This window comes from Pimephales promelas, chromosome 2, assembly GCF_988280905.1.
Source record: "Pimephales promelas chromosome 2, fPimPro1.hap1.1, whole genome shotgun sequence".
Classification (NCBI taxonomy): domain Eukaryota; kingdom Metazoa; phylum Chordata; class Actinopteri; order Cypriniformes; family Leuciscidae; genus Pimephales; species Pimephales promelas.
Window position 1 is genome coordinate 33,437,534 of NC_142770.1, and position 144,179 is coordinate 33,581,712.

Below are 144,179 nucleotides of genomic sequence, written 5' to 3' on the forward strand. Positions count from 1 at the left end.
GGTCGACGCGAGCCATGTGGGTGCTGGGGCTGTGCTCCTGCAGAGGGATGAGCAAGGTGTAGACCGGCCAGTGTGTTTCTTTTCAAAAAAGTTTAACTGTCATCAGTTAAATTACTCAACCATCGAAAAAGAAACATTAGCTTTAATATGGGGATTACAACACTTTGATGTTTATTTAAGTGGGGGTGCTGTTCCGGTTACCATTTATTCTGATCACAACCCACTAACGTTTTTATATTCACTAAAGAGCCCAAGTCAGCGCCTTATGCGCTGGGTGTTATTTTTACAACCGTATAGCTTACGGATCCGTCACATTCGGGGTGTGGACAACGTCATGGCTGACGCTTTGTCCCGTGCCCCGTGTGAACTGGAATGAGTCAGTGTCTTGTCCTGTCTGCCTCTCTCTTGTATCTCTCATCTCTTCTCTGCCTAGTCTCCTTAAAATTTGGCTTTCCAGGTACCGGGACTTGCTGGAGGTTTGGGTTCGAGGGAGGGATTGAGTGGAGGGGGGGAGGAGCCTGCTGGATTCAAGTGGCCATTTTGCATCTGTTTTGCAGGCTTGGGCGGAGTGTCCAAGCCATAACCCCTAGAACAAAAGTTGAGTATTTTTAACATTTGTTTATTCGTATATGGAAATGTATTCATGGGCGTTTTTTTTTTTTTTGGTTTATTGTAATCTGATGTTGGTTATTTATTAGGTTTGTTTGGGTGCTAAAACAAAAAAAAAAAAAAGGGTGTAATTTTTCCAGAGTCTCTCTTTGAGAGGCCTCTGTCGTAAGGAGGGGGGTGTCACGGCTTTGCCTGGCTCCTCCTCCTGGCTGTGTGCTGTGTCTCCTACAGGTGAGCTGGGCGCAGGTGTTTGAAGTTGTGGTAATTGGTTCCTGATCGCAGCCTTTAAAGACGCCTCAGATGAGACCAGCGGGAGCGCCAGCCTTCCTTGCATCTCTCCCGCACCGTTTAGGATTTTTGTTTTTGGTTTCTTTTCATTTCATTACACTGTTGCTTTCATTTTCATTTTGTTTAAAAGCCAATCTTTTTACTGGCTGTGCAAGTTTATTCTGTTATAATTCTATTAATTTAATAAATCTCGTAAACTATTCCGTGTGTGGACTTTCCCTAACTTCTGTTGCTTGCTTTGAGCCAGGCTTGTAACATTACCAACAGGATCGCTGTGCGCCACAGCTTCACCAGACTCACACAAAAAGGTATCCTCCAACACCACCTCCTCAGCCTTTTTTTTAACCTGCGCACGAGTGAGAACACATGCTGGAAAAAGATCAGGGTATGTTTGAGCTAATTCCTCTGATTCCAAAGTCAATATAGGGCTGTCAACTACTTCTAGTGCAGGTAACACTCTCCCTCCAGCCAAGTCATTTCCTAAAATAAATGACACCCCTGGAACAGGCAACGCAGAACGCACCCCCACATTAACAAATCCCGTGACTAATTCAGACCTCACGTATATACGATGCAACGGCACCTTAACCACCTCCATACTAAACCCCTGAACTAATATGCTGGATCCCAAATGTGACTGATCAGAAAAGGGCAACACATCAGCACATATGAACGAATGAGCAGCTCCGGTATCACGCAACATCTGTATTTCCACCTGTTCCTCAAGATTACCACTAAACGATACAAACCCTCCCAATAAGAAAGGCTTATATACTTCAGATAACACTTTTGTGGACTCCTCAGGAACCGTGTTTACAAAAGCAACAGGCTTCTGCTGTGAACCATTCTGCGATTTGCGTTTCAGCACTAAACAATCTGCGATACCGTGTCAGTCTTATGGCAATAAAAACACTCACGTCTCTCTTTCGATTGTTCACCCGCCACCTTCACGTTAATAAGTTTCCCCTGAAACACCTGAGGCTGAGCTGCACCCACTGTCGTGTTTCTATCCGGGCGTGCACTAAAAAACACATTCTTATGCGTGAGCGCAAACTCATCCGCGCGCACGGCTGCAGTGGCAAGATCGGTAACTTTTTGCTCATTCAAATACAGAACCACGCGTTCCGGCAGACATTTCTTGAACTCCTCAAGCAAAATTAATTCTCGGAGAGACGAAAAATCTGTTACTTTGTTTGAGACACACCATTTATCAAACAGCACCCCTTTCTCGCGCGCGAATTCAACAAAGGTCTGATTCATATTTTTCCTGTGGTTTCTAAATTTTTGCCGGTAAGTCTCCGGAACCAACTCAAACGAACGAAGGATAGCTATCTTGACAGTCTCATACTGTAAACTATCCTCTAACGAAAGCGCGGAGAAAACTTCCAAAGCTTTCCCCGACAACCGGCACTGCAAAAATAATGTCCAAACATCTTTCAGCCATCCCAACGAGACCGCTATTCGCTCAAAAGCTCCAAAATAGCTATCCACTTCCGACTCCCTGAACAGAGGTACTAAGGGAAGATTTTTACTCACATCAAATGCAGCATGATCTGCAGTATCTTTACTCACCGAGTGAGAGGTGACAGGGCCAGTAGCGACAGGTGCGAGCTTCCTCCCCTCTATCTCTAACCGGCGTAAGTTTACCTCCTTCTCAGCCTCAATTTCTAGGCTACGGATTTTGAGCCGCAGATCAAATTCGCCCTGACGTACTTGCGCTCTCTCCTCCGCATCAATGCGGAGTCGGGCGAGGCGAACTTTCAGTTTCGCATCCTTTCCTGATCCCGGCGTGGCCGGGGAAAACGGCTCGAAAAGTGGCAGAGCAGCTCGGCCTTCGACCTCCGTCTCCGTTCCAGCAAGTCCCACCACTTTCTCCCCAGCTTTAATTCTTTGCGCATTAACTGCGATTTGATCTGCTTCTCCCTTAGCCCCAGATAAATCCAAAATATCCATTTCCACTAATCGATGTAGCAAAAAATCTTTAATTTCCCTTTTTAACAATTGCTGCTTAACAGAAATTCGGAAGTGGTCAGCTATAGCGATCAATTCATCCTTTCTACATTTCTCAAATGTCTCAAACGAAGGATTCGCAATAAAATCCTGCGCATTAGATGTCATGATAAAATCTACAGGTCGGCACAAATCCCAAACGTAGACCTACTAAATCCTTCGATCTCGTAAATAACCCCCAAACAATGAACCAGCCCACAACAACGTCTCCAGGCTTTTAGGAACGGACGAGCCCCCAATTTATGTTACGTCCCTAAAACGGCTCAGGCCAGGGGATGAAAGGACACAACATAAAGTATTTTTTTTTTCTTTTAAATAATATGTCCCAGAGTTAGTTAGCCTTATAGTTACGCAATTATGATGCTGGAGCGAAATACCACGATAACACAAGGAGGTTTGAATCATATAAATGAAGGTATTTATTCATGACCACCAGGTGCACAAATGAGAGGGAGAGAATAATCCAATTGCCGTACCCAGGGAGTAGGAGTCTAAGCGGGGCTTAAAGCAAAGAAATAATCAAAACAAAAACCCCATTCTAACTTCCCATCCCCACTAAACTACAACACCAAAGAAAAAGGAAAACAAAATCGACGGCGCTCAACACGCCCTCGCTACCCTACTCTACATAAAACTCAAACATACACAGATAGCACCCGCTCCTTACCTGGTGTTCTAACAGCGTGCTTCCCTAGGTGTTGTGATGGAAGTCACGTGACATGCTTTCCTGACTACTACTCCCGGGCCGGACATAAAACAAGATAAATAGTGAAAAAAAAAAAGAAGAAACATAATAACTCAAGTTCTTAACGTAATACAAAATAAACAAACAAAATATGTACTCCAAGGTATTAACCTTCAGTAACAAAAACAAAACAAAAGAAAACAAATGAGGCACGCCAATATCACGGCGTGACCCGAAACAAAGAGCAACAGCTCCCTCTCTCTCTCTCTCGCTTCCGGTCCACGTCAGTCTTTTATAAGGACGCCCATCCCGTTCCACGTCCCAATGATGACAGACAGCCAGTAGCACCGCCCTGAGAGGTGATAGCGGAGAAAGTGAAAGCAAAACAACAACAAAAGAACCACATATCCTCGGAGAACGTAACAACCATTCAGTTACGCTCTATATTTAATGCATTTATTTGATACTCCCCCTGGCTAATGTTCCTTTCTAATATTTTGTCTTCTGTATTAATGGCTTTATTTGTGTGTTTTTACTGTTTGTATCGTTAAGGTTTAAATAATGTGCTTCACTACGTCATTAGTCAAATGAAAATGCCGTCTGAAGCAAACACACTGTTCACTCCTGTAGTGAACCACCTGACTCTGCTTTGACAGAGCCAATCCAGTGTTGACAGGTTTGAAACCCGGCGGCTGTATGTCTTATAAAAGTGAAGCCAAACCATGGCAACACCGTGGGTTAGTAGTCGGTGTTTGGATTGGCGTTATTGTTGAGGAGATTGAGTTTATTTCAGTGTTGTGATAGAGCCAGCAAGTAAGATAACTCGTTCCCAAGTTTGGGAACACTTTAAACTTATTTCCCCGAATAAGGCTAGTTCTTTGACATTTCTGCATACAAATATGTTTACATATGTTGTGAATGATATGGAGAAAAACAGAAAATTAAAAAAAAAAAACATCACGTTACGTCAGAAGTGATGGAGATTGGGGGTTTCGCATAGAAAGCCAATCCTCTTCGAGTATTTAATCACGAGCCAATGGCATGAAATGCCTTGGGGCTGCGTAAATTTGCATAGCGTACTCCGCCCTACTCCGTGAGCATAAAGGAGGAAGTGAACGCAACCGCAGTATGTCTTCGCTGAGGAGCCAAGACTGAACTCAGGCGTCTACCCAGCGTTACAGCAGAAGTGGCAGGGAGACGTAACGTCTCCGTTCCCTACTCAAGGAACGAGGGTTACATCCGTAACCGAGACGTTCCCTTTCGTAGTCACTTCGAGTTACGTCAGAAGTGACGGAGAATGGGGGTCAGTGCCATCACGCCATCTTCAAGCTGTCTTCCAGTGCCCTGCGAAAGTCTGGACCCCTGCACCTTACCTTTTTTTTTTTTTTTTAGGGCAAAGGATTACACAGGATTACCAAGGTACACTGGGAAACATATCCCGGGAGGGACATGCTACCAGATGCCTACCGAAAGAGGACTTACAAATACACATATGGCCACATAGGAACGCATATGGAGATCACTGGAGCACCAACTGCTGGTGGTTACTAGAATTAACTCCAGGAGTGGCAGATGGCTTGCCAAGGGAAGACACATGCTCAGAGAGGCTTACAGTGGATAATACACATGGGACAGTTACCATAAGGAACCGTGCACACGGAGGCACCTAGGCGGCATCCAGAGCAACAGCAGTGGTGCCCGCATCATGGGTGCTGGAGGACTCAAGGCTTCAACGGGAGACTACTGAGGAATATCGCACTTATCCAGTCCGAGGAGTGGAATGGCGAGCAAGCGAAGACACCTAAGCGGGTCCAGTACTGGCGGAAGCGAGTACGTGAGAGGACACCGGATTCGACTTGCAGATTATAGAATCTCGCGAAGGTGTTTGGTGTCGCCCAGCCTGCAGCTCTGCAAATGTCTGTTAGCGAGGCGCCATGCGCTAGAGCCCAAGAGGAGGCCACACTCCGAGAGGAATGGGCCGTCACACCAAGGGGGCACGGTCGATCTTGCTGCTGGTAAGACAAAGCAATGGCGTCCACTATCCAGTGAGACAGCCGTTGCTTTGAGAGAGCCCTTCCTTTCTGGCTCCCCCCATGACAGACAAAGAGCTGGTCTGAGGTCCTGAAACACCGCGTTCTGTCGACGTAGGTGCGGAGTGCACGTACTGGACAGAGCAGTGCCAAGGCTGGGTCTGCCTCCTCCAGGGGCAGCGCTTGCAGGTTCACCACCTGGTCCCGGAAGGGAGTGGTGGGAACCTTGGGCCCATATCCAGGCCGGGGTCTCAAGATCACGTGAGAGTAAGCCGGCCCGAAACTCCAGGCACGCTTCGTCAACGGAGAATGCGTGCAGGTCCCCCACCCTCTTGAAGGAGGCCAATGCAACCAGGAGTGCTGTCCTCATAGGACAGAACTTAACTCTACCGATTGCAAAGGCTCAAGGGGAGGCCTCTGCAGAGCACTTATATCTACTGAGAGGTCCCAAGAGGGCACGAGGGGAGGGTGAGGCGGATTTCGCCTCCACGATCCCCTCAAGAACCTGATGACCAGGTCATGCTTCCCATAGACTTACCTTTCACTGCATCATGAGATGCGGCAATGGCCGCGACATGAACCCTAAAGGTGGAGGGCGACAGCCTACGCTCCAACCCTTCTTGCAGGAAGGAAAGCACGACACCGATCGAACATCTCCGGGGGTCTTCTCCGCGAGAAGAGCACCAGTTGACGAAGAGTTTCCACTTCAATGCGTAAAGGTGTCTCGTGGACAACGCTCTAGCGGAAGTGATGGTTGCCGCCACCACAGGTGGCAGCGAACTCAAACCTGCCCCGTCCCGTCCAGGAGCCACACGTGGAGTCTCCAAGATCGGGACAAGGGTGCCTTGTAGATCTTGTCTCAGAGGAGTAGATCTTGTCTCAGAGGAATAGGCCAAGTAGGTGTTGTCGCGAGGAGCATGAGTTCGGAGAACCACGTCTTGGTGGGCCAATAGGGGGCTACCAGCAAAACCTGCTCCTCGTCCTCCTTGATCTTGCACAACACCCGTGCAAGAAGGCTCACTGGGGAAAACGCATACTTGCGTGGGCCCCGCGGCCAGCTGTGCGCCAGTGCATCTGTGCCGGGCGTGCCCTCGGACAGGGAATAAAACTGGGCGCAGTGGGATGAGTCCCGGGAGGCGAACAGATGTATCTGTGCCTCCCCGAACTGGTCCCAAATCAGCTGGGCCCTCTGGGGATGGAGTCGCCATTCGCCGGAGATAGGGCGGACCCGTGACAGCTCGTCGGCCGCCAGGTTCCGGTCTCCTGGAATGTACACTGCACGAAGGGACCTCAGGTGCTTCTGACTCCATATCAGGAGGTGGCAGGCGAGCTGCGACAACCGGCGTGAGCGTAGACCACCCTGGTGGTTGATGTACGCTACTGCAGCGGTGTTGTCTGAACGGACAAGTACGTGTTGACCCCTGAGCAGTGCTCGAAAGTGGTGCAGGGCCAGGCGTACTGCCAGCAGCTCGAGGCACTTGATGTGCATGAGGCGCTGGGGTCCTGTCCAGGAACCCGCGGCTGCATGCCCATTGCACATGGCACCCCAACCTGTGGTAGATGCATCCGTGGAGACAACGAGATGCCTGGAAACTCGCTGAAGAGGGACACCGGCCCGTAAAAAGCTGAGGTTCGACCACGGAGAAGGTTTGGCGGCACGCTGGAGTCACTGGAACTCAGAGCGAGCCGCGATGCCATGCCCACCTCGGGACTCGATCGCGAAGTCACAGCTGAAGCGGTCTCATATGAAGCAATCCGAGCGGCGTTGCCGCGGATACCATATGCCCCAGGAGCCTCTGAAAGTTTCAGTGGAACCGCACTCTTGCCCTCGAACTGTCGAAGACAAGTCAGCAGTGAGTGCGCGTGCTCGTTCGTGAGCTGCGCGGACATGGCGACCGAGTCTATCTCCATGCCGAGAAAAGAGATCCTCTGCACGGGGCAAAGTTTGCTCTTCTCCCGGTTGACCCGAAGGCCCAGACGGGCTAGGTGCCGGAGCACCAGGTCTCTGTGTTCGCAAAGCTGTTCTCAAGAGTGTGCCAGTATCAGCCAATCGTCGAAATAATTCAGGATGCGAACCCCGTGTTCGCGAAGGGGAACAAGGGCTGCCTCGACGATCTTCGTGAAGACGCGAGGTGACAGAGCCAACCCGAAAGGGAGAACCGTGTACTGATGCCTGGCCTCGAGGCAAACCGAGAACGGTCTGTGTCGAGGCAAAATGGAGACATGAAAGTACGCGTCCCTCAGGTCGATCGCTGCAAACCAGTCCTGAGGCCGGACGCATTCGAAAATGCGTTTGGCTGTGAGCATTTTGAACGGTAGTCAATGGAGAGTATGGTTCAAAATGCGCAGATCCAGGATCGGTCGTAACCCACCGGTCTTCTTGGGGACAGTGAAGAATGGGCTGTAAACCCGGACCTCACCTCGGCTGGAGGGACCGTCTCGATTGCACCCTTCGCCAGCAGGGTCGCAATCTCCGCTCTCATGACCGGGGCATTGCCACCGACCACCATGGAGCGAACTCCCCTGAAACGGGGAGGAGACCTCGCGAACTGAGTCGCGTGGCCGAATCTGATCGTTCTGATGACGCAGCGGGACAGGTCGGGGAGCTCTAGCCAAGCTCCCAGGAACTGAACCAGCGGAGTCATGCGAACCACAGACGTCCCCCCGGAGGGGCAGCGGTACGGGGAGACCGGCATGCACCCAGGATTTACCCCGTGCGGATGCATAGTCGGGCCCGGTCCCCGACAGAAGAGACCAGGGAAGGATGCACGTTCCACAGGGGTCTGTTCTGCCGGGGGTCTGGCGATAGAGGGGGAGGGGAGTGGTGTAATCGAGGGACGACACATGCTCCCATCCGCACCCTCAGAGACAGAGAGGAATGAGCGGGGCGACGCACTGGAACGTCGTGCACGCTCATTCCAGTCTGTGTGCTCAATGATAGTGTCAGTTTTCCTTCAACCAGCTCAAGGCGTTGCTCACTCGTGGGTGAGCAGCGAGGAGCTAGCTAGAACAAAAGATTCTCCACCGGCCCTCCACCGGGGGAAGGAGGGGCCCTGCTACCGTCTCCTGTGAAAAACCGTGACACTATCACTGAGCAGCCCGTCTCAGGAACATCGCTTCGCCTGGCGTTAGCGGGGCACGCGGCCTGAGGGGGCTGTGACGCTTACCTGTGGCCTCCTCCACGACGCAAACCGGCTGAAGGCTGCCGCTGGGGCCGCGTGGGAGGGAAGGGAGCCGCAGGGGGGCGTCCTCGGCGGCGAGCTGGCGGAGGCGTCTGAGCCGACGGCTGGGTGGAGGCAGCAGCTGGCCGTCGGGGCAGAAGTGTAAACCCGCCTCCATCTGCTCCTAGGCGGTCAAGAACTGCTGGGCGAAGTCCTGGACTGCACCGCCGAAACATTTAGATGATGCTCCTGGACCACAGCGGTGGGCATCACCTGACCAAGGGAGCGAGCGGCCGCTTCCGTCGCCCTTTTGAGAGCGAGGTCGGCAGCAGGCTCGCAGCTCGCTTGGTCCGTCCCCTCCTCGTGCACATTCCTGAGCAGCTAGCAGGTGCTCATCAGATCGGGAGAGATCGGGACAGGGCGGAGGTCCACTCCCACCCGATGCTCACGGAGGCCCGAGATAGCATGGCCGTCATCGAGGGATCAGACACAGCGACGTTGACGCTCCCGAGGGAGGCAACGCAGCCGCATCCTCACTTCCCGAGGAGTCAAGCCCGCCTTGTGATGCTGCGATCGACATCGCATCATCCTCTGGAGCGCTGAACGAAACAGACGGTACCTGCGAAGAGGCAGACGCCTGAGGCGATACAGCGCTCACTGGCTCTAACACTGGAGCGGTGGGTGTGGCCCGAGGAACTAGCATCGGGGGTAGTGCCACACAATCACCGTCATATCACCCTGTCCGCGAGTCGAAGAGCTTCTAGAAGAAGAAGCAGAACGAGTAACGGACACGGGGACTCTCACTTTATCGGATCATTGAGTCTAGATCACAGTGTAGAGATGCTCATGTTTCCACAGAAGGAACATGAGTCATCCACAAACGCTGCTACTGCATGCTGAAAGCCCAGGCACACAGAGCAGCGATCGTGACCATCAGAAAATGACATGAGACGAACGCACCCAGAAGAACACGGGCGAGTCGTCTTTAAAAAGACGTGCCGCGTGCAGCTCTTTCACTTAGAGAGGAGTAAATTCACTCTTTCAGCGCTGAGGCGACCAGGGAGAAGCGCAAAGTCTGGCAGACCACTGCTCAGATCGCAGGCAATGCAGAGTCTCGCTGGGTACCGCCGTCACACCAACACTGAAGAGGACGCTCGTCTCGAAGAGTTTTGAATCAGTGAGAATGGCTTGAGGAGTGAAGAAATCTCTTGGCTCCGAAGCGAAAACATCATGGTTGCGTTCACTTCGTCCTTTATACTCACGGAGTAGGGCGGAGTACGCTATGCAAATTTCCGCAGCCCCAAGGCATTTCATGCCATTGGCTCGTGATTAAATACTCAAAGAGGATTGGCTTTCTATGCGAAACCCCCAATCTCCGTCACTTCTGACGTAACTCGAAGTGACTACGAAAGGGAACCTTCATTACATTGTACAAGTATAACCAGTTACACAAGCACGTCCTTTTCAACATAAAAATACCAGTCCCACCAGTTTACAAGTTACAGAGTTCTACTTCCCACAGATAAACAAGATAAAGCGTTCACACATGATACTGCTCTGCTAAAAAAAAAAAAAAAAAAAACTATAGACACCATTACAGAAATTCTATTGGATTTAATGGATTTCATGGGAATTTTATTGGTTGTAATGGGAATTAAAGTGGTCTCTGTGAGTCTCTAATGGAATATGTCCCAAACACACTACAAAAATAAAATAAAAAATAATTCTGTAGTGATTTAAATGGTAAAAGCCTACCTAATATCTTGAACCATTGGAATTTCTGTGATGGTTTCTAACTTTTTTTTTTAAGCTGGTATGATCTTCTGTCCTTGTCTAAAGAAATACACACGCCATGTCACACATGGTTAATGTTTTATTATCAAGGTGATCACTACAGTTTTTTTTTTTGGAAGTTTAAGTCCATTAACATAAAAACTAACATTAACATAAAAATATATAAATAAGCCTATAGCCCATGTTACATATATTCTGACACAAACAGCTTAGAAACCACAAAATAATAGACCATACTTTGAGTAGGCCCTTGCTGTTTATGTGTTGGAAGAATATATGATCATGTGACATAGGCTATGGGGACTTACACTTCCACAAACCTGTAGAGTGAGTTTAAACATTCCGACTTGCAAAGAGAAGCATGCACGGACTAAAAAAAGAAATTAAAGCTTCGTTTCTCATTGATCACGTGTTTCTCAGTAAATATTAATACGGGCTCCGGCACTTCATGAGAGATTGCGCTGTGAACTCGATACGCGCTTTTAACCCTTCATTGTCGAATATATAACAACTGACACCTAAACCTGCCGCTCACTGGATTTGATTTCATCTGTCATTCAGAAAACATGTCTATAGATGTAAATTTAGCACAATGCCTACCAAATCTAATAACACTCGCGGACATTTAATGTGTTTAATCCACAATCCATCGAGACCAGCAAGAGATTCTGAGAACGACGCGCGCGGACTGACAACAAGCGTTACTGAGTTTAAAATACTGATAAATTCTCTTCTTAGTGGACAAGACTGCAAGTAAGTGTATTGCATTCTCCATTACAGTCATTTGTCATTATTAGGAGCTTTGTATATTAAGCGAGATTTAAATGTGAAGTTACAGAAGGCTATGTTCTTACTCCGAACAGAAGAACAATCTGACAGAAATTTGCAGTCTTTTGAAGTAAAAACAAACAAAAAAAAGTTTTATTGAGAAACGTTTATTCAACACGAATATGTTTGTAAAATGTTTTCTCCCATTTCCTCGTCAGTGTTAGGCTGTTGTTTGTGTGAAGTGAATTGGAAAGTATTTTTGAAGCAGACATTTACAGTGGACAGACAGATGAAGCCAAACGTCAATCAACAACAATCTGATATAGCCTATATACTGTATATATATATATATATATATATATATATATATATAATGAATAGTAGTTATACTATTTTAGAAGAATGACATTTTTTATTTGAAATCAATGATCATTGTGAACTTGAATATAATTGTAAAATGATATTATACTGTAATAGAGAATATATCAAATTGAGTTCAGTTTTCTTAGCTCAGTGTGCATTTCTGTTCCCCAATGAATTCATATTTAGAGTCAGTTATTAAACAATCAGAAATGATTAAGACCATTCGGTTATTTTACATGGCAATATATTTGTTTGTAACTCACTTTATTTGATACATTGTTTTTGCTGTTGCTGTTGTTGATGATAACTCTTTATTCTTCAATAAGATGTTGTTGATGTGTGGAAATGTTGTGATTTGCAGGTGATGCTGAAGGATTGAGTGTTTTCTGATCAGTTTTCAGGGTCAGTTTAGCTGCAGTATGTCAGAGGAAAGAGGAAAGGACTCTCTCTCTCAGATGAGTCTCTCAGAGAAACACAGGTGAGACTGCGTCTGTTTTCACACTCTCACTTTAAACTCCACTGGACTTTGTGTTTCTCTGTCAATAACACAACTTTAAGCATTGCTCTATATTTGCAAATGCTTTGACCAACTTCAATTTGAACTTCTTAAATTAACTCTGACATTGTCTATAAAGCGCTGTTTGCTATATGGAAAATATCACAGTTAATAATTTGTTAATAACCTTCTAGATGCTGAATTAATCCAAATAAATGACTTTAGTTTTTAGATCATGAAATTATTGATAGACATTAGAAAACAATTATACACTTAATTTAATTTAATTTAACAGATTCTCAACAGATTTAATCTCATTCATGTATATTAAATAAATTGTTAAACTAATGTGAGCCAGTAAATAAAATGATGGTTAACTAAAGAACTGTAAATTGTGTGAGTGTGTGTGTTTCTGTGGAGGATTAGATAAAGACACAGATGTGTTTCAGACACAGTTGATCCTCCTTTACTAAAGTGTTTTCTCTCTCTCTCTGTTCTTTGTGTCATCAGTGTAAGATCAGGCTCACATGTGTCCAGCTCTGTGTCTCTGAAGAGTGATTGGTCTAAAGGTCATCCACCAAACTTCAGTGAGAAAACACCATCATCTAATGAAAGGTATTGTGTGTGTTTATATTACATTATAGGGTTGTATTATTTGTCCACAGTGGTGTGTGTGATTGAACTTGACTGTGTAAGGGGATTTATGAAACTCACTCCAGTAACACAGTTACACAGGCAGCTACAAGGAGGCATAAATTCACAATGGAAAATAAATCATGCATCTAAACATGTTCATCCATCCAGTGCTTTTATTATTATTTATTATTTTATTATTTTTATTGTATTTTATTTATTGATTTTTTGCTGACTCCCCTCTTCCCCTGAGGTAACAACAACTATATTGAAGGGTTTTATATACAGCATTCAACAGACGACTGTTATATATCGTCTGTTGTAAAAAAAAATAATTTAATTGTGGATTTGCTTGAGCTAGAATGAGCTACTAAACAAAATTAAAAAAAAATGTGCAAAAGGGTATTGAAAACATTTTGAACAAATGTACGTACATGTACATAAAATAAATTATAAAACATAATAACATAATAACCAATTAGAACAGTAGAACATAAACATGAGTCTTGCTATGGTTCATTTCTTTACTCGTTTCACACACACACACACACACACACACACCCTGACGGCTAGATCGGACTAAAAAACCTTCACCTTAATCGATCCGAATAAGCTTGATCCGAATTAAATTTCGATCGGATTACAAAAGGGGTAAACCACCCCTTTCAATCCAATCGAAATTTCATTCTTGAAACATATAAACACTTGATCAGATTGAAAACCGAAACTGGGGTGGTGATGGCGCAGTGGATAAGACACATGCCTTGGTGTGAAAGACCCGGGTTCGAATCCACTGTGAGACACCAATGTGTCCCTGAGCAAGACACTTAACCCCTAGTTGCTCCAGAGGCGTGCGACCTCTGACATATATAGCAATTGTAAGACGCTTTGGATAAAAGCTTCAGCTAAATGAATAAATGTTATGTAAAATGTAAATGAAACTGAAAGGACTGCGAATATGCAATGACAATATGGTATGTAGACTACAATATTTGTTGGTCTGATAAAAACTGTAAACATAAACTCAAAGCACTTATGACAAAATGTAACTATAGACAAATGATTGAAGGACCTACAAGAATAAGAAGACAGACTAAGACCCTCATTGATTTGGCATTTACTAATAGACCAGAACGAATTACAAGGACGTATATTTTGATTACCGGACTCTCCGACCATAACATGACTTTGACTGTTAGGAAACTGATGAAGAAGCGTCTACAGTACTTTGGTAAATCTGATCATGAAAAAACACATTTCATTCTTCCTAAATGTAAAACTGCACAATTTGAAAGAGAACTTAAAAATATAAACTGGGGACAAATTATGACACTAGATGATGTAGAGAAATGTTGTAATTCCTTGACTACAGCTATTACATGTCTTATGGAAAAATTTACAAAGCAAATCAATTTGAAAAAAAAAAAAAAGATTATACGGCGCCTTGGATAAATACTGGATTACGAATTCTCATGAAGAAGCGAGATTTAGCCTTGAAAACTTCTTTAAGATCTAAACTCAATACAGATTTCTTGATTTATAAAGGTTTGAAGAATAAAGTTGTAATTGAGTTGCGGAAAGCAAAAGTAGCATATTACACTAATTTAATTGATAGTTCCAAAGGCATAAATAACTCACTATGGAAGCATTCAAACAATTTGACTAATAAATCAAATAAACATAAAAAGATCACAGAACTTAATATCAATGGCAATAGCATAACCGATCGTGCCAATAGCTGATGAATTCAATTCTTATTTTGTACAGTCAGTTGAATAATTATCAAAAGACTTCCAGTCCGTTGATCCTTTTAATCTTTCATTGAGAGACACCACAACACATTCATTTTATATTAAAGAGGTGTCGGAAACAAAAGTTGTAGAAATAATTAATGAACTTTCAAATTCCAAGTCTAATGACATTTTATGATGAATAGTGGTTTTCTTGAAAATTATAAAGATGTTCCTGTCAAACCATTGACTCACCTCATTAATCTCTCCATAAGAACCAGGGCCGGTTCCCCGATAACGCTCACTCTTAGCGCACTAAGAAGACTCAAAAAGATATATCTTACCGAAGTTGTCTACGTTCCTAAGTGTGTTCCCCGAAGTGTCCCTTAGGAAGCTTCTTAACTCGCTCCTCTTACGTTCGACGCCACAAAGGCGCTGTCCCAAGTGAAGGTGCTGAATTAGTTGGCATTGATTGCTCAGGAATCGATTTTCCACTTCACGCGAAGGTTTATTACGCCGTTAAGAAAGATAACACGTTCTATGCAAATTAAAAATTCCTCAATTTATTCGAGTAACATTTATTTTAACATTGTTTTAGTTATCAGTAAAATAGAGACTATTAATTAAATTATCAAATTGTGATATGTCAAAATGTTTGAGATGACGATCAAAGCAGAATGTACACAGAAGCACGAGCCGCGCGGGAATCCCAATGCAAAGCGTCACGAGATAGGATGCAAGTGGCAAAACTAATCATCTATCAAAGCTCAGCTTCAGGTAGGGGATGTTTACAGGTAAAGATAAAGAGACTGAGAGAAGAAGAACGAGAGAAGGAGATGGAGATAAGAGAGGAGAGGTAAAGCAATAGCCTTGCATACTGTGCCCAGAATGAGAATAACTTTATTGCAATGGATTCCTATTTAACACAAATATACATATCCCAAGTTCTTTGACAATTACTGTGGAAAAATAATATGCCCCCGAACCCAAGATCACTTTTGGGACCTCTGTATTTATAAAACCCTGTGTACTACTTTTGCACTGAATAGAAAATTATATTTTTGCAAAATACAATGAATTAAAAGGCTGTACAGTAGAGTGCACTATTGCAGACTTATATACTGAGGTTTTAATTATATTATTTTACTGTAATAGTCAGTGGGGAACTAAAGTGGGCATGTGGGTAAAATGAGTCTCACTCCAGCCCTGAAACCTCTCACTCAAAGTGCAAACCTACACACCAAATCTCCAAAACCATAAGCTATTTCTCAGCCTTTGACTAAAACACAAAACATCTAGTAGGAATTGACTTGCTTTTCTTTTCCAAACACACCAAACAACATGCTACAATTATTCACCAGGTCACACAAACACTCCTCATATGTGCAAACTCTAATTGTTTTACTGATCACTAACCAATCACTGCTTTACTGTAGTATTAGCCTATGATAGGTCAAAGGTCAGATTACCTGTTTTGAACAATAGATGCCAACAATGGACAGAGACCCCCACAGACTCAATTGTGTCCTTTACTGTATTATAAAGAATATACTTTTGGTTTACATATGTTTATGGTTTTGTTGTATAGTGTACACAACAGTAATGTTTGGCCTAATGAATCTTTTCTGTTTCTAAATTGCATTGGTGAATACTGTCAGTGTACTTGTTACCAATCTCAGAAGACTACTTTCACTGTAGAACATTGTGTTGATATAAGCGTATGGAAGACCAAAGAGCTTTAGATTTAGAAAAAAAACAAAAAACAAAAAAAAAACAATGTTTACATTAGGGCTGAACGATTAATTGCATTTGCGATAAAATCGCGATATGATGAAACGCGATTTTGTAATCGCAAGAGCTGCGATTACACTGGTCACGTGACACGCGAGAGAAAAGTAGCCTGCAAGATAAAGCATCAACTTGCCACGCTACGCGGTCTGGCGTTCAGAAAAGAACAGTTTATTTTTAATGTATGTGATATTGTGTTCCCTTTCGTAGTCACTTCGAGTTACGTCAGAAGTGACGGAGATTGGGGGTTTCGCATAGAAAGCCAATCCTCTTCGAGTATTTAAAAACGAGCCAATGGCATGCAATGCCTTGGGGCTGCGGAAATTTGCATAGCGTACTCCGCCCTACTCCGTGAGTATAAAAGGAGGAAGTGAACGCAACCGCAGTATGTTTTTTGCTTCGGAGCCAAGAGAACTCTTCACTCCTGAAAGCCATTCTCACTGTTCAAGACTCTTCGAGACGAGCGTCCTCTTCAGTGTTGGTGTGACGGCGGTACCCAGCGAGACTCTGCATTGCCTGCGATCTGAGCAGTGGTCTGCCAGACTTTGCGCTTCTCCCTGGTCGCCTCAGCGCTGAAAGAGTGAATTTCCTCCTCTCTTTAAGTGAAAGAGCTGCACGCGGCACGTCTTTTTAAAGACGACTCGCCCGTGTTCTTCTGGGTGCGTTCGTCTCATGTCATTCTCTGATGGTCGCGATCGCTGCTCTGTGTGTGCCTGGGCTTCAGCATGCAGAGCAGCGTTCGCGGATGTTTCATGTTCCTTCTGAATGGGAACATGAGCATCTCTACACTGTGCTCGAGACTCAATGATCTGATAGTGAGAGTCCCCGTGTCCGTTACTCGTTCTGCTTCTTAAAATAGAGGCTGTTCGACTCGCGGATAGGGTGATATGACGGTGAATGTGTGACAAAAAACCCCGACGTTAGTTCCTCGGGTCACACCCACCGCTCAGTGTTAGAGCCAGTGAGCGCTGTATCGCTTCAGACGTCTGCCTCTCTGAGGTACCGTCTGTTTCGCTCGGCGCTCCAGAGAATGATGCGATGACGATCGCAGCATCACAAGGCGGGCTTGACTCCTCGGGAAGTGAGGATGCGGCCGCGTTGCCTCCCTCGGGAGCGTCGGCGTCGCCGTGTCTGATCCCGCGATGATGGCCGTGCTATCTCGGGCCGCCGTGAGCATCGGGTGGGGGTGGAACTCCGCCCTATCCCGATCTCTCGCGGCTGGATAATTGGTTTTTGGGTAACGCTGCCGCCTTACGGCCACGGCCAACCCCAATTTCCTTTTTTTCCCCGAGTTGCATGCGGAACTGACACGCAAAAAAAAAAAAAAAAAAAAAAAAAAAAAAAGCGTGCTTCAGTTCCCCGCCCTTCCTCCCCTCGGCGATGCGGCTGTCTGTGGGTACGCTGGGGCTCCCCCGGTCAACCGGCGGTTGCTCTCAGATGCCCCTCCAAAGCCTATGGGTTCTCGTCGTCTATGGCGGCGCGATTCTGTAGAGCGGCGGGACAGGCAGCCTCCGCCCTGCATATGATGAGCCCCTACAAAGCTAGCTGCTCAGGAATGTGCACGAGGAGGGGACGGACCAAGCGAGCTGCGAGCCTGCCGCCTACCTTGCCCTTAAACGGGTCACGGAGGCGGTCGCTCGCTCCCTTGGTCAGGTGATGCCCACCGCTGTGGTCCAGGAGCATCATGATGTTCGGCGGTGCGGTCCAGGACTTTGCCCAGCACTTCTCGACCGCCTAGGAGAAGACGAAGGCGGTTTCTCTGCCCCGACGGCCAGCTGCTGCCTCCAACCAGCCGTCGGCTCAGACGCCTCCGCCAGCTCGCCGCCGAGGACGCCCCCCTGCGGCTCCCTTCCCTCCCACGCGGCCCCAGCAGCAGCTTTCAGCCGGTTCGCGTCGTGGAGGAGGCCACAGGTAAGCGTCCCCCCCCCTCAGGCCGTGTGCCCCGCTAAACGCCAGGCGAAGCGATGTTCCTGAGGCGGGCCGCTCAGTGATAGTGTCATGGTTTTTCTCAGGAGGCGGTAGCAGGGCCCCTCCTTCCCCGGTGGAGGGCCGGTGGAGAATCTTTTGTTCTAGCTAGCTCCTTGAGCTGGTTGAGGAAAGGCTGACACTGTCATTGAGCACACAGACTGGAATGAGCGTGCACGACGTCCAGTGCGTCGCCCCGTTCATTCCGCTCTGTCTCTAAGGGTGCGGATGGGAGCGTGTGCCGTCCCCCGACTACACCACTCCCCTCCCCCTCTATCGCCAGACCCCCGGCAGAACAGACCCCCGTGGAACGCTCTGCCTTCCCTGGTCTCTTCTGTCGGGGAACGGGGATCGACTGTGCATCCGCACAGGGTAACTCCTGTGCGCATGCCGGTCTCCCTGTACCGCTGCCCCTCCGGGGGGACGTCTGTGGTTCGCATGACTCCGCTGGTTCAGTTCCTGGGAGCTTGGCTAGAGCTCCCCGACCTGTCCCGCTGCGTCATCAGAACGATCAGATTCGGCTACGCGACTCAGTTCGCGAGGTCTCCTCCCCGCTTTAGGGGAGTTCGCTCCACGGTGGTCGGTGGCTATGCCCCGGTCACGAGAGCGGAGATTGCACCCTGCTGGCGAAGGGTGCAATCGAGACGGTCCCTCCAGCCGAGGTGAGGCCCGGGTCTACAGCCCATACTTCACTGTCCCCAGAAGACCGGTGGGTTATGACCGATCCTGGACTGCGCATTTTGAACCGTTCTCTCCATCGACTACCGTTCAAAATGCTCACGGCCAAACGCATTTTCGAATGTGTTCGGTATCAGGATTGGTTTGCAGCGATCGACCTGAAGGACGCGTACTTCCATGTCTCCATTTTACCTCGACACAGACCGTTTCTTCGGTTTGCCTTCGAGGGCCAGGCATACCAGTACGCCGTTCTCCCATTCGGGTTAGCTCTGTCCCCTCGCGTCTTCACGAAGATCGTCGAGGCAGCCCTTGTTCCCCTTCGCGAACACGGGGTTCGCATCCTGAATTATCTCGACGACTGGCTGATACTGGCACACTCTCGAGCTCAGGTTTGCGAACGCAGAGACCTGGTGCTCCGGCACCTAGCCCGTCTGGGCCTTCGGGTCAACCGGGAAAAGAGCAAACTTTGCCCCGTGCAGAGGATCTCTTTTCTCGGCATGGAGATAGACTCGGTCGCCATGTCCGCGCAGCTCACGAACGAGCGTGCGCACTCACTGCTGACTTGTCTTCGACAGTTCGAGGGCAAGAGTGCGGTTCCACTGAAACTATTTCAGAGGCTCCTGGGGCATATGGCATCCGCGGCCGCGGCAACGCCGCTCGGTTTGCTTCATTGAGACCGCTTCAGCTGTGGCTTCGCGATCGAGTCCCGAGGTGGGCATGGCATCGCGGCTCGCTCCGAGTTCCAGTAACTCCGGCGTGCCGACGAACCTTCTTCCCGTGGTCGAACCTCAGCTTTTTACGGACAGGGGTCCCTATTCAGCGAGTTTCCAGGCATCTCGTCGTCTCCACGGATTCGTCTACCACGGGTTGGGGTGCCATGTGCAATGGGCATGCAGCCGCCGGTTCCTGGACAGGAGCCCAGCGCCTCATGCACATCAATTGCCTCGAGCTGCTGGCAGTACGGCTCGCCCTGCACCGCTCCGAGCGTTGCTCAGGGGCCAGCATGTGCTTGTCCGCTCAGACAACACTACGGCTGTAGCGTACATCAACCTCCAGGGGGGTCTACGCTCGCGCCGGTTGTCGCAGCTCGCCCGCCACCTCTTGATATGGAGTCAGAAGCACCTGAGGTCCCTTCGTGCAGTTTACATTCCTGGAGACCGGAACTGGGCAGCCGACGAGCTGTCACGGGTCCGTCCCATCTCCGGCGAATGGCGACTCCATCCCCAGTCGGTCCAGCTGATCTGGGAACAGTTCGGGGAGGCACAGATAGATCTGTTCGCCTCTCGGGACTCAGCCCACTGCGCCCAGTTTTATTCTCTGACCCGAGGCACTCTCGGTTCGGATGCGCTGGCGCACAGCTGGCCACGGGGCCCACGCAAGTATGCGTTTCCCCCAGTGAGCCTCCTTGCACGGGTGTTGTGCAAGATCAAGGAGGACGAGGAGCAGGTCTTGCTGGTAGTCCCCTATTGGCCCACCAAGACGTGGTTCTCCGAACTCATGCTCCTCGCGACAGCACCTCCTTGGCCTATTCCTCTGAGACAAGATCTACTCACTCAGAGACGGGACACTCCGTGGCACCCTCGTCCTGATCCTGGAGACTACACGTGTGGCTCCGGGATGGGACGGGGCAGGTTTGAGTTCGTTGCCACCTGCGGTGGCGGCAACCATCACTTCCGCTAGAGCGTCGTCCACGAGACACCTGTACGCGTTGAAGTGGAACCTCTTCGTCAGCTGGTGCTCTTCTCGCTGAGAAGACCCCCGGAGATGTTCGATCGGAGTCGTGCTTCCTTCCTGCAAGAAGGGTTGGAGCGTAGGCTGTCGCCCTCCACCCTTTGGATTTATGTCGCGGCCATTGCCGTGTCTCATGATGCAGTGAAAGGTAAGTCTATGGGAAGCATGACCTGGTCATCAGGTTCCTGAGGGGAGTGAGGGGGCTAAATCCGCCTCCTTCCCCTCCTGCCCTCTGGGGACCTCTCAGTAGACCTGGGTGCTCTGCAGAGGCCTCCCCTGGAGCCTTTGCAGTCGGTAGAGTTTTTGCCCTGTCCTATGTGACAGCACTCCTGATTGCATTGGTCTCCATCAGGAGAGTAAGGGACCTGCACGCACTCTCTGTTGACGAACTGTGCCTGGAGTTCGGGCCGGCTTACTCTCACGTATTCCTGAGACCCCGGCCTGGATATATGCCCAAGGTTCCTACCACTCCCCTCCAAGGGGACCTGGTGGTGAACCTGCAAGCGCTGCCCCTGGAGGAGGCAGACCCAGCCTTGGCACTGCTCTGTCCAGTACGTGCTCTCCGCACCTATGTCGACAGAACGCAGTGTTTCAGGACCTCAGACCAGCTCTTTGTCTGTCATGGGGGGAGCCAGAAGGGAAGGGCTCTCTCAAAGCAACGGCTGTCCCACTGGATAGTGGATGCCATTGCTTTGTCTTACCAGCAGCAAGGCCGTCCGTGCCCCCTTGGTGTGACGGCCCATTCCACTCGGAGTGTGGCCTCCTCTTGGGCTTTAGCGCACGGCGCCTCGCTAACAGACATCTGCAGAGCTGCAGGCTGGGCGACACCCAACACCTTCGTCAGATTCTATAATCTGCGAATTGAGCCAGTGTCTTCTCACGTACTCGTTCCGGCCGGTACTGGACCCGCTCAGGTGTCTTCGCTTGCTCGCCACTCCACTCCCCGGACTGGATAAGTGCGATTTCCTCAGTTCTTCCATTGAAGGCTTGAGTCCTCCAGCACCGACGATGCGGGCTCCACTGCCGTGGCTCTGGATGCTGGCTAGGTGCCTCCATGCGTACGGTTCCCCCTTGGTAACCGTCTCATGTGTATTATCCACTGTAAGACTCTCTGAGCATGTGTCTTCCCTTGGCAAGCCATCTGCCAACCCTGGAGTTTAAATTGTATAGCCACCAACAGCTGGTACTCCAGTGTTCCATATGTGTTCCTATACCATATGAGTATTCTTAAGTCCTCCCTCTGGTAGGCATCTGGTAACATGTCCCTTCCGGGATATGTTTCCCAGTGTACCTTGGTAATCCTGTGTCAAAGTAAGATCCCAAAAAAAAAAAAAAAGGGGTTCAGATTTTCGCAGGGCACTGGAAGACAGCTTGAAGTTGGCGTGATGGCACAGACCCCCAATCTCCGTCACTTCTGACGTAACTCGAAGTGACTACGAAAGGGAACGTCTCGGTTACGTATGTAACCCTCGTTCCCTGAGTAGGGATCGGAGACGTTACGTCTCCCTGCCACTTCTGCTGTATCGCTGGGTAGACGCCGAGTTCAGTCTTGGCTCCTCAGCGAAGACATACTGCGGTTGCGTTCACTTCCTCCTTTTATACTCACGGAGTAGGGCGGAGTACGCTATGCAAATTTCCGCAGCCCCAAGGCATTGCATGCCATTGGCTCGTTTTTAAATACTCGAAGAGGATTGGCTTTCTATGCGAAACCCCCAATCTCCGTCACTTCTGACGTAACGTCTCCGTTCCCTACTCAGGGAACGAGGGTTACATACGTAACCGAGACGTTATTTATTCTCTCCTCGACAATCCTGGATCGATTCAGAGAATTTCAGAATCGAGTCTGAGCTTAGTTTTTAAACACAGATGCGTGATGACGCTGCGCGTGCTTTAGAAACGAACCGTGTTCTGCTTGCTTCTATTTTCTCTCTCTCTCGCTCTCTCTCTTCCTCACTCACACACACACAACACCGCTACCTTCCGAAACATAGTAACGTTATTTCATAAAGTTCGGGGTTGAACCGAATTACAAGGACATTCGCGGGCTTCATTGAACAGGTTTTGCCGCTTTGCTTGATGTTATAACGTTACACTTGCAGTGCGCGTTCTCTCCCGCGGGAATTTTCCTTACAAATGCTTCACAGAGGCATTATTTATGTCTTTTGGAATGCAGTTGGCTTATATATTAAAACTATGAAAATCACTGAGAAGGCTGCTTTCATTTTAAAATACTAACGCGCACTTTGTGAAGAGCGCTCGTGCATGCGGCCGTGAGCGACTCATTGGTTAAATGTTTGCATGTCAAAATGCTTTTATGACGCGAAATTAATGTAAACACGGTCAGTTATATCTTAAACCAACAGGACAAACTACATTTACAATTTCAAAAGAGATATATGCATTAGTGTGAATGCAGCTTATCATATCAACTCGGGGGGAAATCACTCCAGCTCTTGAATGAAAAACATTCAGACAGCCTACCGTTACTTTTAAATACTGAGACCACTCTTTGTTTATTGCTTGTAATGCTTTTTTTGTTTCTCTTTATTTACTAGCTTTTATATTTTGAAGCTATATTATTTTATATAGCCTATTTAAAATTCTTAACATGTAATTGGTTTAATTAAATGTTTTTATTTTTTAAAGTATGTGTTTTTACACATGTAATTAAATACATATTTTAAGAGTTATTAAGATTAATTAATTAGATCTGATCATGAGCTATCTAAAGATTCCCATACCTACTGTACAATTATTTATTGCCTGTCTTTGTCGACTAATACAGAAGGTAAAGAACTTTTTTTTAAATCGCATATTAAATCGCAATTGCAATATTGGTTAAAAAAATCGCAATTAGATTATTTTCCAAAATCGTTCAGCCCTAGTTTACATGGTGTATCAAAAAATGCACTAATAAGTGTTTGCCATTTGGAAATGCTTCATTCTGACATGTGTTTATGGCATTTTGAATGCAGTTACATTTTTGAAGGAGATGTGAGGCATTTTGCATTTTGTGTGTGAAGTTTTGGGAATTGTGTGTAGAGTTTTGAAAAAAGGTGAAATAGTTTTGAAAATGTGTGAAAGTTTCTAAAGACTGCTGCACAGTGGCGGCAACTAGCGTCTTGAGCTCAAACAACACTAAGAGAGAGCTTACGAATGGTCCAGACCAACCTTACGAAAGTGTGACTTACAGAAGATATACTTAGCGTACGAACGTTTCGGGAACCGTGCCATAAGGTTAAGAGAGAGGTTAAGGAATAGGTTAAGAACTACTTAGAGATAAGAACTTTTTTTTATAAAAATGGGCATCCCGCAGGGCTCTATGCTTGGCCCTTTGCTTTTTAGTCTTTTTATAAATGATTTACCTCTGCACTGCTCAGGTGCCAGTTATCAGCTCTATGCGGATGATGCAGTTCTTTACGTACCCGTCAAGTCACCTGAGCAGGCTGCAGCTGTACTGTCCACTAGTATGTCTGACATTCAACAGTGGCTCATTCAAAATCAGTTAGTTTTAAATTTCTCGAAATCAGTTTCCATGTGCTTTTCCATTAAAAAATAGATATAAAATGAAGGTTTAATATTAAATTACAAAATAAAGAAATTCATCCAGTTACAGAATTTAAATATTTAGGATTAGTTTTAGATCCTCAACTTAAATTTGAAAAACATATAAAGAAAATCCAGAAAACATTACAAAGTAATCTCAATTGTCTTAAATTAATTAGAAGCTACATTCCAAACCAGACAGCCCTAATGTACATACATGCTATGATATTTTCTCACATATCATATTGCATGACAACATGGGCACAAGCCGCTCCCACTGCAATCAAACGAATAAATTCTTTATATAATCAAGCAATAAAACTTTTGGATAAAAAACCATTACGTTATCATCATTGCAGCATCTTTAAGAAATATAATTTAATGAATTTTGATAGTTTTATAAAATTTTCCTTTCTTTCCTTTATAAGTGCATTAATCATCTAGCACCTGAGCCTCTAAGTAAATTTATTGTGAGACAGGACAACATCCGAGTCACTAGGAGCTCCACAAATCTTGACTGTAAATTATCATACTGCAGGACCAGTTTTGGACAGACAACCTTCTCTGTGAAGAGTTCTAAACTCTGGAACTCATTACCTTTTGAAATCAAGACTGTGTCTGACATTAAGATTAAGTTCATTTCCAGGCTTAAAAATTGGTTAAAAATAAACCAAAAGTGTACTCATTTTTAATTATATTTAATTAGTAGAGTTGTATATGATATGTATGTATGTTTATATTAGTATTATTATTATTATTGTATTTTTTTTGTATTTTCTTTTATTATTATTATTTTTTTTATTGAAGTAGTTAATCATGTAAATTTTATTGTGTATAAAAGCCCTTCCAGGGACAGGAGTTGAAAATTAGCAATAGCTATAAACTTTATACGCAACACTTCAGTGACATGCTTGGTCTTGACACTATGTTTGTTTGCATTGTCCCTGTCAAATAAATAAATAAATAAAAGAAAATGACGCTAAATAAACGCAATGATGGATGACGAGCGGAACGAGCTGGTTGTTTTTTACTGTGTATGGTTTTTCCTGTTGAAAAAAGTGTCATATTAATAATCAGCACGGCAGAGATGACCAGAGACAAATTAATATTACGTCAGCTGCTGAAAACAAATAAAGAACCAATAGAGGAGAATATTTATGCGGGAACAGCGGGAAAACTCAAAAAATCAGATCCGATTTAAAACTTGTGACATATAAACGCGCACATCAATCCGATTTCTTTATTTATCCTTCATGAAACACATTGTTCAGATTCATCAATCGTATTGATTTCATTCCGATTGTGTGCTTGTAAACGTAGCTACAGGCAAAAGCGACGCATGCTCTCTTCACTTGTAAAACTCAAGGGTGTATGGGTAATGTAGTCTCTGCCCTCGGTTGGACGAATTAGGAAGCAATAGTTCCCTTTCGTAGTCACTTCCAGTTACGTCAGAAGTGACGGAGATTGGGGATTTCGCATTGAAAGCCAATCCTCTTCGAGTATTTAATCACGAGCCAATGGCATGCAATGCCTTGGGGCTGTGGAAATTTGCATAGCGCACTCTGCCCTACTCCGTGAGCATAAAAGGAGGAAGTGAACGCAACCGCAGTATGTTTTCGCTTCGGAGCCGAGAGAATTCTTCACTCCTAAGCCATTCTCACTGTCAAGACTCTTCGAGACGAGCTTCCTCTTCAGTGTTGGTGTGACGGCGATACCCAGCGAGATTCTGCATTGCCTGCGATCTGAGCAGTGGTCTGCCAGACTGTGCGCTTCTCCCTGGACGCCTCAGCGCTGAAAGAGTGAATTTCCTCCTTGTAAAAGAGCTACACGTGGCACGTCTTTTTAAAGACGATTCGCCCGTGTTCTTCTGGATGCGGTCGATTCATGTCGTCCTCTGATGGTCACGATCGCTGCTCTGTGTGCCTGGGCATTCAGCACGCAGCAGCAGCGTTCGTGGATGACTCATGTTCCTTTTGTGGGAAGATGACCATCTCTACACTGCGTTCGAGACTCAATGATCTAACTAAAGTGAGAGTCCCCGCATCCGTTACTCGATCCGCTTCTTCCTCGAGAAGCGCTTCGACTAGTGGACAGGGTGATTTGACGGTGACGGTGTGGAACAAAAACCCGACGAAAGAACCTCGGGCCACACCCACCGCCCCAGTGTTAGAGCCAGCGAGCGCTGCTTCGATTCAGGCGTCTGCCTCTTCGCAGGTACCGTCTATTTCGTTCGGCGCTCCAGAGAATGACGCGATGTCGATCGTGGCATCACAGGGCGGGCTTGAATCTTCGGGAAGTGAGGATGCGGCTGCGTTGCCTCCCTCGGGAGTGCCGACGTTGCCTGTGTCTGATCCCGAGATGACGGCCATGCTTTCTCGGGCCGCCCGTGAGCATCGGGTTAGAGTGGAACCCTCCGGCCTGCCCCGATCTCTCACGGATGGATAATTAATTTTTGGGGAAAGCTGCCGCCGCAAGGCCACAGCCGAACCCAATTCCATTTTTCCCCGAGCTGCATGTGGAGCTGACGCGCACTTGGAAGTCTCCTTTGACTTCTCGAGAGCGCGCTCCAGCCTCCCCCGTCTTTCCTCCCCTCGACGGCGCGGTCGCCCGTGGGTATGCTGGGATCCCTCCGGTGGAGCGCTCTGTCGCGATGCAACTGTGTCCGCAGAGCGCCTCCTTTCGGGGGCCTCCCAAGCATCCATCCAAAGCCTGTAGGTTCTCGTCGTCTATGGCGGCGCGATCCTATAGAGCGGCGGGACAGGCGGCCGCCGCTTTGCATGCCATGAGCACTTTGCAAGTATTTCAAGCCAAACTGCTCAGGGACATGCACGAGGGCGGGACTGACCCAGCGGCTTTTAACGAGCTGCGAGCGGCTACTGACCTCGCTCTCCGGGCGACGAAAGTAGCGGCTCGCTCCGTTGGGCAGGTGATGGCCACTAGCGTGGTCCAGGAGCACCACCTTTGGCTCAACCTGGCAGACACAAAGGACGCCGAGCGGTCACGGCTGCTCGACGCCCCCCTCTCTCAGGTTGGGCTTTTCGGCGGTGCGGTTGAAGACTTCGCCCAGCAGTTCTCCACCGCCCAGAAGCAGACGGAGGCCATCAAACACATTTTGCCCCGAAGGTCAGCTGCTGCCTCCACCCAGCCATCGGCTCAGGCACCTCCCTCTGCTCGCCACCGAGGACGCCCCCCTGCGGCTCCCCTCCCTCCCACGCGTCCCCAGCAGCAGCCTTCATCCGGGACGCGGCGTGGAGGAGGCCGTAGGCATGCGTCCCAGCCCCCTCAGGCCGCACGCCCCGCTAAACGCCAGGCGAAGCGGCGCCCCTGAGACGGGCTGCTCAGTGATGAAGTTGAGTGTTTCTCAGGAGGAGGTAGCAGGCCCCCTCCTTCCCCCGGTGGAGGGCCGGGGGAGAATCTTTTGTTCAAAACAGCTCACGGTTGGGCAGCACCCTGAGTTTGTCAAAGAAAGACTTAACATCATCACTGAGCGCACAGCATGGAATGAGTACGCTCGTCGCCCCAGCGCATCGACCCTCTCATTCCTCTCTGTCCCTGAGGGTGCGGAAGGGAGTGTGTGTCGTTCCTCGACTACGCACCTCCCCTCCCCCTCTCTCGCCAGAACCCCAACAGAACAGACCCCAGTGGGACGCTGGTCCTCCCCTGGTCTCTTCTGTCGGGGAGCGGGGCTCGACTGTGCATCCGCACGGGGTAACACCCGAACGCATGCCAGTCTCCCCGCCCCGCTGCCCCTCCGGGGGGACGTCTGTGGTTCGCATGACCCCGCTGGTTCACTTCCTGGGAGCTTGGTTAGAGCTCCCCGGGCTGTCCCGCTGGGTCATCAGAACGATCAGATTCGGCTACGCGATTCAGTTCGCACGGTCTCCTCCCCGTTTCAGGGGAGTTCACTCCACTTTGGTCGGTGGCAATGCCCCGGTCATGAGAGCGGAAATTGCGACCCTGCTGGCGAAGGGTGCAATCGAGACTGTCCCTCCAGCCGAGGTGAAATCCGGGTTTTACAGCCCCTACTTCATCGTCCCCAAGAAGACCGGTGGGTTACGACCGATCCTGGATCTGCGCATTTTGAACCGTGCTCTTCATCGGCTACCGTTCAAAATACTCACAGCCAAACGCATTTTCGAATGCATCCGGCCTCAGGATTGGTTTGCAGCGATCGACCTGAAGGACGCGTACTTTCATGTCTCCATTTTGCCTCGACACAGACCCTTTCTGCGGTTCGCTTTCGAAGGCCAGGCATATCAGTACACGGTTCTCCCATTCGGGTTAGCTCTGTCTCCTCGCGTCTTCACGAAGATTGTCGAGGCAGCCCTTGTTCCCCTTCGCGAACAAGGGGTTCGCATCATGAACTATCTCGACGATTGGCTGATACTGGCACACTCTCGAGAACAGGTTTGCGAACACAGAGACCTGGTGCTCCGGCACCTAGCCCGTCTGGGCCTTCGGGTCAACCGAGAGAAGAGCAAACTTTGCCCCGTGCAGAGGATCTCTTTTCTCGGCATGGAGATAGACTCAGTCGCCATGTCCGCGCAGCTCACGAACGAGCGCGCGCGCTCACTGCTGACTTGCCTTTGTCAGTTCGAAGGCAAGAATGTGGTTCCACTGAAACTCTTTCAGAGGCTCCTGGGGCATATGGCATCCGCAGCCGCGGCAACGCCGCTCGGTTTGCTTCATATGAGACCACTTCAGCTGTGGCTTCGCGATCGAGTCCCGAGGTGGGCATGGCATCGCGGCTCGCTTCGAGTTCCAGTTACTCCGCGCCTTACCTTCTCCCCGTGGGTAAACCTCAGCTTCTTGCGGGCCGGTGTCCCGCTTCAGCGAAATTCCAGGCATCTCGTTGTCTCCACGGATGCATCTACCACGGGTTGGGGTGCCATGTGCAATGGGCATGCAGCCGCAGGTTCCTGGACAGGACCCCAGCGCCTCATGCACATCAATTGCCTCGAGCTGTTGGCAGTACGCCTGGCCCTGCACCGCTTTCGAGCACTGCTCAGGGGCCAACATATACTTGTCCGTTCAGACAACACCACTGCTGTAGCGTACATCAACCATCAGGGGGGTCTACGCTCGCGCCAGTTGTCACAGCTCGCCCGCCACCTCTTGCTATGGAGTCAGAAGCACCTGAGGTCCCTTCGTGCTGTGCACATTCCTGGAGACCGGAACCTGGCAGCCGACGAGCTGTCACGGATCCACCCTGTCTCCGGCGAATGGCGACTCCATCCCCAGACGGTCCAGCTGATTTGGGACCAGTTCGGGGAGGCTCAGATAGATCTGTTTGCCTCCCGGGACTCATCCCACTGCGCCCAGTTTTACTCCCTGACCGAGGGCACTCTCGGCTCAGATGCACTGGCGCACAGCTGGCCTCGGGGCCCACGCAAATATGCGTTTCCCCCAGTGATCCTCCTTGCACGGGTGTTGTGCAAGATCAAGGAGGACGAGGAGCAGGTCTTGCTGGTAGCCCCTTATTGGCCCACCAGGACGTGGTTCTCCGAACTCATGCTCCTCGCGACAGCACCTCCTTGGCCTATTCCTCTGAGATGCGATCTACTCACTCAGAGACGGGGCACTCTGTGGCACCCTCGTCCCGAACTGTGGAAGCTACACGTGTGGCTCCTGGACGGGACGCCTCGTCCTCCCCTCGTACCCTCTTGGGACCTCGCAGCAGTGCTCTGCAGAGGCCTCCCTTTGAGCCTCTGCAATCGGTAGAGTTAAAGTTTCTGTCTATGAAGACAGCACTCCTGGTTGCATTGGCCTCCGTCAAGAGGGTGGGGGACCTGCAAGCATTCTCCGTTGACGAAGCGTGCCTGGAGTTCGGGCCGGCTTACTCTCGCGTTGTCTTGAGACCCCGGCCGGGATATGTGCCCAAGGTTCCCACCACTCCCTTCCGGGACCAGGTGGTGAACCTGCAAGCGCTGCCCCTGGAGGAGGCAGACCCAGCCTTGGCACTGCTCTGTCCGGTACGTGCTCTTCGCACCTACGTGGACAGAACGCAGTGTTTCAGGACCTCAGACCAGCTCTTTGTCTGTCATGGAGGGAGCCAGAAGGGAAGGGCTCTCTCAAAACAGCGGCTGTCTCACTGGATAGTGGACGCTATTGTTTTGTGTTACCAGCAGCAAGGCCGTCCGTGCCCCCTTGGTGTGACGGCCCATTCCACTCGGAGTGTGGCCTCCTCTTGGGCTCTAGCGCACGGCGCCTCGCTAACAGACATCTGTAGAGCTGCAGGCTGGGCGACACCAAACACCTTCGCCAGATTCTATAATCTACGAGTCGAGCCGGTGTCCTCTCACGTACTCGCTTCCGCCAGTACCGGACCTGCTTAGGTGTCTTCGCTTGCTCGCCATTCCACTCTCGACTGGATAAGTGCGATATTCCTCAGTAGTCTTCCTTTGAAGCCTTGAGTCCTCCAGCACCCAAGACGTGGGCACCACTGCTTCGCTCTGGTTGCCGGCTAGGTGCCTCCATGTGTACGGTTCCCTACGGTAACTGTCCCATGTGTATTATCCACTGTAAGCCTCTCTGAGCATGTGTCTTCCCTTGGCAAGCCATCTGCCACCCCTGGAGCCTAAGTACCACCTACGGTTGGTGCTCCAGTGATTCTTATATGCGTCCCTATGCGGCCATATGTGTTTTTGTAAGTCCTCCCTACGGCAGGCATCTGGTAACATCTCCCTCCCGGGATATGTTTCCCAGTGTACCTTGGTATTCTTGTGTCAAAGTAGGATTCCTGGATTAAGCCTTCAGTCAGGAGTCTAGACTTTCGCAGGGCACTGGAAGACAGCTGTAAGATGGCGTGATGGCATTGATCCCCAATCTCCGTCACTTCTGACGTAACTCAAAGTGACTACGAAAGGGAACGTCTCGGTTACGGATGTAACCCTCATTCCCTGAGTAGGGAACGGAGACGTTACGTCTCCCTGCCACTTCTGCTGTATCGCTGGGTAGACGCCTGAGTTCAGTCTCGGCTCCTCAGCGAAGACATACTGTGGTTGCGTTCACTTCCTCCTTTTATACTCATGGAGTAGGGCGGAGTGCGCTATGCAAATTTCCGCAGCCCCAAGGCATTGCATGCCATTGGCTCGTGATTAAATACTCGAAGAGGATTGGCTTTCTATGCGAAATCCCCAATCTCCGTCACTTCTGATGTAACGTCTCCGTTCCCTACTCAGGGAACGAGGGTTACATCCGTAACCGAGACGTTTTTTCTATGATCCTCCAAAATGACTGTGAAAAAAGCATGACCCTCCACGATAATTTATTGATTACTTCTGTGCTGATTTGCGCTTAAAAGATGTTCAGATAGCCATTGTTTTTTACGACCATGACAAATGACTAAACTCCTGCTTTCTCATCTTACTAGGGCTGTAACGATAGACCAAACCTACAATTTGGTTCGCTTCAAGATTTTTGAGTTGAAAAAAACAAACAAACAAACATGTTTTCAGTACTGATGCAGTGGTGAGGCGTTCATGTAACATGTAAGGGTGGCGCTGCAAATAAATTAGCCTATCTAAAAGCTGCCACGAAGAACCGGCAAAAGTAATGATTATGAACATGTTAAATATAGCAAGGAGACATTTTAATTGTTTATTAATAAACAAGTCTTTGTTAGTGTTGCCTGCAAATATAAAGAGTTGACGATGACTCGCGATCTTCGGAGTAGTGAACACGCCAGAGAGAAATGCACATTTCATAGGTTTACATAAGCAGAGAGCAGTCTCAAATGAACCGAAAAGTAAGCTATACTTTTCGGTTCATTTGAGACAAGAGTCCAGTTCACGTGCCGGGACCTCCGTTTCATGATGACCTATTTTCTACTATTTACTTATTTATTATATCCAGGCAATTGGTAAAAACTTGATTAAAATTAAGAGACAATTAATAAAAAACGAAATTCACTTTAAAGAAAGCCTTTGTGTATATTTTATTATGTTAACTTCAAATAATACTAATAGTAATTTAAAAATGTGGTAGCCCTACATCTAACACATCACACTCCACTGTTATGATGGTAATTTCAGTAGATTTACTCATTATTACATTGTTCTGGGAACACAATAATGTCAGGGAACTAAAATATGGTATTATTGTGCTACAGCGCACATTATATCAGCTGCAGTTCTGGCGCCTCAGTCTCAATACTGTAAAACTCAACGTACATTCACATCACGTGTTAATGCGGCGGTAGAGTTACACTCACAGGACACTGCACTTATTCGCAATCACAAAAGCTCATTATTTGCTCGTGCTTTAAAGCTTTGCCGGGTAAACATTTCATTGGCGTTCTGTTCTAATGCACTTTTTCTGAGCGCGTACTGATGCGCGCTCACTGTCAAACAGTGGCAAACTGGATTTTTGTTGGGTAAGACCCATCTGATAGCAATGTGGGGCCGAGACCGAGAGAGCTACATGGAAAAAATATGCACCAAACAAGCCACTTTGAAATTTTGCTGTTTTCATGAATGCAAAAATTGGGTGACCATCTCCCTAGACAAAAAAAGTTGGATCACTCTCCCCTCAACAAAAAATAAAAAGATATGACCCTCCCTTATAACCGAATGGTATTTCTCTAATGAACAAATTGAAATAATGAAAAAAAGGCTGCATTTAATTACCATTTGCAACATTAAAAATTTTCAACTGTTCTTTGTGTCATCAGTGTAAGATCAGGCTCACATGTGTCCAGCTCTGTGTCTCTGAAGAGTGATCAGTCTAATGATTGTCCACTAAACTTCAGTGAGAAAACACCATCATCTAATAAAAGGTATTTTGTGTTACTCATTTTGTCACACGTTGACTGACAAATATTTGATCTAAACTTGTTTCATGATTGGTATTCACTGATACAACTTTTAAACAGAGTATTCACACCTAATGCTCATTTCCCTTTCTGTAAAATATCAGTTAGTATTTTATTTTACTAATGTGATTACAGGCTTCAATATGAGACATTAGACTCAGATCTTCAGACTCACAGGAACCACAAGAGTTTCAAAGACAATCTTCTTGGGATCTTCCAGGTAGAAAACACATTTTTATAAATGTTTAATAAATATCTAAAAAATAAATTTAATACATTTTTCTTCATCTCATTTTTTTTTTCATTTTAAAAACATTTTAGCACAACTTTCTTAGCATGTTAGTCTTTTAACTGGATTTTTTATGTACATCAATTATAATTATTAATACAGTAAATAGTGTTGACAAAATGTAGAATTTGGCTTATTGTGTTATTCTGTCTTTTCGCTTACTTTGTTTGTAGGATCTTGAGAAGAAAATAATCACATTTCTGAAGAATGAACTGGAGAAGTTAAAGAAAATACTACAACATGAGAACACACAACACTTTGTGAAGGACTTTAATGAGAACAGATCCAGTATCAAATCAGCAGCTCTTGATCTCACACTACATTACCTGAGAGAGATGAAGCAAGATGAAGCTGCTGATGCTCTAGAAGGCAAGAGACTCGTCATCATCTGTCTGATTGTCTCTTATAAATGTAGGAGAGAAATTGAAGACTTAAACTATCTATTTTCTGTTCCTGTGTTTAGATGAGTTGTTCTTCATTCATCAGCTGAAATGTGGCCTAAAGAAGAAGTATCAATGTGTGTTTGAAGGAATGGCGAAGCAAGGTGACTCCACACTCCTGAATAACATCTACACAGATCTCTACATCACTCAGGGTGGCAGTGAACAGGTCAATACTGAACATGAGGTGAGACAGATTGAAGTTGCTTCCAGACGTCATGAAGCACAAGAGATACAGGTTGAATGCACACATTTGTTTGAAGCGCCTGAACAAGACGAGAAGATCCGAACTGTACTGACAAAAGGAGTCGCTGGCATCGGGAAATCAGTCTCTGTGCAAAAGTTTGTTCTGGACTGGGCTGAAGGAAAAGAAAATCAAGATATCAGCTTCATATTTCCTCTTCCATTCAGAGAGATGAACTTAAAGGAGACAGAAAAACTAAGTTTGATGGACCTTATAACTCAGTTTTTCCCAGAGACAAAAGGACTGAACCTTACAAGAAGGAATCAGTTCAAAGTGCTGTTCATCTTTGATGGACTGGACGAATGTCGCCTTCCTCTGAAGTTTGATTGTAATGAGATGTGGCGTGATGTATCGTCACCAGCCTCTCTGGATGTTCTCCTAACGAACCTCATGAAGGGAAATCTGCTTCCTTCTGCTCTCGTCTGGATCACCAGCAGACCAGCAGCTGCCAGTAAGATTCCTCCTGACTGTATCGACCGGCTGACAGAGATACGAGGATTCAGCGACGCACAAAAGCAAGAGTACTTCAGAAAAAGATTCAAAGATGAGAAAATGGCCAATGAAATCATAGATCATGTTAAACAATCAAAGAGTCTCTTTATCATGTGCCACATCCCAGTCTTCTGCTGGATTTCAGCCACTGTTCTCCAGAACATTCTGGAGGAGAAGAGAAATAATGATGTGAGAAACACTCAGGCTGATGAGATCTCTAAAACACTGCAGGAATCAAACACTGAAGACACTCCCAAGACTCTGACACAAATGTACACACACTTTCTCCGCTTTCAGATCCAGCAGAGCCGCCGGAAATATGATGGAGAATACACACCAGATGTTTCCTGGGATAAAGAAGCCATCCTTTCACTGGGGAAACTGGCATTTCATCAGCTGGAAAGAAACAACCTGATCTTCTATGACACAGACCTGGAAGCCTGTGGTCTTGACGTCTATAAGGCATCAGTGTACTCAGGCATGTGTACCCAGATCTTTAAGGAGGAAACAGGGATCGTTCTTGGTACCATGTACTGCTTTGTTCACTTGAGCATTCAAGAGTTTATTGCAGCCCTTTATGCACATCTGTTTCTAGACATCAACAAGACAAGTGTGTTTGATCATGAGTCTACAGAACAGAAAAACAGAAATGAAACCATGATTGATTTTCTCAAGACTGCAGTGGACAAGGCGCTGGAGAGTGACAATGGACACCTGGACCTTTTCCTTCGCTTCCTCCTCGGTCTGTCACTCCAGTCCAATCGACGACTCTTACGAGGTCTGTTAACACAGCGAGACGCCACTGACCGGAGCATCAAGGGGATAGTTCAACTACTCTTACGAGGTCTGTTAACACAGCGAGACGACACTGACCGGAGCAACAAGGAGATAGTTCAGTGCAACAAGGAAATAGTTCAGTACATCAAGCAGAAATTAGAGGATAATCTTCCTGCAGAGAGATCCATCAATCTGTTCTACTGTCTGAATGAACTGAACGACCAAACTCTGGTGAACGAGATTCAGACCCACCTTAGCAAAGGAAGTCTCTCATCTGCTGACCTTTCACCTGCCCAGTGGTCTGCTTTAGCCTTTGTGTTGTTGACATCAGAGAAGGAGCTGGAGGAGTTTGAGCTTCAGAAATTCAAGAAATCAGACGAGTGTCTCATTAGATTATTAGCAGTCATCAAAACCGCCAAAAGAGCCCTGTAAGTAATTTAATGTAATTAGTCATGTTTAGCTCTCATCTCCTTTATCTACACTGCTCTATAGTGATTCTTAACCATATACCACATATTTTCATCAAAACATGAACTTCAGTTAGCAAAGGATGAAGCACACTATACTAAAATATAGAAAAGACTAGTTAACCTCTACATTTACATTTGACATTTATTCATATAGCTGACGCTTTTATCCAAAGCGAATTACAATTGCTATATATGTCAGAGGTCACACGCCTCTGGAGCAACTAAGGGTTAAGTGCATAGATATCCATAATAAAGGCTAGATGTCTTACGTAGACCCCGAAGCCATTTGTTTTGAGAATAATGGCTGGCTGATGATATTATTCGGCTGGCTAGCCGGCTCAGCCAAAACTTAAATGGCTGCTGCAGCCGCCAAACTTTTCATAGCTGCAAACGGCTGAAGTTGCCACTTCATGTCTACAGATGTCCATGTTATACTGATTTACTAGATCTAAATATTTTAAAGCAATGCATGGCTTACACTATATTTTTCACAAAATGCAATACAATGTAATAAAGAAAACACCCGATTTTACTTTCACAACATATTTACATATTTTGTATATCGATTGATGTATGCTACTAAACATTTTCAAATAGCCAACGATGTGTTGTGTTTAGGCTAAATGTATGTAGGCTAAGTTGTATACAATAACTTGGCATTATCATGGATGAAGCTTATCGTATTACACCTTGAAGGAGCAAGTGATGATCGTTTGCCATTGAGCAGAAGGCCAGTGGAACTAAACAGGCATTTCACCGGCACACTACCTGGTGAAATGGAGAGGTAGTGCCGGGCCATAGCGGACAGTGTGGGGAAAGTATTGCTATGGGTTCGCCAAAAGTCTAATGCTCCTTGGTCTCTTGTTCTCACTGCCAGAAAAGCATCTATCTCGTGGTTTTCTCGTGGAGATTCTGCAGCAGCTCTCTGCTTTCATCTTTCATCATAGTGATATCTCTGACAGCTGGATCAAACACTGCGGTGGCTCTAACCAGATCTGACATGGGGATTCGTTTGTCCATGTTTTTCACTATTAGTTCTTTGACTCTCTTCATTAGTAGTGGATCTCTGGGAGCCACTGCACAGATTTTCTTGATTCGAGCCCTTATTAGTGGTATGGCACTCAGGTTTGGACAGACTTCACTTAAAATGAGAGTGAATTTCTCAAAGTCTTCCAAAAAACTAACTAAGTTACAAAGCAGCTTGATGTCATCAGGTAGCAGGCATAACAAGAGCTTTCCTATCCTCTTCAATATTTCAGTGACTTGTCTCCATACTGACTAAGCTTCTGAACATGTTGAGGACACTGTTCCAACGTGTTGGCACAGTGGTCTTCAGTGTTTTGTGTGTCTGTGAGTCCTGTTTTGATTTCTTAGTTCCCAGCTACCAATCCTCTGCATCATCCATTTCATCAATAGGATCATTGGAATCTGCATCAATTTCATCCTGCAGGTCTTCAATTTTGGCAAATATGTCTGCTACTTTCTGCTCCAACACAAATTCCTCGATTATATGGGCCTTGAAGTGCAGTGCACTGACAATATCTTTGCATTGGGCAATTAAGACTTGGGCTTCAAGGATTTTGTTAAGAGTGTCTGTTATGAGTAAGTTGTGTAAACAGTGTGCCACACATGTTACTCTCTCATGGCCCAGTAAATGGGACAACTTAATCATATTCGCTGCCCCATCTGTTGTGTCAAAGAGCAACACATTTTTATCTTTGGGAAGGAATTCTTCGAGTAGTTCCCTTACAAACATTGTAAGGTTTTCTGATGTGGGATTTTCTACAGGTTTAACACAAAGTGTAAACAGAAGGAAATTCCAGTTCGCATCTACAGTGCAGATTCTCACACCAACATATGGGTATCAATAATGAGCCTCAGTCCAGCCATCTAACATTATAGTACCACTGACAATGTCTGCCAGTTGTTCTTTGACTTTGGACTTCAAACCCATGTAGACATCTGCCAGGGCTGTTGTTGCAAGGGCTCTGCTGGTTGGCAAATTGAGATGAATATTTTTCTTGTTGAATGCTTGAAAACCTTCCTTTTCTATTAATTCAAAAGGGAGCAGCTCCTGGCACAGCCACAACACGATGTCGCAATTAACATCAAACTGGGAAGTAGCTGGGCTTCCTTTTCGGCACAGTTTGGACCCAGTTGGTCAGTTTACTTGATTGTTCTTTGAGAAATATTGTACTCTCTTTATGCGCAGCTTTGGCATGAGCAAGGAAGTTTCCACTTGACGTTTTTTCTCCCTAGCTGTACACTTTTGACAATATTCCATGTTCTTTTGTCATTTCTGCTTCAAAGCAGAGTTTGCAGTATAGAGTTTGTCATCAATGCGATTGTTTTTCACATACAGATCGCCCATATATGTCCAAAAATGTGAACGAACGCTACGAACAGAATCAACACTGTGAGGCCTCCATGTCACTCCAGAATCCTTAAGCAGATGTGTTCGTGATGTGCTGATATATTTGTTAATTCCGCGTCCTAAAAGAGAACAAAAATATCCATAAAACACTAGTCCTGACTCAATGACAAAATGGCATTATAGTCCTGAAAAAAGGCATTCTTACTTATAAGAACGGTTGCACAAAACACCTAAAGTGAAGATTTAGAACTAGCCTATTTCTTCACGGAGTAACGTTATGCATGTATTTATGACATGTACAGTAATTCGCTGTTCAACTTTATAACTGTTAGTTAAGCCGAGACACTACGGATGAATAGGGTGTATCACAGAATGCATCACAAGTTTTCTTTAATTTATTTGTTTAAATATGCAAATTGGGCAATATATAATTTAATATGTGCCAAGTTGCATATATTTTAAAAAACGAAATCTGAGTATTTGGTAAAGCCAGGTTAAAAATGTTTTTTTTCATTGTGTTCACATGTTAGATTGGAAAAAAATTACAGAGGGAATTATGGATATCTACTTTTGTTATCCTATAAATCAGAATATAATGATTTTCGCCATGTTTTTTGGAAAAAAATGTTATACATATCAGGCTACAAATAATATATTTATAAATCCCTCTGTAATGTCTTCATAAAATAACTAGTTCTACTGAAGTGGAGATTTCTACAGACGCAGACGAAGTGAAGTAAAATAAAGACCTAAATGTATATTTCAGATTTTTTTTACCACAATTCTGAAAGGACCTGAAGACAAAATCCCTAAAATCTCAAAATTGACCAGTAAAAAAAAAACAAACAAAAAAAACAGCCGTGTCTCGCCTTATTATCAGTATTATTTTAATATGGACAAAGTTTTTAATATGGACAAATTATTTTAATATGGACAAAGTAATATCACGTTCAGTGCTATAAATCTCTCCGTTCCAGAATATTTAATTCATAACATCAATCTTTGATTCAGGTGTTTGTGCAACCGGAAAGTATGTGAGAGTATTGCTATCAAAATTACCTTTCTTGCTTCTTTCCGCCATTTCACCTCAACTTCAAGTGCGAGGGAAAAAAACATAGCTTCTTTATGGAAAATGAGCAATTTTAATTGGTCGTCAATTCATTGAGTCTGTCTGCGTATCGTAGCAACGAGCACAAGACTGTGCTGTTGTGAATCCAGTGGGAAAATAGATCGCGTGTATTGTTTATATATTTCATGTGTGTATGTCTCTATGTGATAGAAATATTATTTGATGCAAATAATTTTAGCCGGCTTAGCCAAACTTTATCAGCTGGCGGCTCAATTTGGCTTACGAGATTATTGGCTGGCGGCGGCTGATATTCTAAATGGCGCTAATGGCGGCGCCTGGCAGCGGCTTCGGGGTCTAGTCTTACGGCAGAGTCTATATCGTCATCACCGGCGGCCATCTTGTCACAGGCAAGCTTTGGGCTCTGTGGTTCCTGATGTATGATGGTTCCAGATGAGTGATCAGCACGAACACAATGTTTGGTTTCTTACAAATGTTTTTAACATGGCTATAAATCTGGATGATTATTTATTTATACACTTATTATTCATAAGTATGCAGTGTCATAACTACATCTCTGACGTTTATAACAAACCAAACCATTTGAAAATCGGTAGAAAATTGAACAAGTTATGGTTATTTAAAAAGTGTATACACCATTAAAACACGTTACAAGTGAGCAAGCTGCCTGTGACTGGCCGGCAGGTTCGGACGTCAACCTCCATTGGTCAGCAGCACGGACAAGACATCTAGCCTTTATTATGGTTAAGTGTCTTGCTCAGGGACACATTGGTGTCTCACAGTGGATTCAAAACGTGTCTCTCACACCAAAGGCATGTGTCTTATCCTCTGCGCCATCACCACCCACAACCTCTAATGTCCGCGTAGCTCACACTCCTCACTGTATATTTACTGTTAATGTAATAAATAATGGAAAACATTTATTTATTTTATTCAGAGAATGTATTCTATATGTTCCATCCAATTATTTTATGTGATTTCTTTATATTGTAGGTTAAATGATTGTGACTTAACAGACAAAAGCTGTTCAGCTCTGGCTACAGTTCTTGGATCAGATACCAATCTGAAAGAGCTGAACATGAACAATAATAATCTGCAGGATTCAGGAGTGAAGCTGCTCTGCACTGGACTGAAGAATATAAAGTGCATATTGGAGATACTGAGGTAAGTGGTGTGAACAACAGGAAAAAAAAACAAATAAATAAATAACTCAACCAAAATAAAAGGTGTGATTTGTTTTAGATATTCTCTTTACAAAATATATGTATACGAATGTTTTGTGTGGATGTAAGGCCACATAAACACTGTAAAGTTTCAGGATTGACAACTGCATTTAAATGTGAGAGTGAGTCCCGTAAATTATCTTTCCATGCTTGTAAATTAATCGTTTCCTAAATAATCTTTCCATGTATATACAGAACACGACTCACTCCCAAAATTGCAATGAATGGCACTGTGGTAACCATAATGTTCTGACATCTTGCGTCTTTAGTATCCTCTATTCTGACCGCAAAAAAATATTAAAGCGACAAAAGACTCTTAGTATGTTAAAGTCCCTGTAAAGTCAAAATTAAGTATGTATTCTGAGTATGTCACACCACAGAAAAATGTGTTATTAGCCACCCAGCCAAATTTGAATGATAAAAAAAGCCGGCAAGTACATAAAATAAGCTATCAAAATCTTGAAAAAATGAGCAGTTATCTCTGTTCTCAAACGCTGGGGGCGTGTCCGCTGGCTCTGCTGAAACCACAGCCAAAAATTATCACTACAGAGGCGGGCGTTGGCGGTGATCCTCAGCTCTTTATCAAGGTTGGCTCTCTAAAAACCTCTTCTTGATGTGATCGTTTTTTGGGAATTTAAATGAAGATACCGATCTGTTTTGTACATGATCGGGAGTGTTATTGTGTGTAAGGGGAGAGATCAGACTCGTGTCTAGGAGCTCATGGGCTCCAGTGTGTCATCGAGCCCTGTTTTAGCCCCGCCCAAACAATCCGTAAAATTGCAATGGTGAAAAACTGTTTAACGGTCTAACTCCGTATTTCAGTACTTCACAGTTCACAGTCTTTGTAATATGTTTTAGCAATACATTTGTAACATTTATAATGTGTTTATAACATTTTTGTAGAATTGCCTTTACAGGGACTTTAACTGTTAGCCTTCACGAGGACGCCGACGCACTGAATCATTCTTGGTTGAAATATGTCAAAGTTAATGTCTGATTTAATGTTATTATTTTGACAAACTATACATCATTACAAAAATATAAGACTTCATAAGTATAAGTATATAAACTTAAATATAAGTTTCAGTATTTCACCACTTTTATTTTGAGAAACTTATAGTTACAGTTATCTATTAATTTGTGTCAGGAGTTATGTAATGAAAAAATCTGTCGATACCTTTAACCCTCTGGGGTCGGCAAACACACCAGTGCGTTTTGCTCGTTTTTTTTTTTTTGTTGTTGTTTTTTTCACAAAGCAGCAAAATAGACTTAAAATACTCTGTCGGTTATGGTTATAAAGACTTCAGATATGTGAAAAAAAAGAAACTGTTCAATATCTACTTTTTTATGTGACCACTTACAATCAAAATACAACATTGTGCATTTGTAAAATAAAGTAAATAAACAGGGTGTGCTTTCTGCCTCTCCATCCTCGTGAACTTTTTTTCTCTAAATTTAAATCTCACATCTATAAATTTAAAAAAAACTCAGTGAATACTATTCACCCAGGCACCAGCAATATCTTTATAATCATTTAAGTGTCTACTATTAAATTATCTAATTCAAAAGGAAAACAAATATTCTCTGTTTGTGTAATCTGTATGAAAAGAGAGTGATGTCAGTCGTTCTCATTACAGCTCATTAATTGCTAATGTGAACATGCCCATGGAGAGCACGCACTATTCAAATCAAATGAATTGAGATGATCCTCCTCCCACATCAGCTCGATAAAACACATTCAAGTCGTCTTGCGACGCTGTGAGGAATAATACTATTGTAATAATAATCCTGGTAAAAATTTATGTCAGAAGTGCTGGTTTAGTTTCATTTCAAGGAACAAAAATATTTTGTCAAAAATAAACTCATCAACTAAGATGTTATTATAGTGTTTGTTCCAGTGTAGGCTATATTCAAACTAATGATTCCTTAACTTTGAAAAGCGTATGATAAAATGTATACTTTAAAAAAAGATTACACTTAAAATATTGTTAAAATTGTAATTGTTGTTGATTTACATTTTAATACATTAAAACATTTTAATAAAATAGCAAAAAATATATATTTACAAGATACAAGCCTTCTCATTAAATTATTTATTATTGGGGTTTTTTAAGTGACGCATTTGGGGAGAGGGTATATTCCAAAACTTTATGAAAATACAGTATGAGAATGAACTGCATAGATACTAGACAATTTGCATGCATACAAAATAAGTCCTCACATTCTTTCTTGTGGTCTCAACACCTGAATGAAAGGCTTATTATGCAGGTCATTGTCTTCCTGGTGTGAACCACATCATTATTCATGATCATTCACGCCCCCATGTATATTGCCTTTCCAAACAAAACGTTTCTTACAAAATTTCAATCAATGTATTGTTTTATGTGAATGATTGGGCAGGATGATTTTCAGATTTTTTTTTTAATAAACATGTGCCATGCATAAACATAATTCTCTAAAAATACAAACATGTAAATACATGTTGCTCCCATATTATGGTAGCCCTGTTTGTGCTGAATAGAGTGTAATGACACATTTTCCATTAATATGTTTATAAGCAGCTACAAAAAGCACTAATGTCAGGGCATGTCAAAACACCTCAAGGACCCCAAAAACACTTTAGACATCAGAGGGTAAATCTGAAAAAACAACTCCTGTGCCAGACTGATCTTATGAAGTAGCGTGTGTATGCCACGCCAATTCGTATTTCCATTTTTGGCGTGCTATCAAGACGCATAATCGCCTTTCAGCGTGTTTATGAACGCCGTTGACATAACGTTACATAAATATATGACTTACCTAAACCCCGCCCCTAAACCTAACCGTCACTGGGGTTAATGGCATTTATGACTGTTCCCTTACCATCCTAGGTAAAAAAAAGATATGACATACCTCAACCCCGTCCCTAAACTTAACCGTCACTGGGGTAAATGGCATTTATGACTGGAGATTTGACTGTGTGTACAGACACGCGGAATGACGTGGACGTTAATGGCGTTGACATTAGTGATGGGAAGTCTGGTTCTTTTCCGCGAACCGGTTCTTTCGGACAGTTCGTTTTAATGAACCGGTTCAAAAAAACGGTTCACCAGTTCTTTTACGTCATCACGTAATGACGTCAATTCTATCATCCTGGCGGATAAAAATACTTTAAATTAAAGGCATTTGCAATCATAACTTCAGTCAAATAATAGTACGCATCCTTCATAATTTTATTTGTTATTAAATAAACTTACATTTCGCCGATTCGCCCTCTCATTTAAGTCTTGGGTTCACCCGTACTGCGTGCTCATGTATCAGCACAGGATCAGCCGGCCGAAAGAAAGTTCTGTTCAGAGACGGTGCTATCACGCATGCGCAGTATCTCCAGCTCATCGGTTCTCCGTATCGAACGTGTCCGAAAGAAACAGTTCTCGGTTCTGTACTGGTGATTCAAGAACTGCAACAACCAGTTCTCGACTCGAGAACCATAGCATAGGCCTGTGTGTGCTGAGCTGAAACTTGAATATACAGTCGACAAAACTAAAAAAAATCGATGCATGTCTGTCTCTAATATAGCCTTCTGTAGCCTATACAGTATATATACATCTTGTTAAACATTTAATTCGTTATGTTTAACACATTATAAACATTTACTAAGCAGTGCACCATTAAAACCTTGGCAAGAGTTTACCAAGGTTTTAGGGTGGTACACAAATCTTAATTATTTTAACATAAGTTTAAACAATGTATTGGACTGCTTTAGTGCCTACCTACACAGCTCATTACACAATATTACATAACTCAATACAGTTCATTTGTACTTAATTGTAAATGAGATAGTAGTGAATTAGTAATCATGGAATACTGAGTTAATTTGATCTTTTTATTATTATTATTACTCCAGGCATATTAATAAAGGGGCACAAACTATAGCTAAAGTTCAACTTGCTCAGTTAGCTTGGTTCTCGTTCTCAACTCCCCCAACATTGTTGCACCTTCATGGATGAGACATTGCAGATAACTACTGTAGTTCAAAGGTTATTCAACCTTCATTGAAATTTATTAGGGCCCGAGCACTAACAGTGCGAGGACCCTATTGAAACTGTTAGGGTTATTTATTAGGGCCCGAGCACTAACAGTGCGAGGACCCTATTGAAACTGTTAGGGTTATTAGGGCCCGAGCACTAACAGTGCGAGGACCCTATTGAAACTGTTAGGGTTATTAGGGCCCGAGCACTAACAGTGCGAGGACCCTATTGAAACTGTTAGGATTATTAGGGCCCGAGCACTAACAGTGCGAGGACCCTATTGAAACTGTTAGGATTATTTATTAGGGCCCGAGCACTAACAGTGCGAGGTCCCTATTGAAACTGTTAGGATTATTAGGGCCCGAGCACTAACAGTGCGAGGACCCTATTGAAACTGTTAGGATTATTTTTTTTTTCTTTTTTCTGCAAAGTAAGTGCCATTTTCGGGGCCGCAACATGCTCAAAAACTCACCAAATTTGGCACGCATGTCAGGACTGGTGAAAAATTTCGTATTTTGTGGGTTTCGCGGATGGGCGGGGCAAAATAGCACGATAGCGCCACCTAGAAAATTGGAAAAAATTAGCCCCTCGTCCACGTTCAACCTACATGCACGAAATTTGGTGGGGATGTGTATCATAGCAAGACGCACAAAAAAGCCTCAAGAACCCATACCCTAAACTCGACAGGATGTCCGCCATTTTGAATTTGGCGGCCATTTTTGGACGATTTACAGACTCCGTACTTTAACGAACTCCTCCTAGGGATTTAGTCGGATGGACTTAAAATTTCTGCTGTGCCTTCTAAAGGCATTGACGATGTAAAGTTGTGCTATCTGCGCGTTTTCGTCGATGGGCGTGTCCGTGGCGTCGAAGATTCGCCATGAAACAGGAAGTTGTAATAACTTGGCTGTAAATGCCCAGACCTGCACGAAATTTTACACATTTGACTAGAGTCCCGCCCTGAACAAATCTACATGCCGACATTCACCCACAGTCATAGCGCCACCTGCTGGCAACAGGAAGTGACCTTTAACGTAGCAGCCCCCGCCATATGTTTGACCGACATGTACGAAATTTCTGTGGTACATCTACCATGACCAGACGTACAAAAAAGCCTCAAGAACCCATACCCTAAACTCGACAGTAAGTCCGCCATTTTGAATTTGGCGACCGATTTGGGACGATTTACAAACTCCGTACTTTAACAAACTCCTCCTAGGGAATTAGTTGGATCAACTTCAAATTTCTGCTGTACCTTCTAAAGGCATTGACGATGTAAAGTTGTGCTATCTGCGTGTTTTCGTCGATGGGCGTGTCCGTGGCGTCAATGATTCGCCATGAAACAGGAAGTTGTTGTAACTTGGCTGTAAATGCCCAGATCTGCACGAAATTTTACACATTTGACAAGAGTCCCACCCTGAACAAATCTACATGCCGACATTCACCCACAGTCATAGCGCCACCTAGTGGCAACAGGAAGTGACCTTAAACGAAGCAGCCCCCGCCGCTTGTTTGACCGACATGTACGAAACTTCTGTGGTACATCTACTATGACCAGACGCACAAAACAGCCTCTTGGAGCGATGCCCTAAACTTGACAGGAAGTCCACCATTTTGAATTTGGAGGCCATTTTTGGACGATTTACACACTCCGTACTTTAACGAACTCCTCCTAGGGATTTAGTCGGACCGACTTCACATTTCTGCTGTGCCTTCTAAAGGCATTGACGATGTAAAGTTGTGCTATCTGCGCATTTTCGTCGATGGGCGTGTCCGAAGCGTTGATGATTCGCCATGAAACAGGAAGTTGTAGTAACTTGGCTGTAAATGCCCAGATCTGCACGAAATTTTACATATTTGACAAGAGTCCCACCCTGAACAAATCTACATGCCGACATTCACCCACAGTCATAGCGCCACCTGCTGGCAACAGGAAGTGGCCTTTAACAAAGCAGCCCCCGCCGCATGTTTGACCGACATGTAAGAAATTTCTGTGGTACATCTACCATGTCCAGACGCACAGAAAAGTCTCCTGGAGCGATGCCTTAAACTCAACAGGAAGTCGGCCATTTCTAATTTTCCGACATTCACCCACAGTCATAGCGCCACCTGCTGGCAACAGGAAGTGACCTTTAACGAAGCAGCGTAGTAAATACACAGCCGCACTGGCTGAGCTGCAGAAAATGCAACGCGGCCGCCTCAGACCCCGACGTGCTACAGGTGCGAGTGTCCGAAGCGTTGATGATTCGCCATGAAACAGGAAGTTGTAGTAACTTGGCTGTAAATGCCCAGATCTGCACGAAATTTTACATATTTGACAAGAGTCCCACCCTGAACAAATCTACATGCCGACATTCACCCACAGTCATAGCGCCACCTGCTGGCAACAGGAAGTGGCCTTTAACAAAGCAGCCCCCGCCGCATGTTTGACCGATATGTAAGAAATTTCTGTGGTACATCTACCATGTCCAGACGCACAGAAAAGTCTCCTGGAGCGATGCCTTAAACTCAACAGGAAGTCGGCCATTTCTAATTTTACCGCCATTTTTGGATGATTTACTCATTACGTACTTTAACTAACTCCTCCTAGGGCTTTAGTCGGATCGACTTCACATTTCTGCTGTGCCTTCTAAAGGCATTGACGATGTAAAGTTGTGCTATCTGCGGGTTTTCGTCGATGGGCGTGTCCGTGGCGTCGATGATTCGCCTTGAAACAGGAAGTTGTAGTAACTTGACTGTAAAAGCCCAGATATGTATGAAATTTTACACCTTTGACGAGAGTCCCGCCCTGAACAAATCTACATTCCGACATTCACCCACAGTCATAGCGCCACCTGCTGGCAACAGGAAGTGACCTTTAACGAAGCAGCGTAGTAAATACACAGCCGCACTGGCTGAGCTGCAGAAAATGCAACGCGGCCGCCTCAGACCCCGACGTGCTACAGGTGCGAGGGCCCGCCCATCGCTGCTTGCAGCTTTAATTAGGGCCCGAGCACTAACAGTGCGAGGACCCTATTGAAACTGTTAGGATTATTTTTTTTTTCTTTTTTCTGCAAAGTAAGCGCCATTTTCGGGGCCGCAACATGCTCAAAAAGTCACCAAATTTGGCACGCATGTCAGGACAGGTGAAAAATTTCGTATTTTGTGGGTTTCGCAGATGGGCGTGGCAAAATGGCACGCTAGCGCCACCTAGAAAATTGGAAAAAATTAGCCCCTCGTCCACGTTCAACCTACATGCACGGAATTTGGTGGGGACGTGTATCATATCAAGATGCACAAAAAAGCCTCAAGAACCCATACCCTAAACTCGACAGGAAGTCCACCATTTTGAATTTGGCGGCCATTTTTGGACGATTTACACACTCCGTACTTTAACAAACTCCTCCTAGGGATTTAGTCGGATCGACTTAAAATTTCTGCTGTGCCTTCTAAAGGCATTGACGATGTGAAGTTGTGCTATCTGCGCGTTTTCATCGATGGGCGTGTCCGTGGCGTCGAAGATTCGCCATGAAACAGGAAGTTGTAGTAACTTGGCTGTAAATGCCCAGATCTGCACGAAATTTGACACATTTGACAAGAGTCCCGCTCTGAACAAATCTACATGCCGACATTCACCCTAAGTCATAGCGCCACCTGCTGGCAACAGGAAGTGACCTTTAACGAAGCAGCCCCCACTGCGTGTTTGACCGACATGTACGAAATTTTTGTGGTACATCTACCATGTCCAGACGCACAGAAAAGTCTCTTAGAGCGATGCCCTAAAATCAACAGGAAGTCGGCCATTTCTAATTTTACCGCCATTTTTGGATGATTTACTCATTACGTACTTTAACGAACTCCTCCTAGGGATTTAGTCGGATCGACTTCACATTTCTGCTGTGCCTTCTAAAGGCATTGACGATGTAAAGTTGTGCTATCTGCGCGTTTTCGTCGATGGGCGTGTCCGTGGCGTCGATGATTCGCCATGAAACAGGAAGTTGTAGTAACTTGGCTGTAAAAGCCCAGATATGCATGAAATTTTACACCTTTGACAAGAGTCCCGCCCTGAACAAATCTACATGCCGACATTCACCCACAGTCATAGCGCCACCTGCTGGCAACAGGAAGTGACCTTTAACGAAGCAGCGTAGCAAATGCACATCCGCACTGGCTGAGCTTCAGAAAATGCAACACGGCCGCCTCAGACCCCGACGTGCTACAGGTGCGAGGGCCCGCCCATCGCTGCTTGCAGCTTTAATTTTTTTTTTTTTTTTTTTTCTTTTTTCTGCAAAGTAAGTGCCATTTTCGGGGCCGCAACATGCTCAAAAACTCACCAAATTTGGCACGCATGTCAGGACTGGTGAAAAATTTCGTATTTTGTGGGTTTCACAGATGGGCGGGGCAAAATGGCACGCTAGCGCCACCTAGAAAATTGGAAAAAATTAGCCCCTCGTCCACGTTCAACCTACGTGCATGAAATTTGGTGGGGACGTGTATCATATCAAGACGCACAAAAAAGCCTCAAGAACCCATACCCTAAACTCGACAGGAGGTCCGCCATTTTGAATTTGGCGGCCATTTTTGGACGATTTACAGACTCCGTACTTTAACGAACTCCTCCTAGGGATTTAGTCGGATCGACTTAAAATTTCTGCTGTGCCTTCTAAAGGCATTGACGATGTAAAGTTGTGCTATCTGCGCGTTTTCGTCGATGGGCGTGTCCGTGGCGTCGAAGATTCGCCATGAAACAGGAAGTTGTAGTAACTTGGCTGTAAATGCCCAGATCTGCACGAAATTTTACACATTTGACAAGAGTCACGCCCTGAACAAATCTACATGCCGACATTCACCCACAGTCATAGCGCCACCTGCTGGCAACAGGAAGTGACCTTTAACGAAGCAGCCCCCGCCGCTTGTTTGACCGACATGTACGAAATTTCTGTGGAACATCTACCATGACCAGACGCACAAAAAAGCCTCAAGAACCCATACCCTAAACTCGACAGGAAGTCCGCCATTTTGAATTTGGCGACTGATTTGGGACGATTTACACACTCTGTACTTTAACGAACTCCTCCTAGGGATTTAGTCGGATCAACTTAAAATTTCTGCTGTACCTTCTAAAGGCATTGACGATGTAAAGTTGTGCTATCTGCGCGTTTTCGTCGATGGGCGTGTCCGTGGCGTCGATGATTCGCAATGAAACAGGAAGTTGTAGTAACTTGGCTGTAAATGCCCAGATCTTCACTAAATTTTACACATTTGACAAGAGTCGCGCCCTGAACAAATCTACATGCCGACATTCACCCACATTCATAGCGCCACCTAGTGGCAAGAGGAAGTGACTTTTAACGAAGCAGCCCCCGTCGCATGTTTGACCGACATGTACAAAATTTTTGTGGTACAACTAACATATCCAGACGCACAGAAAAGTCTCTTGGAGCGATGCCCTAAACTCAACAGGAAGTCAGCCATTTCTAATTTTACCGCCATTTTTGGATGATTTACTCATTACGTACTTTAACTAACTCCTCCTAGGGCTTTAGTCGGATCGACATCACATTTCTGCTGTGCCTTCTAAAGGCATTGACGATGTAAAGTTGTGCTATCTGTGCGTTTTCGTCCATGGGCGTGTCCGTGGCGTCGATGATTCGCCATGAAACAGGAAGTTGTTGTAACTTGGCTGTAAATGCCCAGATCTGCACAAAATTTTACATATTTGACAAGAGTCCCGTCCTGAACAAATCTACATGCCGACATTCACCCACAGTCATAGCGCCACCTAGTGGCAACAGGAAGTGACCTTTAACGAAGCAGCCCCCGCCGCATGTTTGACCGACATGTACGAAATTTTTGTGGTACAACTAACATATCCAGACGCACAGAAAAGTCTCTTGGAGCGATGCCCTAAACTCAACAGGAAATCGGCCATTTCTAATTTTACCGACATTTTTGGATGATTTACTCATTACGTACTTTAACTAACTCCTCCTAGGGACTTAGTCGGATCGACTTCACATTTCTGCTGTGCCTTCTAAAGGCATTGACGATGTAAAGTTGTGCTATCTGCGCGTTTTCGTCGACGGGTGTGTCCGTGGCGTCAATGATTCGCCATTAAACAGGAAGTTGTAGTAACTTGGCTGTAAATGCCCAGATCTGCATGAAATTTCACACATTTGACAAGAGTCCTGCCCTGAACAAATCTACATGCAGACATTCACCCACAGTCATAGCGCCACCTGCTGGCAACAGGAAGTGACCTTTAACGAAGCAGAGCAAATGCACAGCGGCACTGGCTGAGCTGCAGAATATGCAATGCGGCTGCCTCACACCCCGACGTGCTACAGGTGCGAGGGCCCGCCCATCGCTGCTTGCAGCTTTAATTTTTTTTTTTTTCTTTTTTCTGCAAAGTAAGTGCCATTTTCGGGGCCGCAACATGCTCAAAAACTCACCAAATTTGGCACGCATGTCAGGACTGGTGAAAAATTTCGTATTTTGTGGGTTTCGCAGATGGGCGGGGCAAAATGGCACGCTAGCGCCACCTAGAAAATTGGAAAAAATTAGCCCCTCGTCCACGTTCAACCTACATGCACGAAATTTGGTGGGGACGTGTATCATGTCAAGACGCACAAAAAAGCCTCAAGAACCCATACCCTAAACTCGACAAGAGGTCCGCCATTTTGAATTTTGCAGCCATTTTTGGACGATTTACAGACTCCGTACTTTAACGAACTCCTCCTAGGGATTTAGTCAGATCGACTTAAAATTTCTGCTGTGCCTTCTAAAGGCATTGACGATGTAAAGTTGTGCTATCTGCGCGTTTTCGTCGATGGGCGTGTCCGTGGCGTCGAAGATTCGCCATGAAACAGGAAGTTGTAGTAACTTGGCTGTAAATGCCCAGATCTGCACGAAATTTTACACATTTGACAAGAGTCCCGCCCTGAACAAATCTACATGCCGACATTCACCCACAGTCATAGCGCCACCTGCTGGCAACAGGAAGTGACCTTTAACGAAGCAGCCCCCGCCGCTTGTTTGACCGACATGTACGAAATTTCTGTGGTACATCTACCATGACCAGACGCACAAAAAAGCCTCAAGAACCCATACCCTAAACTCGACAGGAAGTCCGCCATTTTGAATTCGGCGACCGATTTGGGACGATTTACACACTCCGTACTTTAACGAACTCCTCCTAGGGATTTAGTCGGATCAACTTCAAATTTCTGTTGTACCTTCTAAAGGCATTGACGATGTAAAGTTGTGCTATCTGCGCGTTTTCGTCGATGGGCGTGTCCGTGGCGTTGAAGATTCGCCATGAAACAGGAAGTTGTAGTAACTTGGCTGTAAATGCCCAGATCTGCACGAAATTTTACACATTTGACAAGAGTCCCGCCCTGATCAAATCTACATGCCGACATTCACCCATATTCATAGCGCCACCTAGTGGCAAGAAGAAGTGACATTTAACGAAGCAGCCCCCGTCGCATGTTTGACCGACATGTACGAAATTTCTGTGGTACATCTACCATGTCCAGACGCACAGAAAAGTCTCTTGGAGCGATGCCCTAAACTCAACAGGAAGTCAGCCATTTCTAATTTTACCGCCATTTTTGGATGATTTACTCACTCCGTACTTTAACGAACTCCTCCTAGGGCTTTAGTCGGATCGACATCACATTTCTGATGTGCCTTCTAAAGGCATTGACGATGTAAAGTTGTGCTATCTGTGCGTTTTCGTCGATGGGCGTGTCCGTGGCGTCGAAGATTCGCCATGAAACAGGAAGTTGTAGTAACTTGGCTGTAAATGCCCAGATCTGCACGAAATTTAACACATTTGACAAGAGTCCCGCGTTGAACAAATCTACATGCCGACATTCACCCACAGTCATAGTGCCACCTGCTGGCAACAGGAAGTGACCTTTAACGAAGCAGCGTAGCAAATGCACAGCCGCACTGGCTGAGCTGCAGAATATGCAACGCAGCCGCCTCACACCCCGACGCGCTACAGGTGCGAGGGCCCGCCCATCGCTGCTTGCAGCTTTAATTTATTTATTTATTTTTCCCTGCAAAGTAAGCGCCATTTTCGGGGCCGCAACATGCTCAAAAACTCACCAAATTTGGCACTCATGTTAGGACTGGTGAAAAATTTCGTATTTTGTTGGTTTCGCGGATGGGCGGGGCAAAATGGCTCGCTAGCGCCACCTAGAAAATTGGAAAATATTAGCCCCTCGTCCACGTTCAACCTACATGCACGAAATTTGGTGGGGACGTGTATCATTTGAAGACGCACAACCCTAAACTCGACAGGAAGTCCGCCGTTTTGAATTCGGCGACCAAATTGGGACGATTTACACACGCCGTACTTTAAAGAACTCCTCCTAGGGAGTTTAAAGAACTCCTGCTAGTCAGATCAACTTCAAATTTCTGCTGTACCTTCTAAAGGCATTGACGATGTAAAGTTGTGCTATCTGCGCGTTTTCGTCGATGGGCGTGACCGTGGCGTCGATAATTCGCCATGAAACAGGAAGTTGTAGTAACTTGGCTGGAAATGCCCAGATCTGCACAAAATTTTAAACATTTGACAAGAATCCCGCCCTGAACAAATCTACATTCCGACTTTCACCCACAGTCATAGCGCCACCTGCTGGCAACAGGAAGTGAACTTTAACGAAGCAGCCCCCGCCGCTTGTTTGACCGACATGTACGAAATTTCTCTGGTATATCTACCATGTCCAGACGAACAGAAAAGTCTCTTGGAGCGATGCCCTAAATTCAACAGGAAGTCGGCCATTTCTAATTTTGCCGCCATTTTTGGATGATTTACTCATTACCTACTTTAACGAACTTCTCCTAGGGATTTTGTCGTATCGACTTCAAATTTCTGCTGTGCCTTCTAAAGGCATTGACGATGTAAAGTTGTGCTATCTGCGCGTTTTCGTCAATGGGCGTGTCCGTGGCGTCGATGATTCGCCATGAAACAGGAAGTTGTAGTAACTTGGCTGTAAATGCCCAGATCTGCATGAAATTTTACACATTTGACAAGGGTCCCGCTCTGAAAAAATCTACATGCCGACATTCACCCACGGTCATAGTGCCATCTGCTGGCAACAGGAAGTGACCTTTAATGAAGCAGCCCCCGCCGCATGTTTGACCGAATTGCACAAAATTTCTGTGGTACATCTACCATGTCCAGACGCACAGAAAAGCCTCTTGGAGCAATGCCCTAAACTCGACAGGAAGTCGGACATTTCTAATTTTACCGCCATTTTTGGATTATTTACACACTCTGTACTTTAACGAACTCCTCCTAGGGATTTAGTCAGATCGACTTCATATTTCTGCTGTGCCTTCTAAAGGCATTGATGATGTAAAATTGTGCTATCTGCGCATTTCCATCGATGGGCGTGTCCGTGGCGTCGATGATTCGTTTAATTAGTTTAATTCGCATTTAATTATTATTTTACTACCTTTTTGGCACTTTTGGAGCCCTTAACATGCTCGAAAACTCTTGAAACCCATCAGAGCCGGGCTGAAGCTGGTACCCGGGCGTGGCAGGGCGGCTCGTCAGCACCCCCTGGAACGGGGTCCGAACACTTGGTCCATAACTCAAACATGCTTGCATGTAATAATATGAAACTCGGTACAAATGAAGATCTCATCGTTTCATCTATACCTCACACTCTTACTTTTTACCCCAGCCCAACAGGAAGTCGGCTATTGAGGGTTGTTCGTAAAACACACGCAATGGAATGTGAAATACTCCTCCTAGAGCTTTGATCCAAATTTGACGAAACTCGGTCAGCGTGAAGTCAAGACATTGAGGATGAAAGCTTGTGTGGGGATTTTTGATATCTCAAACGGTTTGGCCGTGGCGAGGAAGCGAAATCATGGCGAGAAACGTGAATAAGGAAGTGTGTTATAACTTCAGCATACATTAACTGATCTTGATGAAACTTCAGCAGTGTGTTTGCTGTAAGAGGACGATCATATGGATGTGACTATTGTGAGTCAAAGTTATAGCGCCACCAACTGAGAGCAGGAAGTGTGTCACTTTCAAAATGCTTTGAAATTACTCTCTTATTTTTACCCGATTTGCTTCAAACTTCATCTGTATAATGTAAATACACGGCAGATGAAGATTTGTGAATGGATTCTTGATATCTTTGAAACTGTTGCCGTGGCAACACATCAAACTTTACCATTCTTTTAGGATGCTTTTGAGACCCTTAGCATGCTTCAAATTGCATGAAACTCGACAGACACATCACATTTATTAGCCAGTAGACATGTGCAAAGTTTCAGAAACGGGCGTGGTGAGGGCTCAGTAGCGCCACCTTTTGACAAAAGTGGGGTTTTTAGTTTTAACTAGAGTTACAAAAATTGGTATGTATATTGTACTCCTCGAGCCGGACAACTTTCTAATTTACACTTATTAGCTAGGACCCACAGAAAGTCAGATATTTATGTTTGAATATGGTCATGCTCACTCTGAGCCTACATGTCTCTGTGTCTTTGGCTGTCTGTGTGTGTGTGTGTGCCTGTTTGTGTGTGTGTGTGCAGGGGGAGGGGGCTTAACCATTTCACTGCTGTGTGTATGACCTGCATAAAGAAAATACATTTCTTAAGCCTGGTATTTTTTAAATAAGTTTTTATTTTTATTTTTTTATAAGTAAAGGCATATAACTAGTTTAATTGTAGTGCATTGACAATAGTTTTATATAATTAGTTTATTAATCAGATTAACTTGGTCAATAAACTTGGTCTGAAAATTTGGTCCATAAATCAAACACACATATGGATCTCATCGGTTCATGTATCCTTCACACTCTTACTTTTTACCCCAGCCCAACAGGAAGTTGGCTATATAGGGTTGTTTGTAAAAAAACATGCAATGGAATAATTTAAAGTACTTCTCTAGAGATTTCAAAGAAATGCCACAAAACTCGATCAGCGTGAAGTCAAGACATTGAGGATAAAAAATTGCCAGGGGATTTTTGATACCTCGAACGGTTTGGCCGTGGCGAGGAAACAAAATTATGGCGAGAAACATGAAACAGGAAGTGTTATAACTTCTGCATACATTAACTGATCCTGATGAAACTTCAGCAGTGTGTTCGCTGTAAAAGGATGATCACATGGATGTGACTATTGTGAGTCAAAGTTATAGCGCCACCAACTGGCAGCAGAAAGTGCGTCACTATCAAAATGCTTTGAACTCACCCTTTTATTTTTACCTGATTTGCTTCAAACTTCATCTGTATAATGTAAATACATGGCAGATGTAGACATGTGAATGGATTCTTGATATCTTTGATACTGTTGCTGTGGCATAAACTTTACCATTCTTTCAGAATCACTTTGGGCGATAGTTTAAACTCAAAATCATAAATAGGGCTATAATGCACTCTTGTGTCATTATTTTTCTATATTTATTACGTATGTGACAGAGGATGTTATTTTATTGCGAGTGTACACAAATATAGGTAAACAGTTTGCAGTCTGAATGTTGTCCTTTATGAACAAAATAACGGATTATGTTTCCTGTTTCCACTGTTCACACACACACACACTCCGGCTTGAGAGAGGCGCGCGCGTCGAAGTTAGGGTGGCCATACGTCCGGATTTTGGCCGGACAGTCCGGATTTAAGCTCCGTGTCCGGCGTCCGGCGCAGCCTCAAGCCGGACACTCATTTGTCCTCCTTTTTGGAGTTGATCTGAATCGGCCAAAAAAAAAAAAAAAAAAAAACGCTCTAGAATCTTTATTGAGACGCAGCATAGTGTCTAATGCCGTAGATCTCTAGTCAAACACATGATTGCAGGGTTGCCAACTCTCACGCATTGAGCGTGAGTTTCACGCAAAATTGAGCCAATTCTCATGCTCTCACGCCACACACACCCCCGATTTCTCACGCTGAAGTGTGAATCCGGCCGGTCAAATCCCTGAAAGATGAGTTTATCTATAGATCTACCTGATGATCTCGTGATCGACTAGTTTTACCGCAAATTAGTTAAAAAATACACTAATCTAGAGCTTAGCTCCTAACGGCACGGACGCAAAACCAGGACTGGAGCAAAAGCCCGTTCCTCTCTGCACTCTAAGCGTTCTGTTATCACTCCGCTCTAATCCACTACGGGTTTTCCCGTCTCACTCACAGGAAAAAACTGCTCCGTGTTCTATCTAATTTAAAAAAGATAATCTTATGTTTTATTTTTATATATATCACAAACGCCTGAATTTATAATACTATATGTAATGCTCTGGAAAGTATTCTACATGTTTAATAAATGTAATAAATGTTCCAACTGCTTACACAAGGAAACAGTATGGGAAAGCGCACCCAGGTAAAAATAAGAATTTGACAAATTCTACAAACAATACAATTCTACAATACAATACAACAATACAACAATACAATACATTCTACAAATTCTACAACGACGCAAACCCCCAAACGTTGATTTTACGAATGGAAATATGAATATTATATGAAATATTAATATGTATTGGGTTTAAAACCATACAGATTTTTGAAGGCTGATAAAACATGGCTTGGTGGACATGATGACCCTATGTTGCCAGATTATTTGTTTATTTATGTATTTCTATTAATTTTATGTGTTTATTTTATTAAGTCCAGAAATGTTTTTTTTTCTGGTATTGTGCGATCCCCCCCCCCCCCAACCCCCGCCCCCCCCCCCCCCCAACAAGAATGATGTGAGAACGTGTGATTGGCAGTGAGTCCTGTGTGCAGACAAAATAGCTCAATACGAGAGGCAACGAGAAACAATAAGACTTGAAATAAAATCACAACATAATGTTTAAAAAAGAGATGATTGATTAAAGTGGTGGAAATAACGGTTGGACACAGAACAGTAAAAATTACAGACCCACCCACGTGAAGCAAAAATACATCATTAGTTTAATATGTTTTTGTGTGTGTGTGTGGGGGGGGGGGGGTTTAGGTATGATTACTATTAAAGAGTTCGCAATTCACTTTTCTTGAACATATTTAGCTATTAGATCTATTTAAATGCTTCAATTTGTTTTCATATTATAAAAATATAATATGTGCACAAATTGAGGCATTTAAACTGATATATTGTATTACTTCAAATACTTCAAATACTTTTTTTTTATATTATATTATATTAGGCCTCTTTTGTATTATATTATGAGCCTAAATAAAGAATCTAACAAAGCTATTGTTAAATTAGGCCTATTTTTTATTATATTTTAAGGCTAAATAAAGAACCGCACAAGGGTATTGTTTAGGGCTCATTGCCATTAAAAAGTTTGAAACCCCTTGCTAAAGAAAATATTGGAAATTCATAAGAAACAAACAATCATTTAACTTTGATGGTTTAATGCTTCCTGTACACAATTCATTGACTGTACAAAAACACTTTATGGTTTTGGAAAATTGGAAAAAATTAGCTCCTCGTCCACGTTCAACCTACATGCACGAAATTTGGTGGGGATGTGTTTCAAGACGCACAAAAAAGCCTCAAGAACCCATACCCTAAACTCGACAGGAAGTCTGCCATTTTGAATTTGGCGACCGATTTGGGATGATTTACACACTCCTTACTTTAACAAACTCCTCCTAGAGATTTAGTCGGATCAACTTCAAATTTCTGCTGTGCCTTCTAAAGGCATTGACGATAAAAAGTTGTGACGATAAAATTGACGATAAAAAGTTGACGATAACGAACTCCTCCTAGGGATTTTGTCGTATCGACTTCAAATTTCTGCTGTGCCTTCTAAAGGCATTTTATTTATTTTTTTATTTTTTTTATTTTTTTATTTTTTTTATTTATTTGGATCCCCATTAGCTTCCACAATGTGGTTGCTAGTCTTCCTGGGGCCCATAAGCGTACTAAAACTTATATACAATTAAAATACACAAATATAACATACATAAATATAACATTACCGCATGTACACATTTATCCGCATATACACACTCATACAGCATTTGATAATATCAGTACATATAGACAGTCACAAATTAACTGATGTAATACTATTAATTGTAATCTGTTTTAGAGTCTTCTTAAAATTATATATGTTTGATATATGCCTTGTTCTTAAATCCAGTTTATTCCAAGCAGATGATGCTCTAGATAAAACAGTTCTTGCCATACAATTGGACCTTGCAGATGGAACCACTAACACACCTGAGCTCACCTGACGCGTAACATGTCTGTGACAATATCCACTAAAAATCAGTTTGTCTACAAAAGATCTTGGATTGTTTTTAAATAGAGCATGTGCATATAACAGAGAAGACTTATATTAAGTTTGTCCTCCACTTTTAGCCAGCCCAAACGGGTATGCATTTTATCCACACTAGAGCGAAAAGAGCAACCAAGTGCTACTCTTGCGGCTCTATTCTGAACGATTTGTAATTTTTTCAGATGTCCCTTTGCAGCACTGGACCAAATTACTGGGCAGTACCCCAAATGTGACAGGACTAAAGACTGGACAACTGTTTTCATGACTGCTGGTGGACAATATACTGAACATCTCCTGGAAAAAGCAATACCTTTAGCCATTTTGGACACAATATGATCAATCTGATCAGCCCAGGAGAGCTGACTATCCAGCTTCACACCCAATAGTTTAGTCTGACTCACCTGCTCTACCACAGATGTGTCAACAATAAGATTTAAGTTGCAAGACTCGCCAAGCATACGTTTAGTACCAAAAACTATACATTTAGTTTTAGCTATATTGAGAGCTAATTTATTAAGTTTCACCCAATTTGTAATGGCATTAAGTTCATTCTGCAAGGTGCAACGTATTTCGTTTATTGTAGATGCTGCGTAAAACATTGTAGCATCGTCTGCATAAAGTACAACATCTGCTCTTGAAACAGCATATGACATATCATTAACAAACACTGAAAATAACAATGGACCCAAACAACTGCCCTGAGGAACACCACATGACAACTGCTTACGATCAGAAAAGCTTCCATTGAAAAATACCCTCTGACTTCTACCAGAGAGATAGCTGCGTATCAAAGACACAGACTGACGTGAAAAACAATAGCACATTAGTTTAGAAAGTAAAATGTCATGATCAATAATATCAAAAGCTGCTGTGAAATCCAGCAGCACAGCACCCACAAGATTTTTATCATCAATAAAAGTTAGCCACTGGTCTACCATTTGTACCAATGCAGTGTTAGTGGAGTGTCCTGGCTTATAAGCATAGACCAACGCCACTTTTGCGTCATCGAAGGGTAACGCCCCCTTTTGGGGGAAAACACCTCTATACTGTCTATGGGAAAACAAACGGATTCCCATGAGAACAGAACTTGCACTAGATCTGCAAAGTTTCTTGATAGCAAAAATGGCACAAACTTAAAGAAGCTAACGTTACTGAATACGGGGTTACAGAGGTGTCCCTTTGAAATGGTCGAAAACTGGATTAATGACCCCACACAGCGGCCAAATATGGACTATTCAGACATCTAACGATACCACTATCTCGTGGAATCACCAAGTAAGCACGTAGCCTTTTTTTTTCATTAACACTCACAGTATGACAAACTAGACGATGAATGGATCATATTTAACTTGATTTAAGCTATTGACATAGTCTAATAAGGTAACGTTAGCTGCTAACAGCTTAGTCTTTCTAATAGCTAGTCGACAACAAAACTGTCAATAGCGTAAATCAAGTTAAATATGATCCAAGTGACATGGCCTCATCGTCTAGTAGTTTGTCATAGGCTACTGTGAGTGTGTAAATGATAAATAAATAAATAAAAAAGGCTACTTACTTGGCGATTCCACGAGATAGTGGTATCGTTAGATGTATGAATAGTCCATATTTGGCCACTGTGTGGGGTCATTAATCCAGTTTTCGACCATTTCAAAGGGACACCTCTGTAACCCCGTATTCAGTAACGTTAGCTTCTTTAAGTTTGTGCCATTTTTGCTATCAAGAAACTTTGCAGATCTAGTGCAAGTTCTGTTCTCATGGGAATCCGTTTGTTTTCCCATAGACAGTATAGAGGTGTTTTCCCCCAAAAGGGGGCGTTACCCTTCGATGACGCAAAAGTGGCGTTGGTCTATGCTGTGAATTAGAGAGCAAATCATTTGAAACAAAGTAATGCATCATTTGATTAAAAAGTAACTTTTCAAATATTTTGCTCAATATAGGTAGAATGCTAATTGGTCGACAATTTGATTCAGTGAGACCTAATCTATCATCTTTCACTAACGGTATAATTTTAGACTGCTTTTAGATTTCCGGAAATACCCCACTAATCACAGATCTATTAAAAATGTGACTGATAGGCTTGCATAAGATATTAGCAACAGTTTTAAAAAATTTGCCATCCAAATGATCTATACCTGCAGTTTTTTCCTCCGGGAGAGAGAGCAACATCCTTTCAACAATTTCCTCTCTAACTGTACCAAATGTAAATGAACAAGATTTATTCCTCATGATGTTCTTCACATTACTACAAGGTGTAACCTTAGGGTATGATAACATACTAGATCTTAAATTTGCAGTTTTCTTTATAAAAAAGTCGTTCAAATGATTTGCTATATCCAAAGGTTTAGTAATTATTTCCTCTCCTGTTTCCAAATACATATTTGAAGGGGCGGCAGTGGCTCAGTGGTTCATGTAGGTTGTCTACAAACCGAAAGGTTGGTGGTTCAATCCCCGGTTCCACCTGACCAAGTGTCGAGGTGTCCATGAGCAAGACACCTAACCCCGGCTGCTCCCGACGAGCTGGATGGCGCCTTGTATGGCTGCCGTCGCCGTCGGTGTATGAATGTGTGTGTGAATGGGTGAATGTGAGGCAAATTGTAAAGCACTTTGGTGGCCATTGGGTCTATGAAAGCGCTATATAAATGCAGTCCATTTACCATTTACCATATTTGAACGCTTTGGTTTTTTACACATTATTTCATTTATAACTTTCCACAATTGCTTGCTATTATTTGATGAATTACTAATCTTTTGGCTAAAATAGATTTTCTTTTTCAATCTATTTAACTTTGTCACTTTATTTCTCAACTTACAATAATACCTTTCATCCATATCACTTTTAGATTTTAGAGTTTCGGCTTTGGCATTATCCCTTTCCCTCATTATAGATTTTAGCTCGGTATCTAGCCAAGGAGCATTATTGCCTTTTATCGACCTTTTTCTAATTGGTGCATGTTTGTCAACTATTTCCACAAACCTGTCCATAAAAATACGTAAAGAAGTATTGACATCCTCCTCTTCACAAACAGCCGCCCAAGTGGACCTTTCAACATCTTCCACAAATGCATTGGGGTCGAACGTTTTATAAGATCTTCGATAAACAATCCTTGCACCAAATTTAGGCAGTTTAGTTTTCTTTGCTGTGATGATTAAATTATGATCACTGCATCCTACTCCAACTGAGAGGACATGTGAACACAACTCATACACATTTGTAAAGATGTGGTCAATACATGTCGATTTAAATTTGCCATTCAAAGAAATTCTTGTGGGTTGTGTAACAATCTGTTTAAGGTTAGAAGCAGTAGTTATAGTAATCATCTTTCTACGTAAATAACACTTCTTTGAAAACCAATCAATGTTGAAATCCCCCAAAAGAAAAATATCTTTGGTTTGAGCAGATGCCTTCTCAATGATATCACACATCTTTTCCAAGTAATCTACATTTGAACTGGGAGGTCGGTAACAGCATCCCACTAAAATGGGTTTGTTAAATGGAAGATGTAACTGTAGCCATATCATTTCAATCTCGCTGCCCATCAAATCCTCCCTTGGAGTGACTGCAATATTCTCTCTAATATAGAATGCAACACCCCCACCATTTTGATTTCTGTCTTTTCTAAAAAGTCTATACCCCTCAACAGCTAGCTGTGAATTATCAAAACTGTGATCTAAGTGTGTTTCTGATAAGGCCAATACATGAATCCCATTAGAACAGATATTTATAATTTCATGAACCTTATTTCTGAGACTACAAATGTTCAAATGTGCCAAAACGAGACCTTTCTTAGGCAAGTTTGAAAGTAAATTAGTCATATTAATAAGATTAAAACATTAAAACAAAAACATCAGGGTAAACATCCAAAAAGGTTATGAACAGTTATTCAGATGCTTGCCTTTGTCCATTTGCCGGCCAAATTATAAGTTTATCATACCTAAAGCTGGCTCTTTCACCTTTCTCTCTTGCCTCTTTCAGTTTTGGCAGCAGTTCACGTCTCCTCTGCTGCACCAAATCAGAAAAGTCTTCATTGATATAAATGTTTGTACCTTTTAATTTCTTGGTGGAGGAAAGGATGCGCTGTCGATCCCTAAATCTCAGAAGCTTCACAACAATTTTCCTTGGCTTTCTTCCCTCATGGAATTGTCCAATCCGGTGGACCTTTTCCATCTCGATTGTAGAACTATCCAGACCCAAATTATTCGACAGCATTTGTTGAATCTTCATTTCTAATCCACTGATAGTTTCACCTTTTTCCTCTGCGATCCCATCAATCAGCAGATTAGATCTCCTTAACTGATTATCAATGTGATCCAGCTTCTCAAACAGATCCTCCACTTCCTGCTTTGATTTTAAAATGCTGCTCTCAAATGATTTAATTTTTATGTCGATGTCATTCTTCTTAGCTTTCATCTCATCCATGATGCCTTGTGTGAACTGCAGACTAGTTTTTAGTTCTTGTACATCTCTAATCACACCATCCAACCTTTTCGCATTTCCATCCATAATGATTTGAACGAAGCTCTTGAAGTTGTCCTGTTGTTGTTTCAACATTTCCTTATAAAACTCTCTCTGCTGATCCATCATTTGGGTCAACACACCCATAGTTACAGTTGTATCATCCTCTGATGGTTGTTTACTACCTTTGGGAGGCATAGTTCCACAATCTTACCAAGATGTACTAAGATAGGAGTGGCAGGCCCACCAGGCCCAAAAGGCTCTCAAACAGTTGAAACGATGAAAACAGTCCAATTCTCTCGCCGCACAAGTCCAATATTCACAATGTGAAGACAAAGTGCATATATTAACCAAATGTTGACCTTAAAATAATGGTCCAATATGTGATTACAAAGATTTGTATTAGATTGTAGAGAGCTGATAACTCAGAAACAGAGCATGGCAGCCATCTTGGATTCACGCATGTTGGTAAATAATTGACGATGTAAAGTTGTGCTATCTGCGCGTTTTCGTCGATGGGCGTGTCCGTGGCGTCGATGATTCGCCATGAAACAGGAAGTTGTAGTAACTTGGCTGTAAATGCCCAGATCTGCACCAAATTTTACACATTTGACAAGAGTCCTGCCCTGAACAAATCTCCATGCCGATATTCACCCACAGTCATAGCGCCACCTAGCGGCAACAGGAAATAACCTTTAACGAAGCAGCCCCCGCCGCACGTTTGACCGTCATGTACGAAATTTCTGTGGTACATCTACCATGTCCAGATGCAAAGAAAAGTCTCTTGGAGCGATGCCTTAAACTCAACAGGAAGTCGGCCATTTCTAATTTTACCGCCATTTTTGGATGATTTACTCATTACGTACTTTAACGAACTCCTCCTAGGCATTTAGTCGGATCGACTTCACATTTCTGCTGTGCCTTCTAAAGGCATTGACGATGTAAAGTTGTGCTATCTGCGCGTTTTCATCGATGGGCGTGTCCGTGGCGTCGATGATTCGCCATGAAACAGGAAGTTGTAGTAACTTGACTGTAAATGCCCAGATCTGCACGAAATTTTACACATTTGACAAGAGTCCCGCCCTGAACAAATCTACATGCCGATATTCACCCACAGTCATAGTGCCACCTAGTGGCAACAGGAAGTGACCTTTAGCGAAGCAACGTAGCAAATATACAGCCGCACTGGCTGAGCTGCAGAGTATGCAACGCGGCCGCCTCACACCCCGACGTGCTACTGGTGCGAGGGCCCGCCCATCGCTACTTGCAGCTTTAATATTTTTTTCTTTTTTCTGCAAAGTAAGCGCCATTTTCGGGGCCGCAACATGCTCAAAAACTCACCAAATTTGGCACGCATGTCAGGACTGGTGAAAAATTTCGTATTTTGTGGGTTTCGCGGATGGGCGTGGAAAAATGGCTCCCTAGCGCCACCTAGAAAATTGCAAAAAATTAGCCCCTCGTCCACGTTCAACCTACAAGCACGAAATTTGGTGGGGACGTGTATCATATGAAGACACACAAAATAGCCTCAAGAACTCATACCCTAAACTCAACAGGAAGTCGGCCATTTTGAATTTGGCGCCCATGTTTGACCGACATGTACGAAATTTCTGTGGTACATCTACCATGGCCAGACGCAGAGAAAAGTCTCTTACAGTGATGCCCTAAAGTCATTTTAAGGCCAGACAAGTATTTTGTTGATGGTTGGTTTTGTTGGGAGGGACTACATGCCTGTGTAACACTTTCCTACTTCATTTTATGTTGGGGTGCCAGACAGATATATATTCTCCCAAAATATAATCAAGATACAATCTTGTTTAGGGTTGTTAGTCACTTCAAGAAGGAAAAGCAAGCACAAGACACATATTAACTAATTAAAATGAATCCTTAATGTTGCAAGAGTAGACTCTAAGAAAACCCAACCACTATGATTCAATATGCAAATATTTTAGTAGGCTATATTCACCATGACAGAGTACCAATTTCATCACACAACACATCACCATTGGAATAATAGGAATAATAAACACACACAACACATAAACAATACAGCAAACAACACAGGTTTCATTCATATCAAACCTTCTTCACACAGTTCACATAGTCTTAGTGTGGAAAGATTGTGCGAAAAGAGGAGTTCAGAGAAACAGTCAAAGTCCATCAAGGTTTCCACAGTGTATCAAAGGGCAGCAAATAAACCACAAAGTCAGTTAGTCCTGCAATAACCGCTCATGAGTTTATATATCCTTTTACTCACACTCCACGACTTCACACGAGTTAACGATCAACTCCGGATTCTCTCAGATACTTCAAATACCTTTTGGAAGAGATCGCTCGAACTGTAGTCTCTCTGGATGACTGGGACGTCAACAACAGCGCACATATAATTCAAACACTCATACCTATAGAATGAACTCTTAATACGCATGTGCACGGATTTCTCAAAAGTGGGGTTGCTGGCTAACAGGTTAAGCAATTTTAACTAAAGCACAGTCGACGGAGGCATCGTGTTTTTATCCTTGTAAAGGCTGTTTGAAAGAGTGTGCTCTTGCAGTGTTGCCATGTCCACTTATTATAAGCATATTTCGGGTTGCTGTTAAAGCAGTCGACTTTATGTAATTAAAGTGCGGGTCACAATATTTTGGTGACAATACAAATGGGGTTCAAACCGCTTTTGTTGTGATTTATTGCTTCGCGCATAAGAAGATTTTTTTTTCATGCATGATAAAATACATCATTAACAACTAGCTGTTCAGTTCTGTTCTATACACACTGCATAACATTTTGCGGTTGTCACTACCTGCATTTTTAGGGAGTTAATTCAGTTGTTGAATGTGGTTGTCATTCTGTACACTCTGTGAGTACAAAACAGGATTAAGCACTAAAAGGTGAACTGACAAATGAATTTAGCTGCAGTGTGTAAAAATATTGAGTTTTTGTAAAAATATTGAGTTCGAGCAAGAGAGGTAGTGCTGCGTCAATGCGCTTGTGAAGAAGAGGCAGAGGCGGACGGATCCATTTGCAGTAATTTATTAACACAGGTCAGCCAGCAAAGGTAAGCAGTCATAAACTCAAGGCCCGAGACAAGAAGGGCAGCAAACTCAAACACAAAACACTGGACAGGCAGACTGATCTCATGAAGTAGCGTGTGTATGACACGCCAATTCGTATTTCCATTTTTGGCGTGCTATCAAGACGCATAATCGCCTTTCAGCGTGTTTATGAACGCCGTTGACTTAACGTTATATAAATATATGACTTACCTCAACCCCGTCCCTAAACCTAACCGTCACTGGGGTTAATGGCATTTATGACTGTTCCCTTACCATCCTAGGTAAAAAAAAGATATGACTTATCTCAACCCCATCCCTAAACTTAACCGTCACTGGGGTTAATGGCATTTATGACTAGAGATTTGACTGCGTGTTCAGACACGCGGAATGATGCGGCCGTTAATGGCGTAGACATATACGCATACACGCGGATACACGCGGATAGCTCAAAATGCGTGGAGATAACACGCCACCTGACTCGAAAGTGGCGTATACAGTGCCCTCCACAATTATTGGCACCCCTGTTTAAGATGTGGTCGAGGACTTTTAAAAATTCTCCCTTTTTTTTAAACAACATAGAATCCAAATGCAAAAAAAGAGAAAAATCCAACCTTTTATTTAAGTACATTACTTTTGTGGTAAAAAAAAATTAAAAATTTAAAAAAATAAAAACTTCAAATCATGTGTCCCACAATTATTGGCACCCCTGATGTTAATACTTTGTACAACCCCCTTTTGCCAACAAGACAGCACTTAATCTCCTCCTATAACATTTCACAAGATTGAAGAACACAGAGAGAGGGATCTTTGACCATTCTTCTTTGCAAAATCTTTCTAGATCATCCAGTATCCTGGGCCCTCTCTTGTGCACTCTCCTCTTTAGCTCACCCCACAGGTTTTCGATTGGATTGAGGTCTGGGGACTGAGATGGCCATGGGAGGACCTTGAGTTTGTGACTGAACCATTTTTGTGTAGATTTTGCCACACGTTTTGGATCATTATCCTGCTGAAAGACCCAATGACGACCCATCTTCAGCTTTCTGGCAGAGGCCATCAGGTTTTTATTTAAAATGTCCTGGTAGTTCAAAGCGTTCATAATGCCATGCACCCTAACAAGGTTCCCAGGGCCTTTGGAAGAGAAACAGGCCCACAGCATCACAGATCCTCCACCATACTTCACGGTGGGCATGAGGTACTTTTCGGCATACACATCTTTTGTTTTACACCAGATCCACTTAGAGTGTTTGTTGCCAAAAAGCTCAATCTTAGTCTCATCCGACCAAAGCACACGATCCCAGATGAAGTCCCAGTGCCGCTTGGCAAACTCCAGACGTTTACGTTTGTCAGTGTTAGTGAGAAAAGGCTTTTTCCTAGCATGCCTCCCAAACATCTTGTTGGCATGTAGAGAGCGTCTGATCGTTGTTTTGGAGATTTTGTGACCCCAAGATGCCACTATTTGATGCAATTCTGTGACAGTGAGCATAGGACTTTTTTTTACTTTTCTTAGCATCCTCCTCACAGTGCGTTGTGGCAAGATAAACTTGGGACCTCTTTCAGCCTTGTTTGTCACTGTTCCTGTTGTTTTAAACTTCTTAATGATTCCTCTAACTTTAGATATGGGCAATATAAGGTGAGTGGCTATTTTCTTGTAGCCATTGCCTGACTTATAAAGGTCATCACACATCTGCCTTACTTGAATGGTGTGTTCTCTTGTCTTTGCCATGTTGACAAATGGGTAAGAGAATTAGGCCTCTGTGTCATGTCATATTTATACCCCAGGGAAATAGGAAGTCATGAATTACTAATTAAAAGTTCCTAGATATCCTGACCAACATTAGCAACTACAGAAAATATATATTTTTTTAAAAATCAATTACATTTTTCAGCGGAATTGTTAGGGGTGCCAATAATTGTGGGACACAGGATTTGAAGTTTTTATTTTTCTAAATTTTTACATTTTTTTTTACCACCAAAGTAATGTACTTGAATAAAAGGTTGGATTTTTCTCTTTTTTTGCATTTGGGTTCTATGTTGTTTAAAAAAAGGGAGAATTTTTAAAAGTCCTCAACCACATCTTAAACAAGGGTGCCAATAATTGTGGAGGGCACTGTATGTTTACGCAAAAGTCATGATGTCATGTTGAGACAGGGCAATCCAAAGGCGTACATCAAACAGGCAAAGGTCAGGGGCAGGCAGCAGAGGTTCAAAAGCGAGTAACACAGTCCAAGTCAAAAATACCAGAGCAAATACGAGAAAACGAGCTTGAGACAGAGTAAGGGTAAAACAAGGCTTCACAAATGAACAATGAACATAGCAGTCCAGATAAAGGGGAGCTGAAGGGCACACAGGTGGGACTGATGAGATGATGGGCAATTAATCAGGGGATAATGAGCAGGGAATGAAGTCCTAATAAGCAGGAGAGAGGGATCTCGTGAAACCAGGAGGAGGCGTCGTTAAGCGTTCTGTGACAGCGCTACGGCACGCAATCAAATACGATTTTAAATAGGTTTAGTAAAAAAAAAATATCCAAAAATCAATGTGTTGGCGATAAGCGTTGATATTTCTTCTTTGTGGCCTTTTGTTTGACTGCATTTCCATTTGTCTCTTTTTGTTTTTTAACTGACTATAATTTTTGTTGTACAAAATATAATTCAGTTTATTTAATTTAATTTGTTCAGGTACTATCTAAAATAACAGATTAATTATCTAAATATTACATTGTCTTTTTTCTAGACTTTCAGACTGCAGTATCACTGAAGAAGGTTATAAAGCTCTGGCTTCAGCTCTGAGATCAAACCCTTCACACGTGATAGAGCTTGATCTCAGAGGAAATGATCCTGGAGAATCAGGAGTGAAGCAGCTTAATCATTTACTGCAGGATCCAAACTGTCATCTGGAGACACTGAGGTGAGACACAATGGAAATACTATTATTTAATTGATTTTTAATGTATTCAAGTTCAAGTTTACTTTATTTATATAGCACATTTAACACAGTTGCAGACTGACCAAAGTGCTTCACAACAAAAGAAACAAAGGAAGAATAAGAATAACATATAATTACATAAAAATAAAGATAAAAATCAAGTGAGCACAGTCCACTCTCAAGCAGGCAGTGACTGTTCCAACAGATTTCCAGAGAGCAATAAACAATCCTAAAATGGCTAATATGCCATAGAAAACAAATGGGTTTTTAAAAGAGACTTGAAAGTGGTCAAACTCGGAGCCAATCGAATTTCCACTGGCAGCTCATTCCAGAGGCGCGGACCGATTACTGAGAAGCCACGGTCACCTCTGCGTTTAAGTCTCGAATCTGGAATTAGAAGAAGATTCTGATCTCCAGATCGTAAGCTTCTAGAGGGGATATACTGATGGAACAGGTCAGAAAGGTAGCCAGGTGCTTGAGAGTGCAAGGATTTAAAAACAAATAGAAGAATTTTAAAATGAATTCTAAATTGCACTGGCAGCCAATGCAGGGTCTTTAATTAGTGGAGTGACGTGATCCCATTTCTTCTTTTTCAAAAGAAATCGTGAGGCAGCATTTTGCACTAACTGGAGACGGGCAATTTGGGCCTTAGAAATGCCACAGTATAACGAATTGCAGTTCAAAAAATACATTACATATAGCCGAATCATTTATAGAAATGTTATTTCAATAATACAATAAGCTACATAATATGTTGTTACATCAAAGTTGATTAAGTGATTTTAAGACAAAAATCATGTAAAATGGATTTTGTCATTATACCAAGTGTAGTTGAGAATTTAACTGAATCCTGCTTCATCTTCTCTTCTGCAGGTTTTTGAGTCCTGCTGCAGATGAAGCCTGTCAGTATGTGACTGGAATTGTGGGTAAAAACCCATTACTCACGAGAGAGCTGAATCTGAGTAAACGTGAACTAGGAGATACACGAGTGAATCAGATCGCTGCTCTACTGCAGGATAAACACTGTAAACTCAACACACTGACGTGAGTATTTTACATGGTTAAAAATAGTATTTTTAATAGAAATGTTGTTTGTAATACTATTTCCAGTCAGAACTGATTTTTACTGGAGACAAAACCACAATAAATTGATTTTAATAATATATATTTTTTGACTGTTGAAGGAAACCCATTAGATTATTCATATATATATATATATATATATTTATTTATTTATTTATTTATTTTTTTCAGTTAATAGGTGTTTTAAAATGATGAGTGATTTTAAAATGATAAACTTCTGTCAGACATGACATGGGCAGTGTTGTGCAAGTTACGTCCAAACTGTAATACATTATAGATTACTTGTTACTGTTACTTAAAAGTAATTCATTACCTTACAATATTACTGTCTCAGAATTGTAATGCGTTACATTACTCCTGTATTACTTTTGAGTTACTTTCACCAAAATAACTACAGATGTAGACCTAGTTATAATATAAAAAATAAAAACACAAAATGTACTACAGAGCATTTTACATCCAGTAGAAGGCAATATGATGTACAGTAGCATAATGATTGTGGGCTATACAGGAGGCTACTAACAATTTCATATAATTGGCAAAATGAAGGCTCAAGAGAAAAAGAGAGGATGACAAACAAAATCACAAACGATCCAAGTCTGTCAAAAGTATGGTAGAGTAGAGGTGAAGTGATTATCTGGAAATAGCTTTGGTCTATTCATATTAGACACAACAGAACTGTATGTAAACTTTAATTCCATGACAAGAAGCCACAAGATGCACATTTGTTCTTTTATTGTTGCCATTAATTTATTTTCTTTGAATTCAAGAGGTTCACAACACAAAACTGTCATGCACAAAGTGAGCATGATGAACATAGCTTATGCTTTCTCTGGAAGTATAAAGTGCAATTGGAGGACCAACCCTCAGCCTGTCATTTTAGTCAATGAAAATGAACATAGGCTAAACATAGCCTAACTGCTGCTTAGAAGAAAAAAACAAAACAAATAGAGACCCTTAGGCCTATATGCCTCTAAAAAGGCTCAAACAAAACAGGCTTTCAAATAAAGGAAGGTTCAAATAAATCCACTTAGGCTACAACAACAAGACAGATTGCAATTGTCTCTATGAAACTAAAGGACTAGACAATTTTCTAGAATACACATAAATGAAATGAAAGTGCTTGAACCTAACAGCAAATATGGCTCAGTCATTTAAGTCCAATTCAAAAAAGTTCAGTAATAAGGCAAGTCATACGAGAAATAAATGGAAATAAAAACTTTTGGAAATACAAAACTGAAATTAAGGTGTTTGGGCCCACAAGGCCTGACAGCAAATATGGTTCAAAATCTTCAAAATTTAAGTAATGGTCAGATATTGCCAACAGGAAAATTGGATTTAAAAAGTTCTGTTTCCTGCCAAATATAAAACAGAGGTGGTGTGCAGCTAAACATGGAAAAGTTCAAGTAAAGGGAAATTGAAGCTGTGCTTGCTTACGACTATGGTGGGCCTATTCTATTTGACTGAAACATCTGTTGTACCGCATCACAATAAGGCGCTGAAAGCATTCATCACCAAGACGGTTGCGTTTTGGGGTGAGTACCAGACTACCAAGACTGTAAAGTCTTTCGACCTGTGCACTGGATCATGGTGTTGGTGCATTATAACGTAGTGCAATTTTTAATTCTTAGAAACTGATGCAGGCTTTCCATCACTGGATCAGAATTGAAATAAGAGGTTACCTCTGTTTCCACTGACATAGGTGTATCAGCCATGGCGTTGGGCTTTTCATCAAATGAAAAGTAGTCATCATCACGGGAGGTGACTGTAGCAGGTTGAGGAGCACCAATTATTGGGGTGGCAGGCTCTTCTACTGTTAGGGTGCGGCACTCAGTGGTGAGAAGGTACTTGAGGTGATCTCTTCTGGTTTCCTCTTTTACCCAGCACAGTTTAAATTTGGGTAGTGAGACGGCAGCCAGTAGGGCATCCTTGGAGTCAATTGTTGTGGCAAAGCGAACTTCAATTGCTCCCACAATTATTTCAGGCAACCCAGTGATCATTTGTGAAAGGCCATTTTGCAGTGCTAAAGTTTTGGCCATTAGAACTTCAAGTGTTGGTTGAAGTGTCCCATAAAAACAAGTTTCCTCACCCTGTAGGATGTCCAGTGCAGCACTGAAAGGCTTCATAATGGAGCAGTATTCCTTCAGAAACTGGTATTCCCTTTCATTCATGCATTTAATCTAAACCTGTGTGCATAGATTGTTAATGTCAGTTAGTGGCATTTCTATGATCCATACATAGGCATCATAAAATAAGTTCCACTGGGTGACTGAGGGCACAATCAACTTCCTTTTACTGATTTCTTCTAGGCACTCAGATGCAACTGTGGACCGGCTAGCTTTGGTCCATAGTGCTGAACACTTAGCTGTAGAACTGCGGTAAACAGCCCTTGATTCTGGGTTTGATACCAACCATTTATGAATCTCATTGTTGGCAATGAGGTTGAGCATGTGAGCACACAGCCCTCACTGTGCATCCTCATCGTCTCCTTCAGTGAGAACGCTCGGTGAAGGTCACTTTCCCATCATCCTCCTCCTCTTCTTCTTCGTCCTCCTCCTCCACAGTTTCGACTTGTTGGTATTCCTTAAAAGCTTTAAAGTCCTTGTAAAGGCAATTCTACAAAAAAAGTTCTAAACACATTATAAATGTTACATATGTATTGCTAAAACATATTACAAAGACTGTGAACTGTGAAGTACTGAAATGTGGAGTTAGACCGTTAAACAGTTTTTCACCATTGCACTTTTACGGATTAATTGGGCGGGGCTAAAACAGGGCTCGATGACGCACTGGAGCCCATGAGCTGCTGGACACCCCCCTATTTGATGACGCACAGAGTCTGATCTCCCTCTCTCCTCACACACTCCCCGAGCACATTCGCATTCACCGCTCAATCGCGAGTGACTGTCAGTACTATTAGTTACTACAGCTGAGCCTACAGTTTTCTAGCTAGCTATGCCTTCGACACGGACATGCATGGGCTACTACCTGGATGCGATCATGTACAAAACAGATCGGTATCTTCATTTAAATTCCCCTAAAAACGATCACATCAAGAAGAGGTTTTTAGAGAGCCAACCTTGTTAGTGATCATTTTACACTGGATCGTTTTATAAACTTTCCTCAGAGACAACTGGGATTCACTGATAATCCGCTGTTACTGGTGAACGGGGCCGAAACGACGATCTCCCGCCTCAGTGTTCATCCTCCCGTCTCCAAAAGCTAATCAGCTAATATCACCGTCAACAGCTTTCCCGCTAGTGGGCGTGGTTTCAGCGCAGCCAGCGGACACGCCCCCAGCGTTTAAGAGCAGAGAATCTGCTAATTTTTTCATGATTTTGATAGCTTATTTTATGTACTTGCCGGCTTTTTTTATCATTCAAATTTGGCTGGGTGGCTAATAACAAATTTTTCTGTGGTATGACAGACTCAGAACACATACTTAATTTTGACTTTACAGGGACTTTAACAGAGTTGCTGCCATTGTCTGTCACACATGCAGTCACTTTTTCAGTAGTTAATCCATACTGGGAAAAAAATATCCTCAAGTTCATATGCAATTGCGTCATAAGTGTGTCTTCCTCTGAACCTACGACAAGCGATTGAAGCCTTCTTCCATTGCAACGTCTCCGAATCGATCCAGTGGACCGTCACCCCCAAAAAAACTCCTGTTGTAGGCAGTCCATATGTCTGCAGTTGTTGACAAGTACTGCTGCTCATCAATTGTTTTTTTAGCTCTTTTTCCATAGCAGTATAGGTCCTATAAAACATGGTATCAGAGTTTTAAAATCAAACATGTTAAAAGAGAAAAATACATCACGGTTGTTTAAACCAATGAACATTAAGCTGTGTCGTCAGCAAGTCGTTTCCCATCATGCTTTTGATCAGCGCAGTCGGTGGAGAGCAACTGCGCGTGACTGCGGAATCCGACAGGTGTGCCTTGCGCTCGCGAGAGTTTTTTGACATACGTCGACATGACATCAGAGCCAGGCGGACCGTTCTAGGACATATTTCTAACCGGCATGCATCTTGCGCTGATCACCGGTGATCGGTTCTGCGCAGATTTTGCTCATCTCAAACAAACCTAGTGTTGAGGCAAGCCATAAACAAAACGCCCATATCAGCTGAATAAAAAGGCTTGTTTGAGATGTGCCTTGCCTCGCCTGAAATGTAGTTGAGAGTAGGCGGCTGCAGTGAGATCACCGGTGTTCGGTTCTGTGCAGATTTTGCTCATCAAACAAGCCTAAACATCCACTTTAATACATATCTTACCTCGTCTTGCTGTGCAGTGAGGAATAATACTATCTAATAATCTTGGAAAAAAAGTTCCTTCCATAGTGCTGTTTCATTTCAGGAGCATGGATTCAGCTGATGTAGTAAGTCATTTATTCCTTAAATGACTTACTACATCTCTGTACTGCACAAAGACTTGAAATGCATGTCTGTGTGTGTGAATGAATGAATGGATGAATGAATGGTACAGATGTGCGCTCGCTGTGCCGTTCATTCACTCTCGCTCCTACATGAACCGATGTAGCAGTGATCATCGCTAAATTCGCCCAGGCTGCAACAAGGGCTCTCCTCTTTTTTCTCCACTTTACCAGAGTAATGTTTTGCTGACCTTTGAAAATAGTACGGAAAGAAAAACACTGGTGCTGCATCCCAATTCGCTTACTTATATTACGCCCAAAATTATGGACTCTTTTTGTGAAGAAAAAGTACATACTTTTGAGTGTGTAGCAAAAGAGTAGGCAAGCTTTGGGACATACTATCACGTCATCTTTAATGGACAGCTCTGTCACATGCTGCGTGCATCCTGTCACCGTAAACTGCCCTGTCAATCATCTTGTCACAGTTTAAAATCCTCCATTCAATCTAATTTGATTTCCTAGCGTTTCGGAGAGCACGTTCATCTGCCAGTCGTGGGTCTTTCAGGCGGATACTTTCCATGTGTTTCCAATTTGAATATAATGATGCATTGAAAGGGTAATGACTAAACATATCTTTACAGAAGTTAACAATGCTGCTGCAGATAATGTGGACAACATTTTCGTCAGGTTAGATACTGATATCACTGAAACGTCTTTATCTAAACCTCTCTACATAACCGCGGGACTCACGCATCCTCCATGTCTGTAGTTTCGTAACACTTTTCACTCGTGTTTGTAGTTCTAACCGAATCCTCTTCCAACGTGCGATGGGTTGTGGGCAATATCGGTCGTTATGTGGTGCGTTCAAGTCATCTCGTATAGATATTAAAGGGATAGTTCACTTTGAAAAGAATTTTTGATATGTTTTATCTTACTTCAAGGGCATCCAAGATGTAGGTGTCTTTGTTTACACAGTATTTTCAATTTTTGATATTTTTAGGTCAAACCGTTCTTGTCTGTCAGTCATATAATGGAAGTCTATGGTCACCACCTCAAAGAGCATGCACAAAGAAGTCCAGATTAAACATGATTTAATGACTCGTAAATAGGGCTGTAACGATTTTGGCTAAAATCATAATCACGATTAATCGAACAGGTCACCTCGATTATGATTATTGAACGATTATTTTAATTTTTTTTCTTTCTCATATGTCACTGGCAAGGCTTATTCTGTAAATAAATATGTATGTATTTTTTTCTAATGAAAGAGTGCATAATCTTTGAGATTCTAAACTAAGGAAATACACAAATAGCTTTTAATGTTTATTAAATATTTAAAAATATTAAAAATGTAGAAAATAGTTATTTTTGTAAATAAAATAAATTATTGTAAATATTGCCATCTAAAAAGTAAAATATAACTTGTATAAAACTGAAAAACTAATCCTTTTCATATTGTATAGCATCTGTAAATGCTTGTGTTATCGAAAGCTGCTTTGTGGAGTGGAGGCACTTGTTGCTGGGCATTTGTCTGTCTCTCTCTTTTTTTTCCGCGTGTTTTCTGATTCTAGGAATCAGAGAGTGCGTTCACACACACAACCCGCAAAGACACGTGACATGTCTCAGCAGCGTATAGTTTGCTTATGAGTTGCGATTTCGTTTTCGAAAAACCACGCTTGTTCATTTGTTTTTCTCTGATTCGATAATAAACTAGCGCATTATGTACAGTTTCACGCTGGCAAACGATCCCGGCTTAAACGGCGTCATTAGGCTGTGTAATGGATTTTTTTTCCCTGAACCTGACTACTCTACAATAATACTCACTCTAGTTGGCCAAGTCTTATACTTTTACCAGCGCATCTACACATCGACGTCCGCTGAGTCAATTAAACCTACCCTCTACCCTAGCGCATCTCCAGTCGACGTCCGCCGGGTACTAATCCTATAACCCTAGCGCATCTACAGTCGACGTCCGCCGGGTTCTAATCCTATAACCCTAGCGCATCTACAGTCGACGTCCGCCGGGTGCTAATAATTCTAACTTACTTGTTCTTGCTGCACAGCTTAAATAACAGACAGACTCCAGCAAATGTCCTTTCATTGCTTTTAATTACGGCCAGGAGAGTTCTCGAGCAATACTCAGAGAACTTCCCAAGTAAACACAAGGCCGGTGGATCTCAGACAAATTCCATTGAGAATCCCCCCGAAAACACTGATACAACAGTTTTTATACAATATGGAGGCATGCCCTAATGACATTAATTTCATTGGTTCTTCATAGGTAGACTGTTTTGTTACTGGGTAGAGGAGACTTTGTTTTAATGTTTCTAACTTAGTCATCTGTCTAGTTCCATTTCCCATATTTGTTATTTATACACTGTCAGGTGTTTGACACACATACATTCATCTCAGGACATTGTATCAGAGATTTAGCTGGTTAAATGAGGTCAAATGTCAAAACATGGTTAGCTTATTATTCAGTTTAAAATTTTCCACCACAGTTGCAACGCGACATTGATTACGGCTTTTGTTCACACAGCGCGCGCTCCGTGACTGAACCATGGACTGAACACAGCAATTGTTACTCTGTCCCCAACCTGGCGGCACCAATCCTGGGCCGTGTTTGCGTTCACACAGGTGTTTGTTCTGGCAATTTCCTGGGATCAACTCGCTGTGTGAAAGGGGCTCATGTTTTTTTTTTTATTATTATTATTAATGCAATGTTAATAAACAGAACAAGTCGAGACATACAAGCAGTAAACAATCTATCAAAACAAGGAGACATTATGATACCAAATACATTAAGAGAGGAGATATGAATGTCGCAGACTGGACGGGGTGAAGTGACGTGACTACTATGTTTTAAGGGCAAAGTACGTTAACACACAGTGGGCGGATATATTATTAGTATTCAAAAACCGAAATAACCGACATGGTAAAATCACGTCGGTTATAGGCTCTGAATTTTGGTTTCGATTATTTTTCGGTTAATCGTCCAGCCCTACTCGTAAATGTAAGTACAGTAGTAATATTGTTTTTCCCTCTTGTAACCACAGCCACGTCCGAGTGATCTGAGGGTACGGGCGCTTCGGTTCCAGTTGAAACTATCACTTTCAACTCGTATTTACGATTTGAACACACTTGATGTGTGTGCCACCACAATGTCGTAAGTACCAGTGGGGAGCTCGGGATTTTCTCTAAGCCCCGATCTTTTCGATTTTGGCCGTGTCACTGAGAAACATGGCGGAATACCACAATACTTAAATATTATGCAGTGATATTGTCAAGGTTTTCTTATTTACAGCGCAGTTAAGTGAATTGCCTGCATAGAATATGATGGCATTATAATTTAACAGTGCAACGTAATGATAAAATTGGCAGTGGCGCCATCTTCCTCCGACGAAAGTGACTTGAACACACTGCCGTCTTCCCCAGGAGGACTTGAATGCCCCAAGAGTGTGCATCGATCTACACTTCAGATTCTGACAGGAAATAGTAGAAAATCTGGTTATTTTTGAAACGCTTATTTCAACATACCGCGATTTTGACGTACTAATTCTATTTTGAATACTATTTAAGACGGATAGTATGCGTGGATAATGCAGCATGGATAATCATTTTGTCTGCATCTGCATCCATTACATATCGTGTTTTACTTCCTTTTCCGGGTCAGAACGTCTACAGCTCACTTTTAAAAGATGATGTAATTGGGCAGTGAAAAAAATTGGATATAGTCAGCATGAAATTTCAAATTTGTTTGTTGTGATTTTTAACCGTACGCCGTCATTGCCACGGAGGAGCAGGATCGAGCCTGTGTAAAATAGTTCACTGAAAGTTCTAATGATCAGATATAGCGGTTGAGTGCATAGACTATAAAAAAATAGATTGCGACACAGTCAGTGATGAAACGCCAGAAACAACAACAGGTGACTAATGTCATCATGGATGAAAAGAAAGAAAGGAGATGTGAGTTGGTTGATTCAGGAAATTAAATAGTAGTGAGAGAATGAGATGGATGAGATTCTGTCAGCAGCAGCAGATCTTAAAGGGATAGTTAGGGCCCAAGCCCTGAAAGGGCGAAGGCCCTATTGTTTTCCTTAGGATTATTTGAAGAGCTCTTTTCCAAAACGCTATAAATCCATTTCAATAGTTTTCAGGAAAACTACATTTTTTACCTAGACCCACACATTTTGTGAATATTCAAATTATCCTGTTTAAATGTTTTATTGGTTCAGTCTGAACATTTTGAACAATAATTATTAAATCAAACAACAATATTGTTAATGATAATTTAAAAGTTAATTTTATTTTTTTCCAAAACGCTATAAATCCATCCATTTTTTGTATCATTTTTAGTAAAGTCATTTTTAGTAAAGAGTCAAACCTCAAACAAATAGTACCAATTTCAACATATGCATGAAAAAAAAACGAATTATTAAAAATGATCAATATATGATAACGATATTCAAAAAAGGGATGGGCACCCCTCCAGCACATGCACACACACAGGCTACATAACATGTGAGCAAAGCGGAGCAGCATGACGCTTAAATATAAGTAAAAAATAAATAAATAAATAAACATAAAATATACGTTTCACATTTGTTTTTAATAATATTACATTACTTATTTTTATTATTTCATCTATGTTGAGTAGGCTATGAAAAGGGAACCGCATGAGATGAGTAAGATAGGATCAAAATTCAAAAGCTGCCCAATATCGGAAAATATTTGCGTCAGACATGATTTTGACCACTTATTAAGTTTTGTTTTGTAGAAAGCTTGTAAATTTCGTTTCATATAAATTGTATCTTCATTTTAATAAATGTTTCATCGACAAATTGACTGGATTAATACATTAGAAGTAAATATCAGACAATATAATCAGGACACAGAGGCGCGCAGGTGAACCGGAGCGCGTCTCATAATATGAACCGAAACACCGCGATGCTTGCCTCACACAGGCCTGAGAACTAAGCTACAGAAAGCTTTAAATATCTACTTTTAAACAAAACAATTAAAAACTAAAATAAATTGGCAACTCTCTCTGCGTATATAGGCTAATTCGAAGTATGCGTTTCTATAGGCCTATGCGCGTTCACTGCGAAGATGGCGAGTAAGCATCATCAACTTTATCTTTGTTGCTGACACTGACAGAAAACACTAGTTTATTAATAAACAATTCAAATGTTTCATGCATAATCGTTACTTTTTGCCGGTTCTTTGTGGCAAGCTTTATGCATACGTTGAAATGCGGAATAGGCAATTAAAAACGAATATGGTTTCTCTCCCATTTAATTAAATCAATATATGTGATTACTGATCATACAAATTGCTTAAATGATCTACTACTAGTCGACTTGAAAACTAGGACTCATTTTGAGGAATGAATGAACATAATAAACCTCTGTTCAGAGTGCCGCCGTGCTGGATTGTGTAGAGCGCACATTGAATTTGAGGATTTAGCGTGTTTAGGCTAAAAACAGGGCTGGCGCTTATCGCGGCTTGGAAAGAAACTGTATCTTGCAGTACATTTTAAACAAGGAAATATAGCGATTTGGCATGAAACGTTGATGGAGCAGTGAAAGGGTTCTGTCCACAGCAGAATGACACGACAAACTCATTTTTTTTAAAAATGGCGTTTATCGCTTTTTGGAAAAGAGCTCTTCATTTATTATTCTTCTTCTTATTCTTCTTCTTTATTTTTATTTTTCTGCTAATAACTAAAGGCACCAGGGTTGCGGTGCCACCAGCTTGGGCCCGCAATCGCTGCTCGCAGCTATATTTCAATTTGAAATGTTTTAGCTTACCTCAAGATGTAGGTGTCTTTTTTACACCGTATTTTCAATTTTTATATTTTTAGGTCAAACCGTTCTTGTCTGTCAGTCATATAATGCAGGTCTATGGTCACCACCTCAAAGAGCATGCACAGAGAAGTCCAGATTAAACATGATTCAATGACTTGTAAATGTAAGTACAGCATTTATATCGTTTTTACCTCTTGTAACCACAGCCACGTCCAAGTGATCTGAGGGCGCGGGCGCTTCGGTTTGACCTCTGACGGAAGTGATCTCTCGCGCGTATTCGTCACTCATTATTTACACAGAGATTTCAGAAGTGTTACTTGTAGTTGTTACTTAGTTGTAAGATCTAAACATATTTAGATGTACAGGAAATCGCAATGGAAGACGATTTTGATATATCAATGGGCAACGTTGAACTGTTTTCGCAACCGCACGAGAGATCACTTCCGGTGCTTTCTGGCACTTGCGGAGACCGAAGCACCCGCACCCTCAGATCACTTGGACGTGGCCGTGGTTACAAGAGGTAAAAACAATATAAATACTGTACTTACATTTATGAGTCATTAAATCATGTTTAATTTGGACATCTCTGTGCATGCTCTTTGAGGTGGTGACCATAGACCTCCATTATATGACTGGCAGACAAGAACGGTTTGACCTAAAAATATCAAAATTGAAATTACTGTGGAAACAAAGACACCTGCATCTTGGATGCCCTTGAGGTAAGATAAAACATACCAAAAAGTGACAGGAGCCATTAATTCTGTCTGTCTGTAAAGTTAACCTAAAGAACAGAGGGAACAGAGATAATTACTCACTGCTCTTGACTAAGAACGCTTGAAGCTTTAATAAGGATTAATATACATTTCATTTATAATTTGGGCAGTGCGGACTGTTTTATAACTTCATTCAATTTCTGTATGGTACAGGACAGGTAAATATGACATTTATTATGGGTTTAATTGAGGATTGTTTTAAGTTCACTTAAATTAAAAGTTTGTATATTTTTGAAGCCTAATAAATGTTTAAAATTTGGGAGTGATTTTAAACTTTTTTTAAAAGTGATTTTTTTTTCACTTCAACCCCTGAATATGTTATCTAACCTGACTAATATCTATTGTGTTAAATTTGAAGAAAGTACTGATTGTGTAAATGCTGAAAAGAAATCTACTGCTGTGATGAAGCATAAAGAAAAGAGACATAAAAGAAATAGAAGAAAAATGAAAGAAAATTAATCAACATCTTCCAACACACAGAACTAGTGTGACAGCCTTAAAGGGATAGTTCACTTTGAAATTAATTTTTGGTATGTTTTAGTTTACCTCAAGGGCCTCCAAGATGTAGATGTCTTTGTTTCCACAGTATTTTCAATTTTTCAGTCAAACCGTTGTTGTCTATCAGTCATACACTGGAGGCCAAGGGGGTCCACCAAAAAGCATGCACAGAGAAGTCCAGATTAAACATGATTTAATGACTCATAAATGTAAGTACACACTGATGGCCTAAGACACGAAATGAGCGGTTTGTGTGAGAAAACGAACAGTATTTATATCGTTTTTACCTCGTGTAATCCAAGTGATCTGAATCAGTTGTGCAATGTCCAACTGAACCGAACTGAATCAGTTCAATGTTACGCCGGAAGTGATCTCTTGCGTGTGACGTCACTCAATATTTACACTGAGATTTTGGAAGTTTTACCTTTTACTAAACATATTTAGATATACCGAAATTGTCTTCCATTGCGGTTTCCCGTATATCTAAATATGTTTAGTGAAAGGTAAAACTTCCGAAAATCTGTGTATAAACAAAGAGTGACGTAGGCGCGCAAGCGATCACTTCCAGCGCATGCGCAGACCGAAGCGCCCATGCCGTCAGATCATTTTGTCATGGCTATGATTACAAGAGGTAAAAACGATATAAATACTGTTCATTTTCTCACACAAACTGCTCGTTTCGTGTCTTAGGGCATCAATGTGTACTTACATTTACGAGTCATTAAATCATGTTTAATCTGGACTTCTCTGTGCATTCTCTTTGAGGTGGTGACCATAGACCTCCATTATATGACTGACAGACAACAACGGTTTGACTGAAAAATGTCAAAATTGAAAATACTGCGGAAACAAAGACACCTACATCTTGGATGCCCTTGAGGTAAGATAAAACATATCAAAAATTAAGTTCAAAGTGAACTATCCCTTTAAAAACAGAGTATGGGGAATAAACTAAGTGCCTGATGAAGCATTTCAGTCTTTTCTCTTTCTGTCTTCAGTCTGTGGAGATGCAGTATTACAGAGGAACAGAGTCTCTTCCTGACTTCAGCTCTGAAATCAAACCCATCACACCTGAGACATCTGTACCTGAGTGAGAATAAACTAGGAGACTCAGGAGTGAATCACTTATGTGACGTACTAAAGGATTCACACTGTAAACTGGAGATATTGAGGTCAGTAACATTCACATACATCAATCATATTTCTTAAAATCACTTCTACAGTTTAAATCAAGACACTGAGTTCACAGTTTTGGTGAGGTGAGCGTCCTTATGCCCTTCTTACTCTGATTGTCCTTGAAATGGAGACTTTAAGGGCATCAAGGCTTTTGTCGCAATGAAGCTGTTTTGACTCGATGAAGACAAACACAATGTACTTTCCTCATTATCCTCACTTGAAATGTTACCATGACAACGCAGTATAACATCCAGCAGCCCATTAGCTTTTCCTACATTAACCAGGGATGTGATTTTTCCGGATTAATCCGGAATTCCGTATTTTCCGACCTGAAAATGTGACCTACGTGCAGATCTGTTAAAAAAAAAAAAAAAAAAAAAAAAGAGGGGGACGGGTGTCGGCAGCCGGAGTGAAAAGGAGAGAATATGAGCACAGAACCCATAACTGGCTGACGTACAGAAAGTTCCTTTCAAAGTATCAACAAGGACGTATGGAGAGAATGTCTAATTGGTTCAGCTTGTTCACCTGCTCAATTTCGTATCTCAGTCGCTCTCGCGCTGAGTATCGTCGTCAGTTAACAAGAACATCACAGTTAGGTCACCAGGGCTGGGCGATATATCGATATAGTTCAAATTTGCGCTATGATCCTTGCTCCAATCCTCGTTATGACTGCTTTTGTAGAAATATATTGTGCATTCTTTCAGTGCAGTCCTGACACCTCCGTCTCAACAGCATTAGTGTTACTTACAACGCGACAAATACTCGCAATATTAACGCAGAGGAACGGCTAACGTTACATCAGTACATCACGTTGGTCCACTTTGGAAAATGATGTCACGGTTTAACAAAACCATAAATAGGGCTATACTGCCCTCTCGTGTCAAATTATATTTTTATATTTATTTTTCCAACAAATAAAACCAAACCTGTAATAAAAACCCATCCAATAAACCCTTGAACTCAACAGATGCAGTGGCTCAGTTGATAAAGCGTTGGGCTTCAATCAAGAAGACCTGAGTTCAAATCCCATTCTTGCTTACGTTAAATTGTTGTGATTATATCAAACAAAGTGGCCAAAACAACATTTCCAGTCGACAAGACGTGACATAATCACTTGGTTCACTTTGGAAAATGTGTAGATGTCACGGTTTCACTCCCTCAAACGTGAAACATGCACTTAAACTGAAACTTAAACTTACCATATTGGTTTTCATTAAACCGAGAAAAATTGGATTTTGTTTTATTGCAATCACTGAAAAATGGTCTATTGTTTAAAATGCAAAAAAACATTTATTATTTTCAAGGTGAAAAGGATTCATTTGCCTCGATCCACGCCGAAACAAAAAGTCTAAATGTCACGTTTTTAATGAAGCAGCCTAAATGGTCCACTTTGGAAAACGTGTAGATGTCACAGTTTAACCCCCTCAAACGTGGAATTTACACGTTTGCGTTAACACGCTCCAGTGGAGAGATACCCGTGTTGACCTATTCTACACGCAATCGCCTCTGCCATAACTACCTATTGGTTTTCATTAAACCGAGAAAAATGGAATTTTGTTTTATGTAGCCTACGATCACTGAGAAATGTTCTATTATTTAAAATGCAAAAAACATTTATTATTTTCAAGGTGAAAAGGATTCATTTGCCTTGATCCGCGCCGAAGAAAACGTCTAAATGTCACGTTTTTAATGAAGCAGCCTAATGAGTAAAATGTCTATTTTTCCGCAGAGGCGGACAGAGTACACAGCTTTATTACTTGAGTAAAAGTGCAGATACCCCTTGCTAAATTTGACTCAAGTACAAGTAAAAGTACTACAGTCAGATGTTTACTTGAGTAAAAGTACTGATGTACTTGTTTTTAAAAGTACTAGAGTATCAAGAGTACAAGAGTACATTTTCTAAATATTGCATTACAACTGCCGCAGTGCTTACATTTATGGACAGAAACGTCCTACATGGAGTTATGAAAAATGTTAAAGTCAATACCTTGGAGAATGTAAAAGGAATTGAAAGTAAAATCAAGTCGTATTTGTTGCTTTATTTAACATTTAAGAAAATTTCAGAAAATTCAGAAAATTGAGTACAGACTGGCGAGGTGGGGCCACGGGCTGGCACATTCGGACCTGCTGCATCTTCATCCATTGGTCTCTTATATAAATCTGACCATGGAGTTGACTTTGCCAGAAAGCTGAAGGTGATTGCTGATAGTTTGTCCCAATCAGTGGATCCTGCACAATCCAATCACGTTTGAGAGGGAAACAACAATTAGAGGGTTTCCGAGATTTTTCTTATTTCCATTTTTTTTTTTTTTTTTTTTTAGAAGTAGTTACTTTTTACTCACGGTTATGGATAGAAATGTTTTGGAGTAAAAAGTACAATATTTCACTCTCAAATATACTTGAGTAAAGTCATGACCCACATAGCAAACAGATCCGGAACGGATCTGCCGCGGAGGTAAGAACCAGGTCCGGAACGGAGTCCACTTGCACAGCGCAACGGATCCGGAACAGATCCGGATTGCGGATCCAGACTAGATCCGCGGCAGACCCTATCCGGATCCGATCTGGACCCGTTCATTTTGGAATGAAAACCTTTCAGATCACTCATTCAAAACTAGTAATCTGGCCAAAACTACAAAAATATTTCACATCTATTGGTGGGCCAACATTAGATAGACTGCCCACTAAACAACATGATGTCCAAAAGATGTCTTTTCAACGTCTTTGTCACAAAAGTCGGATGCTGAAAAGACGTCCACTGAGGAGCCAGAATTAAAGTTTTTATGACGTGTTTTTTTGACGTGTTCTGCACGTCCGATGTAGACGTTCATCGAACCTTCGTATAAGTTTAAAAACTAGGTCAAATGTGGCCATCGTGTTTAAAACCCATGTTTATATCAATGTCATTTCCTTACATTGTTTAGATGAGGTTTAGATGTTGATATGTTTCATTTTAAGAAACCATTGTGGTGATGAGTGTTTGCTTTAGTTGGGCTCTTGGTCCCAATTCTTCTTACTTTATCTTCTCTTTGGTTATTGTAACTGTGTGTTTGTATAACACTATTGTTGTTGCATAGAAAGCCAAGAAAAAGTAAAATCGGCTGTCATCAGCTCCTTGTTGATGATGACAAAAACACAAAGCGGGCTTTTAATGATGTGTGTAGACTTTTGTCCTTATATTTGCTGTTTATAACCACCTATTTTGTGGAACTGCGTTATTTGGACCAGCACCATTACAATTGTTGCTTATTTGAAGGTCAATAAAAATCATGTGTACTCAATGTTTTGAGCAAATATGTCACATAGTCACACACAGACATCACGATTTTGCATATGATTCTCAACAATGGTGACAACCAAAACAAAAAAAGCTTGGGAATCAAGGATTTTTTGTACTTTGAAAACTACCCATCATGCATTGCAGCATGAAGCTTTTTTTATTGTCACCGTTCTTGTGATACATACGCAAAATCTTGATGTATGTGTGTGACTATAAGGTAAATTTCCTAATAACATTGTTTAACAAGCTTTTTTTTATTCACCTTCTAATAAGTGTTAATTTTAATGGTATACAAATAACACAGTTCCACAAGATAGGTGGTTATAAATGGCAGAAATAAAAACTAAAGTCTAAACACAACATCACATGCTCACTTTGTGACTTAGCAATGATAATCAACAAGCTGATGCCAGCATCTCACTTTTTCTTGGCTTTCTGTGCAACAACAATAGTGTTATACACTCACACAGTTACTACAAGCAAAGTAAAGTTAAAGTAAGATGAATTGGGACCAAGACCCCAACGAAAGCAAACACTCATCACCACAATGGTTTCTTAAAATGAAACATATCAACATCTAAACCTCATCTAAACAATGTAAGGAAATGACATTGATATAAACATGAGTTTTAAACACGATGGCCACATTTGACCTAGTTTTTAAACTTGTACGAAGGTTCGATGAACGTCTACATCGGACGTGCAGAACACGTCAAAAAAACACGTCATAAAAACTTTAATTCTGGCTCCTCAGTGGACGTCTTTTCAGCATCCGACTTTTGTGACAAAGACGTTGAAAAGACATCTTTTGGACATCATGTTGTTTAGTGGGCAGTCTATCTAATGTTGACCCACCAATAGATTTGAAATATTTTTGTAGTTTTGGCCAGATTACTAGTTTTGAATGAGTGATCTGATGAACGGGTCCAAAATGAACGGGTCCAGATCGGATCCGGATAGGGTCTGCCGCGGATCTAGTCTGGATCCGCAATCCGGATCTGTTCCGGATCCGTTGCGCTGTGCAAGTGGACTCCGTTCCGGACCTGGTTCTTACCTCCGCGGCAGATCCGTTCCGGATCTGTTTGCTATGTGGGGAGTACTCCCCAAAAATGATACTCGAGTAAAGTACAGATCCTTCAAAATTGTACTTAAGTACTGTACTCAAGTAAATGTACTCCGATACTGTCCGGCTCTGTTTTTCCGGCGTCCCCCAGCTCCTCGTTTAAGCAAAAGGTACGCTAAAACAACGTATTACATCGACGTTAAACCACATTAACCGTGTTAACCATAACCTTTTAAATACTCGACCTAGTTCCGTTCCTTAGCAACGGGAAGAAACTCCTGTAACTTCAGTGCCCAACCCGTATCACGACAAGACGTGAAATAATCACGTTGGTCCACTTTGGAAAACGTGTAGATGTCACGGTTTAACTGCAGTGATAGTTTAAACTCAAAACCATAAATAGGGCTATACTGCCCTCTTGTGTCAAATTATATTTTTATATTTATTTTTCCAACAAATAAAACCAAACCTGTAATAAAAACCCATCCAATAAATCCTTGAACTTAACAGACTCAGTTGCTCAGTTGATAAAGCGTTGGGCTTCAATTAAGAAGACCTGAGTTCAAATCCCATTCTTGCTTACATTAAATTGTTGTGATTTTATCAAACAAAGTGGCCAAAACAACATTTCTCCAGCCGACAAGACGTGAAATAATCACTTGGTTCACTTTGGAAAATGTGTAGATGTCACGGTTTCACTCCCTCAAACGTGAAACTTGCACTTAAACTGAAACTTAAACTTACCATAACGACCTATTGGTTTTCATTAAACCGAGAAAAATGGTTTAATGGTTTTTTTTATTGACTATCACTGAGAAATGTTCTATTATTTAAAATGCAAAAAACATTTATTATTTTCAAGGTGAAAAGGATTAATTTGCCTTGATCCGCGCCAAAACAAAACGTCTAAATGTCACGTTTTTAATGAAGCAGCCTAAATGGTCCACTTTGGAAAACGTGTAGATGTCACGGTTTAACCCCCTCAAACGTGAAACTTAGGCTTACACGTTTGCGTTAACACGCTCCAGTGGAGAGATGTCACGTTTTAGCCCCCTCAAACTGAGGTCGGAGAGCCAGTTCCAGCTCGCTGTTCCTAAGACAAGACTCAAAACTCGAGGGGACAGGGCTTTTTCTGTGGTGGGACCAAAACTTTGGAACGCTCTGCCCCTCCATGTTCGAAATGCCTCGACGGTTGAGAATTTTAAGTCTCGTCTAAAGACACATTTTTATTCCTTGGCTTTTAATCCCGCGTGAGTTGTGTGGTCCTTTGATGTCTGTTATTATTTTACTGTATTCTTGGACTGAGATGTTTTTTACTTTGTTATTTGTTTTTATTGTATGTTAATTGATCTGGATGTATGAATCATCTGTGCAGCACTTTGGAAACTTCCTGTTTATAAAATGTGCTATAGAAATAAAGTTGGATTGGATTGGAGATACCCGTGTTGACCTATTCTACACACAATCGCCTCTGCCATAACGACCTATTGGTTTTCATTAAACCACGTCCCATGTTAAAACACTCATAAAAAGAGTTCCTTCATAGGTTTGCTCATTTTCTCAACTGAGTCCTGTTCAGAGGGACCCTGGCTATTTACTGTATTTATTGTCAAGTCATTTTACTGTGTAGACCTTATGTAGCCCCGCCCCTTTTCAGCGTCGCGCTCATTGTCTTTTGACTTCCGGTCTGTATTTTCACAGCGTATGAATGAACTGGTCCTAAAAAAAATTCCCGGTCAACATTTGTTAAGACATCTGCTTTACAATGCTTATGATAAACATTACAATGCTCATGATATCTTTTGTTAACTCTACAATAAGTAAATCCACTTCACCAGCTAATTACTCCTCGACAGCGATGCCATAGAAATATACAGAGTGACCGCAAAACCTGAAGTTCAAAGACAATACTCTAAAGATGACAGCGCCCACGTTTCTCTGGTGTCTATAGTTTTGGAAACCTATGAAGGAACACTTTATGACTGTTTGAACATGGGACGTGGTTTACGTGATAGAACTCACTTTTTGATGCACTTTGGGGTAGGTTTGCCTGTACTTTTCTCCAAAAATATACAGTAAAATGACTTGATAATAAATACAGTAATAGCCTCCTGAACAGAAATCAATTGAGAGAATGAGCAAACCTATGAATGAACACTTTTTATGAGTGTTTCAACATGGGACGTGTATATAGTTTGAACATGGGAGCGCATATATATATATATATATATATATATATATTATATATGATAATTAAAAGATTAAAAGCCACTAAAAGCCTGTTGTTGTATCATATTTGTCATTTACATTAACATAAAAAAGTAAAATAATTAAATAAGTAAATAATCATCATTACATATATTAATAATGAGTGTATACATATACAAACATTAAATTCAACAAAAAAATGCTAAATAAATGTATCGATAATTAATATTAATATTCAATTTAATTTACATAAATAAAGTAGGCAATAATAATGTATAATAAAAAATCAAATTATATATATATATATATATATATATATGTGTTTATATTTATATATATATATATATATATATGTGTGTGTTTATATATATATATATATATATATATATATATATATGTGTTTATATTTATATATATATATATATATATATATATATATATATAAACATTCAAATTAACAATTAAATGTAAAAAAAAATGATGTATGATAATTAACATTAACACGAGCATGAATAAATTAAATCTTTAAAATAAAATTTAAATTAATGTAAATCATATATAGGCCTACAAACATTAAAATAATAATAATAAATGAAAAAGTATATATATTTTTGTCTCCGAATAAGATGGAAAATAGCAGAAAGTAGTGTCTAAAAATCGTAAATATTAACAATAAAAATGTATGATAATGTTTAATAATATGAACATGAATACATTATAATTGGTATAATTAATATTTAAGCCTAGAAACATTACAATAACAACAAACAAACAATATTAAAAGTCATGTGTTAGGAAAAGATCATGAAATTGTATTATTTGTGTCCTAATACGATGGAAAATATCAGGCAAAAGAGTCTTAAAATCAATTTTGGCGTCCTTCAGCACCCATACCGTAACTGCAGGATTTGACGCGCATGCAAAAAAAAAAAAAAAATTGTGCGGCTAGCTTGACCGTGTATTTTCCACGCGCGGCCCACTTGACCGCAGTGTTCTAAGCGCGAACACCCGACGTGCACATGTACTAAAAGCTTGTCTAACAGCACCTGGTTGCTGGACTAAGTTATCTTTCGAGTATTATTTCGCTAATACTCTCAAATACACACAAGGTTTGCATAAAACATTTGGTTATGTCTAAACTCAAAGCAAACCGAGAAAATTGAGAGAAATCTGCTTGTCAAATGCTCCGTGTATATTAGACGCGTCGCGCATAGGTCTTAAAGTGACAGTAGCCCTAATAATAAACATGCAGCCGCTTGTTCTTAAAAGGATAGTTGACCCCAAAATAAAAATTCTGTCATTGTTTATTCACTGTAATGTTGTTCCAAACCTGTATTAATTTATTTCTTGTGCTGAACAAAAAATATATTTTGAAGAATGTGGGTAACCAGACAGTTGCTGGTCCCCATTGACATCCATAGGGAAACATTGGGGTACATCTGGAAATTGGAAACATTGGGGTACATCAACTGTTTGGTTACCCACATTCTTCCAAATAAATTCAACAGAAGAAAGAAACTTATTCAGGTTTAAAACAACTTGAGAGAGTAAATGATGACAATTACAATTTTTGGGAGAACTATCTATTTAATGTTAATTAAACAACAAAACACAGAGGAAATCATTCACTGCTCTTGACTGAGAAATTCAACATTTGCTCTCACTTTGCAGAAAAGATATCAGTATAGATATCGATCGGGGGGGGGGGGGGGTATATTTTCCTGCTTTTTTTTGTCCTTAGCCAATCACATGCCTGATTAACAATTTTACGATAATATGATTGTTGCAAATAAATATACATTTTATAATGAAGCTTTTAAAATATGCTTTATGAGTGATGGGTGTTCTCTCTTCTATCAAATGTATAAAAACTTGCCCTCTCTTCTTTGCAGGGTTCCTGTGGGGTCTTAAAAAGTATACAATTATGCATTTTAAATTTAAGGCTTTAAACTTTAAATTTAATTAGGTCAGGTCTAAAAAGAATTAATTAAGTCAGGTCTTTGACCCTCGTTCCTTTCCAGAAGTGCTGGCCCCAAAAAATTATCACAAAGTAGCAAAAAAGCATTGAGTCGTAGCCTACAGAGCGGAGCTGTAGAACAGGGGTCTCCAACACGTTGCTCGCGAGCGGCCAGGAGCTCGTGTCTGATTGGAGGCAGCTCACCGAAGGGGCGTTACCATATTGCGCCTTTTGCGTGCTCAAGTTAGTTCTAATGTAGGCGCACGGTTAGCACACATAATTTAAGCAACACACTCGTTTTTTCTGGTGCAGGGAGATGAGAAAATATATACTTTCAGAATGCCGCAAACGCACTGCAGGTCATGTGACAAGAACCAATCAATCAGCTTCACCCTTTCTGTTACAACATTAAAAGCTCAGTCAACATGAAGTATGGTGTGCACTCAAGTGTGTAATCCATCAGTCGGAAGCTGAAGCCTCGCAGGAGCCGCCATTGTAGCAGAACTTCTGCTGTTAGCATCACATTGACTCCCATTCATTTTTGGCGTCACTTTGACAGTGAATAACTTTACATCTGAGGCGTTTAAAGACTTCATTTGTCCATTTTCTTTTTTTAAAAGAAACAAGACAATGTATAAAAGGCTCCATTACCTTGTATCTTACGTTATGGACCCTGTAGAAGCCGTTTTTGTAAAAATAGGCTAAGGATTGCGTCATAACAAGCGACTCTGTCACACAGTAGAGAAATTACCGTATAGACAGGAGGAGAAGCTCAAGCAATCTTTTACTGTCTATGAGGCAATCTGGGGGACATGGAGGCATAAAGTCAAGGCAGAAGCCCAAAGATAGAGAGTTCATAAAAGCAACGAGATGAAATATTTCAACAACAGATTTGTTTCAGATTTCAGTTCAGATTTGTTTTGGCACAGCTACTAGAAGGTCAGACCGGTCGCTCACGTCACATCTCCGTCGTCCAGCTGAGTGTGAGCAGTCGCTCAGCCATCAGGAAGAGATGTTTCTAATGGGCTTTACTTTTCTCTGTTGAAGTCTATGGGGTCGCTGTGTCCATTTCTTTTACTGTCTATGTGTGCACCCAAACACTACGGGTGATTTTCTTTTCTCCGTTAATCAGTCTTGTAGCAGAGCTACAGCAAGCGTTTTCTGGTGGTGGAAATCCATTAGCTACTAAAACTTCTTTGTCAGTGAATGGTTGCATAGCAAAGACAGACGCAATGGGAAAATCAGACCGACTGTACTATTGATAATAAAAGATAAACTAATGTGCATTGTAAATGTCGGTAATTCATTATTTTTGTCTCATTCTTATAAAAAATGATTTAAATTATATGTGAGGTTTATCTTTTTATAAAGCCTTTTTTGTCAAAACTTAATTTGAACTTGTACATGTTAGTAGATAACATTTTGCAAGATATCTGGCCATCATTTTTAATGGTATTATTTTAATGTTTATGTAAACAAAAACTGCACATTGATGCTAATTTAATTAGCAATTTCATTTTTGTTATTTGCTGGATTTCAACATAAAACTTGTTGAATTGATTTCACTGTGTAGTGTTAGTACTTTCTGAACATAATTCTGTGATAACTGTAATCATTTTTCTGAAGACTGATTTCATTTAAATAAAATATTTTTTTCAGAATTTCTTTGATTTGAATATGTTTTTTGGTAATGCAAAGTTAATTTGGTATGTCTTAAATTTCAATCTTTATGGTGTTTTGTTTGTTTTTTTCATTTAAATAAAGTTTTATTTGATTGTCCTCCGGTTCTGCCTCCTCCTTCCTGGGTTTCGGCATGACATCATATAGATAGACGCCCTCTTGACCGCTACTGCCTATTGGCACAAACAATCCGTGGGGCCGCCATCTTAAACCGGTCATCCGCTCGGCTCAGTGTAATCTGTTTGGCAGGTGATATGAGCTGTCAGCGCATTAAATGAATCATATCTCACTGAATACCGAACTGATTTTCACGCGGGGTTTTTTGATGCAAAGGTCATACATGTAGCGATGATACAGGACACATGGGATATTTTATTCACAAAATACAACCAATAGTACAGTAATGTTAAATCTTAAATCTTACTTGTGAAAAGTAATTCCCGAGCGATAGTCTGCCGATTTGAGGAGGAATATGCTGCACAGTGCTCTGTCATCTACTGCTGCTATACAACACAATAGGAATACGACCCGTTCAAGATGGCGGCCGCATTTCTCAGTGCCCAGCGGCCAATAGGGCATCTAGTCTCTATATGATATCTATGTCGGCACCAGTGTAGCAAGGTTTAAGGAAGAAGGTGGCAGAACCGGAGGACAATCAAATAAAACTTTATTTAACTGAAATAAACAAACAAAATAGCCTGCCTGCCAGCAGCCTCTCACGGACGACTGCTGGCTACCGAAAAAAAATATAACAAAATAGAAACAAAAGCAAGCCTGTTCCTCTCTCGATCATCCACGTCGTCGCTCCCCTTTATTCTTCCGCTCGTCTGTGAGAAATGCGAGACCGGTGTGCTCACAGGTGCGGCTCATTAACAATCACACCACTGGCCTCACGCCGCTCTCTCACGCCCCTCGACTGTCCTGTTCACTACAGTCTTAAAATGTCTTAAAGGTCTTAAATTTGACTCACTGAAACCTGTCTTTGGACACTGCGGGTATAGTCACATTTACCTTATATCTACTGTTAAAAACATGTCTTACCTGTTAAGTTATTTAAACTTCATATGAAATTCAAGATGAAAATGTGTGTTATAGGCCTATATATCACAAATAAAACCACAGATCCCTGCAGATCCCTGTCCCTACAGATCGTGTCTCCTCGGCCATTGAAGGACGCAGAAAATCAGTTTGGGATTTGTCCTTAATTTGTTATGAAGATGTTGTAACTTTGCAAAATGAAGATATTGTTTTTCTCATTTCTCCAAATGTAGCTTAAGCGGCTGTGAACTGACGGATGAAGGTTGTTCTGCTGTGACTTCAACTCTGAAATCAAACCCGTCACACCTGAGAGATCTGGACCTGAGCAGGAATAAACTAGGAGACTCAGGAGTGAAGAACCTCAGTGATCTACTGATGAACCCACAGTGCAAACTGGAGACACTATAGTTAGTAACACTATACTGTACAGCAGTTACTGTGATATTACAGTTTACAGTTTATTTTAAGACAACAGGACTCAAGTAATAGTGTTTATAGCTCGGGACCTTCTGTTACACTTTATTTTAAATGTATTTTAACTAGTAAATAATCTAAGTACTCTGCTATATATTACAATTTTTTCAAACTGCCTCATTTTCATCCACATAAATAAAATATATCATCTAACCTGACTAAGGTCTATTGCATTAAATTTGAAGAATGTACTGATTGTGTAAATGCTGAAAAGAAATCTACTGCTCTGATAAAGAATCATAAGAAAAGAGACATAAAAGAAATAGAAGAAAAATGAAAGAGGAGAATCGACATCTTCCAGCACACAGAACTAGTGTGACAGCCTTAAAAACAGAGTATGGGGAATAAACTAAGTGCCTGATGAAGCATTTCAGTCTTTTCTCTTTCTGTCTTCAGTCTGTGGAGTTGCAGTATTACAGAGAAACAGAGTCTCATCCTGACTTCAGCTCTGAAATCAAACCCATCACACCTGAGAGATCTGGACCTGAGCTGGAATAAACTAGGAGACTCAGGAGTGAAGAACCTCAGTGATCTACTGATAAACCCACAGTGCAAACTGAAGGAACTACAGTTAGTAACATTATACTGTACAGCAGTTACTGTGATATTACAGTTTACAGTGTATTTTAAGACAACAAGACTGAAGTAATAGTGTTTATAGCTCGGCACCTTCTGTTACACTTTATTTTAAATGTCTTTTAAAGGGATAGTTCACTTTGAAATTAATTTTTAATATGTTTTAGCTTAGCTCAAGGGCATCCAAGATGTAGGTGTCTTTGTGTGACGATCACCAGTTGGAGTGCCCCAGAGAATCACCAGAGGGCACTCCACATCAGAACTGATCACTCCCACCAGAACTCCATTTCCCATATGCCTCATCCCGGTGACTGATTACACACACACCTGCACCTCATCAGACTCTCTATTTAAGCCACACTCTTACACTCACCCAGTGCGAAGTATTACATTGCCACTGCCTGTAATTTCTGAGCGTGTTATCCTGTTTCTGGTTTCTCTGGTTTTGATCATGGTTTGTTTCCTGACTTCTGCCTGTTTGCTGCCTGCCCTGATCCTCTGCCTGTTACCTGACGACTCTCTGCGCTCACTCTCTGATATCCCTGTTTTGCTGTTTCCTGACCCCTGCCTGTTTGATTATTCTAAATAAAGCTGCACTTGGATCTCATCTCGTCTCCAGATTCGTAACACTTTGTTTCCGCAGTATTTTAAATTTTGACATTTTTCAGTCAAACGGTTGTTGTCTATCAGTCATACACTGGAGGCCAAGGGGGTCCACCAAAAAGCATGCACAGAGAAGTCCAGATTAAACATGATTTAATGACTCATAAATGTAAGTACACACTGATGGCCTAAGACACGAAATGAGCGGTTTGTGTGAGAAAACGAACAGTATTTATATCGTTTTTACCTCGTGTAATCCAAGTGATCTGAATCAGTTGTGCAATGTCCAACTGAACCGAACTGAATCAGTTCAATATTATGCCGGAAGTGATCGCTTGCGTGTGACGTCACTCAATATTTACACTGAGATTTTGGAAGTTTTACCTTTTACTAAACATATTTAGATATACCGAAATCGTCTTCCATTGCGGTTTCCCGTATATCTAAATATGTTTAGTGAAAGGTAAAACTTCTGAAAACTCTGTATAAACAAAGAGTGACGTAGGCGCGCAAGCGATCACTTCCGGCGCATGCGCAGACCGAAGCGCCCGTGCCGTCAGATCATTTTGTCATGGCTATGATTACAAGAGGTAAAAACGATATAAATACTGTTCATTTTCTCACACAAACCGCTCGTTTCATGTCTTAGGCCATCAATATGTACTTACATTTACGAGTCATTAAATCATGTTTAATTTGGACTTCTCTGTGCATGCTTTTTGGTGGACCTCCTTAGCCTCCATTATATGACTGATAGACAACAACGGTTGTTTCAAAATTGAAAATACTGTGGAAACAAAGACACCTACATCTTGGATGCCCTTGAGGTAACCTAAAACATATCAAAAATGTATTTCAAAGTGAACTATCCCTTTAACATGTAAATAATCTTAGTACTCTGCTATATATTACAATTTTTTCTAACTGCCTCATTTTCATCCACATAAAACAAGCCTTAAAAACAGAGTATGGGGAATAAACTAAGTGCCTGATGAAGCATTTCAGTCTTTTCTCTTTCTGTCTTCAGTCTGTGGAGTTGCAGTATTACAGAGGAACAGAGTCTCATCCTGACTTCAGCTCTGAAATCAAACCCATCACACCTGAGAGAGCTGGGCCTGAGCTGGAATAAACTAGGAGACTCAGGAGTGAAGAACCTCAGTGATCTACTGATGAACCCACAGTGCAAGCTGGAGAAACTACAGTTAGTAACATTATACTGTACAGCAGTTACTGTGATATTACAGTTTTAAGTTTATTTTAAGACAACAGGACTCAAGTAATAGTGTTTATAGCTTGGCACCTTCTGTTACTCTTTATTTTAAATGTCTTTTAACTAGTAAACTTAAGTAAAACTTAATAAACTAAGTGCCTGATGAAGCATTTCAGTCTTTTCTCTTTCTGTCTTCAGTCTGTATGAATGCAGTATTACAGAGGAACAGAGTCTCTTCCTGACTTCAGCTCTGAAATCAAACCCATCACACCTGAGACATCTGTACCTGAGCTGTAATAAACTAGGAGACTCAGGAGTGAAGCACTTATGTGATGTACTAAAGGATTCACACTGTAAACTGGAGAGATTGAGGTCAGTAACATTCACACACAACAGTGGTTCTCAAACTTCTCTTATGGACATAAACCACATTTTGGATTTCATATTTTGTTTAATATTAATATTCCTGTAGTTCAGAATCTAATGCTTATGAGACCCACATCTGTTATTCGACTCTTTCCTTTTGCAGATATGTGGAATCTAATAACACTCACACTCACAAACACACATGCACACACACACACAGAGACACACACACTACAATAGTAACATTTCAAATTTTGAAAGCCAAATAAATAAATTTATACATCTGTAGCAATTTCGTCTATTTCTAAACTCTTCCCATCTGTTTAGAAGTGCTCGAAGTGCTCTGTCTAGTTTAGAGATCAACAGGTGGTCATACTAAAAGAATCAACATTTTTAAAGCTACACTATGCATTTTTTTTATTATTAATTTACAAAATAACCCTTAAAAACTTTGATAAACCTGTAATATTGAACTGTATGTTAGAGCTGTTTGTGTGGATTTCATTGTAAATTACCTGCATCATACACACTTACACAGAGAAAAGTAACTCCAGTAGTTATTTTTAAAGGGAACCCCAACTAGTGAGGCATGTTGGCCTTATAAGATTAACGTGGGCGTCAGATATAAAAAGGTGATACAAAAACACTCCAAATGTTTTTGATTTTATAAAAAAAAAAGCAGAAAATCCATTCACTGGTAGGCCGCCATAGTTACAGTATTTACGTCTCAATGCATTCTGGGTAGTGACGTGTAATGGTTGCAGTCGGTTGAGCCTAGCCGCTGTAGCTGCTTCGTTTATTGTTTTTTCCAATGTACCGGCTAGCTAGATGAGTTTTGACAGTAGTGAGATGAACACGTCTGCCGTTCAGCCATCTCAGTTTGAACCCGAGCGCACCGTAGGCTAAATCAAGAGAATAACGCAGTGTCTGTGCGGCAACTGCATGCTAGTGCCAAGCGAGAACGACCGCGTTTGCTGTGAAGAGATCAGTATTCAGTAACGTTATAGTCTTAGATTTAAGATTTTAATATATAGTGCAAGGCAATTCGGTGCAATGGTAATTATAAATATTGTAACTTAATTGTAAGATCGAAAATGTACATGAGGTAGATGAGTAGAATAGTGTTGACTTTGTAAAGGGGGTTTTGCACACCGGGTTCGGACGAGAAGCGCTGCGCCGCTTCCATGACATCTCGAGGTATTACCAGACGCGCACTTTGTCAGTTTATGGCCAGCAATATTGTTCTGTCAGGTCCATTAAGTCAAGAACACACAGACAAAAAAAATGTTTAATAAATTTTTTTTTATTTAGAAATTATTAAATGGATTGCAATAGTAGATGTTCCTGAATTGAAATTTGGCGGTATGGCTCTGTTCAGGGAGTCCTCTGACCTTTCATGAGCACCATGAAATAGCAGGGAGTCAGAGGACAGCAGCAGCATTAGGGAACGCTCACACAGTTTAGGACTGTGAGAACTAAAATATCCCCCCAAACAAAACCACACCTGGCAATCCTCTGTGATACAGAGGATGATTAATTGACTAGACAAGCTATTCCCCAAAAAATAAATAAATAAATAAATAAAAACAGTGTCTCGATCGGTGTCGTCTGAGCTACAATTAGAATGTATTAATTATTGGAATGACGTCAGACCGCAAACTTAAACATGTTGTTACATAGATTAGGCTATCAGTTTTGAACTACTTGACGGACTACGGTGTCTGAAGATATCCACATCCGAGACGAACTAGATGAAAAATTAACTGGTCGCGCATTCAGGGACATTAATGAAGAGAGTGCTATAGCAAAATAATGATTATAATATTTATTTAGCGAAACAAATCAGAGAATTGAACTCATGGCTTTCTGAGCTTTAAGAATAGCCCGAACATCAGGACGGAGGTATCTTTCGTAAGCAGCAGAAGACCACCGTCCCATGGCTTTAAGGGTTGAAACCGGAGCGGATGCTGTTGTTGCTGCGCCGGTGCGCAGAGAATGAGCCGTATAGCGGTCCGGGGGCAGTCCACAGAATTGGCAAAGGAGGCAAATTTTTTATAAATGCTCTATGACAATTGTTAAAAAATGTTCAATCAAATCATCCCGTCTTTTTTTATTTTTTTATTTTTTTAGGTCGACTAGCCTAATCGCTGGGCAGGACACGACTTTGGTCGACTAAGGATTTCTTTGGTTGATTACAGCCCTAATTGCTGCACAGGGTGAAGTCAGTAAATACATAATAACGATTTGAGACAAATAATTTAAATTTAATATAAAACTATGTAACCTAATGGTGCTCTGTGGCGCGGCAGGATTTTGAACAAGGTCCGAGAGCAGCTATTTCTATATGCGTTCAACATAGTGAGTGACTGCTTAGGGAAGCACACGACTTATGACTTATTAAATTATTTATACTCATAGTACGATCGTCTGATCTATACAGCCTACCCTGGACAGCTGCTGACAAAAAGTGGATCTCTTTACAGCAAACGCTCTCGTTCTCGCTTGGCATTGGCCACTGCCGCAGACATCATCTATTTTGCCCCACTCTCGCTTCAACTCTCTGATAATCTTAATTTTCATGTAACTCTTGAGTATGCCTGTCGTTTTCCGCATTTATTCTCTTGATTTAAGCCTACGGTGCGCTCGGGTTCAAACTGAAAAGGCTGAACGGCAGACGTGTTCATCTTGCTACTGTCAAAACTGGGCCAGCATCAACCTTTAGCTTTGAGACGTAAATAACTATGGCGGCCTACGAGTGAACGGATTTTCGACTTTTTTTTATTAAAATTAAAAAAATTTGGAGTGTTTTTGTATCACCTTTTTATTGAGAATGAGGAGTCACGTGCCTATTTGGGCGGGGTCTGAGCCGGTCGGCCATGATGGTAGGACACGCTATCGGTTACCAGGGGCAACGCCTTTAGAACCCATAGACGCGACTAAACATTCCAGAGCTCTTAAATTTTCGCGCATTTATTATTTTGGCAGGACAGAGACAGATCTAAGAATACGAGAAAAAAAGGAAGAAAGTAAAGCAATGCTAAAAGATAAGACGAAAGAAAAGGGACCTTACAGGAACAAACTCACACAAAGTGCAAAACAGCTGTATTTGGAGAAGCAGCATCAATATATTTGTTCTTTTGCACTAATAACAGTATTATTATTTTGTTATTATTACTTATGTTGTCCATGAAACTTATGTTGTCCAAATAGCCTATATATTTCAGTTCTCAATAAATATTGTTAAGCCATATCAAGTTGTTTCAAACATTTATTTCAATGAAATAAAAAAGTAATGAACAAGGCACTCAAACAACACTTTTGCATATGTTCATTAAGGCACAGCAAACAGTGAAAATATATTAAAGGCATCAGCAAACCCAGCAATCCCCGTCGTCTCCTCGTCAGATCAGACTCTCTCTGCTGTGTCCATTTCAGTAACCCCAAAAACTGTATTCCATTATTCCTATGTTTTCCATATGTCTCTTGTGAGTTACTGGAGGAGTTTTTAACGCAGCAGTTACTTCCAGGCATGGTTAAACAGTGCGGTATAGCGAGAAACTCCTCTACTACCGAGCTAAAAACACACATAATCAATACTGTTTTGCCGTGGGAATCCTACCAACATGGCGGAAAGGGGAGGGGCACTGTAAAATGACGTCAACTCCTCATTCTCAATAGCCGACGCCCACGTTAATCTTAAAAGGCCAACATGCCTCACTAGTCGGGGTTCCCTTTAATTTTTTCCAAAAGTGTAGTGTAGTGTAGCAATAAAGAGATACTCAACCCAAAACTGAAAATGTTATCATTTGCACACCCTTATGCCATTTCAGCTTTATATGACTTTCTTCAGATGAAGTCCAAGATTTTTCGATAAATAATCTGTCTCTATGAGTCTATACAAGTGTACTGGACCTCAAAGATGATTCTTCAGAAACCACACAAAGCAAACACAGCGGTTATCCATTCGACCCCAGTTGATAAATTAAAGTCTTCTGAAGCAAAACGATAGGTGTTGATGAGAGAAACTTTATAAACAATAAACCATAACAGCATCTATAAACCAACTGTAACCTTGTGAGGAGATCTCTTTAACAAACACTTCAACAAAGTCTTCAATACGTTTATTTTCTGTCTCTCCTGAAAAGACTGTTTACAGTGTATTTGTGGAAAATAATTCACCTTAGTCGTGTTTTGTGATCTGGTGAAAGTAAGATGATCTTTGTCTGTTTGTCTCGTTCTAGACTAAAGGACTGTGGCATTACAGATGTTTCTGCTTTAACTCAGTCTTTGACGAACTCAAATGCACTGCAGTTTTTAAAAGAGCTTGATCTGAGAGACAATAAGATCAGAGACTCAAAGCAGCTCAGAGACGTGTTACGAGACTCAAACTGTAAAGGTGAGTAAACATCAGATGTTAAAGATACTTTCTTTATCTCTGACAGTCTTTCAACATTTGTGCAAGGAAAATATCATTAAGTTTTATTGAAACAATGTGGGGGAAATTTAAATTGATTGAAAACCAGTAAAGCACAAGCCCACCCCACAGCTAATTCAACATCATTGGCCAATCACAGTCTCCTGCCAAGAAAGATCAGAAAAAGTAATGGTCTCTACCATGATGTGCTACATAACTTTTAGTAAGGTAAAAAACGCTGCATTATGCAGACCAGACAAGTAGTTGGCGATGTCACTTCATAAAGAAAGAGTGTGCGCCATGCACAGAACATTCATATGCACATACCTAGACTAAACATGATATATGCATGTGCACACCGTCACTATTTTCACGTTTTTGAAGTTTACACAGAGGTAATGATATCTTTTTCAAAAACTTGCCCTTTGAAACCTGTTTCAAAGTTTGCGTTCTCAGGTTTCTTGTGTCATGGAAATGGACGACCAGAATTGATTCAAAGTTTTCTGTTAAAACTGTGTCGTGTAAATGGCCCTATAAATTATTTTTACAATCGAAATTAATCACCCCTGAAATTACTTAAACTGGACAATGGCTTTCTTCTAGAGCTGCTTGTTTAAATGTTGCTTTAATTTTCTTATTATGACTGTAAAGCTGTTTTGTAAAATCTCTATTGTAAAAAGCGCTGTATAAATGAAGGTGACTTGGCTTGACCAATGAAATCTCTTGAATCAGCTGGGGCTTCTAGAGCTGCTTGTTTAAATGTTGCTTTAATTTTCTTATTATGACTGTAAAGCTGTTTTGTAAAATCTCTATTGTAAAAAGCGCTGTATAAATGAAGGTGACTTGGCTTGACCAATGAAATCTCTTGAATCAGCTGGGGGGCGGGGCTTGTACTTTAGTGATTTCTGGAGGAAAAACTAAAGAATAAACAACTTTATTGAACAAGCTTTATGAATTGCATCAGTAGAAAATCATTAGAATTTGTTATAACAAAATTAGACTGATAGTTGTACAGAGATTGTAAAACGCAGGAATAATCAGAGCAGATTCCAGCTTCAGCTCACAGCCGTCCAGCCTCACATGATCAATGTCCCCGTCTATTGTGTGTTTTTACTTTGACAAGCGTCACATCACATTGCTTTAGGCTTTCTTTACTTTACAAACTCTAAGAAATGTGAGGATCTGATGTCTGTACAACTTAATCTAAAATTTACATTCTATATTCAAACATAAACTGACAATATCAGTTTTATATCTTTAAAATGAACAGGGATTTTGGTGAGATTTGGCGAGACCATTTAAAACCTACATCTTATGAATTCAAAGTGATAATACAGAAAAACATGTATTTAATGGCAAATTTAAACTGCTTTAAAGTTTATCGTACTAGCTCTTATGTAATGTAAACAGCATTATTAGAAATATACATGTACACTTAAGTGGTATTGAATGATTATTGTTGGTGTTGTACTCTTGCAAATGAATATTTTATTTTATTTACAGGTGAAATGGATTGAGAAGATCTTAGTCGGAGCTGAGATGAAGCAAGAATAAAGAAGTCTTTGGTATAAGCGCTCAATCATGATGATATTGGAATTTAACTCATCTATATTGAAGCAAACAAAATATCACTAATCATAACTGTCATTGCCAAATTTGCCACTCCAACGTTTCAAGTGATATGACATTGTTGTGTGCTACACGATTTCTTTATGTCTTGCTGTCATTTCCATTTGTGGACATTTTCAGGGATGAGATTCTTTCGGAATAATAGGACTAAAATCATGACTCACGTGAATCATGCAGATTTCATGACTATGTGACGCTATGTGACATGGGATAATACCATTTGTGTGTTTTTTGTTATATTCTCAATCAGAGAGAGAGAGAGAGAGAGAGTGTGTGTGTGTGAGAGAGAGAGAGAGTCCCTAAACAAATATATAGTCTGGTTACACTTTAGGACTGTGATATTAATCAAATTTTATTTTTGATTCTGGCTTCCAAGGATTATAAAAAGAAGATATTTGAGGTCAAACTTTAACTATCCACGTTCCATCTAGCGCAGCTTCCTTTCCTTCACAGCAGAGAGCTTTCCTTCCTTCCTAAAACACAAACTTCACGTCAGAATCAGCTCAATCTGTGATAGTTGAAACTAATACCGGCGAGAGATGCTGTTTTCAACTTCAAGGTGGCTCTTATGTGTGTGTGTGTGTGTGTGTGTGTGTGTGTGTGTGTGCCTCCCGAAGCGGCTCGCAAAAGACAAGCAAATTATACATTAAGCTTTGTGTAAGTCTAAACCATCAAATAGATGATGTTAGTGTATATTATTGTAATTATTTTTAAAAACTTGCATTTTATATTTTGTATAGCTGATTCATTTAAGAACAAAAAATCTTGTTTTGTTAATAAAAAAGATTGTATTGCACCTGTGTCTTCCTTGTGTTGATAATGCGCTCTACAAGTTATCCAGTATCTCATAATTCCTCCAGATTGGCCAGCTGACAAACTCCCTCCAGTTTACATAATGTTTATTTATTCTGAAATCCTCCTTGATTGAACTTAGAGGTTAAGTAAATGCAAGTATATTTAAGGTGGAATTCTTTGAGGAAAGTTATAACTGTTCATTTATTGTGCTTAACTATAATCTCTCAGTTCTCTTTAAACAGGTTTATGAAGGTTATGAGGCAAATATTCGCCTCATGTTTCTCCTCGGGACAGCTGGTGGTCAAACTGAGATCAGTCTTCAGACGGAAGTTACCACTTTAAGTCTCAGTTTAAATGGAAAGTTGGTTGTTATACTAAATGATAGTAATAACAAAGTGAAAATAGATTGGGAGCTGCTTAGTTCTCTTATGCCTCGCGCCGGCCCTGCTTCTTGGTGAGTAAGATTGTCGGATTGCAAGTTAAACTTTAAATATAGCTGCAAGGAGCAATTACCGGGGCCAAGCACAATCAGACGACAAAACATGTCAACATGTGTCAGATCAACTGCAGCAAATAGCAATTGAAGACATTTAAAGATGAATTTAGGCAAAATGGCTGAAAAATCACATACAATTAACTAAAAATGTGATTAAATGGATTATCACTTTCGACCAATAGATGGCGTAGTTACAAAATCGACCTTTTACAACCTTCAGACCAGTCGCATTAAAATACGTAGATTTATTCAAAAGTTCAAAAATTTTGTTATAACTTTGACCAAAAGGTGGCGCTGTCTTGATCTTCTGAGTACCTTCAGGGGATGGTGCTGATGACACAAACTGAGTTTCGTAATGTTACACCAATGCATTCGTTAAGTATAGCATGTTATGTTCTGTTATAGCGCAAAATAAGTCAACTACAGCCAGAGTTAAAAGCATTTGAAAAATTTATTTTACCACTAGATGGCGCTGTTTCGAAACTTCTCAGGCTCCTTCAGGGCAGTGTACTGATGACCCATACCGAGTTTCGTAACAATTCGTTCATGCGTTCAAAAATACAGCTTTTTATCACATAATTCAAAATGGCTGACAGCCAAAATGGCCGAACTGGGAAAATTGGATATCAGTCGATTCGGCATGACGCCCTGAATCTAACAAGACCATGTTTATGATTTTTGGTGAATGCAATCAGTGAATGAGGTACAGGTGAATGTGATCAGTGATGATGAGTCCGGGCAGTGAGTTCTGGGAACTGTAGTTTGTGAGTGATAATAGTCTTATCTGGAGTGCCCTCTGCTGGCTCAAAAGGGCACTCCAGCTGGTGACCGTTACAGACAGAGTAAATAATAATAATTCATTACATTTATATAGCGATTTTGTCGGCACTCAAAGGGCTTTACATAGAGAGGGTAATCTCCTCAACCACCACCAGTATGCAGCATCCCCATTGATGATCAGACGGCAGCCATATTGTGCCATAAAACACAAATGAGGTTCAAGTGTTTCAAAACGTGTATGGTGATACAGACAGAGAAGCCTGCATTTAATTTCAAAGTCAGCGATGTTGTCAGGATTGTGTGAGAGGACCGTTCGCCAAAGGTTGTGAACAGAACTACATGGAAGAATTTTTTACCATAAAATGTGTATTCTAGATCAACCACCAGTCTACAGACTGTCGGTTTATGACGATGATGTCATTGAGGGTGTTTTTCTTTAATGAAAAAGTGTTGCAAAAAATAATTGTAAGTAAAAACAAACCTTTTAATGGTAATAAATGGTACTGGAATTCAACACATACTTTGCCATACTTTTTCAAATTATGATCAAAACCTTTTCTAATCTTGACAAAACACATTATCAGAAAGGTCTGAGTCTCAAGGTTCAATATTTTGTAACAGAAGTGATATTTGGACAGAAATATATTAATTTGCTACAGCAGAATGCATACAATTAAATTCAATGGAATTTATGTCATTTTTGGTATTACGCCTAAACAAAATCTCATGAGAACTTCAATTTTTGTGATATCAACTTCAAATTTGGATCACAACTTTGTTAGATATATGGCTTTGATTTTATAGTAATTTTATAGGAAAAAATATTTTGTAAAATATATATTTTATATAAAAGAAAAAAATATTTAGTAAAGTATATTTGATTTAATAATGTACATTTAAAACTTCCATAACCTTTTCATACTTTTATTTTTTGAAGTGTTTTTACTTCAGCAATAATCTGCTGAGTGTTTTCTTTAAAACAAGACTAAACTTAGGTCTTTATTCCAAAGCATACTTGAATTACAACCAAGTTTTAATAGTGCATTGTAATGTCCATTCTCAAAAGGGGGTGATGGTTAACCGTTATGTGCCAAATTAACCATTTGGTTGAGCATGTTTTTGAAAAATGATTAAAAATATCCTAAAGTTTTTTCATAGCACCAAGTAACATCATTTTGTAAAGTTAAGGCTCTTGCAGTGGAATATGTAATGCTTAGCTTGCAAAATTTCACCAAAAACAGTTCACATGGCTGGGGTGATTTATTTGTTTCATGTTAGAAAAAGTGTTAGACATCCATGTTAGAAGAAGTGTTGTGACAAGTGCTGTTGATTGACGCTGTGAAATCTAGTGGATTTTTTGGCATAATACACCTCAACCAGATGATAGAGATGGCTTTAGTCTTAGCTGTCAACATTGAACATTGAAAATAAGGGAGTTTTCCCGGAATCCATCCTCAAAAAAGGGATTTTTTTACACGATTCTTACCCACAAACTTTAAAAATAAAGCACTAATCCTTCTAAAGAGTTTATAACTAGCCTAGAAACTAGTGTGTCATTTAAAGAAAAAAAAAATCTACATTTGGATTAGCGGTGTGTTGCTCTTGCCTTTACGACAACAATTTCAACTGTTATCACATCTTCCAAAATCCGCAAAATATAGGGAAGTGAGCTGTCTGTTTATTTCAATAACATTTACACATTTTGTGTAGCTTTAAAGAGCCTGTATTTAGCCTGATGGTGGACCATCACTCAGAAGACACACTCTGTTGCTATTGTAGCCTATCGTATCTTTATATCCTCCTGAGGCCCAGAACGTTTTTTCAAAAGTTTTTTCTTGTTCTTCATGTAATCACATTGTTAAGAGCATAAGAAACAAATGGAAAAAAAAGAAAATATATTTTATTCATATGTTATATGACATTAAATTACATATAGGCAAAACTAATGGCAATATTTGAAAATCGATTATTATAATTATTATTTGTTTAAATTACACTGATATCTATATTTATGTAAAAACCTGGACTTTCAAACATCAAAAGGTAAAATGTAGGCTATTCGAGTACAAAATGACATATAAACATCGTTTCCTGTTTTTTATTTATTTATTTTTTTGCCTGGAAACGCTTTCAACACACTTGCATGTCGCGTTAAAAATAGGCGTCAGTTCTATTTCTAGCATGCACGCGTTTTCTGGAGTGTGCAAGCTCTAATCTGTTAACATGGGAGCCGAAATAAAAACGGACACGCCACGCAGCCAGTGTGTCTCCGGCCAGCGCGCGCGGCGCCGCATCCGAGGATAAACGACTTCAACCCTAATCTGTCCGAGCTCGTACGTCTCACACAATCAGAGTAAAAATACGGGATATTTTACGGGAAAATACTAAAACGGGAAGACAACGGGAAAAGAGCAAAAATACGTGAGAAACCCGGAAAAAACGGGAGGGTTGACATCTATGGCTTTAGTGCTTAGCTTTTTGTGTTCAAAATGTTCAAAGGTTTATATAATGAGCGGGTACATGTATCAGTTGTCCAAATCGTGCTTTGTCTTATCCTGAATCACTGTGGTACACCTATAATAAGTGTTTATATTCGGACTATTTTATACTGGTTCTGGTCTTACCGCTGCGGAGGAGCACAGGACCTGCGTGACTCGTCATTCATGTTTGGTTCAATATTAAATTATACTCTAACTTAACGTTACCTTTGGCTCGTGGAGAGAATAATATTCGTTTGAACTTTTTTCATTTCACGTGAACACACACCAGAATTCTTGCAGAGTCGATTTATCTATTTCGCTGACTCAAATCTTTAAATGTTTATGGGTAAAATGACAGCAGTGTAATTCACACAGTTCACCACAGGAGGGCGTCCAGATAAAAACAAATGTTCGTCTTAACCCTAAAACCGTATTCTGGACAAATGTGGGCAAAATAGTTTTGATTTATTTTTAAAAATACTTCCCTTGATCTGAGCGGTACAAGACTTGGCTGCTTTTCCTAAGTTTGCCTCCTGAACACACACAATATTTTTTTTTTGACTCAATTCTACAATGTTAAGTGGGTGGAAAAAAACCTTCTTAATCTTGTATTTGGGTCAAAAATGGGCACCCATAGAAATGAATGGGGAAAAACTGTAATTTAGAGCATTCTAAAATAAGCCAAAATAAGACACCGGGTGACAGCAAAGTCACTTCATCTTTAGGTTTTACATTTGCCAACAAATACTACATCGTGGATTAAAGTCCAAATTTTGTTATACATTCAACACAAAATAACATTAAAATGTTCTCGCTGCATTTTTTATTCTGTTGCGCTTATATTTTTGTCTGTTATTAAAACGTCTGAATCAGCGGGGCTTTATAAGAATAATTCTTAATCAAGCTAGTTTTCCTCTAGAGTTAGCCTACTGCTGTAGAAAAAATGTTTCAGTGGTGTAATTAATACATTTTACCACAGGAGGGCGTTTTCAATTCAAATTTAAAAGTACGTACAATTATTATACCATAAATAAAAGGGGTCATATGTTTCATGTGGTAACGAACGATTTATTTAACACGAAATCAATGTAAAATAATGTAATGCAAAGTTTTCCTTTGACTTGAATTAACTAGAAGTAGGTAGACATTTTTAGGTAGAAATAATTAACAGGAGTGTAATTCACATGAATTCACCACAGTTCGATCAAGACATTGGACTTTTTAAAATTACATAATGTATGCAATAAATGCAAAGTAAGTGCAGAGTTTAGTGCAGTTTTCCTCTGGCGCTCTGAATACGGTTCAGCAGTGTAATTCACACAGTTCACCACAGGAGGGCGATTAAACTCCATTTTCAACAGAATATCGCAGACAGGGGCGGCGCTAGGGGTGGGCTAAGGGGGCTGTTTTCAGTAAAGCCCCGAATGTTTTTATTTTCTTGCATTGTACACACCATCACTGAGAGAATTTAATTAATTAAATGTATATTTCTCGACTCTCGCATCACAGCGTCCGTCAACATACGCATTGACATTCACAACCGACAAGAACCGCCCACTCAGGCTAGTGCTTCTGACTGACATGTAAACTGGCCAACCATCGATGAGAAGCTCGGCGGTCTTGTACGATCCAGCCAATGAAATTAAATATTTTGGAGCCAGGTGTTTGTTGATGTGCAAGAAGTTAGTAATGAACGAGTAAAATGGATGCTATCAAAGTTCTTCCAAAAAAAAAAAAAGAAAAAAAAGAAAAAAGGAATTAAAACACCCCCAGCCATTACTAAAACAATAAACAACAGCTTCAGCAGGTATCTGTAACTTTTAATCGAAGTATTAGATTTCTTTCTTTAGATTGTCAGATATACATTTTGATCGTCAAACACTTTGTGCAGCAGTCAATAGGACGTGCACGCGCGGCGCACACACAAAAGGTAAGGTAGGTAGTCTTATTAGACTTTAAAATGTAATGTGTGCATGAAGAATGGGTCAAGATTTTTTTGTTGTTATTATAGAGGTTCTTTAGTCACCTCTTTTTATCTATTCTCACAAAAATCATGTTGTTAAGTAAATGCTATTTATTAAAACAATAATAGAGCTGAGCTTGCTAACCATGTCTGAGATGAGTCAGCAAGGAAAGAAGAGGGTGCGTGGCATTGTGATTTTATTTCTTGTATCGTGACACATACATGGATTTCTCTGGGTTAAGCCCCAGATATCCACTCACCCTAGAACCGCTCCTGATCGCGGATGCAAAATATATTTATAGAAAATTTGAAAGGTAATTGCCAGATGTTTTACTGCGTCACATGGCAACCAACAATTTATTAAATGTTATAAAATATTGTAACTCAAAGTTTTCCTCTGACTGCAGTCACAGCTGTAAAGTTGCAGCAGTGTAATTCACACAATTCACCACAGGAGGGCGACTGGCTAAGTTGTCTTGTTTTAAAGTTTTAGTGCTTAGCTTTTTGTGTTCAAAATGTTCAAAGGTGTATATATTTAGCGGGTACATGTATCAGTTGTCCAAATCGTGCTTTGTCTTATCCTGAATCACTGTGGTACACCTATAATAAGCGTTTATATTCGGACTATTTTATACTAGTTCTGGTCTTACCGCTGCGGAGTAGCACAGGACCTGCGTGACTCGTCATACATGTTTGGTTCAATATTAAATTATACTCTAACTTAACGTTACCTTTGGCTCGTGGAGAGAATAATATTCGTTTGAACTTTTTTCATTTCACGTGAACACACACCAGAATTCTTGCAGAGTCGATTTATCTATTTCGCTGACTCAAATCTTTAAATGTTTATGGGTAAAATGACAGCAGTGTAATTCACACAGTTCACCACAGGAGGGCGTCCAGATAAAAACAAATGTTCGTCTTAACCCTAAAACCATATTCTGGACAAATCAAAATAGTTTTGATTTATTTTTAAGAAATACTTCCCTTGATCTGAGCGGTACAAGACTTGGCTGCTTTTCCTAAGTTTGTCTCCTGAACACACACAATATTTTTTTTTTGACTCAATTCTACAATGTTAAGTGGGTGGAAAAAAAAAACCTTCTTAATCTTGTATTTGGGTCAAAAATGGGCACCCATAGAAATGAATGGGGAAAAACTGTAATTTAGAGCATTCTAAAATAAGCCAAAATAAGACACCGGGTGACAGCAAAGTCACTTCATAACTAACTAATGTTAGGGAAATCTGTTAATGTTTTGTTGTGCATTCCTGAAAAAAAAAAATATATATATCGGCCAATATATCGGAATATCGGATTTTAAAACCAACAAATATTTGTATCGGTATCGGCCTTCAAAATCCTGTATCGGTCGAGCAATGTTTTCAAATAATGGTTAGCGATAGATTGTAAGTGGCAGACCTCTTGGAGCTTTTCTTAATCATGTTGCAAATAAATTTACACAAACTAATTAATGTTAACTGACGTAAAATGAGAGTTTACACAAATCCATTTACATCCATACACAGGACAGGTGACCTCTCTTCTTATTTCACCGCTTTCGCACTCATATCTGATGAGAAAAGCGTATTCAAGTATTAAGAATCACCCACTCAAGTTTTAGCAAACCAGGCAGAGAGTTTTGAGGCCCAAAATTGAGGCACGCCTTTTATTGCTCTGCAGAGACCTCCTTCTCACTGGTTCAGGTAGAAATTCACGACACACCCACTGCACTGTTAATGAGGATCGGTAGAAACGGTTGAACGTAGAAAGAAAACGGATTATACGTGAGCAGGATCAGCGGTTTGTTTGTTTTTTAAAGACGGTACATTTTTGATATCTTCTTTTGTCAATATCATTCAGTAAACAGGCTCTCAGAGGATATTTTAAACATGTATTTTCAAGAAGGACATGTTAGGATGAGAGGCTGATGAGTAATGTTCCTCCAGTGCAAGTCTCCTGGAAAAACCAGTCCAGATGAAATCACAGCAGCAAAGGTAAGAAACTGAAAATAAAGCATGCCTTCATTCAGTTATAAGTTTATTAGCAGCCCACATATTTATTTCCCATGATTTCCCGGTTGAAGAGTCGTGTAGCTCGTGCTGATAGTGCTTCCAGTGGGATCAGGACCAACAGGGAAGATGTGTCTTGACATGCCAGATTTTTTGGATTGTTTTCACAGCAAACCTTCAGTTGTATTGCAGTAAAACTACAGTATTACTTCTGAAAACTGCAGTCATTTTTTGTAAGGGCGTGGACTGTTGAAATTATAATGTTACCATTATAATCAATGATTTTAGACCAATTCCACATTAATTATCTGACGGTTTGTTTATTCCATCAGAGTTGTAATTTTAATTACATTCCATTGCTCGTTTACATAATAGGCCGGTGTAGTATCTTTTCAAGAAGCCGACTAGTTCAAGTGAATACTTTACTTAATTTGTTGCAACACACAACACACCATTCCTCCCATGTCTTCTCTCCCTCTACCATCTTCTTCAACTGTTTTCCAGGACAACACCTGTAATAGACTGACACCTAGTGGTTACTCCAAGATACTACATCCCGTCCTTCTTAAGTTAAATACCTATAATATTACTTAAAGAATAAAACATTATACCTCCACTTCACACTTCATTCAGTGTCTTCAAGTGACTTTCTTGACTTATGCCAATCACTAATATATCATCTAGATAAACAAGTACTTCAAGAATACTTTGCAACAATCCCTCCATTGTTCTCTGGGAGATAGCAGGAGCTGAAGCAACTCCAAAGGGCAAACGATTATATGTGAATAACCTGTTTTGTGAATTCACTGTCAAGTATTTCTTGGAGCTTTCAACCATGATGATGCACATTTATGATGGACAGATGCACTTTTATGATGGACAGATGCACTTTTATGATGGACAGATGCACTTTTATGATGGACAGATGCACATTTATGATGGATAGATGCACATTTATGATGGACAGATGCACATTTATGATGGACAGATGCACATTTATGATGGATAGATGCACTTTTATGATGGACAGATGCACTTTTATGATGGACAGATGCACATTTATGATGGACAGATGCACATTTATGATGGACAGATGCACTTATATGATGGACAGATGCACTTTTATGATGGACAGATGCACTTTTATGATGGACAGATGCACATTTATGATGGACAGATGCACATTTATGATGGACAGATGCACATTTATGATGGACAGATGCACATTTATGATGGACAGATGCACATTTATGATGGACAGATGCACTTTTATGATGGATAGATGCACATTTATGATGGACAGATGCACATTTATGATGGATAGATGCACATTTATGATGGACAGATGCACTTTTATGATGGACAGATGCACTTTTATGATGGACAGATGCACTTTTATGATGGATAGATGCACATTTATGATGGACAGATGCACTTTTATGATGGACAGATGCACTTTTATGATGGACAGATGCACTTTTATGATGGACAGATGCACTTTTATGATGGACAGATGCACATTTATGATGGATAGATGCACATTTATGATGGACAGATGCACATTTATGATGGATAGATGCACTTTTATGATGGACAGATGCATATTAATGATGGACAGATGCACATTTATGATGGACAGATGCACATTTATGATGGACAGATGCACATTTATGATGGACAGATGCACATTTATGATGGACAGATGCACATTTATGATGGACAGATGCACTTTTATGATGGACAGATGCACTTTTATGATGGACAGATGCACTTTTATGATGGATAGATGCACTTTTATGATGGACAGATGCACTTTTATGATGGATAGATGCACATTTATGATGGACAGATGCACTTTTATGATGGACAGATGCACTTTTATGATGGACAGATGCACTTTTATGATGGATAGATGCACATTTATGATGGACAGATGCACTTTTATGATGGACAGATGCACTTTTATGATGGACAGATGCACTTTTATGATGGACAGATGCACTTTTATGATGGATAGATGCACATTTATGATGGACAGATGCACTTTTATGATGGACAGATGCACTTTTATGATGGACAGATGCACTTTTATGATGGACAGATGCACTTTTATGATGGACAGATGCACATTTATGATGGATAGATGCACATTTATGATGGACAGATGCACATTTATGATGGACAGATGCACATTTATGATGGATAGATGCACTTTTATGATGGATAGATGCATATTAATGATGGACAGATGCACATTTATGATGGATCGATGCACATTTATGATGGACAGATGCACATTTATGATGGACAGATGCACATTTATGATGGATAGATGCACATTTATGATGGACAGATGCACATTTATGATGGATAGATGCACTTTTATGATGGACAGATGCACATTTATGATGGACAGATGCACATTTATGATGGATAGATGCACATTTATGATGGACAGATGCACTTTTATGATGGACAGATGCACATTTATGATGGACAGATGCACATTTATGATGGACAGATGCACATTTATGATGGATAGATGCACTTTTATGATGGATAGATGGATAGATGCACTTTTATGATGGATAGATGCACTTTTATGATGGACAGATGCACTTTTATGATGGACAGATGCACTTTTATGATGGACAGATGCACTTTTATGATGGATAGATGCACTTTTATGATGGACAGATGCACTTTTATGATGGACAGATGCACATTTATGATGGACAGATGCACATTTATGATGGACAGATGCACATTTATGATGGATAGATGCACTTTTATGATGGATAGATGGATAGATGCACTTTTATGATGGATAGATGCACTTTTATGATGGACAGATGCACTTTTATGATGGACAGATGCACTTTTATGATGGACAGATGCACTTTTATGATGGACAGATGCACTTTTATGATGGACAGATGCACTTTTATGATGGACAGATGCACATTTATGATGGATAGATGCACATTTATGATGGACAGATGCACATTTATGATGGACAGATGCACATTTATGATGGATAGATGCACTTTTATGATGGACAGATGCACTTTTATGATGGACAGATGCACATTTATGATGGACAGATGCACATTTATGATGGACAGATGCACTTATATGATGGACAGATGCACTTTTATGATGGACAGATGCACTTTTATGATGGACAGATGCACATTTATGATGGACAGATGCACATTTATGATGGACAGATGCACATTTATGATGGACAGATGCACATTTATGATGGACAGATGCACATTTATGATGGACAGATGCACTTTTATGATGGATAGATGCACATTTATGATGGACAGATGCACATTTATGATGGATAGATGCACATTTATGATGGACAGATGCACTTTTATGATGGACAGATGCACTTTTATGATGGACAGATGCACTTTTATGATGGATAGATGCACATTTATGATGGACAGATGCACTTTTATGATGGACAGATGCACTTTTATGATGGACAGATGCACTTTTATGATGGACAGATGCACTTTTATGATGGACAGATGCACATTTATGATGGATAGATGCACATTTATGATGGACAGATGCACATTTATGATGGATAGATGCACTTTTATGATGGACAGATGCATATTAATGATGGACAGATGCACATTTATGATGGACAGATGCACATTTATGATGGACAGATGCACATTTATGATGGACAGATGCACATTTATGATGGACAGATGCACATTTATGATGGACAGATGCACATTTATGATGGACAGATGCACATTTATGATGGACAGATGCACATTTATGATGGATAGATGCACATTTATGATGGACAGATGCACATTTATGATGGACAGATGCACATTTATGATGGATAGATGCACATTTATGATGGACAGATGCACTTTTATGATGGACAGATGCACTTTTATGATGGACAGATGCACTTTTATGATGGATAGATGCACATTTATGATGGACAGATGCACTTTTATGATGGACAGATGCACTTTTATGATGGACAGATGCACTTTTATGATGGACAGATGCACTTTTATGATGGATAGATGCACATTTATGATGGACAGATGCACTTTTATGATGGACAGATGCACTTTTATGATGGACAGATGCACTTTTATGATGGACAGATGCACTTTTATGATGGACAGATGCACATTTATGATGGATAGATGCACATTTATGATGGACAGATGCACATTTATGATGGACAGATGCACATTTATGATGGATAGATGCACTTTTATGATGGATAGATGCATATTAATGATGGACAGATGCACATTTATGATGGATCGATGCACATTTATGATGGACAGATGCACATTTATGATGGACAGATGCACATTTATGATGGATAGATGCACATTTATGATGGACAGATGCACATTTATGATGGATAGATGCACTTTTATGATGGACAGATGCACATTTATGATGGACAGATGCACATTTATGATGGATAGATGCACATTTATGATGGACAGATGCACTTTTATGATGGACAGATGCACATTTATGATGGACAGATGCACATTTATGATGGACAGATGCACATTTATGATGGATAGATGCACTTTTATGATGGATAGATGGATAGATGCACTTTTATGATGGATAGATGCACTTTTATGATGGACAGATGCACTTTTATGATGGACAGATGCACTTTTATGATGGACAGATGCACTTTTATGATGGATAGATGCACTTTTATGATGGACAGATGCACTTTTATGATGGACAGATGCACATTTATGATGGACAGATGCACATTTATGATGGACAGATGCACATTTATGATGGATAGATGCACTTTTATGATGGATAGATGGATAGATGCACTTTTATGATGGATAGATGCACTTTTATGATGGACAGATGCACTTTTATGATGGACAGATGCACTTTTATGATGGACAGATGCACTTTTATGATGGACAGATGCACTTTTATGATGGACAGATGCACTTTTATGATGGACAGATGCACTTTTATGATGGACAGATGCACTTTTATGATGGACAGATGCACTTTTATGATGGACAGATGCACTTTTATGATGGACAGATGCACTTTTATGATGGATAGATGCACATTTATGATGGACAGATGCACATTTATGATGGACAGATGCACATTTATGATGGATAGATGCACTTTTATGATGGATAGATGGATAGATGCACTTTTATGATGGATAGATGCACTTTTATGATGGACAGATGCACTTTTATGATGGACAGATGCACTTTTATGATGGACAGATGCACTTTTATGATGGACAGATGCACTTTTATGATGGACAGATGCACTTTTATGATGGACAGATGCACTTTTATGATGGACAGATGCACTTTTATGATGGACAGATGCACTTTTATGATGGACAGATGCACTTTTATGATGGACAGATGCACTTTTATGATGGATAGATGCACATTTATGATGGACAGATGCACATTTATGATGGACAGATGCACATTTATGATGGATAGATGCACTTTTATGATGGATAGATGGATAGATGCACTTTTATGATGGATAGATGCACTTTTATGATGGACAGATGCACTTTTATGATGGACAGATGCACTTTTATGATGGACAGATGCACTTTTATGATGGACAGATGCACTTTTATGATGGACAGATGCACTTTTATGATGGATAGATGCACATTTATGATGGACAGATGCACATTTATGATGGACAGATGCACATTTATGATGGATAGATGCACTTTTATGATGGATAGATGGATAGATGCACTTTTATGATGGATAGATGCACTTTTATGATGGACAGATGCACTTTTATGATGGACAGATGCACTTTTATGATGGACAGATGCACTTTTATGATGGACAGATGCACTTTTATGATGGACAGATGCACTTTTATGATGGACAGATGCACATTTATGATGGACAGATGCACTTTTATGATGGACAGATGCACTTTTATGATGGACAGATGCACTTTTATGATGGACAGATGCACTTTTATGATGGACAGATGCACTTTTATGATGGACAGATGCACATTTATGATGGATAGATGCACATTTATGATGGACAGATGCACATTTATGATGGACAGATGCACATTTATGATGGATAGATGCACTTTTATGATGGATAGATGCATATTAATGATGGACAGATGCACATTTATGATGGATCGATGCACATTTATGATGGACAGATGCACATTTATGATGGATAGATGCACATTTATGATGGACAGATGCACATTTATGATGGACAGATGCACTTTTATGATGGACAGATGCACATTTATGATGGACAGATGCACATTTATGATGGATAGATGCACATTTATGATGGACAGATGCACATTTATGATGGACAGATGCACTTTTATGATGGACAGATGCACTTTTATGATGGACAGATGCACATTTATGATGGACAGATGCACATTTATGATGGATAGATGCACTTTTATGATGGACAGATGCACTTTTATGATGGACAGATGCACTTTTATGATGGACAGATGCACATTTATGATGGACAGATGCACATTTATGATGGATAGATGCACATTTATGATGGACAGATGCACATTTATGATGGATAGATGCACTTTTATGATGGACAGATGCACTTTTATGATGGACAGATGCACTTTTATGATGGATAGATGCACTTTTATGATGGACAGATGCACTTTTATGATGGACAGATGCACTTTTATGATGGACAGATGCACATTTATGATGGACAGATGCACATTTATGATGGACAGATGCACATTTATGATGGATAGATGCACTTTTATGATGGATAGATGGACAGATGCACTTTTATGATGGATAGATGCACATTTATGATGGACAGATGCACATTTATGATGGACAGATGCACATTTATGATGGACAGATGCACATTTATGATGGACAGATGCACATTTATGATGGATAGATGCACATTTATGATGGACAGATGCACATTTATGATGGATAGATGCACATTTATGATGGACAGATGCACTTTTATGATGGACAGATGCACTTTTATGATGGACAGATGCACATTTATGATGGATAGATGCACTTTTATGATGGATAGATGCACATTTATGATGGACAGATGCACATTTATGATGGATAGATGCACATTTATGATGGACAGATGCACTTTTATGATGGATAGATGCACTTGTATGATGGACAGATGCACATTTATGATGGACAGATGCACATTTATGATGGATAGATGCACATTTTTGATGGATAGATGCACATTTATGATGGATAGATGCACATTTATGATGGATAGATGCACATTTATGATGGACAGATGCACTTTTATGATGGATAGATGCACATTTATGATGGATAGATGCACATTTATGATGGACAGATGCACATTTATGATGGATAGATGCACATTTATGATGGATAGATGCACATTTATGATGGACAGATGCACATTTATGATGGATAGATGCACATTTGAAATGTCTAGTCGTTATTATTAGCTGTATAAACAGAAGAATTGTCCTTACCGTATGCTGCTAAACATGTCATTCATCTCCATCTAATGTTCATCATTCTTTTTGTTTGCTTGTTTCTGATGGTTTTCAGCTTTCTCTTTCTGCAAATTGTATAGTTGTACTCGCGAAATGACCCCGCACCCAAAATACTATCAAAACACTCCAACTCAGCCTCTATTCTCCGCAGATGAAACAAAAACCTTGAAAAAATTATATACGATCGGGCCAAATCACAGAGATGTCGATTCGCACGGGACTAGTATTATCACAGAACCTCGGTGTTCGGCAAAATATAGTAGGTAATTTGCGGGGGAATTTTTACTTTACAAATTACAGACATGGCCGATTCGCACTTGATAAAGATCACAGACAAACTCTGCAATTATTACATATTACTACAGGTCACCAGATAATACTAATCCCGTGCGAATAGGGCTATAGTAGGTAATTTGAGGGGAATTTTTACTATATACTATGGTAGTCAATGAGACCAGAAACTGTCTGGCTACAGATATTCTTCTAAATATCAGAAAATCGTCTGAATTCATTTGAAAACGGTGAAACTCAACTGTTTAACTCTGGGGGAGTTGTAAAATGAGCCTATTTCCAAAAAAAGTGGAGTATCCCTTTAACTCTGACACCGGATGTAGTATCTTGGAGTAACCATTAGGTGTCATTGTATTATAAGTGTTGTGTTTGAGCCTATTTCCAAAAAAAGTGGAGTATCCCTTTAAGGATTAATTTGATGTCTCATGATATGATGTTATATCACTTTAATGAAACTCTGTCTGTGTGATTGAACAGGTTCAAATGAAGAGAAGGAAGAAAATCAGCAGAAATCACAGATCAGCAGAAAACAAGAAGACTGAGAGAAACATGGAGGACAGAAATGACACACAAACCAGAGAATCACGAGAGGAAAGAGGACAGACACGTGTTTGATGTGACAGTATGAAGAAACTAACGCCAGACTGTGAGTGTTTGATCATTAATTTTATAGTCTTTTGACACATTTTTTAGTTTCACTGTTAGATTTCTGTTGTTTTCTCTCCTGTCATAAAGTGTCACATTCAGACAAATTCATCAGACTGACTTTCTGCAGTCATTAAACATTTACAGATTGTGTTATTGATCAAGATCACAATACATATAAAAATTCAAAGCAAAGTATATGAGGATAATGTGCATATATGTGTATTTTTCTAGTGTCCTGTGATCCAGATGAGCCTGTAAAGAGTGATTCTCATCAAACCCTTCATCATGTTCTCAAGAACACACATCACTGACATCTTCATCATCCTCATCATCACTGACATCCATCAGCAGTTGAAGACCTGGGGCCGTATTCACAAAGAATTTTAAGGCTAAAAGTAACTGGCGAATTTAGGAGAAACTCCTAAAAATAAGGGGCGTGTCACTCCTAACTTTAAGACTCCTAATTTTTTTCACTAAGAGTAATTCACGAAGCATTTTAGCCCTAAAAGTAGCACCTAAGTCTGGAACGGCTTAAAAGAAGTCGAGAGGACTCCTAACTCACTAAGACCTTTTCACAAAGGATTGTAGCGCATACCAGCGCCTCTCGCAGTCGTCCGAGGTCCGCGACACAGGCGGGAATGCTGCATTCATCTGCAAACAAATCCTCTTCCATGTCTCATGCTTAGTTTTGCTTGATATCCCAGCGCTGAATTTCACTTTTATTATGTTTTTTTTTTTTTTCTAGCACCAACTGGGTCAGCAGCAGTAACTGATCCTGTGTCCAGTTGGGCTTTCTTTTCCATTTTGGCGAGTTCATAATCCACTGTCATTCAACTATTACATTACATTATGGGAGCAACATTTCCTAAGTTATTCGCTGTCAAAGTGACGCCAAAATGAATGGGAGTCAATGGGATGCTAACAGCAGGAGATGCTCTGCTACAATGGCGGCTCCCGCGAGGCTTCAGCTTCCGGCTGATGGATTACACACTTGTCTCGGACACATTTCTAACCGGCATGCATCTCGCGCTGATCACCGGTGATCGGTTCTGCGCAGATTTTGCTCATCTTAAACAAGCCTCATGTCTGAGGTAATGTAGCTTAAAATGTCATTGTTGTTTTGAAAGAAAGAAAAAACGGCGTAAGAGCGTGTCTTATGCCCTCAGGTAAGTTAGCTCACACACTGTTAAAATCAGCCAATCCCGTTTCAGAATCGCAATACACACACACCCACGCACACACACACACACACACATATATATATATATATATATATATATATATATATAAGAACGTTTGTGCCAAAAGGGTTCTTTCTTGTCATTATCATCATTTTTTTGCATAAAACGTCCTTTGCAGTTGAGTAAACAACCCTATGCTACATAACCCTTTTTTTCAATCACCTGAGCTGGAAATGTCACATGACTGACTCTAGAGCTGCAGGGAAATGACATTATCTCACTACTGATTGGCTGATGAATCAACTCATTATCATCTATATAGGCTACTGTAATCTGAACAATACTGTATTACACTGTAAGATAATATTCTGTAATCATCCTTCATGTGTTCATTGTTTCTGTCTAAATGAATATGTGCCGTTAACTACTGTAACTGCATGATTGAGTTATCTGTACATTTCTGATGTGTGGACATTACTGTGTCACAGTATGTATAATGACTTTACAAATAAACGTGAAAATAAAAATAAAAATCTGAAGTAACCCTGAGATTGCCCTTTGACCCTGTCGTGCAGTCACGTGTCTCCCTCTACAGGACATCATCAGAATCAGGGACGTGCACAGGAATTTTGAGGGGCAGTTGCTCTGACCTGAAAAAAGGGCAACCCCCCTCCTCCCCCCTCACGGGCTATATGAAGGAATATATTCAGTTGAATTTGTCACCTTCCAAATTGCCTTATCTGGCCGTGTTTATGTCCAAACGCAATGCCTCATCTTATGGTCTTATTATTATTTATAAATATTGCAAAATGTCAGAAATGAGACAAATGAGCAAAAGAGTTCCTCATATTGTTGTTTATTGTTTTTTTAAATTATTATTATTTATTTATTTATTTGAAAAGAAGTAATCTGGATTGAATGGAAAAACTCGAAAAATAAAAAACGCTTAGATTTCGGGAAAAAATACAATCCATTTTTGCCAATCCTGACCTCCCCCTGGGGCCCTAAGCAAAATTCTGCTAAGGGACCCTCTACCTGATCTGTGATGCCGTGAGCCATGTAAACCATTTGCCATTGCCACTCAATACCGCCCAATCCTCCCTCCTTTAAACAAAACAGTCAAAGAATAAGTACAACAATATAGAACAGAATGAGGTTCAAACAATATTTACTGAATAAAGCATTTTATAGACTGTTAAGATAACAAGTGAATATTAACGTAAACATAAATAAGAAGAAAATAATAAAGTACAACCCTGAACTTTGGCTTTGACGTTTTTTTCAGCGTGGATCGAGGCAAATGAATCCTGTTCACCTTGAAAATAATAAATGTTTTTTTGCATTTTAAATATTAGACCATTTCTCAGTGATCGTAAATAAAACAAAATTCCATTTTTCTCGGTTTAATGAAAACCTGACATCTACACATTTTCCAAAGTGGACTATTTAGGCTGCTTCATTAAAAATGTGACATTTACACGTTTTCTTCGGCGTGGATCCAGGCAAATGAATCCTTTTCACCTTGAAAATAATAAAATAATTTTTTTTTTGCATTTTATATTAGACCATTTCTCAGTGATCGTCAATAAAAGAAAATTCCATTTTTCTCGGTTTAATGAAAACCAATAGGTCGTGATGGTTTTAAGTGTAAGTTTCACGTTTGAGGGGATTTAAACCGTGACATCTACACATTTTCAAAAGTGGACTAACGTGATTATTTCACGTCTTGTCACGATACCGGGTTGAAGAAATATTGTTTAGGCCACTTTGTTTCATATTTTACTCATTAGGCTGCTTCATTAAAAATGTGACATTTAGACGTGTTCTTCGGCGTGGATCCAGGCAAATGAATCCTTTTCACCTTGAAAATAATATATATATATATATATATATATAATTATTATTATTATTTTATTTTTTTTGCATTTTAAATAATAGAAAATTTCTCAGTGATCGTAAATAAAACAAAATTCCATTTTCTCGATTTAATGAAAACCAATAGCTCGTTATGGCAGAGGCGAATAAACATCCGGATATCTCTCCAATGGAGCGTGTTAACGCAAACGTGTAAGTTTCACTTTTGAGGGGGTTAAACCGTGACATCTACACATTTTCCAAAGTGGACTATTTATGCTGCTTCATTAAAAATGTGACATTTAGACGTTTTTTTCAGCGTGGATCGAGGCAAGTGAATCCTGTTCACCTTGAAAATAATAAATGTTTTTTGCATTTTAAATATTAGACCATTTCTCAGTGATCGTCAATAAAACAAAATTCAATTTTTCTCAGTTTAATGAAAACCAATAAGTAAGTTTCAGTTTAAGTGTAAGTTTCACGTTTGAGGGGGTTTAAACCGTGACCTCTACGCGTTTTCAAAGGAGCACCAAAGTGATTATTTCACGTCTTGTCACGATACCGGGTTGAAAAAATATAGTTTAGGCAACTTTTGTTCGATATAATCACAACAAAATAACGCAAGAATGGGACTTGAACTCAGGTCTTCTTGATTAAAGCCCAACGCTTTATCAACTGAGCCACTGCGTCTGTTGAGTTCGAGGATGTATTGGACGCGGTTTTATTATTGCAGGTTTGGTTTTATTTGTTGGAAAAATAGATATAGAAATATATAATTTGACACAAGAGGGCAGTATAGCCCTATTTATGGTTCTGAGTTTAAACTAAACCGTGACATCTACACGTTTTCCAAATTGGACCAACGTGATTATTTCACGTCTTGTCGTGATACGGGTTGGGCACTGAAGTTACAGGAGTTTCTTCCCGTTGCTAAGCAATGGAACTAGGTCGAGTATTTAAAAGGTTATGGTTAACACGGTTAACGTGGTTTAACGTCGATGTAATACGTTGTTTTAGCGTACCTTTTGCTTAAACGAGGAGCTGGGGGACGCCGGAAAAATAGACATTTTACTCATTAGGCTGCTTCATTAAAAACTTGACATTTAGACGCTTTCTTCGGGGTGGATCCAGGCAAATGAATCCTTTTCACCTTGAAAATTATATATATATATATATATATATATATATATATATATATATATATATATTGCATTTTAAATAATAGAACATTTCTCAGTGATCGTAAATAAAACAAAATTCAATTTTTCTCGGTTTAATGAAAACCTGACATCTACACATTTTCCAAAGTGGACTATTTAGGCTGCTTCATTAAAAATGTGACATTTAGACGTTTTCTTCGGCGTGGATCCAGGCAAATGAATCCTTTTCACCTTGAAAATAATAATAAAAAATGTTTCTTTTTTTTTTTTGCATTTTATATTAGACCATTTCTCAGTGATCGTCAATAAAAGAAAATTCCATTTTTCTCGGTTTAATGAAAACCAATAGGTCGTGATGGTTTTAAGTGTAAGTTTCACGTTTGAGGGGATTTAAACCGTGACATCTACACATTTTCAAAAGTGGACTAACGTGATTATTTCACGTCTTGTCACGATACCGGGTTGAAGAAATATTGTTTAGGCCACTTTGTTTCATATTTTACTCATTAGGCTGCTTCATTAAAAATGTGACATTTAGACGTTTTCTTCGGCGTGGATCCAGGCAAATGAATCCTTTTCACCTTGAAAATAATATATATATATATATATATATATAATTATTATTATTATTTTATTTTTTTTGCATTTTAAATAATAGAAAATTTCTCAGTGATCGTAAATAAAACAAAATTCCATTTTCTCGATTTAATGAAAACCAATAGCTCGTTATGGCAGAGGCGAATAAACATCCGGATATCTCTCCAATGGAGCGTGTTAACGCAAACGTGTAAGTTTCACTTTAGAGGGGGTTAAACCGTGACATCTACACATTTTCCAAAGTGGACTATTTATGCTGCTTCATTAAAAATGTGACATTTAGACGTTTTCTTCGGCGTGGATCCAGGCAAATGAATCCTTTTCACCTTGAAAATAATATATATATATATATATATATATATATATATATATATATATATATATATTATTATTATTTTTTTTTTTTTTTTTGCATTTTAAATAATAGAAAATTTTTCAGTGATCGTAGGCTAAATAAAACAAAATTCCATTTTCTCGATTTAATGAAAACCAATAGGTCGTTATGGCAGAGGCGAATAAACATCCGGATATCTCTCAAATGGAGCGTGTTAACGCAAACGTGTAAGTTTCACGTTTGAGGGGGTTAAACCGTGACATCTACACATTTTCCAAAGTGGACTATTTAGGCTGCTTCATTAAAAATGTGACATTTAGACGTTTTTTTCAGCGTGGATCGAGGCAAGTGAATCCTGTTCACCTTGAAAATAATAAATGTTTTTTGCATTTTAAATATTAGACCATTTCTCAGTGATCGTCAATAAAACAAAATTCAATTTTTCTCAGTTTAATGAAAACCAATAAGTAAGTTTCAGTTTAAGTGTAAGTTTCACGTTTGAGGGGGTTTAAACCGTGACCTCTACGCGTTTTCAAAGGAGCACCAAAGTGATTATTTCACGTCTTGTCACGATACCGGGTTGAAAAAATATAGTTTAGGCAACTTTTGTTCGATATAATCACAACAAAATAACGCAAGAATGGGACTTGAACTCAGGTCTTCTTGATTAAAGCCCAACGCTTTATCAACTGAGCCACTGCGTCTGTTGAGTTCGAGGATGTATTGGACGCGGTTTTATTATTGCAGGTTTGGTTTTATTTGTTGGAAAAATAGATATAGAAATATATAATTTGACACAAGAGGGCAGTATAGCCCTATTTATGGTTCTGAGTTTAAACTAAACCGTGACATCTACACGTTTTCCAAATTGGACCAACGTGATTATTTCACGTCTTGTCGTGATACGGGTTGGGCACTGAAGTTACAGGAGTTTCTTCCCGTTGCTAAGCAATGGAACTAGGTCGAGTATTTAAAAGGTTATGGTTAACACGGTTAACGTGGTTTAACGTCGATGTAATACGTTGTTTTAGCGTACCTTTTGCTTAAACGAGGAGCTGGGGGACGCCGGAAAAATAGACATTTTACTCATTAGGCTGCTTCATTAAAAACTTGACATTTAGACGCTTTCTTCGGGGTGGATCCAGGCAAATGAATCCTTTTCACCTTGAAAATTATATATATATATATATATATATATATATATATATATATATTGCATTTTAAATAATAGAACATTTCTCAGTGATCGTAAATAAAACAAAATTCAATTTTTCTCGGTTTAATGAAAACCTGACATCTACACATTTTCCAAAGTGGACTATTTAGGCTGCTTCATTAAAAATGTGACATTTAGACGTTTTCTTCGGCGTGGATCCAGGCAAATGAATCCTTTTCACCTTGAAAATAATAATAAAAAATGTTTCTTTTTTTTTTTTGCATTTTATATTAGACCATTTCTCAGTGATCGTCAATAAAAGAAAATTCCATTTTTCTCGGTTTAATGAAAACCAATAGGTCGTGATGGTTTTAAGTGTAAGTTTCACGTTTGAGGGGATTTAAACCGTGACATCTACACATTTTCAAAAGTGGACTAACGTGATTATTTCACGTCTTGTCACGATACCGGGTTGAAGAAATATTGTTTAGGCCACTTTGTTTCATATTTTACTCATTAGGCTGCTTCATTAAAAATGTGACATTTAGACGTTTTCTTCGGCGTGGATCCAGGCAAATGAATCCTTTTCACCTTGAAAATAATAATAAAAAAAATGTTTCTTTTTTTTTTTTGCATTTTATATTAGACCATTTCTCAGTGATCGTCAATAAAAGAAAATTCCATTTTTCTCGGTTTAATGAAAACCAATAGGTCGTGATGGTTTTAAGTGTAAGTTTCACGTTTGAGGGGATTTAAACCGTGACATCTACACATTTTCAAAAGTGGACTAACGTGATTATTTCACGTCTTGTCACGATACCGGGTTGAAGAAATATTGTTTAGGCCACTTTGTTTCATATTTTACTCATTAGGCTGCTTAATTAAAAATGTGACATTTAGACGTTTTCTTCGGCGTGGATCCAGGCAAATGAATCCTTTTCACCTTGAAAATAATATATATATATATATATAATTATTATTATTATTTTATTTTTTTTGCATTTTAAATAATAGAAAATTTCTCAGTGATCGTAAATAAAACAAAATTCCATTTTCTCGATTTAATGAAAACCAATAGCTCGTTATGGCAGAGGCGAATAAACATCCGGATATCTCTCCAATGGAGCGTGTTAACGCAAACGTGTAAGTTTCACTTTAGAGGGGGTTAAACCGTGACATCTACACATTTTCCAAAGTGGACTATTTATGCTGCTTCATTAAAAATGTGACATTTAGACGTTTTCTTCGGCGTGGATCCAGGCAAATGAATCCTTTTCACCTTGAAAATAATATATATATATATATATATATATATATATATATATATTATTATTATTATTTTTTTTTTTTTTTGCATTTTAAATAATAGAAAATTTTTCAGTGATCGTAGGCTAAATAAAACAAAATTCCATTTTCTCGATTTAATGAAAACCAATAGGTCGTTATGGCAGAGGCGAATAAACATCCGGATATCTCTCAAATGGAGCGTGTTAACGCAAATGTGACACCCCAAAGTATATGTGCACATTTTGTTGTTTTGTTGTTATGCATTAAGCAAAAGTTTATTGTTACTCATGTGAATCGTTTTCGCTTTGAAAGTAAATCATTATATGATTAGTTTAAGAGTCTGTTGTTGTGAGAAAAAAACGGGACTTTTATTATGAAACCCGAAACGAGGACTCTTACATAGGAGCTGTTTGCGCTTGCGCTCTCACATCTGCTGAGAAGTTGGTGCAACGTTACACGGTGGCTCCTGTCTCATCAATTATTCCTGTTATTTCGCAGGATTTTTCTCATCTGTATACCTGGCCCTCCGCGTGGGGCCTGTAACAGATTTGTGGGGGCTCGTCCGGGATCGACTCCTGATGCCCAGAGAAGTCGATTCCTTAAAAAACTGATCCTGAGGACCAATAGAGTGGGGAAGCTGATGCGGTGAGCCAAAAGTCAAGAGGACGTCAGGGAGAAGAGGGGTCCAGAGAGCTGGTGACTGCGAGAGTGGCTCGAGGGGCTGTGGAAAAGAGGTCATCATGGCTGATCGGGTGCGCAAGGGCCTGGTGTGGGACATCAGGAAGAGGCTGCTCAACCTGTCCGCTGATGAACTGTTTCAAGTCGCTAAAAGCATCGGTCCAGTACCAGAAAGGGACTTCTCTGAACTTGACGTGGAAGATCAAGAGGGCTGTCTTGAATATATCAATGCCTTCATGTACAGCACCAGCCTGTTAGAAGCGGAGGACAGAGGTATGACTGAACTTTTGGTTTTGCAAGGGACAGTGGAGGCTGTAGTACAAGAACATGGTGGGCCAGTGTCTTATCGTCATGGTGAGGTTGAAAGTAATGTTGATGTGAATGTATGTCCTGCACCCACTTCATATGCACGTACCCCGACAGGCCACATGATCGCTACAGACACTGTACATTTAGAATCATCTCACACTGTCACTGACCTGGGGAATACTAGAGGGTTAGACACAGATCCTAACACCAACCCCCCTGTCATGAATTCAGAGTTCGAAGAGCTGAGCAGGAAACTCCTTCAGTATCTTACACCACATTCTAACCCCAACACATCTGTGATACCCAACAGTGGGACGCCGTTGAATAGTAATTATGGTGAATGTACCTCACAGGGGATCTCTGAAAAGGTAGTCTCCCTACGAGACCTCTCATACTTGCAACGGCGTGAATTTAAGATACAAGGGGGGCAAATAGGTGACTATGCATCTGACATCACATTTGCCAGCGTATCCCGACAAATTGACGATGGAGTTAAAGAGAACTTCAGTGAAGCTGAATTGATCAGGGGAATACTGCGTGTAATTAAACCAGGTAACTTCAAAGAAATGATTATGAATAAGGAAGATATGACAGTGGAAGAGCTTAAGAAGTTCCTTCAGTCACACTTAGGAGACAAAAGTAGCACAGAGCTTTTTCAGGAGCTAATGTGTGCGAAACAGATGGAGACTGAAACGCCTCAACAGTTCCTGTACAGAGTGATAGGCCTTAAGCAGAAAATACTCTTTGCGATCAAACAGTCCAACACGGATGTGAGATACAGTCGAGCCACAATCCAGGATGTATTCCTGCATACTATTTATCAGGGCCTGGGGCACAAGTATAAAGATGTCAGGAGTGAGCTCAAACCTCTACTGGCTGACCACAGTATTACAGATGAGGCAATCGTGAGAAATGTGATGAAAATCACGAATGATGAGCATGAGCGAGCACGACGGTTGGGTTCGACATCTCGTCCTAAGCCAAGCACTGCAAACTGTGCTCAACTTGAAGGTGAGCTTGACAGAGGAGTGAAAGAGGCACCTGGTCAGAAAAGTAAAAATGATTCAATAATGCAACTTACTGCTCGCATTGATGCACTCACCAGCATGGTCGACTCCATGCGACAGTCAACGCTGAAGCCGCAACTTGAACACACTTGTCAATGTTTTGCAAGAGGTCACTCTCCACAGCAAGGGACTAGACTCCGGGGTTGCCCCAGATGTGTCGAAACCGGACAACAGGGCTGCACCCATTGTTTCCTCTGCGGTGAAGAGGGGCACCGTGCTCGAGGATGTCTTCGAAAGCAAAGGCCGCAGGGAAACGGGCAACGGGCACTGTTAAGGGACGAACAGTGACCGAACCCTTGAGGTCCCAAAAGCCGGAAGAACCTAAGTTAGGGACACAACTGGACTCTGAAAAAACATCTCCCTGCTGCAACAAACAAACTCTCAGTGATGAAGTAAGGTATCAGAGTGCTAACAGTCCATCGTCTTCTGGAACCAAGAAAGACAAGATTGTTAAATTGATCGGAAAGAAAGCGTTGACTCAGTGTAACCTAAATGGCCTTGCGGTGACTGCCTTGCTTGATACCGGGGCTCAAGTCAGCATAATCGATCGAACCTGGAAAGACAAATACTTACCCAATGTAGAGGTAAGGCCCCTGGTGGAGCTCATGGGTATGACTGAGAAGTTAGAAGTGTATGCTGTTAATGGAGATTTGATACCCTTTGATGGGTGGGCTGTCATTACTGTCAACTTGCAAGGGAACGACAACCCCGACCTTTCAATTAATGTTCCCTTTCTAGTGAGCCACATCGCAGTCGAGAGGCCGCTGCTTGGTTTCAATGTGGTGGAAGAGCTGATTCAGGGCCAACCAGAGCAGTTAGTTCCTACCTTGGTCTCATTGCTCTCCAGTGCAATAGCAGTGTCAAGTGATCAAGCTCAGACTCTCGTTAGTTTTGTACAAACTCCTGAACATAGCGAACCGTGGGGACGTCTGAAAATAAACCAAGACAGTGTTCTGATACCGGCAGGGCAGGTGGCATGGGTAAAGTGCAGATTACCCCCCAAAATGGTCCAGTCAAGCACAGTAGCCCTGTTTGAGCCAGATGATACTAATGTACAATTGGAGCGGCTGGATATAGGTGAAGGCCTTCTGGAAGTCCAGAACTCAGGAAGCTCATACGTAACGGTCCCTATCGGCAACCACTTTACATATGACATCACTCTACCTCGCAACACGACCCTAGGGTACGTCCATCCTGTTGAAACGGTGTTGGAAGCGAATAAGTCCAGGGAGTCCAAAGCCAGTGGGAGGATTCAAAGTGCATCTGCGGCTGTGGGGGAGGAAAGTTCAACATTGTGGCACCCAACAGTCGATCTCAGTCATCTGAGTGAAGATCAACAGACAGTGGTTAAGCAAATGTTATATGAGGAGTCTGCATCCTTTGCCCGGGATGGTAACGATGTTGGCTGTATCCCTAACCTTCAGATGTCTATCAACCTAAAGGATGACATACCAGTACAACGTGCCTATTCCTCCATACCTAAGCCTCTGTTCAAAGAAGTCAAGGATTATATCCAAGATCTCCTAGCAAAAGGCTGGATAGTGAAATCGAAATCCCCTTACTCCGCTCCAGTGGTTTGCGTTCGTAAGAAGGATGGTTCACTGCGCTTATGTGTGGATTATAGGCTCCTCAATAAGAAGACAGTACCAGACAGACACCCTTTGCCGAGGATTCAGGACTTGATTGATACCCTGGGTGGGTATTCCTGGTTTAGCATCCTTGACCAGGGAAAAGCGTACCACCAGGGCTTCATAGCCGAGGGTTCTAGGTACATGACTGCTTTTATCACCCCATGGGGGTTATATGAGTGGGTGAGGATTCCATTTGGTCTGTCAAATGCACCGGCGGCATTTCAACGTAGTATGGAAGAGATGCTGAATGATCTCAGAGATGAGTGCTGCGTTCCATACTTGGACGATGTGTTGTGTTATGCCCGTTCATTTGAAGATCATGTGGAAGTAATTCGAAAAGTTCTCCAGACCCTTAGACACCATGGGGTAAAACTACGCCCGGAGAAGTGTGAACTCTTCCGCCAGGAAGTCCGGTACGTAGGTCGCTTGGTATCGGCCAAAGGAGTGAGGATAGATCCTCGTGATCTCGAAGCAGTGGTGTCGCTCAAGAGCAACCAACCACAGACAGTAGGAGAGGTACGGAAACTCCTTGGATTCCTTGGATACTATCGCCCTTTTATACAAGATTTTTCACGTGTGGCAAAACCAATTTATGAACTACTTCAGACTCAGCCAGGAGTAACAGCACGTCAGTACAGTCAAAGGAAGAAAAAGGGTCCACAGATGCCTTCTCGAACGCCAGTGGAGTGGACCAGTGAGCACCAGGAAACACTCAACCTGCTGGTTGACATGCTGGTAAATCCTCCTGTCTTGGCATACCCGGACTTCAATCTCCCATTCGTGCTACACACTGACGCTTCAGAAAGGGGCCTCGGGGCTATCCTCTACCAGCACCAGGATGGAAGGTTACGGGTTATTGCATTTGGCTCCAGGACCCTGTCTCCAGCCGAACGGAATTACAGACTGCACAGTGGGAAGCTAGAGTTTCTTGCATTAAAATGGGCGGTATGTGAGAAGTTTAGGGACTATTTGTTTTACGCCCCTCACTTTACCATTTACACCGACAATAATCCCCTAACTTATGTCATGAGCACTGCAAAATTGAACTCAGTAGGCCATCGTTGGGTGGGGGAATTGGCAGATTTTCGCTTTGATATCAAGCATCGACCGGGCAAAGCGAACATCGATGCCGACACACTGTCACACAAACGTGTAAGTTTCACGTTTGAGGGGGTTAAACCGTGACATCTACACATTTTCCAAAGTGGACTATTTAGGCTGCTTCATTAAAAATGTGACATTTAGACGTTTTTTTCAGCGTGGATCGAGGCAAGTGAATCCTGTTCACCTTGAAAATAATAAATGTTTTTTGCATTTTAAATATTAGACCATTTCTCAGTGATCGTCAATAAAACAAAATTCAATTTTTCTCAGTTTAATGAAAACCAATAAGTAAGTTTCAGTTTAAGTGTAAGTTTCACGTTTGAGGGGGTTTAAACCGTGACCTCTACGCGTTTTCAAAGGAGCACCAAAGTGATTATTTCACGTCTTGTCACGATACCGGGTTGAAAAAATATAGTTTAGGCAACTTTTGTTCGATATAATCACAACAAAATAACGCAAGAATGGGACTTGAACTCAGGTCTTCTTGATTAAAGCCCAACGCTTTATCAACTGAGCCACTGCGTCTGTTGAGTTCGAGGATGTATTGGACGCGGTTTTATTATTGCAGGTTTGGTTTTATTTGTTGGAAAAATAGATATAGAAATATATAATTTGACACAAGAGGGCAGTATAGCCCTATTTATGGTTCTGAGTTTAAACTAAACCGTGACATCTACACGTTTTCCAAATTGGACCAACGTGATTATTTCACGTCTTGTCGTGATACGGGTTGGGCACTGAAGTTACAGGAGTTTCTTCCCGTTGCTAAGCAATGGAACTAGGTCGAGTATTTAAAAGGTTATGGTTAACACGGTTAACGTGGTTTAACGTCGATGTAATACGTTGTTTTAGCGTACCTTTTGCTTAAACGAGGAGCTGGGGGACGCCGGAAAAATAGACATTTTACTCATTAGGCTGCTTCATTAAAAACTTGACATTTAGACGCTTTCTTCGGGGTGGATCCAGGCAAATGAATCCTTTTCACCTTGAAAATTATATATATATATATATATATATATATATATAGGCTATATATATATATATATATATATATATATATATATATTGCATTTTAAATAATAGAACATTTCTCAGTGATCGTAAATAAAACAAAATTCAATTTTTCTCGGTTTAATGAAAACCTGACATCTACACATTTTCCAAAGTGGACTATTTAGGCTGCTTCATTAAAAATGTGACATTTAGACGTTTTCTTCGGCGTGGATCCAGGCAAATGAATCCTTTTCACCTTGAAAATAATAATAAAAAAAATGTTTCTTTTTTTTTTTTGCATTTTATATTAGACCATTTCTCAGTGATCGCCAATAAAAGAAAATTCCATTTTTCTCGGTTTAATGAAAACCAATAGGTCGTGATGGTTTTAAGTGTAAGTTTCACGTTTGAGGGGATTTAAACCGTGACATCTACACATTTTCAAAAGTGGACTAACGTGATTATTTCACGTCTTGTCACGATACCGGGTTGAAGAAATATTGTTTAGGCCACTTTGTTTCATATTTTACTCATTAGGCTGCTTCATTAAAAATGTGACATTTAGACGTGTTCTTCGGCGTGGATCCAGGCAAATGAATCCTTTTCACCTTGAAAATAATATATATATATATATATATATATATATATATATATATATATATATATATATATATATTATTATTATTATTATTATTTTTTTTTTGCATTTTAAATAATAGAAAATTTTCAGTGATCGTAAATAAAACAAAATTCCATTTTCTCGATTTAATGAAAACCAATAGGTCGTTATGGCAGAGGCGAATAAACATCCGGATATCTCTCCAATGGAGCGTGTTAACGCAAACGTGTAAGTTTCACGTTTGAGGGGGTTAAACCGTGACATCTACACATTTTCCAAAGTGGACTATTTAGGCTGCTTCATTAAAAATGTGTCATTTAGACGTTTTTTTCAGCGTGGATCGAGGCAAGTGAATCCTGTTCACCTTGAAAATAATAAATGTTTTTTGCATTTTAAATATTAGACCATTTCTCAGTGATCGTCAATAAAACAAAATTCCATTTTTCTCAGTTTAATGAAAACCAATAAGTAAGTTTCAGTTTAAGTGTAAGTTTCACGTTTGAGGGGGTTTAAACCGTGACATCTATGCGTTTTCAAAAGTGCACCAAATTGATTATTTCACGTCTTGTCACGATACCGGGTTGAAAAAAATATAGTTTAGGCCACTTGTTGGAGCCATTATTTTGAATTGTATTTTTTGTTTGTGACACTAGAGGGCGTATTAGTATTTTGAGTATATTTAAGTGCGGTGATAACGAGTAACAGGTGCGCTGATGGAAGGTCAAACAAACTTTTTGACCGTGCTGTGCTATGTGGAGAGTGGAATGATGCTCATGCCTGTATGTTTGAATCACAATTTTTGGTTTAGTGTTTTATTTTAGTTTTATTTTGTTGTTTGCAAAGCCAAATGGACAATAAAAGGATTTGGCTTATCAGAAATGGAATCTGAAGGTATGGACATTTATTTATTTGAGCCAAAAAAAAATAAGCACGCGTCAGAAACAGACAATGAAACCATCTGCGTCACTACAATAAGTCAAAAAGTTTGACCGAAGGAGACGGACGGAATGAGGATATATCGACATCGACTGGAGCAGATCGAATTGGACGACTACAGGAAAAGTCAGCTGATCTGAAGTCGGAGGAGGCTCATTCATTCGTGACCGTTTGTTGGATTATTTTGTGGATTCCTTTGTTGATTATTGCATGGGATTGATCGCCGCGGATTTCGAAGGACTACAAGCCTGCACGTGCAAAACGAGGAAAACAGAGCACAAGGACAACAAAGGCTTCAGCATTTGTGGAACTGAGGTATGAAAGCGCTTTCACTTGAACTTGAGTCAAATGACTATATATAAAAAGGTGTGCACACATACAAACAAAGACAAATCCAATGCGCATTGGTGGTTAAAAAAAAAAAAAAAAAAAAAAGGGGGTTTTGTGAAACGAAGTACTGAACTGTTTGTGAAATGCTTAATTGTGTTTGTTAATGATTACACTTTAAGCTGATGGTTATGATGTAAAATATGCAGTTAGTAAAGGTTTAAAAATGGCGGATGATGAAAGTGAGTTTCCTTATGAAATCGAGCAAGATGGGGCTCCGATTCAGAAAGCAGAGGTTGAAAATGTTGAATTGTCCGTACGAAAACGAGAGGTTAAGCTTACTGCAAAAGGGTTAATGGCAAAACTCGATATTTTACAGAAACAAAGAAAGTCAAAATTTGACAAAGCATCCCAACTAAAAAAGACAATCCAAGAGTTAATGAGTAATAGAGAAAATGAAAATGAGGTCAAAGGTATGTTTGAAAAGTTTGAAACACAATGCAAAGAAGCAAAAGAAGCACACGAGTCTTTGATTGCTTTATTGCCTGATGAAGAGAAAGACCGGCATGAAACATGGTTCAAAGCAAAAATGATATGGGTTGTGGAATTCAGCACTGTGGTATGCAAATGGTGTGAGAAGTTACAGGAGGAATTTGATCATGCTGCAAGTGAAATCGAACCCAAGGATAGCATTTCAAATGTTGAAACACGGGTTAGTGGTCGCACTTCTCACAAGAGCTACCGCCACAGTTCACGCTCCAGCAAATCTAACGCTTCTGTGCAACTGGTATGCATTCAGCTTGAAGCGGAAAAAGCCGCTCTTGTCGCCCAAGCAGAGTCTTTAAAAGCTAAGCATGATATTGAGCAACAGTTGGAAATGTTACAGAGGCGTAAGGAACGAACAGATATTGATGCAAAAATCGCCGCATCCAATGCAAAGATATCGGTGCTCAGGAGTTATGAACAACGTGCAAACAGCATCGCATCAGATGGGATGGAATCCTATTTCAGCAAACAAGCGAAACAAGCAACTGCATCTCTTCATCCAGAAGTTGAGAGACAGTCGAGGACTATATTGCAAAGCAACACAGGTGCTACCTCACAAATACCAACATCATCTCGTTTACAGCAACCTGCATCTTCAAGAGCCAGAATAGCCACTTCTGTAGATGATGGAAGGTCTGGTTTCACACAGAGTATGCTTCAGAAACATCAAGAAATAACAGAGTTGTTAATAAACCAGCAAAAGTCTCAACATTTACCACCACGTGATATTCCAGTGTTTGAAGGGGATCCATTGCAATTCAGTTTGTTCACTAAAGCTTTTAAACACTGTGTGGAGGACAAAACGAATAACAAAGGTGATTGCTTGTATTTCCTTGAAAGATACACAAGAGGGCGCCCAAGAGAAATTGTTCGAAGCTGTATGAATATGGCACCGGAAAGAGGTTATGACACAGCTAAAACTATGCTTAAACAGCAGTTTGGAGAGGATTATTTTGTTTCTGCTGCATATATGGAGAAGGTGCTTGGATGGCCAATGATCAGGTATGAAGATACAACAGCTCTTCAAGATTATGCGCTCTTTTTACGTGGGTGTTGTAATGCTATGGCAGATCTACAGTAGGCTTGCCGCGGTAGTCGGTGTTACCGGTGTTACCGGTGTTCAGTCGCAACACCGGTTTCATGACATGCCCACCGCGGCACCGCGGTGTGAAAAAAAAAAGTTTAAAGCCTTAAAAATATTGAACGCAATTATGCAGTAGTCGTTAAATCCTGCCTATTAACACACACACAACCCACAGAAAAGACGCGCGTCGGTATCCTCTTTCGGGCTTGAACAAACCATAACACACAAATTATGCCAAAATGTCCATAAGAGCAGTCTTAAAACGAACGTAGAGATTTGTGAGAAAATGGGACGCGTGTCAGATCGCGTCTCAGTCAGCAACGGCTGTCCGAATTCGCTCACTCGTTTTTACTTACTCCTTCTCATTCACTCCTTGAAGTGAACAGTATTAGTGGACTAATGAAGGGAATAGGCCTAGTAAATGAGGGTTTAGGGGGCGATTTGGGATTCAACCCATGTTCTCGAGGAGTGAAAAATAGAGGACACTGACAACGCGTTAACAGACAATATTTAATATGAAACAGTCTCAACTTTCAAATTTGGTCAGTCAAAGAAAATCAAACAATAAATAGGCCTACCGTTTTGTGGCTCTTTAATGTGTCGTGACAGATTGTCTGATAAAGTCAAGTTCCACCGACGTTAATCCTGACTGCTTTCTGACTGATCCTGTCAGATCATGTCTGTCAATCAAACTCCAAGCGAAGGATGAATTGACGCTAATTTAAAAGTGAACGTTAGTTTCGTTTTCAAACTAGCGCATATTCAGGGCACAATAACAAAACAGTTCTTTCCCGCACTACCGCACCGTTATGTATGCCCGTGAAAACGTGCGCATTTTACGTTTGCCTTTAAATTAGCGATTTAAAAGCCCCCGTCGGTGAGACACCGGTATTACCGGTGTTGTCACACGTCGATTAACCGGTGAGAAAATTTCCTCACCGTCACAACACTAATCTACAGTGTATACAAGAACTGGACATGCCAACAAACATGAAAGCAGTAATTCTAAAGCTTCCATTTAAACTTAGAGAAAAATGGAGAACAGCTGCATGTGATATCATGGAAAGACAGAAGAGAAGAGCCCAATTTAGTGATGTTGTCAACTTCCTTGAATACCAAGTTAAAATCATTTCTGATCCAATATTTGGGTCTATTCAACATGTAGAGATGAGACCAACTGGTAAACCGAAGGATGTCTACAAATGGAAGTCACCATTCCAGTCAAAGCCAAAGGTAAAAGGGGACAGTTTTGCTACCAATGTTACCAATGTTACCAATGTTACCAAGCCCATTGTTGGGGAAATCCAAAGGGTAAATACTGAACATCTAAGCAGGCAATCCAAGAGTAACGCTACTTGTTTGTGTTGTTCACAAGGTCATTCTTTGGAGCAATGTAAAGAGTTTGAGAAGAAGAAACATAGGGAAAAGGTCAACTTTATAAAGGAAAAAGCTGTCTGTTTTGGTTGCTTGCATGTTGGACACAAGAGCTCAGAATGTAAAAGGCGCTTAACTTGCAAAGTGTGCAACCAGAAACATCCCAGTGTTCTTCACATTCATTTTAAAGAGTTCAAGGTTGATAAAGCTGTCAACACAAACCATGAACAGAATGTAGAACCAACTATCAACAATTCACTTCTATCTACCCAAACGTGTGGTCATATTGGGGCCGGGAGTAGCAGTGGCATCTTGCCTATCCTTCCAGTCCAAGTAAAGTCTGCAAAGGGCAACAAAATTGTTCAAACATATGCATTTCTGGACCCAGGCAGTACTTCTACCTTTTGTTCAGAAAGCTTAATGAGGAAGCTTCACCTGAATGGACGAAAGACAAATATTTGTTTGCTTACCATGAGTCCCAAAACAACAGTCTCAAGCTATGTGGTAAGCAACTTGGAGATTTCCAGTCTTGATGGTAATCATTTTTATGAATTACCAGAAGTGTACACACAGAAACAAATGCCCGTAAGCCAAGCTAACATGGTCAATCAAGAAGACCTATCCAAATGGCCATATCTTGATGATATTCAAATTCCGTACATTCAGGCTGAAGTGGAGTTGTTGATGGGTACCAACGCTTCCAAATTACTTGAACCATGGGAAGTAGTGAATAGTCAGGGAGATGGTCCCTATGCCATACGAACCCTATTGGGGTGGGTCGTCAATGGTTCTCTAGGCAGTTATCAAAATGAACAACATACTGCTAGAGTGAATAGGATCTCTGTTGAATCCTTGGAGTTGCTATTGGAAAAGCAATACCTGCATGATTTCAATGAAAAGATGTCAGAGGACAAAGAAGAAATGTCCAGAGAGGAGGCAAAATTCATGGAAATCATGGAGAAATCTGTGAGCTTCAAGAATGGACATTATAGTTTGAAACTGCCTTTCAAAAACAATGATGTTGTTATGTCTAACAATCTTAACATTGCCAAACAGCGTCTTATGGGGATAAAAAGAAAGTTTGAAAAGAATGTTAAGTTTCAACAAGAATATACAGACTTTGTCAACGAAATGGTTATCCAGGGTTATGCTGAGAAAGTGCCAGAGCATCAATTGAATCGATCTGACGGCAAAGTTTGGTACATTCCACATCATGGTGTGTACCACCCTCGTAAAGGCAAGTTACGTGTGGTATTTGACTGTGGAGCAAAATACCAGGGCACATCTTTAAACGATCAGCTACTGCAAGGCCCAAACCTCACAAGGTCTTTAATTGGAGTTCTTCTGAGGTTCAGACAAGAACTTGTTGCTTTCATGACTGACATTAGAGCAATGTTTTACCAGGTCAAAGTGGCAGAGGGATACAGGGACTTTCTACGCTTCTTGTGGTGGCCAGGTGGAGATGTTACACAGGATGTTGCTGTCTTCCGAATGACTGTTCATATTTTTGGAGCAGTTTCAGCCCCAAGTTGTGCGTGTTTCGCTCTGAGGAGAACTGCAAAAGACAATCAACACTGTTTTAATGAAGAGGTAATTGACACTGTGTATAATAACTTCTACATGGATGATTGCTTAAGAAGCTTATCTACAGAGACTGAAGCAATCCAGATGGTCAAAGACCTGACCATGCTATGTCAAAAGGGAGGCTTCCATCTAACACAATGGGTCAGTAACAGCCGTAAGGTCTTACAGTCCATTACAGAAAAGGATAGATCCAAGAATCTAACTGAGCTAAACTTGGATCGAGACCAACTACCAGTGGAAAGGGCCTTAGGACTTCAATGGTGCATACAGACCGACACCTTCAACTTCAGAACTGTTTGCAAAGAGAGAATGTCAACTAGACGTGGAATTTTGTCAGTGATAAGTTCAGTGTATGATCCTTTAGGATATCTTGCGCCACTGACACTTCCAGTCAAACTCATCCTTCAAGAGTTATGCAGAACAAACTATAACTGGGATGATGAGATTCCTAAAGTTCTTGAACAAAGGTGGGTTCAATGGATTTCTGATTTGGATCAGTTAAGTATTTTCAATGTTGACAGATGTTTGAAACCATGTGATTTTGGACTGCCGGTTAGTGCCCAATTACACCATTTTTCAGATGCCAGTGGAAGTGGATATGGATCTGTGACCTACTTGAGGCTACAGAATTGTGACAATGCTGTTCATGTTTCCTTTTTGCTTGGCAAAGCCAGGGTGGCACCTCTAAAACCAGTTACCATTCCTCGTTTGGAGCTGACCGCTGCAGTCCTAGCAGTTCGCATTGACAAAATGCTTCGAGAAGAACTTCAGCTTCAACTGGAAAATTCTTGTTTTTGGACAGATAGTACATCAGTCCTGAAGTATATAAGAAATGAAAACAAGAGATTCCGTACCTTCGTGGCAAATAGGATTTCTGTCATCAGAGAAGCTTCAAATGTGACACAGTGGAGGTATATTCATACTTCACAAAACCCTGCCGATGATGCGTCCAGGGGAATGACTGTACAACAGCTAACAACCAATAAAAGATGGTTAAATGGACCTATGTTTCTAAGGGAACCAGTTTCAAAATGGTCAAATGACAACATTGAGTCAAACATTGTTGATGATGATCCAGAACTAAAGAAAGAGCTCTCAGCAAATGTTGTAAACATTGAAGACACCGATAATGCAACCCATAGGCTGATCAATTACTTTTCGGATTGGAAAAGACTCAAGACTGCAGTTGCATGGATGCTGCAAGTAAAGAAAGTTCTACTTGAAGTAAGTTGTCGAAGAAAACAGTTGATGACAACTTTAAATGATTCCAATGTGTTGGAAAAGAGATTGCAACAAACCAAAGCTTCATTTGGAGGAAAATCCTTGTCTCCAGACGACCTTGCGGAGGCGGAAAAGGCCATTATCCAGTTCTGTCAATGGGAAAAATTCAGTGTAGAAATTTCATCACTGAAATCTGGAAGATCTGAAATCAGAAAAGACAGCTCTATTCACAAGTTGAGCCCCATTTTAGAAGATGGATTGCTGAGAGTCGGTGGCAGGTTATGCAAAGCTGCTATGCCTGAAGAAAAGAAACATCCAGTTATTTTATCTAAAGACCAGCATATTTCCAAGCTGATTCTTAGGCATATTCACGTACAAAGTGGCCATAGTGGAAGAAATCATATGCTGTCTATATTAAGAGAAAAATACTGGATTACTCAAGCCAATGCAACAGCCAGAAAAATTCTTTCAAGCTGTACTTTCTGCAAACGAATCATGGGAAAACTAGGTGAGCAAAAAATGTCAGACTTACCTGAAGAAAGAATAACTGCAGATCTACCTCCATTTTCAAATGTAGGAGTGGATTACTTTGGTCCAATTGATGTAAAAAGAGGTCGAACGTCTGTGAAACGCTATGGCGTAATTTTTACATGCATGGCCAGTAGGGCAGTCCATTTGGAGGTGGCATACTCATTGGACACTGATTCTTGCATAAATGCTTTGCGACGATTCATATGCAGGAGAGGACAAGTATGTCAAATGAGGTCTGACAATGGAACAAATTTTACTAGCTCAGAAAAGGAATTGAAAAGGGCACTGGCAGAGTTTTATCAAAATAAAATCACAAAGGTTTTAGCACACAAAGGAATTAAATGGAGTTTTAATGCACCCACAGCCTCACATCATGGTGGTGCATGGGAACGCATCATCAGAATGATAAGAAAAGTGTTGTCCTCCATTTTGAATCAACAAACCCTGGATGATGAAGGATTGCACACTGTTCTGTGTGAAGCTGAGGCAATTCTCAATAATCGACCCATCACTAAAGTATCTGAAGATCCAAATGATCTTGAAGCACTCACCCCCAATCATCTGCTTACAATGAAGAGAAACCCAACTTATCCTCCTGGTCTTTTTGAGAAATCAGATCAGTATGTAAAAAGAAGATGGAAACAAGTACAGTACCTTTCAGATCTTTTTTGGAAAAGATGGATAAAAGAGTATTTGCCTTTGCTACAGGAAAGGCAAAAATGGACAAAAGAGAGACGTAGTCTTACGCCTGGTGATATTGTACTCATTGCAGATTCTACGGCTCCACGCAATTCCTGGACTCTTGGAAGAGTACTAGAGACTTTCCCAGATAAAAGAGGTTTAGTTAGATCTGTACAAGTTCAAACCAAAACAAACACAGTAGTAAGACCAGTAACAAAACTTTGTCTTTTATTAGAAATGTAATAAAAGGGATGTTCAAATTCATGGTGTACCTATGTATAATATTTGTTTGTTTGATGGCTCCTTATGTAAATATATGATTTTGAACTGTTTATGCCTTATGTCATTAACAGTTCAGGGGCCGGTATGTTGGAGCCATTATTTTGAATTGTATTTTTTGTTTGTGACACTAGAGGGCGTATTAGTATTTTGAGTATATTTAAGTGCGGTGATAACGAGTAACAGGTGCGCTGATGGAAGGTCAAACAAACTTTTTGACCGTGCTGTGCTATGTGGAGAGTGGAATGATGCTCATGCCTGTATGTTTGAATCACAATTTTTGGTTTAGTGTTTTATTTTAGTTTTATTTTGTTGTTTGCAAAGCCAAATGGACAATAAAAGGATTTGGCTTATCAGAAATGGAATCTGAAGGTATGGACATTTATTTATTTGAGCCAAAAAAAATAAGCACGCGTCAGAAACAGACAATGAAACCATCTGCGTCACTACACCACTTTTGTTTGATATAATCACAACAAATTAACGCAAGAATGGGACTTGAACTCAGGTCTTCTTGATTAAAGCCCAACGCTTTATCAACTGAGCCACTGCATCTGTTGAGGTCAAGAGTGTATTGGACGCGGTTTTATTGCAGGTTTGGTTTTATTTGTTGGAAAAATAAATATAGAAATATAATTTGACACAAGAGGGCAGTATAGCCCTATTTATGGTTCTGAGTTTAAACTAAACCGTGACATCTACACGTTTTCCAAATTGGACCAACGTGATTATTTCACGTCTCGTCGTGATACGGGTTGGGCACTGAAGTTACAGGAGTTTCTTATATATATGTATATATATATATATATAGGCCTATATATATATATATATATATATATATATATATATATATAAATCAATTTTTCTCGGTTTAATGAAAATCTGACATCTACACATTTTCCAAAGTGGACTATTTAGGCTGCTTCATTAAAATGTGACATTTAGACGTTTTCTTCGGCGTGGATCCAGGCAAATGAATCCTTTTCACCTTGAAAAAAAAAAAAAAAAAATTTTTTGCATTTTATATTAGACCATTTCTCAGTGATCGTCAATAAAACAAAATTCCATTTTTCTCGATTTAATGAAAACCAATAGGTCGTTATGGCAGAGGCGAATAAACATCCGGATATCTCTCCAATGGAGCGTGTTAACGCAAACGTGTAAGTTTCACTTTTGAGGGGGTTAAACCGTGACATCTACACATTTTCCAAAGTGGACTATTTAGGCTGCTTCATTAAAAATGTGACATTT

General features: G+C 40.9%; 1 protein-coding gene and 1 long non-coding RNA gene across 7 annotated transcripts; both read left to right on the forward strand.

Annotated features, from left to right (window-relative positions):
• Positions 1 to 11,079: 11,079 nt before the first annotated feature.
• On the forward strand, positions 11,080 to 104,143 carry LOC148997230 (NACHT, LRR and PYD domains-containing protein 12-like). Of its 5 annotated transcripts, none has more exons than XM_089122135.1 (17): positions 11,080 to 11,330; positions 12,103 to 12,186; positions 12,715 to 12,819; positions 32,947 to 33,051; positions 33,223 to 33,307; positions 33,550 to 33,745; positions 33,840 to 35,757; positions 40,254 to 40,424; positions 68,951 to 69,124; positions 70,016 to 70,186; positions 82,672 to 82,845; positions 94,309 to 94,482; positions 94,946 to 95,119; positions 96,756 to 96,929; positions 97,137 to 97,310; positions 101,546 to 101,700; positions 103,222 to 104,143. In XM_089122135.1, the coding sequence occupies exons 1-17, from the start codon at positions 11,170 to 11,172 to the stop codon at positions 103,233 to 103,235; spliced, it is 4,209 nt and encodes a 1,402-aa protein (XP_088978261.1). In that variant the 5' UTR covers positions 11,080 to 11,169; the 3' UTR covers positions 103,236 to 104,143. The 5 variants fall into 5 exon arrangements, with proteins under 5 accessions (XP_088978261.1, XP_088978265.1, XP_088978270.1 ...); XM_089122143.1 differs by having other exon boundaries at positions 11,242 to 11,330; positions 12,070 to 12,186; XM_089122139.1 differs by lacking the exon at positions 94,946 to 95,119.
• Positions 104,144 to 111,613: 7,470 nt separating this feature from the next.
• Positions 111,614 to 122,119, forward strand: LOC120488326 (uncharacterized). 2 transcript variants are annotated; one of them, XR_005624590.2, is made up of 3 exons: positions 111,614 to 111,857; positions 120,225 to 120,393; positions 120,627 to 122,119. It is a non-coding gene; the product is annotated as an uncharacterized LOC120488326 (long non-coding RNA). The 2 variants fall into 2 exon arrangements; XR_016168910.1 differs by having other exon boundaries at positions 111,615 to 111,857; positions 120,237 to 120,393.
• The last annotated feature ends 22,060 nt before the right edge of the window (positions 122,120 to 144,179 follow it).

Bases quoted from the DNA above. Each gene is read 5' to 3' on its own strand.
- LOC148997230 (XM_089122135.1), top strand. From the start codon at position 11,170: ATGCCTACCAAATCTAATAACACTCGCGGACATTTAATGTGTTTAATC. The intron at 12,187-12,714 runs GTGAGACTGCGT...TTGTGTCATCAG, and splicing joins AGTCTCTCAGAGAAACACAG to TGTAAGATCAGGCTCACATG. The intron at 40,425-68,950 runs GTAAGTGGTGTG...TCTTTTTTCTAG, and splicing joins TGCATATTGGAGATACTGAG to ACTTTCAGACTGCAGTATCA.